Source organism: Xiphophorus hellerii, chromosome 13 (genome assembly GCF_003331165.1).
Source record: "Xiphophorus hellerii strain 12219 chromosome 13, Xiphophorus_hellerii-4.1, whole genome shotgun sequence".
In the NCBI taxonomy this organism is placed as follows: Eukaryota; Metazoa; Chordata; class Actinopteri; order Cyprinodontiformes; family Poeciliidae; genus Xiphophorus; species Xiphophorus hellerii.
The window spans coordinates 6,769,370-6,911,396 of record NC_045684.1 but is presented as its reverse complement, the minus strand read 5'-3'; the positions used below and the strand labels follow the sequence as shown (position 1 = coordinate 6,911,396).

General features: G+C 36.9%; 9 protein-coding genes across 17 annotated transcripts in view; 5 read left to right on the top strand and 4 right to left on the bottom strand.

Annotated features, from left to right (window-relative positions):
• The window catches only part of plekho1a (pleckstrin homology domain containing, family O member 1a), a 25,893-nt gene extending 13,527 nt beyond the window's left edge, over positions 1–12,366 (top strand). The window contains exons 4-10 of the mRNA XM_032581615.1: positions 2,310–2,414; positions 2,489–2,590; positions 2,666–2,965; positions 4,038–4,135; positions 6,330–6,492; positions 6,567–6,679; positions 7,380–12,366. Of these exons, the coding sequence (XP_032437506.1) occupies positions 2,310–2,414; positions 2,489–2,590; positions 2,666–2,965; positions 4,038–4,135; positions 6,330–6,492; positions 6,567–6,679; positions 7,380–8,163 (1,665 nt within the window). The 3' untranslated portion in view covers positions 8,164–12,366. The remainder of the gene's footprint in view (positions 1–2,309; positions 2,415–2,488; positions 2,591–2,665; positions 2,966–4,037; positions 4,136–6,329; positions 6,493–6,566; positions 6,680–7,379) is intronic.
• Positions 12,367–23,465: 11,099 nt separating this feature from the next.
• Positions 23,466–31,573, bottom strand: anp32e (acidic (leucine-rich) nuclear phosphoprotein 32 family, member E). Of its 4 annotated transcripts, none has more exons than XM_032580821.1 (7): positions 31,376–31,572; positions 28,771–28,920; positions 28,010–28,132; positions 27,770–27,932; positions 26,802–26,929; positions 25,189–25,228; positions 23,466–23,988 (listed from the first exon to the last, which is right to left on the bottom strand). In XM_032580821.1, exons 1-7 carry the CDS (start codon positions 31,427–31,429, stop codon positions 23,903–23,905), a joined length of 744 nt encoding a protein of 247 aa, XP_032436712.1. In that variant the 5' UTR covers positions 31,430–31,572; the 3' UTR covers positions 23,466–23,902. The 4 variants fall into 4 exon arrangements, with proteins under 4 accessions (XP_032436712.1, XP_032436713.1, XP_032436715.1 ...); XM_032580822.1 differs by having other exon boundaries at positions 26,838–26,929; XM_032580824.1 differs by lacking the exon at positions 23,466–23,988 and adding an exon at positions 24,107–24,144 and having other exon boundaries at positions 31,376–31,573.
• Positions 31,574–35,943: 4,370 nt separating this feature from the next.
• gabpb2a (GA binding protein transcription factor subunit beta 2a) lies at positions 35,944–43,865 on the bottom strand. 2 transcript variants are annotated; one of them, XM_032580819.1, is made up of 8 exons: positions 43,294–43,865; positions 41,526–41,633; positions 40,493–40,660; positions 39,466–39,660; positions 39,076–39,223; positions 37,973–38,149; positions 37,776–37,894; positions 35,944–36,869 (listed from the first exon to the last, which is right to left on the bottom strand). In XM_032580819.1, exons 2-8 carry the CDS (start codon positions 41,631–41,633, stop codon positions 36,528–36,530), a joined length of 1,257 nt encoding a protein of 418 aa, XP_032436710.1. In that variant the 5' UTR covers positions 43,294–43,865; the 3' UTR covers positions 35,944–36,527. The 2 variants fall into 2 exon arrangements, with proteins under 2 accessions (XP_032436710.1, XP_032436711.1); XM_032580820.1 differs by lacking the exon at positions 43,294–43,865 and adding an exon at positions 43,177–43,280.
• Positions 43,866–45,694: 1,829 nt separating this feature from the next.
• On the bottom strand, positions 45,695–48,462 carry mllt11 (MLLT11 transcription factor 7 cofactor). Of its 2 annotated transcripts, none has more exons than XM_032580827.1 (3): positions 48,325–48,462; positions 46,361–46,536; positions 45,695–46,272 (listed from the first exon to the last, which is right to left on the bottom strand). In XM_032580827.1, the coding sequence occupies exons 2-3, from the start codon at positions 46,523–46,525 to the stop codon at positions 46,177–46,179; spliced, it is 261 nt and encodes an 86-aa protein (XP_032436718.1). In that variant the 5' UTR covers positions 46,526–46,536; positions 48,325–48,462; the 3' UTR covers positions 45,695–46,176. The 2 variants fall into 2 exon arrangements, with proteins under 2 accessions (XP_032436718.1, XP_032436719.1); XM_032580828.1 differs by having other exon boundaries at positions 46,361–46,549; positions 48,325–48,452.
• A 1,380-nt stretch (positions 48,463–49,842) lies between these two features.
• cdc42se1 (CDC42 small effector 1) lies at positions 49,843–76,386 on the top strand. Its single transcript, XM_032580826.1, has 5 exons — positions 49,843–49,944; positions 62,493–62,874; positions 71,470–71,574; positions 73,001–73,072; positions 74,365–76,386. Exons 2-4 carry the CDS (start codon positions 62,725–62,727, stop codon positions 73,067–73,069), a joined length of 324 nt encoding a protein of 107 aa, XP_032436717.1. The 5' UTR covers positions 49,843–49,944; positions 62,493–62,724; the 3' UTR covers positions 73,070–73,072; positions 74,365–76,386.
• A 7,944-nt stretch (positions 76,387–84,330) lies between these two features.
• LOC116731200 (bcl-2/adenovirus E1B 19 kDa-interacting protein 2-like protein) lies at positions 84,331–94,178 on the bottom strand. Of its 3 annotated transcripts, none has more exons than XM_032580816.1 (15): positions 94,010–94,178; positions 92,360–92,407; positions 92,159–92,244; positions 91,108–91,164; positions 90,960–91,004; positions 90,842–90,874; positions 90,708–90,764; positions 89,567–89,650; positions 89,304–89,465; positions 88,993–89,238; positions 88,055–88,157; positions 87,851–87,982; positions 86,114–86,200; positions 85,924–86,022; positions 84,331–85,432 (listed from the first exon to the last, which is right to left on the bottom strand). In XM_032580816.1, exons 2-15 carry the CDS (start codon positions 92,398–92,400, stop codon positions 85,408–85,410), a joined length of 1,257 nt encoding a protein of 418 aa, XP_032436707.1. In that variant the 5' UTR covers positions 92,401–92,407; positions 94,010–94,178; the 3' UTR covers positions 84,331–85,407. The 3 variants fall into 3 exon arrangements, with proteins under 3 accessions (XP_032436707.1, XP_032436709.1, XP_032436708.1); XM_032580818.1 differs by having other exon boundaries at positions 89,065–89,238; XM_032580817.1 differs by having other exon boundaries at positions 91,108–91,170; positions 92,168–92,244.
• Positions 94,179–95,469: 1,291 nt separating this feature from the next.
• On the top strand, positions 95,470–100,464 carry psmb4 (proteasome 20S subunit beta 4). The gene is made up of 8 exons (XM_032581186.1): positions 95,470–95,642; positions 96,857–96,983; positions 97,076–97,155; positions 97,668–97,814; positions 98,611–98,692; positions 99,084–99,200; positions 100,091–100,179; positions 100,304–100,464. The coding sequence occupies exons 1-8, from the start codon at positions 95,518–95,520 to the stop codon at positions 100,314–100,316; spliced, it is 780 nt and encodes a 259-aa protein (XP_032437077.1). The 5' UTR covers positions 95,470–95,517; the 3' UTR covers positions 100,317–100,464.
• An 897-nt stretch (positions 100,465–101,361) lies between these two features.
• On the top strand, positions 101,362–113,759 carry rfx5 (regulatory factor X, 5). Of its 2 annotated transcripts, none has more exons than XM_032581184.1 (11): positions 101,362–101,439; positions 103,189–103,343; positions 103,828–103,861; positions 103,950–104,032; positions 105,319–105,441; positions 106,698–106,814; positions 108,819–108,897; positions 109,634–109,832; positions 111,146–111,228; positions 111,305–111,460; positions 112,404–113,759. In XM_032581184.1, exons 2-11 carry the CDS (start codon positions 103,222–103,224, stop codon positions 113,475–113,477), a joined length of 2,070 nt encoding a protein of 689 aa, XP_032437075.1. In that variant the 5' UTR covers positions 101,362–101,439; positions 103,189–103,221; the 3' UTR covers positions 113,478–113,759. The 2 variants fall into 2 exon arrangements, with proteins under 2 accessions (XP_032437075.1, XP_032437076.1); XM_032581185.1 differs by lacking the exon at positions 101,362–101,439 and adding an exon at positions 101,515–101,775.
• An 8,360-nt stretch (positions 113,760–122,119) lies between these two features.
• LOC116730595 (phosphatidylinositol 4-kinase beta-like) overlaps positions 122,120–142,027 on the top strand; it is a 22,117-nt gene continuing 2,209 nt past the window's right edge. The window contains exons 1-12 of the mRNA XM_032579937.1: positions 122,120–122,343; positions 127,702–128,180; positions 129,288–129,781; positions 131,263–131,673; positions 134,856–135,083; positions 136,420–136,665; positions 138,494–138,600; positions 138,968–139,072; positions 139,891–140,014; positions 140,600–140,713; positions 140,854–141,005; positions 141,949–142,027. The exon at positions 141,949–142,027 is cut by the window's right edge and continues 54 nt beyond it. Coding sequence (XP_032435828.1) covers positions 127,718–128,180; positions 129,288–129,781; positions 131,263–131,673; positions 134,856–135,083; positions 136,420–136,665; positions 138,494–138,600; positions 138,968–139,072; positions 139,891–140,014; positions 140,600–140,713; positions 140,854–141,005; positions 141,949–142,027 — 2,523 coding nt within the window. The 5' untranslated portion in view covers positions 122,120–122,343; positions 127,702–127,717. The remainder of the gene's footprint in view (positions 122,344–127,701; positions 128,181–129,287; positions 129,782–131,262; positions 131,674–134,855; positions 135,084–136,419; positions 136,666–138,493; positions 138,601–138,967; positions 139,073–139,890; positions 140,015–140,599; positions 140,714–140,853; positions 141,006–141,948) is intronic.

Genomic DNA, 142,027 nt, shown 5'->3' with positions numbered 1-142,027 from the left:
GTTAATTTTATTTTAGGTAACTTTAAGTTTCCTGGAATGTTTTGATTTAAGAAACTTTAAGAGTTCAAACTTGAAAAAAACCCAGAAACCTGAGAAAAGAACAAATGTTAAAGAAGATCCATCCGTCCATCCATCCGTCCGTCCGTCCATCCGTCCGTCCATCCATCCGTCCATCCATCCATCCGTCCATCTATCCATCCAGCCGTCCATCCATCCATCATTTTTACATTCCTTCCTTTCTTTCTTCTTTGCATGAAAAGCACCAAACATTATCAGAAATCCTGATTTCAGAACCAACAGATTCCCATTAACCTGCACATAATGGCTGCTGAATTGCAGAATAATTTACTTCCTGTTTCTGCTCTTAATTTTTTTTTTATTGTTTCCTGGTCACTAGGCCCGTGTTGTTTTTCTTCCACCCTTGTCCTCCACTTTCTGTCCAGTTTCACAATGTTTTAGTTGCACAATCTGGTCAGGAACCGGAAAGACCTGTCCACAGAGAGATATGTGAGAATGTTACATCAACTATTTTATGGGCAGTTAGACTGCATTTATCCTCTCTGAACTTCCTACAGTTCGTCCTTTCCATGTGTCTCTGCTTGTCTCCGTCTGTCCTCTGCTTCCGGAGATTATGCCGTCCCAACTGTCCAACGAAGACGCCCCATTGGAGCATTTCCTCCGTCAGGATTGGTGGATCTAAACGTTTATTTCCCTCCCACACGCCCTGAGCGGCTCTGACTGGCCGAGCCCTGATGGTTTTTTCTTTACCCCCTGAAAAAGCTTAATCTGCAGAATCTCATTAGTCCGTGAGTTACAGCAGAATAATCCCTGAAACACTTTCACATGCCAGTCTTCCTGCTTACTCTTTCTTACAGTCGTGCAAACTCTGAGGAAGAGAAATCGTGACTGAAACGGCTTTCTCGTGTGTGGTAGATTATGTCCGCTTTCGTTAAAGATTAATACTCTGGAAGGTTTTCTAAAAAGTCAATAAATGTCAAAGTTTTAACTTGTTTATTATTAAAACAGCTAACCATAAGTAAACATGGATGTGTGTAGTTTTAACTCAGCATTTGATATTTTTATTTTCTAAATATTTGCAGCATTTTTGATGAACTGCAGGAAAAAACCTTCCACTTAAAATTTTCTATTTTTTAAATCTTCAGGTATTTTCCTAAATGATAGACCAATACGAAGGAATACATTTAGATAGACTGGGAGGAAACACATACCTAGTTTTTATTTTGTTGTTTTTAATGAAGTCTGCGTTCACAATCATCCCCATTTACTTAAATAAAACTCAACCAAGGGGAAAGTTGTAGGAAAATTTAAAGCAGAGTTCTGGTTGTAAAACATTTTCCCAAGCTTTAAAGATCTCACAGAAAACATGATTGTATTTTTATATCCCAGCTGACAACACAGAGAAAAGTCACTAGATTTATCACTTGTTTGAAAGTTTAAAGTGGATTTAAACTTTCTGAAAGGAACTCAAAATCTCATTATCTAAGAATGATTTTGTGGAAAAAATGTAATGAAAATGTTTTGTCTGCTAACATAACACATAATTTTTATGATGTCACACTTGCGTAAACTTTGTAACTGACTGGTGTCGCGGCAGGTTGTTGCTATGGAGTTGCTATGACAACAATAAATAAGCCACAAACTTAGAACCAGATCTCTCCTCATTCCTGTGTAACTTATTAAAAATATAACTACTTGAGTACTCTACTCAACTGTGTAAATACTAAGATAAATGTCAGTGATATTTACTGTAGTACATACAGTTGAGCTAGCAAAATTAGCTTAGCTAATGTAGCTTTAATCTACTAGCTAAGACGGACATGTAGCCTACGTGTTTGTTACTATACGTACTTACTCTGCCAGTCACCAGAACCTTGATATTCACATGAAAAGTTCGTACTTTCTTTATAAATCCATTTAAATATTGATTATGAGTCCATAGATTTCAGGTCGTGAATCTCCTCCATGTTGTACAAAACTCTTCCTGTTCACTAAGCAGTTATTAACTATATCATAGTTTGAGATCGGAGGCAGCTTGTCCACATCGTCTGAAATATTTTCCTTCTTCTCATATGGGTTGATCCTGACAGCAGCCATTTTGTTCATGTATCTTTCTCTTGTACATTGGTGAAGAGTGTTTTCTTTTTGTTGGTCTCAAAGCCATTGGTCCGCTATGCATTGTTCTCGCCTACTAAGATGGTGTGGAATACTTCCAGTTCAGACTGGTGGGAACTATGTGAAGGTCACCTTTAAAATATTGGTCAGAAAAGATTAAATGTCATCTTTTTCAGGTTCCTAACCTGGTGTTTCTGGCTGTGAGTCCGGAGGAGAAGGAGTCCTGGATCAACATGCTGAATGTGGCTGTAATCAAGGCTAAGAACAGAGTTCTCGATGAGGTCTGACCTGGTTTCTTTGCAGGTTTATAAGGGCTTGAGGTGGAAATATTGATGTCTTTCCAATGGGCTTTCAGGTGACCATTGAGGAGGACAGCGCTCTGGATCATCTGACCAGAGATCGGGCGAAGATCCCTCACAGCCGCCGGCTGCCGACCAGAGGACACCTCATGGCCGTGGTACAAACATCCCCCATTCCTCCTTCCTGTTATTCTGGATTACCACCTTTCATGAGATCGTCTCTGAAACCTCAGGCCTCCACCTCCTCCCACGGCATGCTGACCCTTGACCTGGTTGCCGAGGAGGACGGTTTCTGCCTCGAATATGACGACGACGAATCCTGGGAGGACAGCTTCCGAGTCGACCTGCAGAAAGATGACTCTGGAGGCGGGGTCGGGGGTCGTCAGCGGGCGGGAACCGACGTCTCGAAGCTGCGGGTGACGACTAAAGAGCCCAAAGTGAAGACAGGGAGCCTACCGAGAGGCAGCGAGCGCTCCTGGGGCAAACAGCCTCACCTGGACGCCTCGAAAGTCCAAAAGAACCAGCAAGTCCAGGTGAGACACTCACTATGTTTCCATCCAACTGTCATGAGGTTTTTAAGCGAACTCTGAAAATGTGGTAAAAAGAAAATGTGAGTTTGATTTGGTTCCATCTACTTGTTTTTAGAAGGCCTGGATGATAAATAAATAGCAATATATATCGCAATAAATATGTGATCAATGTCAGTAAATAACACATCAGATAGAATTCTCAATATTCTATATGTTGAATATTCACTGAGCTCTGATCCAGAACTGCACAGCATTCTGGGAGATGTAGGCACAGAGAAGACATTAGCCACTCACTCTCTCATGACCAGCCAAGCAATGTTGGTGCACTGCAAAAACACAAAATCTTACAAAGTAATTTTTGTTAAGTTTCTAGAGCAAATATCTTAATACACCTGAAATAAGACAAAACTAACTTACAAGTAACTTGTCAGCAACATACATGAGGTTGTTTTAAGTAAATAATTCCTTAATATTGATGAAAAAGTTCTCGTCTTATTGGCATAACAAGACATTTTCCACGTTATAAGTGAAATAATCTTCCAATGGAACTGGAACTTTTACCTGGTAAGATTTTGTGTTTTTGCAGTGTGGAATCAACTCACTCATTCTTTGGTTACCTAGCAACTCACTCATTCTTTGGTTACCTAGCAACGACCTGCTGAGTAACTGACACAGTAGCAGTTTCAGGTTTCTTCTCCACTGTGTTTCATAACTAGTTAAAAATAAAAAACAACGCTGTGGAGTGAAATCTGTGGATGAAACATCAGCTTGGCAGGATTTCAGATATTTAAAACAAAAAACATAGACAATTATCAATATTCATGCATGTTGTTTGGAGCAAATCAACCAGGCTAGTAGGTTGATTTGCTACGCATGGATGTAAAAAACAGGAAATAGACGTTTCAAACCAGCATGAACCATCTCACCTGGAAAAACAAGATTTTTTTTTAATTGGTATGTTTCCATTGAGCTAATTTATTGTTTTTATTCCTATTTGTGCGACTTTATGGTCAGTGGATCATCATCTGTGAACCCGTTATGCCACAAACTGCTCATCTGACCTTTGCCCCTTCAGGTCCTTCAGGCCCAGTCTCGAACGCCGCAGCCAGGGAAGAGGTTCAGCATGCAGGGGCGGAGTCGCTGCGCCTCCATGGATGAAGTCCTGTCCTCCAGGTGAAACATCCACAGACCACAGATTAACCTCTTAATCTGGCTGGAAATTACTAGATTATCATCTTGAAGTGGTTCTTTTGACTGGGGAGAGGCTCTGGAACAAATATTCTGGTAATTTCATTTGATCCACTTTTACAATAACCTAGAGAAATGACAGGTTTTAAAATCAACTCCTTCATCTGCACCGTAATCTGGAGGACAAGCTGAACCTCTGAAAAATTCTAAGATTAAAGTTGAAATTCTGACTTTAATCTCAGAATTCTGACTTCAATTTTTGAAGTCTGGCTTTAATCTCAGTCGTCCTAATCCTCTTCTGTTCCAAATATGTCAGATTTAATAAATTACAGTCACGCTGATTTTTTTTTCTTTTACATCTAAATATATTAATCGTTATGCTATCAGGAAGGATATTAGAGACTATCAATTAAATTTTAAGGGCACTTTAACAAATCCTGGGTTTTTTGACAATCAGACAATTTAACTCGTGCAGGAACTGTGAAATATGAGCACTGAATCTGAAAATGTGTTCACTAGTAAAAAATCATGGCTCGTCAAAGCATCAAAAACTGTGAGCACAAATTTGATTCTTGTGCTTTTAACTCTGGACTTGTTTTGGTTGTAAATAAGAGAGAGATGCATTTCTGCCTCTTTCCTATTTGAATCCCAACTGAGGCGCCTCTGTTTGGATTTTGCATATTCTCATTTTGCATGTACAGTGAACCCTCTCTGTAACGCGGTTCACTTTTCACGCCCTCGCTGCTTCGCAGGTTTTTTTGTGCAGATTTTTTTCACAGTGCATTGTGTTCTGCGTCCTGATTGGCTAAACAGTCTCCGCGCTTCTTCTCTACCTGTGTGCCAATAACGTTACGGTATTTAAATATACAGCTTGGCAAATTTTGGCAAATATTTTTGCCCAGAAGAAAAAAGAGCAACAACAACTATCGATAACTATGTTCTTCTCTCGAAAAAACTCACCTGCAGCACAGGCTTCAGAAGAAAAAGCCACTAGAGAGCGGAGTGAGGCTGCAGCGTCACAGTCAGAGGAACAGTGAAATACAATTTGTCCTACTGTACTTTGTATTGATGATCAAAATGATTATTTTACTGTAGTTATTTGTAAGAAAGCGTTATATTTGTTAAAAAATGCTTAGGCCTGAAAACAGGCTTTGTTCTTTGGTTTCAATGTAGAGTATTTAATTATTCTGTATAATAATTGTAAAAAATAAAGGTAACTACTTCACGGATTTCGCCTATCAGGGTTCTTTTCAGAAAACAACCCCCGTGAAAAACAGGGTTCACTGTACTGGGATTTTCACCAGTTATTCTGGTTTACTATCAGAACCATGTTAGTGAGTCAGTGAGTCTGACCTGCTTGTTCATGGTTGGTTTGTTGACTTAACCTGGATGTTCCTGTAGTTAGAGCTACTGGATGCATTAATGGGATTTCTCTAATTGGCTTTTGTACTTACTCTTAATTTTATTGTTATTTATCAGATTGACACAGAAACATTTTCACCCTTCCTAAGTTAGAACAGAATCACCATTTTTAATGAAGTTACAGCAGAAAGTCTTTACTGAGGTTTGTTTTTATTGCAAAAGCACAAAATCTTCCTGAGTATTTTTAGTGTAATTTCTAGTGTAAATACCTTGAAAAAAGATCAAATTAACTTACAATAAACTTTTCAGTAACATATTGGAGCTTGTTTTATGTAAATAATTCCTTAATATTGATGAAAATGTACTAGTTCCACTGAACAGACAGATTATTTTACTTAAAACATGGGAAAAATGTTTTGTTACAAGTCAACTGCCTGTGGAACTAGAACGTTGTTGCTAGGTTACCGGCTGGGCTTGGCTGGGGTTGCTAGGTAACGGTACAGTGCCAGTTGATTGCACTGTTTTAGCGATATTAAGGAATTATAGCCTTAAAACGAGCTCCTATATCTTGATGAAAAGGTTTTTTGTAAATTAGTTTTGTCTTATTTCCAGTCTATTCCAGATATTTTCACTAGAAACTGCACTAAAAATACTTGTTAAAATTTTGTTTTTGAAGTGTACATTTCAACCTAATGACCAGAAAAGTAGACTTATCATAAATTAAAAGTGAACTGATGGGCGTCTGGTGCTCTGAACGCACAGAGGCTGATAATAAAATGAACTTGAAAATGATTTAATACTCAGTCTGTTTTTCCAGACCAGCAATGATTCGGTCAGAGTTTCGTTCGGCTCTTCGTCGCTGTCCGACCGAAGAGGAGGCGGGCAGCGGCTCTTCCGCCCAGCCTGTCGGCCAGCTGCAGAGCCTCATCGCCCAGAGGATGCAGAGAGCCCAGGAGCTGCTGGAGGAAATGAGGCTGCAGGTCGGACTTCCTCAGGAACCTCTGTCCCTCCGACTGTAAGCTGTGAAAATGATGGTAAATGTCGCTGTTTATAGGAGCTGCAGAAGGCCAAAGCGGAGAGAGAACGAGGCGGCAGCTCAACGTACCTGAAGGGGATCAACTCCCCTCGGCTTCACCACCTCAAGGGCTCAGACTCTCCACACTCCAGGTTGGTCTCATCACATTCTGTTACAACTAAAGATGATTTTATTCTGACGATTAATCAATTAATCATTTATTCTGATGATTAATCAAATAAACAAATTGGTATATTCTACAAATTTTTCATTTAAACACTTGTGCCTTTTCTATACAATATTAAAAATACATTACATTATGCAAATAAACAATTCAGTTACTTTTTAAATTAGGAAAATAAATGTTTTATTGCCTAAAATTCAATCTTTAGTGAATTTTAACCAGGTGAATATAAAAAAATGCCACTTCGGGAGTTTTGGGCAAAACATATTTATAGACAAAGGTGTTTTTATCTTACTGGCAAATATTTTGTACAGTTTGGTTAAATGACTGCTCTGAGTTTGTTGGGGTTTCTTCCAGCAAATGTCCTTTTTTGAGTCTGTACACTCTAGTTTACGATCAATTGATTACTAAGTTAGTTGACAATTATTTCAATAATCAATTTATCATGATTAATCCAATTAACGCAAACTGTATATATATTTTGTCCAGCTTGGTTAAATTATTACTCTGAATAGGTTGTTTTTTTCCCCAACATCTAACTTTTTTGAGTCTGCATAGTGTAGTTAATGATTAATTGATGATTAAATTAGTTGACGATTATTTTAAAAAATCGATGAATCTGATTAATTGTTTCAGTCCTAGCTGACAGAGTTTCCTCTCGTCATCAGTAGATCGTCGGGGTCTCCGAGGAGCAGGAGCAGCGACTCGCCTCGCCTCCGGGGCAAAGACTCGCCTCGCCTCAGAGGAAGAGAGTCTCCTCGATCCAAAGCCAAGAAGAACCGCTCCAAAGCTGCCGACTCGCCTCGCTCCAGAGGGTCTCACTCTCCTGCAGCTAAAGTTGCCGAATCCCCTCACCTGAAGGAGCCGAGTGGCTCTCCTCGATCAAAGAGCTCCGACGCTCCAAAACTGAAGGGGTCATTGGGTTCCAGCTCCAACAGAAAGGATCATTCTCCTCCACAGAAGACTCCCGAGACGCCGCCATGTTTGAATAGATCCAACTCCTGTCAGGCGGAGGGATCCGGTTCGTTGCAGGGCAGCGAAACTGACTCCCCTCATCTGGGCATCATTAAGGAGAACCAGCAGAACCAAAACTCCCCAGGTCTGCGCAGATCCTTCGACTCCGCCCTGCCCAAAACCCCCGACAAACTCCGCCTTTCTCCTCCGACTCCGGAGCAGCCCGGAGAGGATCAGGAGGTGGAGAGGCGGCGCGCCGAGGCCGAGCGGCTGCTGGAGGAGGCGGTGTCGTCCTGGAAAGAGGCGCAGGAGGTCCTGCAGGAGGTGAAGGAGCTGCAGAGCCAGACGCTGAGGCGGCAGCGCAGGAGGACCTACGAGAAGATGACGACGGCAGCGGCGGCGGCTTTGCAGCCCGCGGCAACCGCAGCCGGAGAGGAGGACGACACTCCGACCTCCCCGACGTCACCGGAGGACGACGAGGAGTCCGAGACGCCATGACGAGAACAAACATCCGGCAGCGCTGCTCTGCATGCTTACACTGCAAAAAAACTAAATCTCACCAAATTGTTTTGGTCTAGTTTCTAGTGCAAAAACCTTAGTGCTCTTTAAATAAGACAAAACTAACTTAAATGTAACATTTCTGCTAGAAATAGAGGCTTGTTTTAAGTAAATAATTCCTTATAGTTGACCTACTATGCTTCTTTGAACAGAATAGGATAGATCTATGGGTTATACAAAAAGTTCATTACATGTTTTGCATAAAATAATTATCAGATAATTAGATTTCAGAGTGGTAAGTTTAGCCTAGTTAGAGTTCCTTTCAGTTGTTTCAGGGAATTTTGTCACTTTAAATCCCAATAAGCTGCTGCTGGCCACGCCCCCAAATCAGTGTTTACATTCTCACTTTAAAATGGCTGCAAACAGATACGCAACCATACAGCTTTGAAAAGCAGAAGTAGAGCCTCCTGCACAACCAACAAGAACGCAGCAAGTGGTTTCTGGATGGTAAGTGAAGAACAAAACACTTGTCTATTCCAGCAGCCATTGTACAGCACATAGAGCAATAAGAACAGCAGACTAAACATCCTTGACCTCAGATTGAGTTGCTAAGCAACAAGCAGTGATCGCTGATTTGTGAGGTTACATTTGGAAATTTTTTGAAATTACTCATTTTCCAGTCACCAGAAATCACTATTTTTTTAAGCACTTTGGCTGTTTTTAAAAACAGTAAATATCCAAATTTAAGTAAAAAAAATACGTCCCCCTTAATATTAACAAAAAAAGTACTAATTCCACTGATTATTTAACTTATAACAAGACATTTTCCTACGTTATCAGTAAAAATAATCTGCCAGTTGAACTAGAACTTTTCTATCAATATTATGGAATTAGTTACATAAAAAAGCTCCTATTTCTTGCTGAAAAGTTACTTGTAATTTAGTTTTGTCTTATTTCAAGTGTAAGAAGATATTTGCTCTAGAAACTGCACCAAAAATACTTGGTAAGATTTTCTGTGTTTGCACTGTATGCACAAAAAACTAACAACGTTTACACAATTTTTACATTGTTGATCGTATTTCCCAAAACATTTCCAAATTTTCATTGATTAAGGCAACAAGATGCACGTGACGATAAATGGATTATTTAAAAACCAGGGATACGTTTCGTTCCAGGGGATTTATTGACTTTAATCCTGTCTGGCGCTCCGTCGTCACCAAGCAGAAACCCCCTCTCTGCTGTCAGGAGACCTCCATCTGTGGCGAGAGCTCCACATTTAATTTTAATTAATGCAGCTTTAATGGAGAGGAGCTCCTCTTCACCTTCTCTCACGATGCTGCACGGCTTCCTTTGTCTCTGAAGAGAAAATCCTCTCCGTTCATTTTAAAACCAAGATGTCAAACCTTTTTATGACAGTCAATGAAGAGCACAAAATGACTTGTTTTTAAAGAAACGAAATGAACTTCCGATTTCTGCACTGATTTAAAACTTTAACCTGCTTGTTTGCTGATATATCACTGAATCTTCTTTGTAGCATTTCTTTCAAAAAACGTTTTTGACATCACTTGATCGCCCTATTTAGTTGTAGCTTAAAGGTGACCTATTATGCTTGCTTGAACAGTTTAGGATAGTTTTATAGCTAAAACCAGCTAACCAATCGTCCTGGAGCTCCACTTGGGTTGCTAGGTGATGGGTGGAACTCGGCTGTGGTTGCTAGGTAACGGCGCAGTGCCCATGGAATGTGGCTCAACAATAGAAAGATTTTTGAAACGGCTCTTTTGCCAAATACCAAAAGACATTAACTTCTTACCAGAAAATGGCTTGGTGGTTTTTTTTAAGCGCTTGGTGTTTTTTAGCAGAAAGCCAAATGGAAGTATAAAAATGTATAATAGGTCTCCTTTAATGAGCAGCAGATCTGCTGAAGTTTCCTTCCAGCTTATTATTGATTTTCACATAATCTCAGTCTTTTCAAGCTACATCCAAAATCAGGGAGTTTGAAGTTGTAAAAGATGAGCAAAAAAAAAAAGAAGAAAAGAAGCAATAATTGATTTTTGTATTATTATTTGTTTGTAATTTCAGGCTGAAAAAAAGCCGCAGACCAGCTCAGATATTATAAACTCTGCACTATGAACTGAACTTCTTTGTAACAATATTGCTGCAACCAGCTTTTACTGTATGATTGAAATCAGGATTTTATTTGCACATTTGCTGAATATTTGAGGCTGATAGTTGACTTTTTATTAAATCCTCACATAATGTTAGATTTTTTTTTAGAATTAATTTGTTCCTTTAAATTATTTCCCATCAGAACATTAACAAATGTGCTTCTGTTATATAAAAGATCATCCATTAGATTTCGATATCAAGAAAAATCAACTGAGTAGACACGAAATCTTGTATCATAAAGATACTTTCAAGAAATTTCAAAAATCTTATGATTATGCAACTCATTACTACTGAAAACTAACTATGACGCTTGAACTATTATGTCACAATTTTAAATGTTACACTATTGATATTTAATAACGCTTGTTTAGGGATGGAAAACTGGGTTGTCTACTAGTTCTCAATTTTTTCCTTCTGAATAATAAGGTATTTTCATACTTCATTTGTAATTTTTATGATGCAGTTGAAGTTAACCCGTCTATAAACCACCCACGGAAATTTTCAAAAACGTAGAGGCCTTGGCGACATGAAAACAATCTTTATATTTGTTGATGTTTCGAAAAACGGTTGTTGTCTACGCTGTTGTTTCCAGATGTTTCTTCATTCACACAAAAACTCTGAATATTACACAAAATGCTGTAGTAACTACTCCAGGCCTGTGTGTGGCGCTGTGACGCCACCGCAGAAATACACCAAAGCAGAGAAGAAAGTGTCGTTCAGTTAACTTGGCTACAACGTCAAAAAACAACTCATAAAACATGGTTATAGCTGCACTAAAAGATCATTTTCGCACATGAAATGTTGCATTAAAGCCAGTTCACAAACCAGAAACAATAAAAAAAAATACATGTATGTTTTTTATGGTTGCATGTAGACGGCACCAAAAACAGGCAACATTAGCAACGGTTAGCTAGCTAGCTCAAATCATCCGTTCGATTGAAACTTTAGCTAGCTTGCTAGCTAACGGCCATTAATCACACGAGGGCCGCTTCACATGAATTTTATTTAGCTGTTACAACATTGATCAAACACTTATCCTAAAAGGACGAATTGAAAAATGTCAGCTAATATACAATTTGGCTAAATAACTACTATTCCTGATCACTTCTTGATTATTTAATGATACAATCAATAAGTCAAATAAATCTGAACGTACATTTTACAAATTTACAGCAGAATAAATGCCACAACTTTAAAAGTTCAGTTTTCATTGGGAACATGAAGGATGTTAAGAGCTGCTAACGTTCTGTTAAGATTGAATATTGTCTCTGTAAAAAGTCAAATTTTGTAAGATATAACTTTCTTATTTAAGTTTGCAGTGTTGCAATGTTTGAAAAAGATTTTCTCCAGTTTGTGAGTTTTTGCACATTTGTCATAAATACTGAGAGCATGGATAAAAAAGCACTGATGCTGACAGAGCTAAATCACATTGTGAGTTATCTGTACTGTGAGATTTTGAGGGGACGTGAAACAACTGCATTCATTTGTAATTTATTTATATGTTTATGCACATTGAAAAAAAAGCATTTTCTAGGCAGAATCCAATGCTGTAATCACTGTTTATATAGAAATATGAGTTCCTGCGTGGTTTGCTGATTTTACTTGACTTCAGATATACTGTATCTGTTCATGTTTTTTATGCATTGTGGGAGCACCAAAACAAAAACACTGCTGATTTTCTGTGCAACTACTGCTAATGCAAACTATAATAAGCTAAACTACTGGTAAGGTGAGCAGCTTCCCCTGCTTTGTTTTGCTTTAGGTTAGTTTCAACACCATGACGGGTTTATAGAAAACTTCTGAGTCAAACTGACTCAAAGCAGGTCGATTCATCTCACCTTATCAGCTGATGATTTTTATTTCTTGTTTAAATAACAATATAAAAAAACAAGGTTGTTGGACTATTATGTGGATGGTGATGTATGTATATGCATTTTGCATTAACTTGTATGAACTTACAAATACACAATGCAACTGCAAAGTTGTGAAATAAAATAAAGAAGACTTTGACATTTAATTAAATGATGCCAAAATTCAGATGAACTACTTTTTTCTTGTGTTAAAAATAGTTGCATAAAAATATTTATTTCTAATCTCTTTACAAAATAGTTAAAAGATGTTCTTGTATATTAAGGACAGAGTTGTTATGTTTTCAACATTATATTCTTACCTAAATGTAAGAGTTTAACTGTTGAGTTTTTTCAGAAGACTCTTTGTTACACTGCAGCTAGCATACCATGTTGTGAATGCTAAAGCTAGTTAGCATAGCCACCGATGACAATGGATAAACAGTTTATCTGTAATAGTAAGTTGTTTCGTAGCTATTCGCACATTTATTAGAGTACATGAGTATGATTGGCAGCACTAAGACCCTCCTCCGGGCTCTGGTTGGTTGCTTTTGGGCAGGAGCCGCCCATAATAGCAGCTCAAGGAGGAGGAGGATGAGAGAGATCTATTTACAGGTTATTTATCTCAAACTGTCACAACATGGTGACAGTTTTAACAAATAAGATATTTTATAAAAGTTACTCAAACTGTTAAGTTACTGCAGCTTTGGTTTTAACTTTTAGAAAACTGCTGGATCTGAATTATAGCAAAAATACCATGATGTAATTCAAACATAAGTGCACAACATTAATTATTCCTGTGCAGCCTGAAATTATTAATAATTAAAAAGCATTTAGCTATCACAGACTGTAAAAAATTTGATCATAGAAAAAAAACACTGACGGTGTCTTTATATTTCTAAGAAGTTGCATGAAATTATCATCTTTTTGTGCCCATGAGGTTGTTGAATCCTCATTATGTGACTTCTCATCTCATCATCAACACAAACACCCAGAATGGGTCACTGAGCTGCGTGGATAGATGAGCAGATGTAGGGCAGGACAAAGAGCATCGCTCCATTACGCAGCTCCACCTCCATCCACAACACACACCAACATCGCTACGAGTGTGTGTGTGTGTGTGTGTGTTAGTGATCATGTATGCATGCATGAGCATTTCCTGATGACTAATCTGCTGCCATTATGGGCGCTGCATTCGTGTGTCGCCGCAGGAAACACGCAGAACGAGAAAACCAGGCCCACCTTAAAGGAACAGACTCTCAGGAAGCATCGACGGCCTGACTGGGACAAAACGCCCAGGACCAATGAACTGTAGATAAAACGCTTAGCGGGCGTTTTGGACAGATTCACAGCACTTCATGGGGATTTAACCCAGATCTGCAGCAGAACGAGGGGCTTCATTATTTTTAAATACCCCTATAAATATCTCATCCTTCCTGAAAAAAACATGAAAATTACTTCTATGTTAAAACAACATTATAGGAAATTAATAGGTTTTTTTCAATAACTCTGAAGATGTGCGAGTTGAAAATTATTACAGGAGAGCTGCTACTAAAGATTAATTTAGTAATTATTCTAACGAATAATCAAGATTAACGAACACAGAGGACAGAGTCCACACTGCTGTGTAAAGTAAGGATAGTTACAACGCCACTGGAGTGTCCGTTTAGGATTTTCTGCATTTGGTTTTTGCAAAATGAAGGAATTTAATGCATGAGAAAGAATAGATATAAGTTGTTATGTTTGGTTTTACTGAATAAAATCGATAAAGTCGCCTGTAGAGATTACAACCTTAAAACTGCCAGACCACACCGCTGTAAGTTTCTCCTTTAGAAACCAGAGAAAATCTGTTTTCTTATTATGTTTAGCTTCAATTTAGTCAGTGTTTGAATTAAATGTACAAAGAATTAATGAGCTTATGATTAATTGTTTATTAGATTAAAATTAGTTTCAATTATTTAGTCCTTCTTTTAGTGTTGTAGTTTGGCTGCCAACCAGCAGAGGGCGTCACTGGTCATCCTTAAGCATATCCAGTTGATACAGAAACAAAGATGGCGGAGGTAATACCAGAAAAAGAGAAACAGTCCAAACAGAATCAGATGTGGGATGAAAAATACATTTTATGTGGTTCTGTTTTTCTCTTTGTGCAATATAACTCAGTTTTTTAAGAAAATTGCCGCTTATCCATTAATCTTTAGTCGATCGATTAGACCAATCAAATTTAGATTAGCTCTTTAATCGATAAATAGCACCAAAATTATTTGAATACCAGAAAACAGTTAAATGTTTAGCTTGGTGCTGTTTGTAAAGCTACACAGTGAAAGTTTAACTGTTTCCGTTCTGCCAGCAGCTGCACAAAATCAAGCTTTTATTTTGATATTCCACTTCTGCTTACCAGAAAGGTAATTTGCAAGGTAAATATTTTTGCTTGAGCCTGAATATTTAGTCACAAGCTAATTGTTAAGCTAGCAACCTAAATACTTAGTTAGCAATAACTAGCAAAAATATTTTTATTTTAAACTAAATTTCAAACTTAAAAATTTAGTCTGTAATTAAATATTTAATTTGAAAACTAAATATTTATTTTGCAAACTCAATATTCAGCTTGTGAATTAAATATTTAGCTTGGAAATCTGACATTGGTAAATGTATGAATAACCTGGTGAAAATATTAATTTGAAAAATTAATTCCTGCATTTTTTCTCTCTCTATGACAGGCTGTTAATTTTTTACAGTGTAACTCTTCAAACGGCAGTACAGGTGCCAATACTTTGCGCATGCGTTGGTTTCCATGTTTGTTCTTTAATAGCAGGTTTATTTACCGATACACATGGCGGACCGTTCATGTTCGCATCAGAGCGGAGTAAATAATTCACACCGAATCTGTGTGACTCGGCACGGATGCACGGCGGTGTTTTACATGTTTTATTAACACACACACACACACCGACACACACACACGCACACCCACGCATCCCCCCCCACACACACACCCACAGCCAGTCGGTGTTCCAGGTCAGTGTTACAGCTTGTTCTGTTAAAGCAGTGAGGATTACGGAGGGGGATGGGAAACTCCGACCTCCTTTATTCTGCCGAACTGCGCATTAAAACACTTCCGGTTCCAATTCATGACGTCATCAGGCTTCCATTACTCCTTCAGTTACATGTACTGGAGGAACGAACATTGAACTGGTTACCAATAATCTGATGCTGTTCCATCCATCCATCCATCCATCCATCCATCCATCCATCCATCCATCCATCCATCCATCCATCCATCCTCCATCCATCCATCCATCCATCCATCCATCCATCCATCCATCCATCCATCCATCCATCCATCCTCCATCCATCCATCCATCCATCCATCCATCCATCCATCCATCCATCCTCCATCCATCCATCCATCCATCCATCCATCCATCCATCCATCCATCCGTCCATCTCTTGTCTTCTGTCCTTAACAACAGTCTCTCACTGTGAGCTAAATGTGCGTTTGGTGAACTTTTGGTTAAAACGTTTATTTTTCATTAAGAAAATCCAGAAATTTTACTCAAGTAACAGCAGAGGTGTTTTATAATAGAATTACTTAAGTAAGACTAAAAGGTATAGCATAGTAAAAATACTCCTAAAAGTTTGTTTTTTTTTTCAAAAAAAGTTACTCAAGTAAAAGTAATTGAGTAAATGTTACTAGTTACTAACCAACTCAGGATACGAACCAACATTTTAAAAAATTTTCCCAATCTGCCATTTTCCACACTAAAGCAGAAAATCATCAGCCAAAAGAATCACATCATCTGCAAAAAACAGATATAAAGCCCTAAGGATGCCAAAGCTTTCGTTATCTTCTTTATTTTAAATCAAGTTGTGTCTTCAGGGCGGGATTTGGTGCAACACTTGATCTGCAGCTTCAACATGATCCTGGATGCTGTGGAGCTTCGAGGCCCTGGGCTGCGACTGCCAGGCTGACATCATTAAGTCCAGCTGCAGCTTGCCATCCGGCTGCCGACGTAGCAACAGAACTAAAAATACTTCCTGTTTATTATACACACACACACGCAGACACACACTGGAGTGCATTACTTTGACTTCTATGTCATCCTGGACAGTAACTGTTACCTAATATACTGTTTTATGATGTGATGATCACTTTTGCTCTCAGAACGTAACAGTGGAAACATCAATAAGCTAATAACTCACCCAATCACACAAAATTACCAGCTAACTTGAAGGAAACATGAATTTGTGTCGCATCTGCATGTATCCATGTCTCATTAAAAGACCATGACCAGCAGAAGCTTTTAGGTCAAAGAGTTTAAATATTTCAGAGGAGCTAAAACGCATCAGGATGTCACAACCTACAATTCGACAGAACTTAGATATTCTGAATTTTTAAGTGATAACTTTTCTCATTTGGAGGTGAAGCCTAAAGCACACAGAGTCAGTCAGAAAGGCGTTTTTTTTTTTAATCTTAAATCTGACCCATGAGTCTCTGCTAACGCGGTAGCATCTGAACATGAACCCTGCCAGCAGGGACTGATTCATATTTCATCAGAAAAGCTGCGCTATAGACTGACTGACTCCTCTGAGGAAACGCAACCCGGAGCTGATAAATGTGCTTCATATTGATCTGTGGGAACGCTTTCCGAGAAACAGAAATGTAGAATGTAATGATCTCTCCAGCCTGGTTATTGCAAACACATTAGATTATATTATAAAAAAGAGGGGTTTTTGTATTTATTCTGGAATATCTACCAGTGATCTTCAAACCAATTCTTTCTGGGTTATGGTATTTAATATTTAACTCAGTGTAGTAATAAGGAAGTACTTTGGCACAATGACACAACGCTAAGTAAACATGCATTCTGTTGGTTGAATGTTCCCTTTGTACTGCATAGATGCCCAGAGAGGCAAATATTCTCCTCATTTACAGAGAAATAAATCACTTCTAATTTTATAATCATTTTAATGTGAAAAACTTCATGTCATCCAGAAACAATGAGGTAAATATCTGATTCCCTATAATACTGCCCAAACCCAACCAACACTACTAACTCAGTCAGTCAATTAACTCACTAACTAAGCAACCAATCGAACAATCAGCATATCATTCAGAAAACAACCAACCAACCAGTCAACTAACTAATCAACCAAAGAATCAACCAATCACTTACCAATCAAGCAGCAACTCAATCAGAAATCAAACCATCAATCAGTCCATAACTAACTAACCAGTCAACCAGCTAACTAACTAGTCAGTCAGTCGGTCAATCAAAGAGCCAACCAACCAGCAATCCAACCAGAAAATTAACCAACCAACATAATTATGGCATGAAGAAAACCTCTCAAAGATCAATAAACTTTAATTTATAACAAATGTTTACCACTGTAACTGGAAGACATTTTGAATAAATAAACAAAGCAACAAATAAAATAAATTATGAAAACTGTAAACAACATTGTTCTTCAAAAAGAGGAGAAGAAACCAAAACACCAAACAATCATGGAAATTATTGAGTCTGTTTTAATTTATCATGTGATTAATTGATTTATTTGAAGTGTTTTCTCAGACAGGAAGCTCCCAGAGGAGACGTGTGTGTCAGTGTGTGTGTGTGTGTGTGTCAGTGTGTGTGTGTGTGTCAGTGTGTGTGTGTTCACAGCTGCTGCCTCCATCAATAGACAGTTTATCTGTTTGAGCTGTTTAAATTTCACAAATGATCAAATGGAAGAGGAGAATAAAAATGGAGGCTGGGCATCGGAGGTCACGACTATTAGCATCCTGATCTCACCTCCTTGTTTCCTTCTCTCGCTCCCTTCTCCTGCTTTAATGTGGCTGATTTCCAGCAGCTTCTGCAGATCAAATGTCTCTCAAATCAAACAGAGACGCAAACGTCCTGAAAAACAGTAACAGGATCAATCAGAGTGGAAATAAAAGATCTAACAGAAACAAAGCTGTGAAGTTATCCTTTTATTTAGCTCCAACACTCAGCTGGAATATTATTTCTAAAATGCTGAAGTCATTTATAATTTAAAGCTCAGCAGGAAGACACAGGAAGGAAGAGAAGACCGCCCCCTGCTGGATAAATGAGGAACAAAATCTACAGAAATAACGAAACAAATGTTCAATAAATTCAACAATTTGACTCAGAAGGTGAAACTACTGTATTTAATAAATTCATGACAACCAAAGTTATGTATTTTCATTTTCTTTCTTTAATGTTAATGACTATGTATCATATCTAAATCCAAACTTACACCAAAACCCACAAAATCTTACAACATAATTTTGTTGTTAGTACATTTTAAATAAGACAAAAATAAGTTCTAAGTAACTTTTAAGCGAGATATAGGACCTTAGTTTGAGTCAATAATTCCTTAATATTGATTTTAAAAAGTACTAGAGAGTTTTTCACTTGTAAGATATGAAAAATGTCCAGTTTTAAGTGAAATAATCTGCCGGTGAAGCTTTTTATATAAATATCTTTTTTAGATTTAACAAATATTAGGAAGATATTTACTTAAAACTGTCTTCTATATCTTGCTAAAAAAAAGTTGCTTGTAAGTTAGTTTTGTTTTATTTCCAGTGTACTGATTTATTTAGATTAGAAAATAGACCAAAAATAATTAGTAATATTTTGTGTTTTTAGCAGAAATGTTCCCTTACTGACAAGTAGGTTACATGTATATGCACTGAATGATTGGTTGGGGCTCCTTATGCATGAATTACTTTCATCTGAAAAGTGACCTTTGGATCACTGGTTCAGTCCTTTCTCTTCTGATCACAGCTAACGCTAATCTGGGAGTGATGAACCAAAAACAAAACATTATGAAAGAGGGTTTTGGGGCAAAAATGTAAATTTAGGTCTGGATAAATGTATTTATTTTTATTCCAATTAGGATTTTCTAAACAATAGTTGTAATCATATTACTACCAACAATCAGCTGATTTTATGTTAGAATATTTTTTATTAGATCTTTAACTTAGCAATCTAAGGCCTTGTTCACACGTCTTTATAAAACAAATATGTCCGCCACATCGTTTAAAAATATAATACCAACATCAGTTTCAGAAGTTTTCATCTAAATAAATCTGATCCGTCACTGATTGTTGTCATAAACCTGCCAAACCCATAGGGGGCAGTGTAGCGCAAAGCAGCCAATCAGATTGCTTCAAAACAGCCGGGACTTCCTGTTAGAAATTAAACATGGCGCCATCGTCTGTGTGGATAAATAGCTGAACTAGTTTTAAATTGCGTAATAGAATATAAAGTCAATAAAACACAATGTTGATCGGGAATCACGTCAAAGCAAATATGTGGATAAATCGGCGCATTTGTCACCGACTGTAAACACAAATACGAAGTTTTCTCAAATCTACACTTTGATCGCAGTTTTCTTTTTAGAAAATAATATTTTTTAGTGATATTAAACAAAGTGTTCGTGTGGATTAACGGCTCAAAGGCAGGAAAATATATTTATTTTACCCAGATTTCAGACTACATGTGGAAAATTAGCTACAAATGTTTATCAAAACTTGTTTTTACCTCCACAGGTCCAACAGATGGTGTCTCCTTTCTGTTGCTTCCTGACTGAAATATTCCTCATTTAAGGAAATTAAAACATAGAATAATAATAAAAGAGGAGGCAAACAAACCCTGAAGTCAAAATAAATAGATTTTAATGAACACTGTTAATGCTGATCTGCCATAGATCATAAAAATAACAAAATGACAGACAGACAGAAAGTCAAACAGCAGGTTGAGCCTAAGTTGGTTTAAAATGACAGCTCTAGAAAAACAAAGATGTCTCCCTTTGTTAATTCAGGCTTCCTGCACTTCCTTCACTTCTCCCTAAATTAGCTAAGCTCTGAGTTTTTAAAGAATCAATAAATCACGTTGTGTTTACTGCAAATGTTTACAACCGAGGTCAGGATTAAAATTCAAAATCTGCAGGAAAAAACTACACTGCAAAAACAGAAAACCTTAGTGCTTCTAATGCAGATATATTAGTACAGTCGAAATAAGAAAAAGACTATTTACAGTACAGACCAAAAGTTTGGACACACCTTTCAATTCAATGAGTTTCCTTTATTTTCATGACTATTGACATTGTAGATTCACACTGAAGGCATCAAAACTATGAACAACACATGTGGAAATATGCACTAAACAAAAAAGTGTAAAACTGAAAATACCCCTTATATTCTAGTTTCTTCAAAGTAGCAACCTTTTGCTGTGATTACTGCTTTGCACACACTCTGCATTTTCTTGATGAGCTTCAAGAGGTCGTCACCTGAAATGGTTTTCACTTCATAGGTGCCCTGTCAGGTAAATAAGTGGGATTTCTTGCCTTATAGTCATGAAAATAAAGAAAACCCATTGAATTAGAAAGGTGTGTCCAAACTTTTGGTCTGTACTGTATATGTAACTTTTCAGCAAGAAATATAAACTTTTAAAAGTAATTAATAGCTTAATATAGATTGAAAAAGAAATAGATCCACTGGCAGATTATTTAACTTATAACAACACATTTTTTGTGAAATAATCTTCCAGTGGAACTAGTATTGTTTTAAATCAATATTAAGAAATTATTGTCTTTAAACAAGCTCATAAATTTAGCTGAAAAGTTAGTTTTGTTTATATCAACTATACTAAAAATACTTGGTGAGATTTTGTGTTTTTACAGTGTAGAGACAAAATAAGAACAGAGAGAAAGAAGGAAATAAGTGAGCAAGGAAAAGTAGGAACAAGGAAAAAGAGTAAAGAACAGAAAGAGGAAAGCATCTAAACAAAGAAAATAAACTTTTAAAAAGCAAGAAAGGAAACGAGAAAAGAAGGAAGGAAGAGCAAAATAAATGTAAGATGTAAAGAAGAAAGGATATAAGGGAGGAAAAAGGATGAAGGGAAGGGAATAAGGAAGGATAGGTTGGATATGGGAAGGAAGCAAGAGAGGAGGTGAAAAGATAGGAAAAACACAAGAAGACATGGAAGAAAACAGTGAAGGAAATAAGGAAAAAAGAGAAGCAGGAACCAAGAAAGACAGAAAACAGAGGAGTAAAACAAGGAGGGAGAAAGTGAATGACATAAGGAAGGAACATTTAAAAGATTAAACAGAAAATAAAATCTGGAAATAATTTTTTTTTCAGACTTGTAATTGTAATTATGTTGGTTTGACACTTTGTTGCTCCACAGCGCCCCCTTCTGATTACAACAAAGAGAGCCTGAGGAGGCGAGGAAAGGAGTCAAGGATATTAAAATCTGAGCATGAGAACCGGAAGTGGGCGGAGCCTGAGCTGTGACATCATGGTGATCTGACAGTTAAAAAAACAAACAAGCCGCTCGCTTTAAAAATATTAACAGCTGCTGATTCAAAACAACATAAACCAAGAAGAAGAAAAAAACACATTAAGAAAACAATAAAACACTCAAATCAAAGAAAACCCACAAATCTAAGATTTCCTTCCACTCTATCACAAAAAACGACGTACAACGAGTCAAACACACACCGAAACGACAGGGTCTGCTTGTGTGGACCTGAGGAGCGGCAGGTCTTCCTATCACTACCAGGAGAGGAGCGGACATGGCTGGATCTACGTGGTTCTGCCCTGACAAACATGGCTTCCCTGAAGGGCTCCGAGGTTCTGACGGGGATCCAGCTGCAGCACCACTCAGCTGGTAAGTTTGTTTTTAAAAGATTTTCTGTGGGTTTTGTTGCTGCTGGATAATTTGAAACAGGAGAATTGCAAAGATTTAGACATAATCTAGAGTAAGGGAGTTCAAAGTGGGGTCCGGGGGCCGTTTGCGGCCCCTGGAATACATTGTTAGCGGCCCAACCCTGACCACAATTAAAGAATTAATTAAATAAATTAGGACAATCCTACGGCTTTTGAATTAAAATCTACTTTAAAACATGTTGTCATGGTAACCAGAACCACATCTGCTCATTCACTTGTACTCTAAATTTCACTTAACAGCAAGTGTTTTCAAACGAAGACTGACCTACATCCTGTTTTTATCGCTAAGAACAGACGAAATATTTTGTGTTTTCTTCAGTCAAGCATAAAATAATTAGCTAATGGATGCCTTTCATTAATTTACTTAAATTAATTTCATTTGAATTATTTCTTATAATTTTTAAATAATAATTGTGTTGTAATTGTCTTGTATTTACTGATTGTAATTATTGACAAAATGTGTGTTGTTTAGTTATTTTAACATTGTTTTGTATGACCTTTGTTTTTAGCAGGACGATGGATGAAGGATAATTCTGGCAAAGTTTACGAAAAATGTTAATTACTGTGCATTGTCCCTACCAAATAAATTAATAAGTTTTAAAAATGACAAGGAAAACATACAAAAACAATTTAAGCTGCTATCCTGTTCCTATAAAAAATTCAGATTACTTTATTTGTTTAATTAGATTAGATAGTGATTACTTTATTGTTGAGTACGTTAAAAAAAAAAAGATATTTGGCCTGCACTTAATTTTGATGTGACAAAAAGTTTGGACACTCATGATTTAGAGGTTTGAAAATAAACCAGTAATTCATAGTTTCCAATCAGACAGAGATATGAATAAATATAGTGGATTTTTATTAAAATACTAAATTATTCCAATACAAAGCAGCGTTTAGTTCCCGTATATTTGGCCTAGCTTCTAGTGCACTTGAAATATAATAAAACTAACTTACACGTAACTTTTCAGCAAGAAATATGAGCTTGTTTTAAGTAAATATTTCCTTAATATCGGTGAAAAAGTTCAGTTGGCAGATTATTTCACTTGAAATATGGAAAAAAATTACAACATTAAAATAAAAAACATTTAATTTCCCTTTGGGATCCATAAAATATATTTTAATTGAACTGAATTAAATGTCCTGTTTTAAGTGAAATAATTTGCCAGGAACTAGAACTGGGTTGCTAGGCGATGGGCTGGGCTTGGCTGGGGTTGCTAGGTAACGCACAGTACCAGTGGAATTAGTACTTTTTTAAAATCAATATTAAGGAATTAATGACTTGAACAAGCTCCTATATTTTGCTGAGAAGTTGCTTGTAAGTTAGTTATTTCTTATTTTTAGTGTACTAAGACATTTGAACTAGAAACTCGACTAAAAGTACTTGGAAAGATTTAGTGTCTTTGCTATGTAAGATTATTTTAGTAGAAATACATTTCCTGAAGGATGCAAGCTGGGTTTCTGTTTTCAGAGTTTTTTTTTTCATTTTTTGAGCAGCTCTGTAATAAAACAACCTGGAGTTACGGATGTGGACAGGAATCTCTCATATTATCTGAATTTGGGAACGATCGGCTCTCGGTTTAAAAGGTTTTCCCTGAAGATTTGCGAGAGGCGTGTTTAGCGGGTTTCTGTGCTTGGAGATTGACATTGGCAGGAGCTGCAGCAGCCTGAGGAAAGAAAGCAGAACGTCAGCTGCCCAGCGGCGCCTTTGGATCAGGGGGTTCTGGTTGTGGACGAACACTGGGTTTGACCCTGAAGCAGGCTTTCTTTTCTTTTTTTTTGTTAAAGGGAAACGTGTGGAGTCTTCAGCTGGAACCAACAGGTAAAGTTCACATCAAATCTCTTCCTCTTTAAATATAATTTCATCTAAAAAAACAAGTGACTCTAACAAACTGAAACCAACTATCTCGGGTCGCGGCGCCGCGGCTGCTGCTTGGTGGAGGTTAGGTCCAGAAGGGGTGGGACGACACGCAGACGACGGCCGGATGGACGACTAGTTGTCCTCGTCATCGTCGTCGTCCTCGCCTTCATCGTCTACGTCTCTCTTCCTCTTCTGTCCCTGAGCGCCCTGCTGCTCCTCTGCAGAGTCAGGACACACAGAGCCTTAAAAAATATTCACACCATAAAGATTTCATCATGTTGTGTCACATTACAACTAGGGCTGAAACGATTAATCGTGATTAATCAATTATTGAAATATTCATCAACTTATTTAGTTGATGTCCTGCTGCTCCTCTGCAGAGACAGGACATATAGGGCCTTTAAAAAGTATTCACACAACTAAGATTTCATCATGTTTCGTCACAGTGTGAATAGGGCTGAAACGATTAATTGGTTTAATCATGATTAGTCGACTACTGAAATAATCATCCACTAATTTAGTAATCAATTAATCGTTAACTGGAGCATACAAACTCAATTGAAGTCATTTTCTGAAAGAACAATACAGTTAAAGCCAGAACAATTAAGCCAAAATTGAGAAAAAGTATATACATTTTGCATTTAAATTAATAAAAAAACCTTTCATAGGTAAAATAGCAAACAAAAGGGGCCCAAAAAGAGCCGTGGTGTACCCCACATCAGGACTGAAACGATTAATCAAATTAATCATGATTAATCGATTACTAAAATAATCATAAACTAATTTAATAATTGATTAATAATTAACTGAAGTATACAGATTCGAAGGAAGCCATTTGCTTAAAGAAAAATATTTTCAGAGCAGTAATTATGTCAAAAATGAACAAACAATATATACATTTTACATTTAAGATAAAAAAAACAACCATCTGCCTGTTAATGTTCTACCAAAACTCCTCAGATGGCATTTTTTATATTCACCTGGTTCAAATTCACTAAAGGAATGCTATGCTATTCCATTTTAGCCAATAAAATGTTTATTTATTATTTAAAAAGGAATTGAATTATTTGTTTAATTGCCTGTTGCCTATTTATTTTTAGAAAGATTCAAATGAAAAAGCTGCAGAATGAGCCAATTTTTTTATCTGATTGATTGCTTAATTGCCAGAATACCTGATTAACTGATAACTAAAATAACTATTAGTTGCAGCCCTAGTTTAGGTTTTGGAAAAACCTTGAAAACTCTTCATTTAGTCTGACTCAGTTTGAGCTTTTTCATGAAGATGAATGAAGGAGTTTCAGTTTTTGAAAAGGAAAACTGAGAACAATTGATCACTTTCCTTCCACTTCGTCTCCATCACTTACAATTCTAGTAAAAATAATAAAAGTTTCAACTTGAACCAGCTGCAGGATCCTCACCTTCCTCCTCTGCATAGTCATCCTCATCCTCGTAATCTTCCTGAAACGAAGAGTTGACACAAAAAGAGATGGAGAGAAATTTAAAAACTTTAAAGTGACGTTGAAAACGTGAAAAGCGTTAGATGTTTCTGGTTGGACGACACTAATGAGGCTCTTTGTCTATTTGTCAGGACAACATGGAGACCGAGTCAACAACCATCAGACCAACTCTGGATGTGAAGCTTCCCGAGTTAAAAAACAACTTCAAAACGCACTGCAAAAACACAAAATACTACCAAGTACTTATGGTCTTCATTCTGGTGCAAATATTAATACACTTCAAATAAGACAAAACTGACTTACAAGTAACTTTTCAGCAAGAAATAGGAGCTTGTTTCAAGTCAATAATTCATTACAATTGATTTTAAAAATACTAGTCCCACTGGTAGATTGATATAAGTAGACTAAGGAGATGTAGCTTAAAAATAATATCTCAGATTTTTTCATCCCAGATCTGATTTTAATCAACTTTTTTCTCATTTTCTTTTCTAGAAAGAAATCACAAATGGCAGAAAATACTTTTAAAAAGTGGATTTTGTTTCAGTCATCCCTTCTGTGACTTGGACAGCAAAGAATTAGGGCCAGAATAAAGTTTTTGTTGTATTAGCAGAATAAAGATTCAGTTTTACCAGAATAAAGTTGTTTCACTGAGAAAAGCTCAGATAGAGTCATTTTGGTCAGACATGACCAGATCAGCCCATGTGGTTTGTCAATTGTTTTAAAGTCCTGCTACTGATAATAATTTGATTATGATGTATTAAAAAGTGAAGTATTTCTTTATTTGTAAAAATTACTCCAAAGTGTAACTTCACACAACTCTCAACATTCCTCATTATAATTAATCTTTTTAATTTTTGTGTTGGAGTTCTCATAAAATTATTTCTTCATTCTGATAACATTAACAATTAATTCCCTCATTATTTCAACTCTATTGCCCTAAAACGGTATTCTTGCAATATTATGACTTTATTTCCACAATAAAGTCATAATAGTTTATTGCAGAGTTCACCTGAACTCAAAGTTAAATAGAAACTTTAAAACAAAATGGCTGCCGCCCTGGGCGAGCTGACATCACTCTGAACTACGGAACTGAAGGAGTCGATTGGTGAAAAAAAATCACTAAAATCACAAAAAACATTAAATCTTCCATCAATTGATCAAATGGATTTATCGCTCAGAGCAAACCAAGACATTTTTCTCATATTATACGTGAAATAATCTTCCAGATGAACTAGAACTTATTATTGACTTAAAACAAGCTCATATATTTTGCTGAAACGTTCTTTGTAATTTAGTTTTAATTTATTTAAAACATAATAAGATATTTGAACTAGAAACTAGATCAAAAATAATTTTGTGTTTTTGCAGTGTGGACCGTCAGTGGTGGTTGTTCTGGTGCTGAACTTGGTCCACAACAACACTATGCCTGAGGTGAGTCCGTCTAACTGGACCGGGTCTAACAGAACCAGCAGCAGCTCTGATGCAGGACTCTGTTCTCTGCTGCATGATGGGATGGGAGGGATGGAGGGAGGAGGCTGCTATGAATCCTGAGGTTTCAGAGGCGAGTTGCCCACCTGATTGGCCTGGTTCACCTGAAAGCTCAGCCCCACCTCTCTTCCCTCTGAGCCATCCTCATCCTCCTCTTCGTCATCCTCCTCCCCGTAGTCGCCGGTCGGCCCCGCCCGGTCCTCGCCGTCCTCGTCTGTAAGCAGAGACCAACACCGAACGTTTTCGATCACATGCAGACAGAAACATTCCCACGAAGCAGAAGGCCAGGACCGCTGAGTTAGAGGATTAGGGACAATAAAACAAAAACAAAATCTGACATTTTTATCAGGATTTTGACTTTAAACTCCTTAGTCTAAATTCAAACAAGTAATCAAACATTCTTCAATTATGTAGTTTGATATGAAAAATTATCACATAATAGTTTCTTCCTTGTTATAAGATTTGCAAACCGGCACTTTTTCCACTCTGAAAACTGGTCCCAAATTTGTTTTGTAGATTTGAGTTTAAAGAGATTAAAGTTAGAATTCTAAGAAAAAGGCCAAATTTGGAGTCTAAAGTCAAAATCACTACCAAAAAAGTTAAAATTCTGAGATAAAAGTCAAAATTCTGAACTTTGCCTTTTCCTCAAAAGGCAAAGTTTAGAGAAAAATCTAAATTCTGTGAAAAAAGCCAAAATTCTGAGTTTAAAGTCAAAATACTGACAAAAAAGTAACAATTCTAAAATTATAATCTGAATTCTGAGAAAAAAGTACAAATTCTGAGAAGAGTCAAAGTTATTTTAAAAAGTCAAAATTCTGAGAAAAAGTTAAAATTCTGAGATTAAAAATCAGGATTCTGTAAAAATGTCGAAATTGTGAGAAAAAGACAAAATTCAGGGAAAAATATAAGAATTCTGTGAAAAAGGTCAGAGTTCTGAGATTAAAGTAAGAGTTTTTTAACATCTCTTTTCTGCTCTGGTGGCCCTGGCCCTCTTCCGTGGTTCTGAGTCGTTTTGGTCCATCAAACCGGGCTCAGGCGGAGGTCATCCTCTCACCTTCGTCGTCGGCCTCAGAGTCTGGCGCCTCGTTGTCCTCCTGGTCGAAGCCGTCCAGGTAAGTCACCTGAGGCAGCAGCTCGAACACGCTCTCCCTGTAGTCCTCCAGAGAGGTGATCTCACAGTTAAACAGGTCCAGACTCTGCAGGCTCTTCAGGTTTTGCTGAAGGAAACGTCACAAAGTAAGACTCTCCTAATAATAATAAACCAAAACGAACCAAACTAAACGAGGTAACTGACCAGCGCCTCCAATGTGCTCAGCTCTTTAATCTTGTTCCCGCTCAGGTTGAGGTAGGTCAGGTTGGGACATTTCTGTGCTAGAGTCTCCAGAGACCCCGATAAGTTGTTGTCACTCAGCTCCAACTGAGAGGAAAATAACTGGTTTAATATTCAGGAGAACAAAAATAACTTTATGTAGACATTCCTGCTTGAGCCTACATTCAGAAACAGAGTTTTATAGAGCTGAAAATCACAGATAAGAACAATTTTTAGCTAAAATATTACAACAACAGACCGGTCCGGATGACTTCATCTAAGAGGAAAACCAAACAATGGAAGAATAAGATTGAAAACAGCCACATAATCCTTCAAATCCTTCTTGGATAAATAGCTGAAACTAAAGAAAAACCATAAAAAGTATTAATCTTTGCTCAAATTATGTTTGTATTCATATTACCAGTGAAACAGGTGAAGGAGAAACTACTTATTGTGGACTGAAAGTTCATTGTTTAGATTTGGGTCTGAGACAAGCACAATGGCGACACCTGGTGGACTAACAGGTGAACTACATGTATTATTCAATACAAAAACAAACACAAAACGGTTCATTCCACCTCCGCCGCCATTAGACATTTCTGAACTATTTCAATTAATTCTGCATTTTTATTAGCATATTGATTCTCTGAAAAAACATATGAATTTAAATCTCTGAAGTTTAAACTTAGATCTCAACATCAGAGTGTAAATGTTTGTGGTTCAGGTGACAGGTGAGGTGGGCTTACCTTCCGTAGTTTGGGCAGTGAAGGCAGCTTGGCCAGTGAGCTCAGACCCACGTTGACCACGCTGAGAAACTCCAGCTCTGTGAACTCGTCCGTCAGACCTTCGACCTCGCCATCAGCAGACCGACTGTTGTCCACAACCAGCTCCACAATCTGAAACAGCAAAGACAAACCCATCGATTAGAAATCATTATTCCTATGTTCACCAAACACAGCAGAAACTGAAATATCCCACTTTTTCATGACTGCAAATGGATCAGAATGTTTTTATACAATTTGTTTTAGATTGAGCGAAAATTCTCATAGAAAACAACATAAGTAATGATCATTAATTCACATTAATTTATAAACTACTACACTAAATCGGTTCATTTTTATTCTTGACAAAATTAAACAATAATTAATTAATTAAAAATTAATTGATCAGAAAACAAACAAAACAATAAAAAAGGCACAGGCCTTACATTTATACAAATAAATAAGTTTTATTTCTATTTATAAATGAATTTATTTATTCTGTATTTACATCTAAAAATGATATATTTTGCATTTATATTTGTTATATAATTATTAATAATATTAATACTTATGTTTTACTATATTAGTACATATTTAATTATAATTCATATATTGGACGAGTTTAAATATCTGAGTCTCTATTAAAGCTGCAGTATGTAACTTCTATAAAAATATATTTTTTACATATTTGTCGAAACTGTCACTATATCATGATAAGAGCGATAATCTGTGAAAAATCTAGCCTTGTCCCAGTGCCACCTAGAAACAACCAATCAGAGCCAGGAGGAGGGTCTTAGCGCTGTCAATCACTCTGTGTTGCTGCTCCTCCTATGTAGTGAATGCTCAGGCCAGTTAGCATGGCCACCAATGACAGCGGATTAACACTTTTCCTGTAATGGTAAGTTGTTTCTCCCCCTTTAGCACACTTAGCAGTACATGAGGTTGATTGACAGCGCTAAGACCCTCCTCCTGGCTCTGATTGGTTGTTTTTGGTTGGGAGAGGTGCATTTCTTCAGATGATGTGAAGGAGATCAATCTGCTCACTGATTATCTGTCTCATATTATACTCTCATAACATGGTAGTCTTAACAAATATGTAAGAAAGAAACATTTTTTATGAAAGTTACATATTGCAGCTTTAACTAAACCTGTGTATACTGTAAATAAATAACAAAATAAATGGGCCAATGTAGCTCCTATTGTATTGGTCAGACTACTGGTTTTACTCTGACTAGTAGCTGGTTTTATTTCCCAGAGTCCTTTGGTCTTCCAAGCCTTATATAACGTAAGAGCCTGAGCGGAGCATCAGCCTGCAGCTCCATCATCATCTGCGCTGTGAGTGTGCAGGGTTTAACCCGCTGTAATCTGCATGCAGTGCTGCAGGAAGAGGAGGAGGAGGTGGAGGTTTCTCTGCATTAACCATCTGCCGGCTTCCCCCAATTTATAAAACATGACCGCAGCGTTTCATCTGTTCAAGTAAATTAACTTGGGAGTATTATTTAACCTGAGCTGCTGGTTATATAATACACACTCACACACACGCACAGTCACACACACACACGCATGCAGCTTTAAAGACCCGGTTTATGGGAACAGTCGACACAACCGGGCAGACCAATATCTGCGCTTGCAGCTTTCACGTAGCTCCTCGAGAGCACACAGTAATCTAATTTCTTGTACTCTTAACGGCTCAGGTGTAACGCCATCTTGTTCCGTTACGTCGTCCTTACTCCGTCGCCGAACCTCCCGGTTACCTGGTGGCCACGTTACCGCGGTGTAACGCCGCCTTGTTTTAACCAGTTTCTGTAGGTCACCGACTCGACATTTTCGCCGTCGTCGTCGAAATTTCCGCTCGACACGAAAGCTAATCCGCTTTCTGTAGCGGCAGGTCGGTAACGCGTTACCGCTCCGCCGCGCAGCCTGTGACCGACCTTTGCGCGCCAGCGAGCTGGGTCGGACCAAAACCACCGCAATTTTTTTTTTTTTAAAAAAAACACACGAAAACACAATAATTTGACTGTGAATTAAAGTACACATTGCGTGGCGTGACCGGACCTGTTGAAAGAAAGTCTGCTGTAAGACAATGTCGTCGAAGTTTAAAGCGGCGGCGACTTAAAAATGTCCGCTCAGAAAGGACGAGCGAGTCTGTAACGGACATCAGATGAGTTGTTGTTTACCCACACCGTACTCCAGGAAAAACCGATTGAACACAAATAATATTATCATTTTAAAGAGGAGTTTCCCCGAGGAGCAGATACGATGAAAAAAGTTAAAGCCGAACAAGTTGAAGGAATTAGCAGCGTGTATCGACCGTTGAGCCGGAGTGAGAGACGGAATTTTGTCGGAGAGCAGGGGGGCGGTACGACCGAGGAACCCCGTAAGATGCTCCACATATGCCTCATACAACTATAACGAGCTGGGCTCTAACTCACACTGTCAGCGCGGCGATAAATATAGTTTAGCATGCGATTAGCCCGCTCGAACTCAATAAAGGGAGTAAGTAAGTGCTGAAAGGCGAGAAGCAAGGTCCGGGCTCCGGACGCGCATCACGGACAACAATTACCACCTTATTACAGTCTAAGTCGCTTACCTCTGCTGGGCTTCGGTTCCGCAGCTCTAAAGTAATCCTCTTCTTCATATCCATGTTTAACTGTGACGTGTGGTTGTTTAGAACCGAGCACTGAGCAGTTGAGAAAAGTCCCGGGGATCAGACGGGTAGCTGCCCTTCTCTGCTGGCCGCAAGTTGCCTACTGATCCTCCATGATAACTTGCGCCCTGCCCCCTCCACTACAGCCTCGCCCACCGAAAGAACGGGGTTGGCCGTCCCTGTTGTCCTCGCTTCTGATTGGTCGATAGAGACGCCAATCACGATCATCGGTATAATAATCCTCTCTCTGGATGGCTTAAAAGGCGGAGGAGTCGTAGTATTGGATGCGGGTGACATTTTTAAATTTGTCAGGGTTGTTGATCTAATCAATCGATTAAAATTATATTAATGTAATTTTTACCAACATTTTTGCTGAATGTGTTTTTTAAAAATATATATTTTATTAATATACTATCACAACAAATGTAGGAATATCCAAAATCTATATATTTTTTTTTTTGTAACCCCTCCAGGGGGTCTTTTTGTGGGCTCTAGTGTCCCTTTTTATGAAGTAGGCTGACAGGAAACAGGGAAGGAGAGGGGGGAAGACATGCGGTAAATGTCGCCGGGTCCGGGAGTCGAACCCACGACCGCCGCGTCGAGGACTTGAGGCCTCCAAATGTGGGTCGCGCTAACCCCTACGCCACCACGGCACGCCCCAAAATCTATATTTTTAAAAGAAAATATTTTATCACATTACTGAGTAGCTCAATAGTTGGTGCCCCTAACAATCCCATTATAACTAATATATATGGAGGTTTTTCCTCTAACACATACCTTTTTTAAAATTGATCAGTTCATAGATACTTCTAAGAGCAACTCCTAGTAATCCATGACTTTCTTTTCCCCTGTATTATAAATGTGACATGACAACTGGCCACTAGGCTGGATGAGGACCTATTTTTATCTTACCACCACTCACAGAGACAATGGTGGTAAGGAAGTTTTAAAAAAATAAATAAAACTCATAAGCATGCTGTTGTAACTTCTCAGGATCAGTTTATTAGAAAACCTTTACTTACCAAATGATTGTTTGGGATTAATGGTAGAAAAAAGCCTTTTCTGTCCCATCATCACAAACATAAACACAGATTTTGATATGGGACTTTTCTCAAATACCACAATAATCAGATTATTGGCATAAAATTTAAAGTGGCAGTGGGTTAAAATAATGGGTAAATATGTTGAAAAGCACTGTTAGGTATGGTAGAGGATCTGTGATGCTGTGGGCCTGTTTCTATTTCAAAAATAATAAACATTAATTAAATAAAAATCTGGGGAACTCCACCAACATTAAATTTCAATATATACGCAATCTATATTACGATTTTTTTCCCCAATAAATTATCTTGCCATATATTGTGTTGCTTTAAATGTCACAAAATTTATTGAAAAAGAACATAATAAAATGAACATTAGTGTGAAAAAAAAAAAGCAAACTTATTTACAAATACAATTTTTTTTAACAAAAATATCATGACCAACGCTAAACTACAGAGCTACGCTGTGGTCCAAAAACTATAGAGAGCTCATAAATAAATGAAGCAAACTATGTATGGTTATCATCGCTTTGAAATCTCAAAGACAAAACAAAGGCGTTCTTCGAAAAAAAAAAAAGAAATATATTTAATTGCAGGCAGCCATCATCATCATCATCCTCGTCATCATCCTCAATGTCACAGAGAAGCCAGTAGGTCAAGTTAAAAAAATACAACTTTGTATGTACATAGAAAAGGGTTGGTTTTGCAAAGCTTATAAAAATAACTATAACACAAACAACAGCTAGTCTCAGGTTGAAGGAGAAGTGGGGGGTGGCAGGCAGCTGAGAGGACACATGTGATCGATCCGAGTGCAGTGAAGTTCAGCAACACGAACTGGACCAGCATGTGTTTGGCTTCAGGGGATTCATCTCCAACCTAACTGTAAACTCCTTCATGCTCGAAAGGTTCCTGTAGCTGCGCATAAATTTAATTTATTGAGTTTTTACTAACTAATTCATTGAAAATTAATATTTTTTTTGCAAGAAAAAGTCAAAACAGTCCTAAATGAGGTTAGTAGTACTTCATTTGACTGTAGGATTGTTCCACAACTTGTTTTTTTTACAAACCGTAAAGTTGTAAACAGGTTGTTCTGCTTCAGTTTGTGGCAGTAACGATCTGTAGATTTAACTGAGATGAGAAAGTTGATGCCCTTATACAGATTTCGCAGAGATGCACCGATCGAGTTGGAATCGGCCAATATTTCCCCAATAAGCTCTGATCAGCAGATCTGATCTATTCTTTAAGTCAAAACATAGAACTTTTTTGGTTGAAAAATGATTAACCACAAACATGTCATTTGCAGTTTAGCAATAATTAAATTACACATTTTCACTTTTATGTGTTAAAAATAAATAAATTGGTCAAAATCTGAACCTCAAATGGCCAGGAAGAGTCTGACCAGTGCATCTCTAATGTTAACCATTTTGATAAAAATCACAACAAAACAAGTTGCAACACAAACCGCAAATCATACTGCAAAAACACAAAATCGTAAGTATCATAAGTATCTGTTATCTAGTTTTTATTGTATATATTTCAGTAGACTTGAAATAAGACAAAACTAAATTACAAATAACTTTTCAGCAAGATACCATTAGTTAATATAGATGAAAAAGTACCAATTCCACTGGAGGATTATTTCATTATAAGAAAAGTATCTTAATATAAATGAAATAATCTGCCAATCAAACTAGCACTTTTATTAATCAATATTAAAGGAATTAGATACACTTTGCTCAAACATGAGATTTGCCTTATTTAAAGTGTACTCGGATATTTCCACTAGAAACTAGACCAAACTTACTTGGTATGATTTTGTGTTTTTGCAGTGTAATCAAGCTTACAGCCAACATCCAGATCCTCCTGAAGCCTCAAAATGAATGCATCAGGCCTTCAGAAACACTGTGCTGTTTGTCACAGAGTTGGTTCCAAACCAGAACCGCAGACAACACTGCAGAATTGGATAAAGATGAAAGATAAGATGGAGACTGCTGGGACAAGGGGAAGACATCAAGTATTTTTCAGCTTCTCGAAGGAAAAACCTTCTTTCCTGCCTGTAACAGATGATCTGGGTTCACCTTTAACATACACAACAATTTAGGGCTCGCCTTTTGGCAGTTTGTTGGGTCTACTGCACAGCCGAAAACTGAATAACTCAAGGTATAATTAAATATTTTAACTGGTTTTGGATGACTGTATACGAGCGGGTTTTCTTTTAGGATAAACATGTAATAAAATATCTGCGTAACTGCTAAGTTAGTTTGGCATTAAATGATTCAATATTGCAATATAATGGATCCAATCACAGCAAAAACATAAAATCTTACCAAGTATTTTTGGTCTAGCTTTTGGTGCAAATATCTTGGAACACTTGAAATAAGACAAAACTAAGTTACAAGTAACTTTTCAGCAACACATAGTGGCTTGTTTTAAGTCAATAATTCCTTTTTATTGATGAAAAAGTTCAAGTTCCACTGGCAAGGGGGACTAAAGCCGTTACCTAGCAACCTTAGTCAAACCCAGCCCGTTACTTAGCAACCGGTTTTAGTTCCACTGGCAGATTATTTCACTTACAACAGGATATTTTTCCCATGTTAAAAGTAAAATAATCTGCCAGTGAAACTTGTATTTTTCATCAATATTAAACAAGTTCCTAAATCTTTTTTAAAAGTTTGTTTTGTTTTGTTTCAAGCGTACTAAGCGATTTACAAAAAAAAAAAACCTAGACCAAAACTAAAACTGCTCGGTACTACTTGGTAAGATTTAGTGTTTTTGCGGTGATGACATATCTGAATTTCATGTTTATATCTGAATTTTATGTTTAATATGATGAAATCCCCTCTAAACAAACTAAAAATGAAGCTCACATTAGAAGGAATCACTGCAGTGTCTCAATAATCGTTCAGTTATGGTCACATGAGGTCAGCTAACTTTGGGATCCACTAAAGTAAACGACAAAACAGAACATAATATATGTTTAAAAAATAAAACAAATGGATCTGATGGGATAGTTACTGGCCTTTAAAAAGAGGAGATACTTACAGAGTATTAGGGCCAGGCTGAGAAAAAAAAAACATTAATAGAAATTTCAATTACGAGTATAAAGCCATAATATAAGGAGAATAAAGTCAAAATAACACAAGCATAAAGTTGAAAGAAAAGGATATAGTCATAAAATTACAAGATCAAAGTCATAATGGTCCAAGAATGAAGTTACACAACAAGAATTAAGTCAAAATAATACAAGAATAAAGTCCTAATATGAGAACAATTCATATTATTACAAGAACTAAATCAAAATAATACGAGGATAAATTCTAAATCATGAGAATAAAGTCAGAATATTACCACAATAAAATGGTAATATTATGACTTTAAACTTTTATTTCAACTTTATGTAATGTAAAATCTATTCTTGTACGACTTTATTCTCATATTATTTTGTCTTTATTCCTGTATTATTTCAAATTTATTTTTATATCATTTTGACTTTATTCTCATCATATGAGTTTAATCTTATAATATGACTATTATTGTATTATTTCAGCTTTATTCACATAATGTTATGACTTTAATCTCGTGATTTTATATTTTTTTATTTCCTAGAGTGGCTCCGATTCTCCGATGTTCCATCTTGAATTAGGCCAAACTGAAGGTCTAAGTTTCTTTTGTGTCACATTTCGAACAGGAAAGCAGATTGTAGTTCTATCGGGAACAGAAACGTTTGTCTCCGTGCCAAAGCGTTCCCACATTTCCTCACATTGAACTTCGCAGACGGATGACAACGTACAGCAAACACGACATGAAGGTCCATGTCAGCTCATGCATCTTTTCCCTTTCTGTTGGATCGCATCGAAGCAACGGTCAGCTGATCTGTTAGCATCTGGGGTTTGAAATGAAGCAGAGCTGAACTTTCCTGGTCGGTCCGTCTCTCAGTAAGGAATCCATCTTGACTTGGATGCTCTGTACTTCCTGTGGTGAGTCAGCTCCTTCCCTCTGTCTCAGTTAAATGAGTCCAATCAGCCGCTTCCTGTTACGATGCGTCTCCTCCTGCGTTAGGAGCTGACCTGCGTCGCCTCGCCGCCCGTCTCTACCAGCGTCACCTGACCTTCCTCCCCTTCCATGATGATTCCCCCTTCCTGCAGCACCACCATCTCTCCTTCCTCCTCCACTACGCCGGCGGCGCCCTCCTCCTCATCCTCCCCTCCCACCACCTCCTCCGGGCTGGCGGCGTTGGCGCCGGCCGCGGCGTTGCCGTTGCTGGTGTTGGCCTGACTCTGAGCCATGGCCTCCAGCTTCATGCGGTACTCCTCGGCTTCCTGCTCCTTACGGAGGAGCTGCTGCCGGTACTCCTGAGCCTTCCTGTTAGCTTCTTGCAGCTGTCTCTGCAGCAGCTCCTGAAGAACGAAGAAGAAGAAACCTTTACAATGAAGACAGACAAAATAGTGAACCGAACTGGTTCAGTGGGACAAGGCAACAGTGAACAGAACTTTTTAAATCCAGATGTAAGTTGGTAGTTTTGAAATGTATACAGAAAATCCCATCAGTATCAGATCATCCAAAGTTTATTTTCTGTTTCTTTTTTAATTTATCCACATTCAGCAGTCAGTCAGTTTTGGTGTTCCACATGGTACTGTACTTGGGCAAGTTTGATTTAGCCTCTAATATCTCCAAAATTAATTTATTCATAACAGAAATACATTCATGTTCAATACATTTGAATTATTTATTGAACATAATTTATGCAACACACATCCAGATGAATCTTGTTTATTAGATTAAGGAAGTTTTCACACCTGATAGTTCGGTAGACTCGGTTTGATTGGGGACCAAAATCACAACATTTGTTAGATTTTCAGCTGCTGTGTTTCTCTTTCACACTGTGTCAAACGATCCAAATTCATTTTAAAAAGCTGTTCCCCTCCTCTCCTGTGGGAGCGCTGTACCAAGAACTACTGAAGGAAACAACATAAGAACCTCCAAAGAAGACAAGAACTCAACTTTCTTCTTCATGAAATGTAGATAAAAATGGAGTGGCGTCAGATCTGAGCAATTGTAGGATTTCTCTTTTGTCTTTGGCAAAAGACCAGGAGCCATTTCTGCTGCTAGCGCTATACGCTTGCATTAGTTTTGGTTGTATTTACCCAGAATTCCCTACTTTATAATAAAAAATCTGGAGGGACATTTTGACTATTGAATTTAATTAAATCACCTCAAACAGACAGATGTGAGTGTAAATGTATTTTGCTTTGTAATAACCCTTTTTTAAATGTCATTCAGCTACGTAAACAGGAACTACTCACAGTCTCTCCTGTGTCGTTGTGGTTGTTGGTCACCTCCAGCTTCCTCTTCCTGGAGGGCAGAGGCTGCGGCTCCTCTGTTACCACCTCCTCCGTCACCGTGTTGGCCGGCACTGCGAGCACTGACAGAAAAAAAACAAACTAATAATTATCGGCGCATAAACCGTCCTGCAGCCTCCGGCCCTCAGTCTGGGACTTACTCTGCTGTCCGTGCTGCATCGTGACGAAGAAGGGCTGGGACATCCCCCCTGTGGTCTGAAGGTTGCCATGTTGGTCCGTTACGATCGTGATGACCCGCTGACCGCTCTCATTCACCACTGTGGCATGCTGGATGTTGGAGTCCAGAGCACTGGCTGCCATAGCCTCCTCTGACTCTCCTGCAGAGCAAAAACATTTCAGAGAGAGAGAGAGATCGATTCAACTGGAGACACTGACTTTACAACCAGCTGAAAGAAATATTTATACATCTTAAACTTTAAATCAAAAGTACTCACAGGTTAAGAAAATATTTATAAAAACTAACATCAAGCAAATAAAGTAGCCTGATTTTTTCCCTGCACAAAATAGATTTTACTAGTTATTGTCATTGGACAAATGTGCAATGAGTACATAGAAAAAAATACTGAAAAACACAAAATACAAGTATTACTGGTAATAATAGATAAATAATAAAATAAACATAAATCTAGACGAAATATAAAATAATATGTTGCTATATATGAGGCATAGATCTAACAAGGATTTTGCAAATTTCTGCATTAAAAATGTAGTTTTCAGTTTCTTTTGAACTTGATTAAATAAATTTATTAAAAACAGGATTTGTTTCACTTTCGTTCAAAACGTTTGCTATATTTAGCCAAGTTTAATAAATTAAACAAAAGCGGATTTGGGTTCAGTAAAAGTTTATAGTTCTATTAATTATAAGAGCTCGGTAATACAAAGACGAATACTTTGTGTCGTACTTTGCATTTTGTATTGTAAGAAAATTAGGTTGTTAATAATTTTATAAAATTAATAAAAAGTCTCCATCTCCATCAGATCAACCATCTGTGCTGGACGGGTTCAGATTTGTATTTTTCTGAACTGCAGTTGAGGGCTGCACAAAATCAGCCCATGGGCCAGAAACGGCCCCCAGGCCGCACTTTGAGCACCCCTGATGTAAACCTTTTCACATGTTTTCATGTTACAATAACAAACTTGAGTCCTTAGACTCTAAACGCTTCAGTTCCTCATGCTCTCCAGGTCAGAGAGTATTTAAACGCCGTTGTACCAACATGAGGCTCATTTTAGTTTCTGTTCTCACCTGCGTTAGCCTTGTTCAGCAGCTCCGCCAGGTTCACCCCCTGGATGGCGGGTATTCCCTGGATTATGAACTGTGGCTGGTTGGTGGTGCTGGTCGTCTCCACATTCATGCTCACCTGGTTCATGTTAACCTGGTTCTGCATGCTCTCCTGTAAGCAAACACCAGCAAACACCTGACTAAGTGCGAACATGCTAGCTAATTAGCTCCTACAGTGGATTAAACTATAGTTTTATAATTATTCTGTTGGTGCGGATATTAAGTTGGCACTTTGATGTGGCATCCTGTAGAAAGAGTAAATGTTTAAGATGATTTGCAGCTGCAGTAATAATTAAAAACAACTTAATTTGGCAGAAAAAGGAGAAGCCGACTGGATGTTGCAGCTCCTCTCACCTGCAGCATCAGCATCAGCTCCGTGTTCTGGATGTCGGCTGCGATGTCGAATGGCGTCTTTTCGAATTTGCTGCGCGCGTGGACGTCGGCGCCGTGTTTGATGAGGGTGTCGCACACGCCGTGGTGTCCGTGCTGCGCCGCCCAATGGAGAGCCGTCATCTTCAGCATGTCTTTGGCGTTGATGTCCGCACCGCTCTGAAGGCAGATTTACCAAAAACGATTTAAAAAATTAATTCACATGAATTTATCTGGTCGTCTGCATTTAGAGCAAAAAGTAAAAGTCTTGATGCAACGTTTAGTCGTTTCACACAAACATTCATGTAATCAGTAAAAACTTTCGATTTTTTTAAACTACTTCATAATTATGTTTTTTAAAAGATTTTATTGTTTGTCTTGTCCCCCACTTCATATTTTCTACTTTTAAAGTTTTAGTGGTTTTAATTGCGACTCTTTTATTTTAGATTAATTTCGTTTTAAGAAAGTTTCCTAATTGTTTATAAACAGTCTGTTTTTAATTGCTTTACTGTTTATAAACTAGCTGTTTTATTATTTAAAAACTAGTTGATTTATTGTTTATAAATTGGTTCATCTATTGCTTATAAACTAGCTATTTTTACTCTTTATAAAGAGTAAAAATAAACCAGTTTATAAACCAGTTCTCTTTGTTTATAAACTAGTTGTTTCTGTTGTATATAAACCTACAAGTTGTTTTGTTTATAAATTAGTCTTTTTTATTGTTCGTAAACAGTCTTTATTTTTTATAAGCTGTTTTTATTGTTTATAAACTAGTTCTTTTTATTCTTTATCAACTTTTTTTTGTTTATTATTTTTAATATTTCGCATTATCCTCTCCATCCACTTTTCTGTCTAAATACATACATTAAATGCACCCTAAGAGTCCAAAAACACAATTCAGTCCAACTATTTTCTGCTCTTTGAATCTATCACGCCCCCTGGTGATGTCATAAAGGTAAAGAAAAGATGGCCGACTGAATCAAACTGTAACCAGTCAGCCCTGAAGTCCCACCCTGATCAGCAGCTCTACGATGACTGTGTGTCCCTCAGCGGCTGCCATATGCAGCGGGGTCCTGTCCACTTTGGTCCGGGCGTCTCTGCTGACGCCAGCTCTCAGCAGGACGTCGGCGGTGGAGTAGTGGCCGTGCTGGGCGGCCAGGTGGAGGGGCGACGTCCCCAGCTGTGGAAAACACAGAAAAAGAAGAGGAAGAGAAAGAAGTCACATGCAGATTAAACAACTGCGACATCACTGCAGTGGATAAACTGGCTGCTTCAACTGGTCGGTGTGGAAAAGTGAGGTCAAAAGCACAAAAAAAGACAAAAGCCATTAAAATAAATATTATTATAACAGAACTGAATGAATTTAATACGTTTTTGTTATGAACCTCTTGAACTCTGTGTTACATTCTTAATATTCAGATCATGCTATAGATTTTTGTCACAATTTCTGCAGAAAATATTAAAAAATACATTTAAAAAATTAGTTTTCTGGTGTATGACATAAAATTCCTATATAATTAGGGCTGAAACAATTAATTGTGATTAATCAATTACTGAAACAATTGTTAACTGATTTAATAATAAATTAATAGCTAAGAAAATCTGCTATAATTGATAATTGAGTGACAAAAGGTGTCTTGTCACTCGATTATCAATTTGTTAATCCAAAAATTAATCAATAATTCCACAAATGATTAAACGTTCACTACAGGAATGCTATGTTATTGCATTTTATGCAATAAAGTGTTTATTTTTTTATTGAAAAAAGGAACTGAGTTATTTGTCTGTTTGCATTTTTAATGTATTTCTAATATTGTATTAAAAATTATTAGAAGTTAAATGAAAAATGTGCCAAATGTTTTTTTTATCTGATTAATTGTCCAAATAATCGATTACTAAAATAATTGTTAGTTGAAGCTCTGAATAAAATACATTAAAGTCTGTGGTTGGAAATGACAAGATGAGAAAAAAGCTTTACTTTTTTCAAGTCACTGCATAATTTAGAGGTAAAACAGATTCTTGCAGAGGTTTTCTGGGCGTCTCACCCAGTCGGTGGTGAACGGCGCTCCGTTGGCCATCAGGTTTCGGACCTCGTCATCGTTTCCTTTCCGAGCCGCTTCCAGCAGCCGCTTCCCCAGATCCACCAGCGACATCTAACACACATCAGAGCAGCAGTTCATAAAAAAACACTTTCCAATGCTTATTATCATCCAAAATACACAGATTTTAGATTAGTAGCATGAGCCATATTCTGTAAATTACAAAATGAATTCTGATGAGGGTCATTTGTCAGATTAAAAGTGCCTTTTGAACAATTTCTGTAACAAAGTTTATTGGTCTGATGTCACATCAGTCTGTGGTGTACCTTTCAATAATAATGTAATTTATTGAATATGGCTGTATTTTCAGTTTATGTTGTGGCTAAAAACATGAAAATGAGACACAGGCAGTGATGGCTACATGAATAAAAACCAAAAATAACTCCAAACTATTACATCTATTAAAAGATACTTATTGAGTTTTTAAGACAGGAAAATGAATTAACAGCCGTTTAAAAATAGATCAAAGTAAAAACTGTTGCTTTTTCCAAAAAATGTAAAACCAAAACAGTTTTTTTAAATGGTTACAACAATGGTTTTAATGGTTCTCAAATGTTTTGGGAATTAGTTTCACACGTTATCCACAGAAACTGATTTATTTGTGTCTGAAAATATTCTTTTAATGCTGGTAAAAGCTTATAAAATCTATCATTAAAAAACTTTAATGATGCCTTTCTTATGTTCAATGTGAATATTTAACTAAGCCTAAGTGGACTTTTAACAGTTTATTAAACACCAGAACATAATTAATCTCATTTTACTTCACTAAAACTCTCCAAAAAAAGTTAAAAATTGCTTTTAAAAACGAAGGGTGTGTTAGCTTCCCCCTCCATTCACTGCAACGGGGTTCTAATGCGAAATATGTGCCCATTACCGGACAAAACCCCGCCTTTCAGTAACAAACTGCATTTACAACAAAATAAACACTTGTGCTGAGTTTCAATAATTTAGTTTTTTAAAAATTGGACAACTTTTCCGGTTCAAGAACAAATTTACAAAAGCAAATTGTGGTCTTATAAACAGGACCACGCAAACATATTCATGTGTGTCCGATTATGGAATTACTCGCATTCAAGCGTTTAGCCCATTACCTTCCTTTTTGCTAAAACTATAGAGAAACAACCTCTTAAGAGTCAAAGTGGGACTATTTTGTAAAACGAGTTATTAGTTTGAGAATCTTCTGTGAGTTTATAATGATAATTTTATATTTTTGTAACTGTTAAAAGTCCCGTCCGATAATGGAACTCCTGCGAACAAACAGTGTTTGTTATTGCGAAACAGCGGAGCGGGACGAGACTTCTGTCTCCGCGGCCGAGGAGCCATTTTACGCGCCTTCACGGCCAGAAAATAGACCGCCATGTGCCACGTACCCCCTGTCCCCCCATCTAAGCTGCTTTCTACGGCATTCTACATATAAACATATCCGTCGGTGCTACCGAGAAATAAACAGAAGCACCGACAGGAAACTGTTTGATATTAAGTTGTTGGTTTTCCGGGGGAAGTCACACAGAAATTTCCTATTTTACACACGGAGAAAAAACTACTTCCACATCCGGTTAAGTTGCATTCTGCAAGCGTGCACCGCCAAAGCGCTTACCGGAGTGTATGATGAGATTGTTCCACCTTTTGTGGTTATTTCTGTAATCTTTAAATATGAGAAAGCTCGGAAACTATGAGTCTTCTCCTGGCGTAGGACGGCAGAGCGGCCACTTACCGCGTTCAGGTTTGTTCGGGTCCAACCAGGCTACTCCTCTATGCTAATGTTAGCAAGCTAGCCGGCTAAGAAGCGCAAACCCCGCCGCGTGAAGAGGATTTGTGCGATTTTACGGTTCTCCGAGACGTAGCATGGGCCAGATATCCGAAGAATCTGTTTCAAAATTCGCTAAAAGCAAGCATTTGGGACCACTGTAGCTTGTGGTAGTCCTCAGAGCTTGTTTACCGCTGAAAGTTAGCAATCGGTAGCAGTTACGCAGCCGGAAGTTGATGTTGAGCCTTCAAAATAAGACTAGTTCTCGGTGTTTCAATTTAAGAAAATTAAATGTTACGAAAATGCAGCTTTTATCTCGTCTTCCAATTTATGCGATTCCTTTAGATTTTACAATTGTCAAATATTTGAACTCTTGTCAAAATATTTAATATAAATTAAAAATAATTCCAGAAATACTTTGTCATCTCAGCTTTAAAATTGATCAAAGATGGATCATTCAGGGGTCTCAAACTCCCTGCAGTGAGGGCTGCAGTCCTGCAACTTTTAGATGTGCCTCTGCTGCACCACACCTGAATAGAATAATTAGGTCATTAAGGCTCTGCAGAACTGATCTACACAAGCAGGAGGTAATTAAGACATTTCATTCCAGTGTTTTGTACCTGTGGCACATCTAAAGACTGCAGCACTGCGGCCCTCGAGGCCTGGAGTTTGAGACCCCTGTTAAATTCAGAGCTGCACACTATATTAGATCACAGTGTGTGCCATACATGCCACTGAAATATTTGAACAATTCTTTGTAGATTTTATTTTGTACAGAAATATTAAAAGTTATGTTACATTCAGTTTTAATTACATCAGACTAAACAACATATAAAATATGGCACAAGACAACACTGACTAGACACTTTTTGTCAAAAGTAATAATTAGAAAAATGAACAGAACTGCCCACTGACTTTTTGCATTTTACAAGATACGTATTTTTGGAAAATATTTAGCCACTTTTAAAGTAAATATTCTTCATATATATATATTTTTATATATAAAGAAATTAAAGCCTTTATGAATTAAATTTAAAATGTAATTTATAAGGCTTTAATTTGAATATTAAAGCCTTAAGGTGTATATAATTTTTTGTGAGTCAAAATACGCTAAAGTAAAAAAGTATTCCACCAAAGTACCAGTTTATCACTGCCCCTATTTTATTTTGAAAATCGTGGCAGGAAATGCCTACTTTTTTCATTCTGCTGTTTACCAGATAACTGTTAGCCGTTAGCCCATAAGCGTTCAAATGGTTAAAAAGTTTCATTTCGGCTGGTTTTTACCTCTTTTGCTACCCGGTAAACCCTGTAACCGTATTTCAACAGGGGTGTGTGATAATCTGGCAGGGATTTACCCGCCGAAGAGCCGTTTAAAAACTCTTGATTATTGTGTTTTGTCTGATACAAATATGGCGGCGGCGCGACACCGGAGGTAGAAGCCATAATACGTTTAACTTCCCTGTGGGCGGGGCTTAGCCAGCGCGAACCAGAACTGACCAGAGATCAGTTTACTGCAGCATTTGTAACGCTGAAACTCACGCGAAGTCAGAAAACATCCTGATCCCAGAACAGGGGAAAAAATCTGTCCCTTCTAAGACGCTATTTTAAAAATGTCAGAGTTGAATTTACCGCAGAGCTGAATTTAATTAAAATATGGCTTAACTCCCCAAAATAAACATTTTTAAACGTGGAAACTACTTAGTTTAGACTCTTTACAAAGTGAATGTTATCGTTTTTTAAACTTGAAAGGCAAATATATTACGTTTTTTGTGTATTTTTATTTAAAAACTATACTTTTAACCTTATCCAAAGCAAACAAAAAAGAGATCTACTTCTGTGTTAAGATTTTTTACTGATTGTATCTGCGTGTCTTCCTGCTGTCTGCTTCAATAATCCACGTATGGTGGAACCAGTAGAAATTATATACAACTGTATTTTTCTTTAAGGTGTGAAAACACTTTTTTTAATTTTAACTTGTCATTTTCTGCTGATAATTTATTTGAATTTTGGGAGAAATGTGATTAGTAGTTTATAAATTTATACAATACTTTTGTACTTCCTGCTCCTCCCATGTCATGTAAAAGTAAACAAATGTTTCTGTTCCAAATATTAAGTTTTTTTTATTACTTTAAATACTTGTTTAATGCAATAAAATACAACTTGTTAAAAATCATACTGTGTGACTGTCTAGATTTTGTTTTGATTCAGTTTTTATGGTACTTTAGTCTAAACTTACTCCAGATATACAAAATAAGTTTATTATTTTAATGTTTTACTCAGATTTTAATTTTTTTTTTGGGAGGGGGAACTTGATACATTTTATTTAAATAAATCAGACTGGACTCTTCTTTTTTTTTATTTTTTTTTTAAAAAAAGCATTTTATTTCTGGTGTCAGGTCTGTTCTGAAGTTTCAGTCTTGCTCAACAACAGCAAGTGACAAAAATAAATAAACATATGCATAAATAAAAACATAAATAATTTGCTGTTGGTACAGCAGATCCTAAGAAAACAAAAAAAGGCACAAATGTTAACACATAAAACAAAAATCAAACTGCAGGAGGTTAAATAAAGTCTTATTTCATACCAGATGAATCAGACTAAATGGGACAGGAAGTAATTTGATCCTGCAGCACAAAATGTGCAGATAGATTAAAATTAATTTATCTTAGATTAAATATATGAGGCATTTCTAAGTGTTGCAGTTTGTGAAATCCAAATAATTAAACTTGAACAAACTGAGATGTAAATAAATAATCAGGTGAACTTCAGTCTGGTTGCAGAATTAGGAGGTCTAGTCTCAGATTATTGACGGTTCTGGATGAAGTCGGGCTGATCAGGTTCTGGCGGGTTCAGGGCAGCAGGTTCAGGTCAGCCAGCAGAGCGTCCACATCAGCGATGGGAGCTCTCCAGTAATTAAAGGAGGAAAACTCAGACAGCTCCTTGTCCTGCAGGGAGAACAAGCGTAAAGATGCTGCAGGTTCTGGGACAGGATGACCCAATGAACTCAAACAGTTTGTAAACCAATCAGCTCGCCTCGTCGTCCAGTCCGCGCAGCTGGGACTTCTTGCCCTTCGCCTTGCTGCTGCTGATCGGATCGCCGGCGGTGAATCCCAGATCCTCCAACTCCGACAGGTCGAGGGTCGGGATCGGCTGCCTCCAGAAGAGGAACGAGTCGTACTGGCTGCTGGATTTCTCCATCCTGTCGAAGTCTGGAAACAAAAACTTCTAAAATAAACATGAACAGACATACAGCGGTGTCCAAAGTGAGGCCCAGGGGCCAAGTGTGGCGCATGCAGCAGTTCTGTGTGGGCCCTGGATGCAGATTAGCAGAGTTGGATAGAACCTGGTTAGATTTACTCAATTACACTGACCTGAGTAACTTTTCTTTTATTAGCCATAGTAATATTTTACTCACACATAGACAAGTTAAGGGTCATTTTTGTTGCTGAATAAACTAAAATTGACATCTTGACCAACGAGTTAAGAAACTGTACAACTTTCAGTCCCCCTTTTGATCCTTGTACTTAAAATATATTACATGTTAATTTGTTAAAAAGAAAAGAATACACAGCAAAATTATTGTGCATTTTTAGCTGAACACTGCAAAATACAAAATTGTATTTTTTGCAGTGTTTTGGTCTAGTTTCTAAAACAAAAATCTTAGTTCCCTTGAAATAAGACAAAACTAACTTACAAGTAAAATATGAGTTACTTTACGTCAATAATTCCTTAATATTGATTTTAAAAAGTAATAGTTTCACTGATATTGTTACAAGTGAAATAAACTGCTGTGGAACTAGAACTGGTTGCTAGGTGACGGGCTGGACGTGGCTGGGGTTGCTAGGTAACGGCACAGAGCTTGATTGTGAAATGGCGGAATAACTTGCCAGTGGATCTAAAGCTTTTTCGTCCATATTAAGGAAATGGCCTAAATAAAATTCAGATTTCTTGCTGAAACGTTACTTTAATGTTGCGTTTGTCTTATTTCCATTGTACTAAGACTGATTGATCTTTTCACAGACTATTTATCTCACAACATTGACATGGTGATAGTTTATATGTAAAAAAACAACAACAAAAAAAAACATATTTTATAAAAATTACATATTGCAGCTGTAACCGGGCCAAACAGCTGAATCCCTAGTAACTCAAATGTAAAACAAAAATGCTTCAGAATCTGATGAAATCGGTCAAAAACTTTCCTACAGGTTTACCTCTTGTGACGTCATCAACCGAGGAGCTCACAAATCAGGACTAGTAACTTCTTATGCTCTTTATTTTGTAAAATCGTGGCATAAAAACCAATACTACATAACCCAGGGGTGTTATTCTTTCATTGATACATTTATTAGTAATAAAAAGACACAACAATGCAGTTTTTAAAATAAACTGCATTTGTGAAGCCGCAGCACCACAGAGACCATATAAGACCAAAATGGACGCTCCCATTGGAGCTAAATTAGAAGATGATGGAGGTGATTATTGTTAGCCGGGTGTGGTTCTGCATCAGTCCTCCTCTATTCCCTCAAACAGATGCGGATTATTCCTGACAGCGACATGAAAAACTGGGTCACCGCAGACGGAAATGCCGCTCAGATTGCTGCGGGTTTTATTTCAGGCTGGTTTTATTCCTGGAAACGCGTCCTGCATGCGTCAGCTCATTCATATCAGCACCAACAAAAACCTCCAGGCCGCACGGCGACAAATAAACAAAGACGAGGGTTAAAATCTGCCGCCTATATCGGCTGTTGGACATATTGATTATTGGTTTTGGGTGGCGGATCAGCGGCAGATTGAGGCGTTGGCCGGCGCAGAAATCACGACTCAATCCATAAAACACAAATCAAAACAGGTTTCACTAAATAAATCAAAACTAGACTAACTACAGTGTATTGCTCTTTATTTTAGAAGAGTAATTTTATATTAACCTCAGATGCGGCGAATATTAAAAAGAAACAGGGATAAATATTAAATAAAAATCTTAAATATTTTTCTACCTGTTTGTACCAGGATGATTCCCTTTCCTTTTGTCCCGCTGGTTTCTTCTTGCAGCCGGTGGGTCAGGTGGTGCCGCTGAGGTTCTGCCGCAGCTTCAACGAGCTCAGCATCAAGTTCGGGGTTTTATACAAAACCATTTCCGGTTGAGCACTTCAAAATAAGAGAGGAAGACCCTTTTTTCCCGTCAGTCCAGCTAAATAAAACAGATTTAGAGCCGCAAATATTGCCCAGCCTTTTGAAAAGTGGCATTTTATTATTTTTGACAAATAAAAATCTGTTTTAATATATAAATTTTAATGTAAAGAAGAGCTTTTTAAAAATGAAAAAAAGATGACGGCTGCAGTTTTTTGGTGTTGTTGATGTTTGCTTTTAGTTTCCATCCACATAGCAAGAAAAATAGATCTCAGTAAAAACGAAATGTACTTTTAGTGTAAATTAAGTGCAATTATTCCATGAAAAATATATCTATGCACAATTACTTACGTCTACATATTAAGAAAGTGTGTTTTATTTTGAAAGGAGATAGTATTTCCGGTACTCTGGGCTACATTTCTTCTGGGTTGGTAATGAACGCGCACTGGTACCCACACGAACCCATTTACATGTGTGCACCATGTGGTCACATAACGAGGTTAAAAATTTAATATTAACTATTTTATTAGTTTAATTATTTATGTGGCTCAAGAAGAGCTGGATGGCGGCGCAGCTGGTTAAAAAAACAAACAAACAAACAAACAAACAAACAAACAGCTATTCTATTCTATTATCAGAAAAAATGTAACATTTTCGGCTTTTGAAACTCATAAAATATCTTTTTTGTCTAGAAAATTTCTAAGATTAATTTCAATATTACTGAGGGTTTTTTTTAAATCAAATTTCCCAACTTTTAGATTCAGAAATATTATATTTTCTAGAAAATGTTTCACTTTTCAAACTTAGAAATTACCTTGTTTTTATTTTTTTTTAATTCTCATATTATTCTCAATATTACTGTGGCTTTTCTAACAAATTTTCAAATTCATAAATTTTCTTGCTTTTTTCTGGAAAAATTCTCAGATCTTTCTAGCAAATGTTGAACTTTTCAAACTCAGAAATGTCAAAATTTTTCAAGAAAATTCACATTTCCCCCCCAGCAAATTTTCAAACTTTATTGTATTTTCTAAAATTTTTGAGCTGAATCTCAAAATGTAAGTTCTTTTTCAGAAAATTTTGAAATTAATTTCAAAATTTCAGATTTGTTTCTGGCAAATTTTCCACTGTTTAGACTCAGAAATGTCCTTAAAATTTCTGAGCTCAGTCTCAGAAATCTACCTTTCCTTTTTTTATTTACAATCTCCCTATTAAGCCCCAAAAAGAGGTAAAGTGTCTTTTATTGCTTGCTGTACTCAGATGACTGTCTGGCGCCAGAAGGAGGCGCTGTCCGGCCGTTCAGAAGCAGCAAAAGGGAGGAGAAAAGAGCAAAATGAAGGTCTTTGGTGAAAAAAGGGCGGATTTCCTGGTTGGAGCCACACCTCACACACACAGAGAGAGAAAAAGGCAGAGAGTCTGTCAGAAAGCTGCAGCTGGTTCATGATCTCACTCCTTCAGCCGCTCATTGCCTCCCTGCCTGCTCCTCTCCGGTGAGTCCGCTGCCTCTTTTTCATTAAAAACAAGCAACACGAACTATTATTTCATTGTAATTCACTGGAGAAACATGTAAACTGATTAAAATGCATAAAATCTCCAGATGTTAGCTGAAGTTCGCAGGTCAACCACCTCCCAGAAGGACAGATTGATCTGTGAATTATTAATCTACTGTACACACGAGTCGCTCCAGGCAGTTTAAATGACCCTGGCATGTGGATTGAGACTCGATTAGAGGTTTTTAAATATTTTCAGATGCCTCTTTGCTCCCATTGGCTTTGGGCAGGAAGCATGTTAGTAATTACTGCTTTTCAGGCGCTTTTCTGGTTCAGTTTAGATCACCAGGCTGAAAGCTCGTTTACCTCCTGAAATGAGGGTTCAGGTTGTGCTGAAGGTACAAGAGAGCAGAGTGGAGTTTCTAATCGGGTCAGAGAATCTAACGGGTCACAGGATACAGCAGAACTCATGGGAGGAAAACTCCCCTGGGCTTCATTACCCTCCGCTCTCTGGGCTGGATTTCCTGTCTGGACGAGGTGAAATTATCGCACATAATCCATTTTATTCATTTCTCCTCTGTGCACTGCAAAAACACAACATGTTACCAACTAATTTTAGTCTTGTTTCAAGTGGAAATATCTTAGTTCACTTGAAATAAGGCAAAACTACCGTAGAATTAACTTTTAAGCAAGACATAGGAGTTTGTTCTGAGTTAATAAGTCCTTAACTCGTTTAAACCCAAATTTTTCCCAGACATGAAAACAAGTTTCTATTTCTTGCTTAAAAGTTACTTGAAAGTTAGTTTTGTCTTATTCCAAAAGTACTAAGATATTTCAACTAATCTAGACCAAAAAACTTGGTAATATTTTGTGTTTTTTGCAGTGTAGTTGGAGTAAAGAACCATAACAAATCAGCTAATGAGGAACCTGATCGCTTAGTTCTGTAAAATCTAAATATTTAAATGAATCTGCAGCTAAAAACTCTCCTGCCAAAACAACTTTTCTTTTCTAGGACAAAAAACAAAAAGAGCGGAAACAATCAGACGATTAGAGCGAGAAGGTGGAGGTAAAAGTCAGAGGTCGGAGGTCGCAGATGACCCCTCTGCTCAGGATGAGCCAAAAATAACTGTTGGGCTGTGACGGATAGCTTCTAGTTTCTGGGTGTAGAGCTATAGATCTGGAGCCAAATTACAGATCTGCAGAGTTTAGAGGCGTGCGGTGAGCGGGAAGGAGGGAAACACTGCGGCGCTCTGTTCCCAGTGTTCCCAGTGTCTGCGGGATGTATTCACAGCGTTACAGCGGTTACGTTAGCAACATGTTTAGTCATTTTTGGAAAGCCCTGACTTTCCACTGGGATTCACGTTTCTCCAGGCAAACATTTCTGGAAAATTAAAAGAAGAAAACCTCTGAGCCAGCAGAAATTTCTCATCAATTCTGCTGCAGCTTTGAGCTTTTGGTCAGTTTTTTTTTGTTTTTGTTGTTGTTGTGCCAAATGCAAATACAGCATTTTAAGCTAAACGCTACATTGAGCTGTAGCTGTGACCCAGTTATGGGTTTGACCTCCTCACAGATAACCCAGTTAGTCCTGTTTGCTGCAGTGGGGGGACTGGTTTCTGACTGGTGAGAAGATATTTTTCTTTTAAGGGAAATGACTGAAGATTAAAGTTAAATACAGTTTGGTTTCAAGGAAACTGATTTCTGCATTGTTCCTGCTGTTTATGGACTTTTTGCTGATCGTATTTTTAGACTTTGTTTCAAAATTGTTCTGAATTAGTTTCATAAATTCGTTCCTGTCTTGTTAATGCTGGATTTTAGTTTCAAAGTGGAAGCAGAGAACGGCCTGAAAATCTGTTTTCAAGATAACGAGATCTGATTTTCTCCAGATAAAGAGACGCCTCTTTCTAAGTAGAAATGTTTTTAGTTATTTCGACCTGGAAAAGTTCAGCGATCAGTGGGGATTTATGCAAACAGCTGAAGAGGTCAGTTGTTTGCATAATGACATAAAAATTACATTTTCTTCAGGGTGAAGGTGTTCAAAGTGAAGTTCGGGGGCCATTTGTGGTCTCTCAGATGATTTTGTGCGGCCCCCCTCAAGAATAAATTGAATAAATTTGGAAAAAACTGTGACTTTTAAACTAAAATTTACGTAGAGAAATGTTACATGTCACATAAAGTGATCATATTTTCCAAGCTTTCTGGTTTCCTTTTGTTGTCATAGTAACTAGGACCACATCTACTCATTAAAATCTACTCTAAAGTTTACATTTGGTGGACCTAAACCTGCTTTCTAATGCTGTATTAAAGCTCAGATAAATGCAGGAAGTGTTTTCAAATAAAAACTGACCTAGAGCTGTTTTTTATCGCTCAAAATATATTTTTAGTTTATTTCGATTGAGCCCAAAAATGAAAAGCAAACTGGATTTCTTTCACCATCAAATCCTATTTGCAGTTTTTTCTCTCTGATCCAGTTCCTACAAAAAATTGGTTTACTTTATTTGCTTAATTAAAATAGTTCCTAGATTAAAAGAAATCACAACAACATTTTGGTGATTTTACATTTTTAAAAATTATATTTTTTTGTTCCGAAATTATTTCTAAGCTGACGATTTTGGCCAACATGGCAAAAGGTTTGTACACCCCTTGAACAAAACAGGTTCTTTACATTTTCTGCAAAAATCGTTCTTAGATGATGAGATTTCATTCTGCTAAGCTCTGAACGCGTTTCTGAATGAGCTGTTTTGGCGTCCTGTCACTTTAAATCCACATTAGCTGCTGCTAGCCACGCCCCCAACTCAGTGTTTACAGTCGCACATGAAAATGGCTGCAAACAGATTCTCATTTATATGTCTCTGAAAAGCAGAAGTAGAGCCTTCTGCACAACCAACAAAAATGCAGCAAATGGTTTCCAGAAGTCAACAACAAAAGTTGACTCTTCCAGCAGCCATTGTACAGCGCATACATCAACAGAAGCTGAGCAAATATGCTGTTCTGCTTTGGTTACTAGGTAACGGGGCTGGCCTCGGCTGGGTTGCTAGGTAACGGCACAGCACCCATCAAATGTGACTTAACATTCAGGTGGTTTTTGAAACGGCTCATTTTCCAGACACCAAATAACTGTAACTTATTGCCAGTAAATATCTTAGTGATTGTTTTTCAAGAGCTTGGGTTGTTTCTAGAAGCAGTTGAGTTTCAAATTGAAGAATAAAATTCTGCAAAATGTGAATTTTTCATAATTGATCCTCTTCAAGGCTGAAACTGATGGTGTAGGCCAAGAAATCTCCTCTGTACAAAGTGGAAAACTTTTGCCGATCTCACAAATGTTATGGTGCAAATGAAGTGCAGTCAGGATAAACGTCATTGGGCAACATGTGTTGCGTCAACGCTGCATCTAAAACATGGAGACTTGAGGACTGACGTCTTCACTGAAGTGTCTCCCAAATAGTTGCCTGATTCCCGACTTTAAGGACCAAAAAGTGGGTTTTGCATAAAACCCCGGAGTAATTATGTGATTACTAAGACATTCCTGGTAAGGTTCTGTCTCGAATGTTTATTTCTAGGTTTTCTTTTGTTATCTGGTTCCCACAGTCGGCCCGGTTCACTGACATTAAACGTCAGCTTGGCTGGATTTCAGGTTCTGACAAATGTCTCAGAACCAGCAGCGGATGTGTGTCATGAAGTCAAACGCTTCGCTGAGATCATCCCTGCAACAACCTGCATCCAGTTAAATCACTGCAGGAGGTTTTACTGAACCTCTCACCAACCCAGAACCAAAACCCAGAACCAGAACCAGAACCCAGAGTGTTTTGGTTCAGAGACTCTTTAATGCTTTTTTGTGTTTTACAGGAAATTTAATCCCTGATTTGTAAGAAACTATGAAACATTTAAAAGTGGAGTCTTGATGTTTAGTAGCGGATTATTGCTCTGTTGTCGTATTTGGATCAATGATCAATGATTTAAATGATTTAAATTGGGAAATTTAGTGAAAATCTGCATAGATCTATAGGACTGTTTTATATCTACAATAAAAACTTACATCTAATTTGTTCTTATGTTTTATTTCAGACTAGAGCTAAAACAATTAATCGTATCAATCGCGATTAATCGGTTATTGACAACAAATGTCAAGTTGTCATAACAAAGACATTTTGAATAATGTCAACTTTGTATTAACAGTGTCATGATTTACTGAATGACACTTTATGACAACAGTCATAAATATTCACAAAGACTCCTTCATGTTTATGACAGGCGTTGTGTAATTTTTATGATTTCATGTCAGTCTCATTCACAACCCGTCAAATAAAGTGTTGCCATGTTTTCTTATTTTAAAAATTAATTGTTTGTTTATTTTCATCTTTTAATCTTTTTTCTAATACTGTATGAAAGAAGATTTAAGTGGTTAAATGAAAAATGTGCAAAAGGTTCCCATTTCTTACCGGCCTGATCGTTGGAACAATCGATTGAGCGTTTTGAATCGGCTGAAAGCGTCATTGTTCAGTGTGAACCTGAAGGCTGGCGTCACTTTAAGGTGTGTTAACTTTCTGCTTCCCGAGGGAGAGAAGTGAAAGCTGCTCGTTGTGTCAGAACAGGAGGGTCGACCGTTAACCGGTCGGAAAGTTTTCTGCCTTTAAACGTCTGGATGAAAAGGCGTCATTGTGAAGCTCGTCTCCAGCTGTAGCCGCTCCACTTTCTGCCACCTTAAACGCTCCGTCTTCATATTCAGGGGTCAACGCTTTCCTGTCGTAAAACTGCGTTTTTTAAAAAGGGAAAGCAGAGAGAGACGTCCTGTTGGCTGGTATTTACTCTGCGCTAACATGAGAAGGTTTTATTTTACAGCTCTCGCTCACCTCCGTGAACAGAAAGTCCAAGGAGTTCACTGGCAGCCTGATAAGGAGTTCAAGACTTTGACTCATTAAAAATCACTTTTGTAAACACTTATAACGACTAATAGTTTCATAAATGCAGCACAACACGTCGCTGTTCAGTATTAACTGGAACAATAAGTAAATAGTTTTAATAGGAACATTAATAAAGGCTTTCGCTTTGACAAAGTCCCAAATATGTTCCAGCATTATCATTATTCACTCTTAATTGTTTTACAGCTTGGAAAAAATGGTTTCGTTTAGCAATAAACAGAAACACAGAGCCAAATTTTTCACCCTGTGATTGCTTACATGATGCTTCCAAGAAGAAAAACTTTCTTTCCATACCGCTGTAAATTTACCAGGAACCTTTATAAGTCAAAGAGCCGTTTTTGCTCTCAGTCCAGTTAAATTAAACCCATTCGGAACAACGAAGGGGGGAAAATCACACAATTTTTTAAACAGTTTTATTTCTATTTAGATATTAAATAAAAAAATCAAGTTTTGTAAGGAAAAAGGATAATTACATTTTCTTCTGTCAGATACCAACATTTCTGGAGAATTATGTAAAAAAGACTATATGAAAAAAGAATGTAAAATTGACCAAAGCAAAGCTGCAGATAATGGAGAGTAGTAGGAGAAAGTAATACGGTGAGGAAAAGTACCAGGACTCCGTAACCAAAAGTGAAAGAAGCTTTAGGCTCTGTGTGGTTTTGTTTCAGTGAAAGCTTTGTGGGAGTGACGGATGAAAACACAAGAACAAACTAAAGATTAACTAAGAAACATTTGAAGTGTTGGAGTAGTTTAGCTAACCCAGCTGCTCCTCAGGAGGTTAAAGTGACCCGTTAGACTTCCCTCAACAGGTTAGGACTGGTACAAAACATGCTCATTAAATGTTTTTGTTCAAAATCATCCGTAAATAATTAGATTTCAATCTGGTCAGTTGACTAGTTTGAGTTCCTTTCAGAATGAGCTGTTCTGGAGCCTTCTGTGGTTGCTAGGCAACGAGCTGGGCTTCGCTTGGGGTTGCTAGGTAACGGGCGCAGTGCCTCCTGGTTTGTGATTCTACGTCCTGTAGATTTTAGAAACGGGTAGTTTTCCAGACGCCAAAAGCGTTAAATGCCCGGGTGGGTTTGGGTTGTTTTGGGAAGCAGCTGAAACCCAAATGGAAGTAAAAGACTCGATAAATGTGAATTTAGCACAACATGTCGCCTTTATTGGATTTCTCTTCCACTGTGTTGTACATTAACTGCCTCATCTTGGCTCACAGCAAACAGGAATAACTTTTGAAAGCATTTCTTAATGATTCTCGTGGCCACGTCCTGGAAAACTACAGAAACCCTGATGAGTAATCCATTACTTCGCCTTGTGTGTTTGAACTTTGTAGTCCATTAGGTCCCTCTGATTTCATCAGATTAGGGCGCTGACTAATCACAGAAGAGAAGTGGTTTTGGTGATGCAGTCTGTCCTTCCAGGTTTTGCGGCACATATTAACACATAAAAACAAATGATGCATTTTTAAGGGGAGACTTTAGGTTTCGTTAGGTCAGAATCAATGAAAATCTGAGAATAAGACGTCATTTCTGCCTGGAAGTGAGGCCAACACGGAAACGTTTGCTGCTTTTAGATGACTGATCAGGGAGTCATTTACTGTTCAGCCTCATGTTTAATGTGATGATGGGGTAAAACTGAATGTTGAGGATTCAAAAAAACCCTCAATGAATTAAAATACATTCCCTAAATAGTGTCTCTACTTAGAAAAAAATGTTAAAAACTAATGTAAAAGTATGAAAATGACAGAGAACGAGTCGTTGCCTTTCAAGTGGTGCCAGTAAAAGAGTCTAATGCTGCCAGAGCTTTGAGTAAAAGCACCAGGATTTCATAGTTTTTACTCAAAAATGTAAAACAAAAAGGCGTAACATCAAAAATGGTTGTCCTCCTAAATATAAAGTAATGGGAAATATGTAAATGTAAATAATAATAACTATAGTCAAGGTGCAGAGTTGCTTTCTATGACATTTATTTGTTGTTTTTTAGAACTTGTACTTGAGTAAAAGTCTAAATAACTACCACAAAATCTATAATATTTTCCAGGTGAAGGTCCTGAATCAGTGAAAACCCTTCAGGTTGACATGAATTAATAAAATTCATATCATAATTAATACTTTATCTTGAGATATTGTCTTATCTCAATAAAAATCTTCCCCTGGCAACCAGCTTCTCTGTACGGGATGCCAGAAATGTCGAAAAAAAGATGTAATAAAGAACAAAAAACAACAACAGGAGTTAATGAAAAGACTGAATTTTTTCTGGTTAATTCTTTAAGTTTATTTAGTTTGTACATTATAAAACTAAAATAGTAAGTCTTCTTGAACTCCTGAGAGGATTTATAGTTTCTTAAAAAGCAACGATATGGAGATTTTGTAAAACCCAAGACCTTTTTTCTTCTTCTTCTTTAATCTGAACCCATTTCTTTTTTATTCAGCTGATGGCCTTGTTGTTGGTTTGTTTTTGTCTTATCACCGCCTGCTTATGATCTCAGATAAACTGAAGCAGGAAGTGTGACCAGGTCTATAAAGGAGGAAGTGGAGCAGAATAACAGCTGTATATTTAAATAACACAGTGCCTGTGTTATTTAAATATTTCATGTTTTACACAAAAGGCATTTTCACAGCTTACAAAACATCAACTGGCATTTATTTTGGCAGCAATTCCTCAGATTTGTTCACTGTCATGTTCATAATTTGACATTAAAGATTTGTTAAAATTCATAATGAAACTCAAGAAAGTTGCTATTAAACAGGAAATGTATTTGCTTTGGGTTTTAGCATTAACATTGATTTCTTAGACTTTAACTTATTCATTAGAGTTTTTCAGTGCAGATGTGCCTAATTCCCACAGAGAAGAGGAAGACGGCCAGGTTTCAGTTGTCAGGTTTCCTGTCTGCAGGCTTTTCTGACGCTAGTCATCAAGTTCGCCGGGGTCGTTGTGAAACTCAGAGGTCAGACATCTCGGCCGTCGTGTGTAAATAAACGTTTCTCCGCCTCCCTCCCGTCTGCTTGAAGTGTGATCGTGTGACCTGCAGCCGCTCGTCTCCAACAGACGGGCTGTTGTTGTCGTTTTGTGGCGCTTCAGCTGATTCTCCCCTCCAGCTGATCGTCGCTCAGCTGCTCTCACATCAGCAGGCCAGTGGCGACCGTGGCTTTTTGTTTTTATTGTTGTTTTGGTTGCTTGGATATTTTTGGACTGTCCGGCAGATAAATATGTTACAAAAACTGGAATATAGACACAATAAAAGTAAATAATCATGTATTTTAAGCATGAATCTGTATTTGTTGAATAAATATTTCAAACAGCCAGACTTTTTCAGAATTTGTTTAATTTTCCCTGATCAGTAGTAGCAGGCTTTCTGAAGGCAGCATAATGTTTCATGTCTGACTTTTTGAGAGGATAAGTTTGGTTTATTTTTATTTTTATTACCATTTGTGTTTCTACCGCTTCTAAAAACAACCCGAGCGCTTTCAAAAACCACCTTGCTGTTATTTTGGCAATAATTTAATGTTTTTTGGTGTTTGAAAAATCTCCTGATTAAGTCACATTCAACTGCTCTGCGCCGTTAGCTAGCAATACCAGCCCAGTCCAGCCTGTTACCTAGCAACCCAATCGAAGCTCCAGCACTTTTGTTCAGCATGCGCCGTACAATGGCTGCTGGAAAAGACAAGTGTTTTGTTGTTGACTTACCATCCAGAAAGCAACTTCCTGCCTTCTTGTTGGTTGTGCAGGAGGCTCAACTTCTGCTTTTCAAAGATGTACGGTTGTATAATTGTGCATCTGTTTGCAGCCATTTTCAGGTGTAAACGCTGAGTTTTGGGGCGTGGCCAACAGCAGCTTATTGGGATTTAAAGTGATAAGAAGATTATGATTAAATCCAGGTACTTTATGCAGTTTAATTATATAAAATACGCTTCTTTGTGTCCCAAAGAAGAGTATTTCAAATGGGAATGTTCTTCAGCAACACTATTTGTGCTTGTGGGACAATAATTACTGCGACACATTCACAGTTACCTTAAAAAAACAATTTTAAAATTGTTCTTATGGTCACTTTTATTAAGACGCGGCTGAAATCATTTGGTTTAGGAGTCAAAGACCTTCAGAAAGGCTGGAGAACTGTAGATCGGTAGCAAAGCTAAATAAATAAATGAGAATGAATCCAGTTTTCTGCACAGACTGTGGATCCTGCCACCTGCAAACAACACAATGGGAGGGGAGGAGCAGTTTTACCTCCTCCCAGTGATGTAATGGGACGAAATTTATTATAGCGGCGCACAAACAGACAGCAGGACAGGAAGTTTAGACTGAGTTTGCACCATTGTGCTGCTTGTACTCATGAACGGCCATTCGTCTGTCCGTCTATCCACTGCAGACGCCGAAATACAAATTCCTGAACACTTACATCACTTCAAATTCTGACACCCAATTGAGCCTCTTTGCTTCCTTTTTCTCCAGTCCTGTCACTGTCGTCTTTTGTTTATATTAATATTTAACATGCAGCAGAATTTTGCTGCTGTCTCACTGGATAAATACAAAATCGCATTTTAATGCACTTAAAATGAGACAAAACTACCTTATTAGTAACATTTCGGTGAGATTTAGGAGCTTGTTTTTAGTAAATAATTTATTAATAGTCATGAAAAAATACTTTAAAGCAAAATAAGACATTTTCCCATGTTAAAAGCGAAATAAAACTGGTTGCTAGGTGACTGTCTGGGCTTGGCTGGGGTTGCTAGGTAACGGCTTAGTTCCCCTTGGCACTGGAACTAGAGAGTTTTTGTCAACATTAAGGAATTATTTACTTAAAACAAGCTACTACATGTTGCAGAAAAGTTACTCATAAGTTAGTTTTGTGTTATTTCAAGTACACCGAGATATTTTAACTAGAAACTAGACAAAAAGTACTTGGTTGAACTTTGTGTTTTTGCAGTGCAGGTCGCAGAAAAACTAGAAATGAACGTTTTGTAAATTTAGGTAAAATTTTAGAAAACAAAATGCTGCTTTTATTCTTTCTGTCCACCAAACTTCGTCTGTTTCAATTTACACTCTGGTTGTAATCCAGAGGTGAACACGTTTGTTACCCTGAGGGCGAAAGTGTTTACAAACGGACAGCAGCAGCGTTTCAAACGGAGGTAAAACCGTCACACACAGGCGTTTTCTGTCCTGATGTGTCGAAATGACGGTTTGAGTAATTTATGTAAGATTAAGCTCAGACGTGTGGAATGTTTTTCGAGTGATGGCTCGCTCAGACAACACAGGATCTGAGTGTTTGTCTGAGTCCAGATGAAAGCAGCTGATGAAGGGAACCGAGTCGTCAAAATGAAAAATAATTTAAAAAGTCCCCAGGATTTGGTGGAGACCTTCAGACTTTTCAGTCCACAGTTTGATGAGCTGTTTGATTCCCACACAGGAAGTCCTCTCCTTGGCGAAGCGGACCCCTCAGGCTGAATTCCTCTCTGCTGATCTTTGTGGATGTCAAGCATGAAGCTACATGTTTCTGGCCTCCACATTCCTCCCTTATCATCTGCTGAAATGTGTTGGAGGGACTCCAGATATTTTTCTAACAAGCAGAGCCGACTCAGTTAGACGCAGTTAGAGCTTTTGATTGGGACGCAGCGAACGCCTCCCGCCATCCAGCCGAGGCTCATCTGGTTGAAATACAGAAACAAGCAGGAGAAAAACTGATTTATCCTCCTTAATTAACCCACAGATAAAAGTCACAACATCAGGTGAAGATAATTAATTAATCTGCCACCAGCAACATGTCCCACTAATTTCAACCAGCATGAAACACTCGATCCCATAAACAAACTCTGCCCTGAAGGCACAGGTTTCCTGCTCAGGTTCATGAATCATTTTTACATTCGATGCCTGTAGTTGTACATTTTGTGCCTCCTGAAAGCTGATCTTTGGTCTGCAAATGTTTTTTTTAACATTTCACTGTATTTATTTATTTTCTAAGCAATAAAAGTGGCAATTTACTTTGTTTAAAGAACAACTTCTTGCAGATAAGCTGTACAAATTGGTCCTTATGGCTAGTATCTTTATTTTACTGCGCAAGTTGTAACCATTTTTTTGTAAAATTTGCAATGCTTAGCCTCAAACCGGCTGCCCTCTTTGGGCTGAACAGCGGGTACTGCAACGAAGCTTTCCCATTGGTTACAGTCCAATATTTTATTTCATTTAAAAAGTAACTATACCCCAAGTCAACGTTTTTGTTGCAGAAACGTTGTATAAGTTGATTTTAAGGGTACTATCTTTATTCTAATGTGCAAATTGAGACATGTTTTGTAAATGTGTTTATTTTTTAAATGCTTAGCCTCAAACTGGCTCAGCCCTTTTGGGTTGAACAGCGGGTACTGCAAACAATTTTCCTGTTGGTTATAGTAGAATATTCTTGCTTATTTTATTTAAAGAGCAAATAAACCCTAATATAATTTTTTTGTTGCAGATAAGCTGCATAAACTGGTCCTTAGAGGTGCTATCTTTAGGTGTGAGTTGTCACTCACACCTAAAAATAGCTATTATGACTTTTATTAAATTTAAAATAATTCAAATTAAATAGCTAAGTACATAGAAATGAATGGATTATATTTATATTTAATGGTTGCCAAAACACCTCAAGTCTATTTTTCTATTGTTGTGCTTCTAAGTTACAAATAGCCGTAAATGTTATTAATGCACTCAACACTTGGTAGTTAAGGAACGACTTCTTTTTTTTATTTCCATGTTGTAAAGTTTAACATCCACAGTTTCAGAATCTGTTCAAAGAAAAAAGAAAAGAGTTTAATATTTTAATAAACATGATGTGTTATTTTGGGGTGATTTCAGGCTGTTAGTTCCTGAATGTTTGTTAGATTAGTGATCCTCAGCCTGAGCAGTTTTCTGATCTGAGTCGCCGGCGCCTCCCTGCAGCTCCTGGTGTGCATGTCTGCTTGTGTTACTTCCTGCTGCTCCGTGTTTGGACCACACCTAATGTTTAGTCACGCTTAATGTTGCTGCCGTGTTGACGTCTCCCAGGGTTTGGTTCCCATGCAGCCCAATGACGGACGGCCTCAACGTTTTCAGAAGACTTTGCTCATGTTTGAGGATTTCTCCTGGAAACGTGGTGATTTTTGGACCATAAGTGCCATTTAAGCATCTAAGAAATGTAATCACATACGCAGTTAGAGTTTCACCGAGCCTTATTTGGTAGCTTCATGAATCTGCAGCTCTGCTCTGCATTGTGGCTTCAATCTGAGGCGTTTTTTTTAGAGAAAATAACTGAAGGTCAGATGAAGGTCTAGTTGTTTTAGAAAGCTAAATCAAGCCGTTAGCGCGTTGGCTCACAGGCAGATAAAGCAATCTAATGTGGAGCAATTTAAAGATTGCAGATTGATGGTGGTAGTTTAGAAACTTGAGGCCGTTTGAGTCTTTGAGGTGGACAACCGCAGGGGCATTAAAATAATTCCTGGTCGCTGAGGCACTGAAAGGTGAATAATGTGATAAAGGAAAGGAGCAAATTTCAGTCTGGTTGTGAAAGATGAACTTCCCCAACCAGAGGATTCAACTTATAATGAGACAAAATTATTTAATGTTCTGAATCTGGAAAAAGAAAAAGTTTGTAATGGTTTATTTTTTTTTCTGTCTTCGCAGGACGTTTGGATTCCAACGCTTGAATCTTCTGAGGAGTAAATTTGAATTAAAATTTTCTGCCTGTGAGGATTTTTCACCAGAGGAAATTTGTGGATATCCTGATTTTCTTTTTTTCCAATCCGAACCACCTGGAGTCCACCTGTAGATTTTTATTTTTATTATTTAATCTACGGTGGGGGGGTTTCAGGGTTTTACCCTCTGACTGTCTACATTTGTGTGGCTTTTTGTCTGGATGCCCCAGGATTATCCACAGACTGCAGTTCCTACTCGGGCCTGCAGGGCGGCAGCAGAGAGCAACGGCCAGCCGCTGGACAGGCAGACCGTCGGCATGAGCGACTTCTGGCACAAGATGGGCTGCTGCGTTGTAGCCAAGCCTCCTCCGGTGAGAAGCCAACACCTCTGGTTCTGATCCACATGGGAACCCATTTTAAAGTTACACTGTAAAAAATTAACAGAATAAATTTGGTTTAGGTAATCTGTCATAGAGGATAAATATGTGGGTGCTCATATATAAATGTCAGAGTTCCAAATTAAATATTTAATTTGCAAGCTAAATATTTAGTTTAAAACTGAAAATTTTAATAGCTAAATATTTAGCTATTAAAAGCTAAATTTAGCTTTAGTTCTAAAGCTAAATATTTAATTTTGCAAACTACATATTTAGGATTCAAATTAAATATTCAGTTAGAAAGCTAAATATTTAGTTCACAAATAAATGTTTAGGTCTTAGCTTATTTTTCAAAATAAATATTTATTTTGAAAAATAAATATTTTGAAGTATTTAGTTTGAAAACTAAATATTTATTTAGAAAATAATTAGTTTAAAAATACTTAATTTGTGAATATCTAGTATTCACAGCTAAATGTTTGGTTTAAAATTAAATGTTTATCTTAGAAATTAATTGCTTAGTGTCAAATAAATATTTAGTTGTGAACTAAATATTTAGTTAGCAAAATAAATATTTTATTTGTAGTTAAATCTTTAGTTTAAAAACTAAATATTTAGCTCCCACTTAAACATGCACTTAGTAACTGAATATTTTGTTAGAAAATATTTAGTTTTAGAAAATAAATACTTTATCAATTTTTTTATATTCACAAATTAGATATTTGTGAATATATAATTCCCAAATGTTTGCTTGTGAATTAAATATTTAGTTTGGGACTCCTATATTTGTAAATGTGTAAATAGCATGAAGGAAAATATGACTGAAAAATAAATATTCACATTTTGATTAAACCAAATTACTGCTGTTCTTTTTTTACAGTGTAACTTTAAAAAGTGTTTTTCATAGCGAAACTGCAAAGGAAAAAACTTTTTCAAGAACGTCTGATGATGTAAATACAGTGAAAGCCCTAGATATTTGATCAACTCGATGGTTAACCTAAAATAAATTACCAATAACACGTTGGATTTTTTATTAGATTGATACTTTACTAATTATCACTAAAGATGCACTGAGAAATTGTCTGGTGCCTGTAATGAGCTGATTTTATGCATAACTGGGTCAGATCTGAAACTCTTGGATGTGGAAATTTTGAAAAAGACTATTTTTAGTTCTCTGAAAGGAAACTAGATTGTAAATAACTTTCTGTCAGCAGGGTCATGTCGGCGTCCCTTCAGCCTGAAGTTACAGGAATCTGAATCTGTTGAGACAAAGTTGTTGTTTATTATCGTTTTGAGGAGTCTATTTCTGACTATCAGATTATTCTGGATTAGGAAATCCTGGCATTCTTAAAAGAAAGGGTAAGAGTTTGTTCACTCTACTGGGAATACTCACGACGATTGCTGTCAGTAGTGCTAACGTTGCTAATCAAGCTAATATAACAATACTTGAGATTCCCCCAAAAACGCTTATAACTACCTATTATAATTGTTCAAACACAAAATAGACCTTAATATCCATTAACACACGTGGTGAAAACTGGTTAGCGCTAGAAGCTAAATATGTACGTTGTTATTTCTGCTGTTGTAGTTCAACCAGTTAGCACCCAGGAAAAGAAACGACCAATGTTGTCTCAAGTAGCTTTGCAAATTGTGTGTTATTTTTAAGAATATTTTATTTAAAAAACTGCAATAGGTGAATTTTCCACAAATAATTTGGAGTTAGGTTCCAGAGAAAAAAAACATTCAGGAAAAGAGATGATTTGGGTAAATTATAGCCACATTAGTAAATAGTTAGCTTATAATTCTAATTTCTCCAACCACATAATATAAGGTTTGTTTATGATAAGTCTTAAATGTGCATTTTCAGTCTGTGTATGAATAAATATTTGTGAACTAAATGAGAAGGGAGAAAGCTTTTATGTTACCTTTACCTGAGCACTGACTGTTGATTCACCTAAACAAAGTTCAAATCTAAAGCACGGCGACTGGATTTGTTCCAAAATATCCAACAGATGTGTCCTCATGATGTCTTCATCAGTGAGAAAACAAAAACAGAACCAGATTCTCAGTTCCCCGTTTTAAACTTCATGCCAAAACAGCGTACAGTCGTACTAACAGAACAGTTTATTCTGCAGTCACTGCGGGTGGAAAACATTTAGCTTCTGATGTTTATTAACCTGATTACGATTCAGGTGTTGCTAAGAGTGACAAGAAGAAAACGTGGATGTACGGTTCCATTCATTCAAATTTCATGCTTTATTGGCATCAGTGTCACATTAAAATTGGGTTAATAATTGTTTGATTGAACAACTAAATTAATTTAAGTATTTTTGGTCTAGTTTCTAGTTCAAATATCTTAGTACTCTTGAAAGACATACCTAACTTTTCTTCAAATATAGGAGCTTGTTTTAAGTCGATAATTCTTCAGTATTTATAAAAAGTACTAGTTCCACGGGCAGATTATTTCACTTATTTCACAATAAACGGGGATTGCGCCGTTACCTAGCAACCCCAGTCAAGCTCAGCCCGTCTCCTAGCAACCAAATTCTAGTTCCTTTGGCAGATTCTTTCACTTGTTGGGTAAATTATAGTTACATATTAGTAAATAGTGATGTTGCAAATGTTATAAGTGAAAGAATCTGCAAGTGGAATCAGAACTTTTAAAAAAAACAATATTGAGGAATTATCGACTTAAAACAAGCCTACATCTTGCTGAAAAATTTCTTGTTAGTTTTGCCTTATTATACTAAGTACTAAAATATCTGATCTACAAACTAGACAAGAAATACCTAGGAAGAGTTTGGGTTTTTGCAGTATAAGTGCATGTTAGAGTAACTTATTAACCTGGGACTGTGGGAAGAAGTTGGAATACCAGGAGAGAACTCATGCATTCACATTGAGAACAAACTTTTTGCAGAAGATTCAAACTCAGGACCTTCTTGCTGCAACAGTGATACCAAATGCACCAAAGTGCAGCCTGACACAGAAATCCACAATAAATGAAATGTGTCTACCCAATTTTAGTTTAGAATCGACTGAAGATGTATTTTGTGCAGGTTTCATCTTGTAAAATTACTTTTTGGCTAAGGGTGCATCCACACCAGCCCTGTTTAGTCCGCTGTAATCGAACCCAAGAAAGTCCGGTTCGTTTGAAGAGGTGTGAATGTGTAATCAAACTCTGATGTGGACCAAAAAAGCTAACCCTGGTCCGCCTAAAAATCAAGGTCTTGGTTCAATTAAAGTGAACTCTGTTGTGATTCCAATGCAAATGTGAATGGAAAGCGGACCGGAGACCGCTCAAAAAACAGGAAGTGGACTATAGCGCAGGGATTTCTGGGTAAATACAATCAAAACAAACACGCTAGTCTGGCGCTAGTGGAAGAAATGGATCGTAATCTTTTACCAAAGACAAAAGAAAATTCCTACAACTGCAAAATTATTTTCCACTTTGTGAAAAAGCAAGTTGCGCTCAGTGTCTTCTTCTTCGGTTTTCATGTCGGTGGTTCTTGTTGCAGCGCCACCACAGGCGAGGAGGGGAACACGTTTTCAAAAGTATTTGGTTCGTTTGACAGAGTCTGGTGTGAAAGTGAACCGCACCAAATGAAAATGTAACAAATGTTGTAACTTTGACTCCCAATCGAACCCAGTCTACTGGACTATCAGGTGTGAAAACAACCTAAATCATTCCAAACCCAATTCAAATTCAGAAATACCTTATTAATCCCAAAGGAAAATTAAACATGATTTTATAACAGCTATCCCCATGGCGTGTGTATGTGAATGTCTCGCCTGAACTGTAATGTTTAACATGTGATAGAGCTAATAGAGTTAGCGTAGGCCCCTGGCACTATGGGCGTGAAACCCCACCACATGTACCTTCACGTTGAGCGTACAGACACAGCGTACGCTGGCGGTGCTGGGAGGAAGTTCTGCTCTGCGCTGGTTCTCTCCAGGGACCTCCTCCCTCCTTCCTCCGCCTGTATTTTTAGAGTTTTCTGTTTGTTCCATTGTACCGCTACAACAATACACCTTTAACAAACGCACTGAGACACACAGCAGGGACTTCACTCAAAAAAAAAGCAGTTTCTCTTTCAGGATCTGGACGGTAAAACTGCAGCTGTTCCAGAAAATTATGTAAAAGAAATTAATGGATTATCAGACATGAGAAAAAATATGATTGTCTGTGTTTATCATTTCAAGCATTTTTAATTGCCTCTAATTACATTTTCAACTATTTTTTCTGTAGTTTTTAATGCAAATATCTTATTACACTTGGAAAAAGGACAAAACAAACTTACAAGTGACTTTTTAGAGAGTGAATAATTCTTTAATCTTGATGACGAGGTACAGATTATTTCATTTATAACATGGGAAAATGTCTTGTTATAAGTGAAATAATCTGCCAGTGGAACTAGAACTGGTTGCTAGGTGACGGGCTAAGCTTGGCTGGGGTTGCTAGGTTACGGCACAGTGCCAGTTGACTGTCAGCGTAACCAGTTTTTTATTTAATCAATATTAAGGAATTATTTACTTAAAAAAAACATTGCTTTTTAGCAACCTATATGTTGGTAAAAGGTTACTTGTAAGTTATTTTTTGTCTTATTTCAAGTGTACTAATATGTTTGCACTAGAAGGTAGACACAAATTACTTGGTAGGATTTTTTGTTTTTGCAGTGTATATATTTTTTTTATTCTTAAACAACCATTTTTGTCCATTTGAGTCTTTTTTGTTTCAGTTTTGTGTCTTTTCCTTTTATATTTTCATTTTTAGAGTCTGTAATAATATATTTTTGTTTTTTTCTGTATTTATTTTAATTTTCACTGTACTTTTTTGTTTTGCGTTGCTTTCTAAATTATTTAGCTTCACTTTGTAATATTATTGGTGGGGTTTATTGCAATTTGCACCCCATATTTAGTGATTTTAACTGTTTTTACCTTTCTGTGGTTTGTAAAATTGGTAACTGACTCGTAATGGAGAACCTGAGCGCATCATAGTGATGCACTGTAAGCTGTTATAGGCAGTAAAGTGGCCCGCGTCAACACTGTTTGTTTGTTGAACAGCTGATGGAGTTAAAACATAACATAGGATCAGCTCCATATGTCTGTGACCTGCTTTTATTTTGAAATTCCAGCGTGTTCCTTTGATGTTAGTGACTCAGATTACATGATGATGATATTTGGGATGAAGAAGAAGCAGCTGTTTATCAGCCCAACACAAAGGTTGCCAGGAGAGACGTTTTTCCCTGCCGCTCCACTTTAATTGCGGGAGACTCTGTGTTGCGTAACATAAACTGCTCCAGGATTGGATTAGGCCTCAGTTTGTTGAATCTTAAAGCGTACTGCTGCCATTAAAATCTGGCAAAGTCGCAGCTGTGTGAGCAATCCCAAGGTTTTGCTAAATGACCACAAGTAAATCTAAAACAGAGAGCTTCACAAAAGTCAGGAGAGTTTGTGTAATTGTTGAGCTAAAAGTTGCAGCTCCTCGTTGTTGCAACACCTCAACCCTACTCACACGTCCTGATGAAATTAAGACTCAAATTCCTTCCAGTTTGTCCATCAGCGCTTCCCGGTTGCTTTTTTTTAATTACTGTTGCCATGGCGGCAGCTGTAGCTGTGGAGGAGGACTCGTGTAGGCCGAGCGGTGAGTCACTCCCAGCTGGTTGAAGCCGCTGCAGTGTGTGGTCCGAGTCTCCATCTCACAGAAATTTCCCCTGTTGCTGCGTTTTCTTCAAACATTTGGAACCACTAGCGAAATTAAAGGGGCAGCATTATGTAAGAGCTTTACATCATGTCATAATGTTATTCCCTCTTCAAAAACATACACGCAGCGTCGCTTCTTTGATGCATTTCTGCGAAATCCTTTAGTCCCCATGGCAACCATTCAGCTGTGCAAAAACCCGGGGGTGGACCTAGCTCCGCCTTCGAGTCGCAGCTCCTCCTCGCAGCCAACAAGCTTCCGCCTCCCAGAGCTGTCCTCCCCCACTCTGCTCCTTCAGACTAGCCAGAGCAAATTAGCAAACACCCGGTGGGACTGCTGAGCTCATTGAACGAGCTTGTTCTCAGTGTAACGCTGGTAAAAACTTTGTTAAAGGGTTAACAGAGGAACGACTTCCTGAAGGTTGAGTTTCAGAAGGAGCAGGAGTTTTTAAAGAGACAGAGGCCCAATTTCATTGCATTAAATTACAAAGTCAAATTTCTTTTAAGTCAAATTAGTTTTATAACTACTGAGGGGTAACATAGTTACTTGATTGTGCTACAAAATGGTCCTATGTGGCTGGAAAAACATAATACTGCCCCTTAATATCATGATTAAAGTAAATGATAAAATACTTTAAAAGCAGCAGTTATAACATTATATCCAAGCCCCTTCAGCCTTGATCTTTCTTATGCATTTTTCTTTTTTCTCAGCTGTTTTTTGCATTTTCTTCACATTGTTTTATTTGTGGGTTGAATCTCTTCTTAAGCACTGATAAACCAGTTTATGATGAGTGTATCTACATATTATTTTTTAAACATATATTGTCTGAAATTATCCCAGAAACTGCAGCTCCTCTCCTACACTACAGGCTTTGTGTGATCTTCAGGGCTTGTCGTCTCGCTTGTGTTCACCCATCACTTTTAGTTCTGCTGTGTTACATAAAGGCCCTGGATAATCCCAAGCATAAGCCTCTTAAATTACATCTAAATGGTTTTGATTGCGGCTTGGATGTGTTTCCACGCAGCGGGGTTTACTGGACTTTGGGAGGCGAACAAGGTTTTAATGAGGGGTTTCATTGGCTGATTCCCAGAGCTCCGAGTGTCCCTGAATGCACCAAAAGGAGCTGAACTCTGAAGGAACCTTAAATTAAAACCTAATTTCAGGTGTTGCATGTAGTTTCTGAAGTAAAATCTGTTGTAGTTGCTGCTGTAAAGTGTGTGGAGTTCCTGTTTTATCGTGGAGGCCTCGCGGTTCCTCTGGGTTTTTCCTTTTTCTCCGTCTGTTGCGTCACGTTTTGTTGTTCCTACATGATTCAATGTGGTGATTTGAGACTGAGAGTATGTGGACATGTGGAGACACATCAGAGACAGACCATCAGAGGAACAAAAGAGACGCATAAGAAAGATCTGAAAGTATTTCAACACCAGAATCGTCTCATTAGGGCAGTGGTCTGCCACACTGCAAAAAATCTTACCAAGTAATTTTGGTCAAATTTCTAGTACAAGTATCTCACTACACTTGAAATATGTATTTTATATCAATATTAAGAAATCCTTGACTTAAAACAATCTCCTGGATTGCTGAAAACTTCTTTATAAGTTAGTTGGTTCTTTTGTTGTTTTTATTTCAAGTGTATTAAGATAATTGCACTACAAACTGGACTAAAATACCTGGTAAGATTTTGTGTTTTTGCAGTGCAGCTGTTGCTCCAGAGCCACGTGTGGCTCTTAAAAACCAATAAGGAAATCTTTTTGATTATGAATGCAACAACAAACAAGAGCTTTTCTCTAAATACTTGTGCAAACTCTTTATATAAAAATATATAACAGGCTCTTAAAAGTATCTTTACCAAATTTCTTTTTTCTACCAATATTCTTTTTTTCATTTGTTCTAAAATCTGAAAATACAAAATAATTTTAGTTTAGTTTTGTTTGACTTCCATAATGAAACATTTTATGTTGCACTGCAAAAACACAAAATCTTAGAGGAGAGTGAGGTCATTCTTGAAAATGAGATCTAGATCTCAACGGGGTTTACCTGGTTAAAAATATAAATAAATGCAGAGAAAACAAAAATATCATAGGCATTAAAAATTAGATATAAAAAGAAAAGACACACAAAATAAAATAGAGCAATGACAAAAAGGCACATAGAATAAAACTGCTATGTCCATTAAGACCTGTAAAGATACATGCACTGCAAAAAGGTAAACTCTTACCAAGTATGTTTGGTCTTGTTTCTAGTGGAAATATGTTCGTACACTTGAGATAAAATAACTTATGAATCACTTTTCAGCAAGATATGAGCTTGTTTTAAGACAAAAATTTCTTAATATTGATAAAAAATAAAAATAATAGTTACACTGACAATCAACTGGCACTGTGCCGTTACCTAGCAACGCCAGCCGTGCCTAGCCCGTCACCGAGCAACCAAATTGTAGTTCCACTGGCAGATTATTTCACTTATAACAAGGGAAAATGTCTTGTTACAAGTGAAATAATCTGCCAGTGGAACTACAATTTGGTTGCTAGGTAACGGGCTAGGCATGGCTGGCGTTGCTAGGTAACCCGCAGGGAACTAGTACGTTTTTATTAATGAATATTAAGGAATAATTTACTTGTAAGTCAGTTTAGTCTTGTTTCAAGTATACTACGATGTTTGCGCTAGAAACTAGGCCAAAACTACTTGATTAGATTTTGTGTTTTTGCAGTGCAGAGCAACAGGTGCACCATCTGTCCACGTTGTCTGTTTCCTTTTAACCTGTTGTTTTCAGTTAAAAGCCTATTACATTCAACCATAATTTCTTTCTGAAATTTCCTTTCTCCTTCAGATCCACTGTGCAGGACAAAATGACTATTTATCTAAAGTGAAAAATCTCTGTCTCTGTGTAGAAGAAGAACAGGAGGAAGATCGACCGTAGCATGATCGGCGCGCCGACAAACTTCATCCACCTAACGCACATCGGCTCCGGGGAGATGGGAGACGGCCTGCAGCCGGTAAGATGGCACAGCCTTAATCTCCACCTGAAGCCTGACCTTTCCGGTTTACCTGACTGTAACTCAGGACAGAAAGTAAAAGTAAATCTGTGCAGCTTCCCAGCAAACAGAGATGGCCAGGCTTCAGTCCAGCATGAGGACAGAGGCGCTCTCTGTGTGTATGGGGGTCAGGAAGTGTCTTGTGGCACTGCATCCTTCCTGCTTCTATTTTGGCTTTTCTGTCTTACATCTGGGATGTGGAAATCTGCCTCCACTCTGGCAGTCAGTGAGGTCGTTCTGGATCAGCCTAGAAATCCTGCTCCAGTGTCGTTTGGTGTGAATGCAAGAATACATCAAACTAATGACTGAGTTTTTCCACCTGGAGCTTACTTAAAGGGGGTTTTTGTTAGCAAAATTCACTTTTTTATACTTCCATTTTGGTCTCCACTGCTTCTAAAAACGACCAAGCCCTTAAAAAAAACCTACCAGCCGTTTTTTGGCATAAATTAATGAGCCGTTTCAAAAATCTCTTAAATGTTAAATCAGAATTGACTTGCACTTCAAAAACACAAAATCCTACCAAGTAAATTTGGCTCTAGTTCCTAGTGCAAATATTTTATTACATTTGAAATAAGACAAACTTTTCAGCAAGATATAGAGGCTTGTTTTTAGTAAATAATTCCTTAGTATTGATGAAAAAGTTCTAGTTCTATTGGCAGATAAATTAACTTTAACATGAGAAAAATGTCTTGTTATAAATTAAATTATCTACCAATTGAACTGTAACTTTTTCATTGATTTATAAGGAATTGTTTACGTAAAACGAGCCTCTATATCTTGCTAAAAAGGTACTTTTAAGTTAGTTTGTCTTATTTCAAGTTTTCTAAACTATTTGCACTAGAAACTAGAGCAAAAATGCTTGGTAAGATTTAGTGTTTTTGCAGTGCAATTCACCGTTACCTAGCAACCCAAGCGGAACTCCAACACTTTTGGTCAGTGCTGTACAATGGCTGCTGGAAAAGACAAGAGTTCTATTGTTGGCTTTCCATCCAGAAACCACTTGCTGCATTCTTGTTATATGTAAAATATTAATTATGAATAATTATTTTTAATAAATTAAATGTGTTTGTTTATTTGTTTTTGTCTAAAATTAACTTCTAAATAATATATGTATATTTTCTTTTGACAAAAAGTATGCAAGTTGAATAAGTTTGTTCGGTCCATTAAGTGTGCAATTTGCTTTTAAGGAGTTAATATATTTTATTTTACCAATTTATACATTTTTATTATATACTAAGATGCATTATCTAACTTGTTTTCTAAAATAATTAGTTTTATTTATTCATTTTTTTAATCTTTAGCCATTCCTGTGAGGATTGTTTAATGTGCTGTGTGTCTCCTGTCGGGTGTGACTGAATGTTTTTCTCTTTGTTTGCTTTTTTAACAGTCAGGGTCTGTTCAGGAGCAGATGAGGTCTAAAGGCCCCAACATGAACTGCAGGAACAGCCTGTTATAGCCGGTAAGGACACAACTCTCACTCTGAGCAGGAAAAACAGAAAAGATTAATGTTGGGTAACTCAGTCTGTGTTACAACCTGCAAAACTGTTGAAAGCATTGTGACTCTAAAACCTTATGATTCATTATTTGTTCAGTAATTCTGACCTTGGATGACGCTCAGTCTGATCGCAGCCTTATGACTTTTTGGCAAAACTTTCCTCATTTTTAACCACTAGATCTTATTTAGATCCCCAAAATTAAATAATAAGCAAAGTATTGGGAACTGGAGGCTTCAGTGACCTTTTTTGTAGCTGTGGGACAAAACAGCTTGACTCAGGAAAGAGTTTCTATAAAAACACTGAAAACTCAAAATATTTTACACATTCAGATAAAATTTGTATGTCATGTGTGACTCTTTTGCAGAACTGAAGCCAAATTACAGCTTATTATTAAGCATAAGCTAGCGTTAGCGCTGCTAGCCACAACAGGAAGTAAAAAAAGGTAAAAGGTAAAGCTCCGATTGTCATTTAGGTAAAACATCTACACAGAATCTGTATGTTGTTGCACTGGGTCAGAGCAGGATAGAAGTGAAACAACAACACAACTAAAATCCGAGTCATTATTTATCATTCCGGTTTACATACAAGCTAATATTAGCATCAAAGCTAGCTGCTACTAGCAGCTACAGAACTGGTTATTTTGTTGCTATAAAATATGACAAAAATAGAACAATAAATAACACAGCAAAAACCTAATTTCACTCATCATTCCTGCTTATGTTCAAGCTAACAGTTTTGCAGTGATAATATTAGCGTTGTAGTGCTAGCTGGCGCTGCAGAACTGCTACATGCTACATGTGGTTGGAAAGTTGTTTATTTTGTGCATAAAATGTAAGTCATGTGGGGAAAAAATTTAATATTGCTATTGATGTCAACTTTGCTTTATTTTTTGTGTTTGAAAACCACAATAGCAAAGCCTCCTCTGACTGTTTGGATAATAATCACGTAAGAAGCCAATGGAACATCTTCTTGTTTTTCATTTTGATTTACACACAAGAACTGCCCTGTTTTGTGTGTGGAAAATATCAAACCTCAAAATGCCTTGATATTTATTAAATGATATACATTTTCATTGTTTAAAAATGTTAAATTCATGTAGGTGTTTATTCCTCCTTTTGATTTATCAGCTCTTACACAGATTCAGGATCAACTTTCTCTTAGATTATGACTTTAATGGAGTAAATAACTGCTTAACTCTATGCTGACTACACATTAAATGATTTAGTTTTAAATCTCTGGGTCTCTTTTTTTTCAGGATTGTATTAAGTTGACTCAAACCAGCTGACTGACCTCCTCCGCACTCTGAACCTCTGAGCCTGTCCTCCATCATCCAGCTAACGGCTTCATCCCATCCTGCTGCCCTGCTGAAGTGTCACTGATCAACAGTGGAACCCTTCTGACCTACATTTTAAATTCATTGAGCAAATGTAATAATCATAATAATGTTTTTTGTTTCTTTCTTTTACCCTGGTCAGGTCTGAAAGTTTGTAGCCAAACATGAATTATACAAATGTTATTTTTGGGGGGTAGATTTGACACCAGGTCTCTCATCAGCATTAAATTAGACTTTACTGTTATTGTATGATCAAACAAATCAAATCAGGAATATAAGAACAACATTTAACTGCTGGTGTTTCTAAATTTTCAAGATATTTTATTCTGCTGAACTCTTACACTGCAAAAACACAAAAACGACCAAAGTAGTTTCTAGTTCAAATATCTTAGTACACTTAAAATAAGACAACACTAACTTTCAAGTAACTTTTCTTTAACTCTTTAAAATTGGTTTCGTTGGCAGATTATTTCATTTTTACCTAGGGGGAAAAAGTAATGTTAGAAGTGAAATAATCAGTGGAACTAGAACTTGGTTGCTAGGTGACGGGCTTAGCTGACTGGCGTTGCTAGGTAACAGCTCAGGGCCTGTTGATGGTGGATCTAGTACTTTTCCATCAATATTAAGAAAGTATTGACATAAAATAAGCTCCCACATCATCCTGAAAAGTTAATTATAAGTTAGTTTGCTGCATTTCAAATGTACTAAGACATCAGTAGAACAACAACACTTGGTAAGATTTTGTGTTTTTGCAGTGTATTATTCAGCACCTGGTGTTCTGTCTACTGTTCTCCAATGTTAAACGTCTGGTGACATCATTGGACTTCATTTCCCAGAATCCTTCAGGTTGGTCATCACCATCTGGGTGCTCAGTGACGACAGACTCTTGTTTTAAGGAGACAGGAAAGTCCCTTTTTTTTTTGCTACACTGGACTGCAGTGTGTGTGTGTGTGTGTGTTTGGGGGGGGGATGTACGTGTGTGTGTGTGTTTTTAATATCTGAACATTGTGGGGAACTTCAGTCATTTTATTTGTGGACATTTATGGTAAGCCTCTGTTTTTAGAGAAACACATTTGAGGTCATGGGACTGCATGATGTCAGCAGTGGCCTATAAAAAGGTAGAAAAGAAGCGCAGACATGTGAATGTGTGTGTCATAGTGTTCCCAGTTTAGTATAAACAACCCACATGTCTGCAAGTTCTCTTTTAATATTATTTTACTCTAAAAAAGAAATGTTCGACCCATTCCAGTGTTGGCTTGGGACGAGAAAAATGTTTTTCGGCCATCACTGTTTAAGATATTTCTAGTATTTTAAGACATTTCATGCTGCACCTGGTAGCGGATGTAGAGTTTAACTGTTTTTTGTTGTGAGTGCTTGACTTAAAAGAAAATCTGTGTTATTTGTAATTTTATGCTGTTTTGGGGGATTTAATGTGTGATATTTGTTGAATTTATATTGCTCGTTTCTCTGGTATCTCACCCCATCCTTATTATCTTATTTTGCTTATTTAGATTTTTGTTTTAGATTTTAGGCTTTTAAGTTTTTATGTGTCAAAATTTCTGTATTTCCTGTCTTGAGCAAAGTTTTAAACACTTTGAGATATTGTGAAACTGAAACTATTTTGAGACACTTTGAGCTACAATATTTACTTCAGATGATTTTTTTTTAAAGGAAATATATTAAATTTGTTCAGGTTTTATGCATTTTGGTTAATCAGATAGATTAATTACAGCACTTTGTAAGAATAAAATCTTGTGCAGTGCCAAATAAAACTGTACAGTCCCTTTGAAACAAGTATTTTTTAATAATTGAAAAACATTTATGTAAATATTTTATACTTTTATATTTTGTACCTACATCAAGGTCCAAACGTGTCAACAGTTCATTAAAACACCATAAAGACACAGAGAAGAAGAATAAAACAATATGTATATGTTTACTGAATGTCATGTCACTAAAGTTCTTATATTTTCAAAGTATTAAACCTTCACATATTTAACAGGAGTGAAAATCCAGGCTGACATTATAAATTAAACATTGGGTGATTTTTAATTTCTGGTCCAAACATGTAATTAAATCATGCAAAAAAGACAAAACTATAAATTCTTGCGAGACTTTTATCATTCCCATAGGAGTGAAGTTTAATTTTATTTTCCTTACAAAATAATATTCAATTGAAAAACAGTAATTATCATTGAAGCTAGCATTAGCAATGTCATATAGATAGGTGGTTTAAAGCTCCTGTTTACTACTGCTTTAATTTGAATTGTTAAAATGTTTACCAAAATAGATCAAGTGTTATAAAAATCAGACACAAATTTAAAAACAAGAAGTCACAGCTGAATCAACTCTTTAGCATTGGGATTGAGGGAAAGCTAACTGCTACAAGAAGATGAAAAGTGGTTTAAAACTGAATGAATCCCTGCTGTAAAGGTTTTTCAATAATACAAGAATTATTAGGTGTCAGACTGTTTTGGAGGAACATGGAAATGGAAAGACTAACACATCTACAACCAAATCTTCCATTAGCATTTCTGTTTGCATATGAGCTAGCATTAGCATGACTAGCTGCTACAAAGGAGAGAACATTTTGTGGTCATAATAAATCAGAACAGTTTTTTATGTTTATTTTTAAACATTTGAGCAGATAATCAGAGGGTGTTTAATAATTGTTGATATTGCAGTACAATACAGCTAGCTATTGCAGGAAATTGTAAAAGTTGTAGTTTAAAAGCCTTGTTAGCCACTGCTATAAAAGTGTTGAGCTAAACCTGTAAAAAAGGGTTTTGTTCAATATGTCATTGCAATACAGATGGACAAAAATAAAAACAGCTGAAACTGAAGCTACATTTATTATTCCTGTTTCCACAATAGATACAAGTTCAGCTGACATGTTAAAGCTAAGAGCTCATGGTGGCACAGAAACCGTACTTTTGTCAGTAAGTAAAGGAATTTTTTGATACAATCCCTAATAATATCATTTACGGACTTACATGTTTTGAAGATCAAGACAACGGTTCTAGCCTGGTGTGCTCATATCTATCTGACAGGTTTGAATTTGTTCATATTAATGACAAGGTTTCCTCACACCATCGTTAGTTATGGAATATCTCAGGGCTCGATGTTCGGGCCACTACTCTTTATTATATATCTGATTCCACTAAGTAAAATTACTGAACAGCTTTGGATAAATTTCTACTGCTAACAATACCAAATGCTAGCTTATCATTCCTATTTGCATTAAACCTTCTCAATATTAATAGTAAGTACTGTAGCACAACCAGCTGCAGCAGGTAGTTGGAAAAGTATCAGTCTCCTAATATGTTTTTTTTTTTTTTTGCCAAGCATTGTGGTTTGCGACATATCTTTTGATTTTAGACATGTGAGACCCTTTAGCTCAAATAATTAGCAGTTGCTAGCTAGTTTTCAATATTGCTATTTGACTTTTCTACAAGTTTTCTAACTCCTTAAATTAACATTTTAAAGTTAAATCAGAAACCAAAGCAAAAATACATGCAGTAGTACTCCAAAGTAATGAACGTATGGATAACTTACCTGGGGGAAAATCCCTGGTTTTCATGGAAACCACTGGTCTCGGCTGTAGTCATAGCAACCGTTCACTTCCTCCCAGCTGTTGACACAAACGGTGGTGAATTTCTGCTGAAGGGAAAATCTGATTCCTCTCGCTGTGAGTTTAGAAATTGCCTCTTATGTTCCTTTTATGGCTCACAAAGACTCTTAATCCAAGTTTTCACCCAAAACCCACATGTTTGAAACAAACCTCGAAGCCTCCCATTAAAATTTTTAAGGCTTTACGGAAGTATTTAAAGAGTCCTCAGCTCAGATGCCTGAACTAATGCAATAAATAGTTGGAATACTTTTGGCTGCGTATAGCAGAGCGTTTAGGAACGGCCCATTTGGACGCCACATGTGAGCTTGAAGGCTCTTCCCAGACTCCATCAGCCTGGAGAACAAACAGATGAAAAGTTTTCACATTTATGCCGACCTTTGGTCCCCGTCTCCGTTTCCCCTCCCTCTGGTTTGTGGAAACTTTAACCTGTTCTCAGGCTGCTGAAGTGTAGTTCCTTTTGTTTATCTCGACCACAGTTTCTCCCTTCCTCTTCCTCTTCCTGTTTGGTTCCCATCTACCCTTACACTCCAACAACACTGGAAAGCACTTTCCCCTTCGGACTCACCTTAAAGCTGAAATTTGATGCTTAACTCTTCCGTCATTATTGTGAAACCATCCCTGTGCGTTTTGTTGTTTTCTAAAATACTATTGATATTGTCAGAAGGTCACATGTCATTGATATATAACTATTGATCACAAAATTCAGAATCAGTCCAAACCAGAAATTAAAAATCTGTTTACATGCTTAGAAAACATTCAGATAATCAACTAAAATTAATCATTTTATGAATGATTTGACACTTCCAACCAAAAAAGCTGATTTCTGTCAGTCTTTGTGTGTCTTTGTAAACAATCAAAAAAACTTAACTGGTTTCATCTGAAGGCTCGGCTTTGAGGTGTCCATCAAATTTTAGCTACTACGCACACAATGTAGGGCTGGACAATAAATCAATAACAATATATGTAATCAATAATCTAGTACAATATTCAGGCAGAGGCAGAGGAAAGACTTCAGCAGCTCAACCTCTAACAGCCAGTTAAACTAAGTTGGTGGAATAAACTGACTCTCTCGCTCTTTGGTTACCTAGCAACTCACCCATTCTTTGGTTGCTTAGCAACAACCTGCTGAGTAACTGACACAGTAGCAGTTTAAGGTTCCCCCACTGTGCCTCATAACTGCTTAAAAATTAAATAAAACAACGATGTGGAGTGAAACTGTGGATAAAAGAGGAACGGTCACGACACCAGTTTGACTGTATTTCAGATATTTAATACAAAAATCTGATCAATAATTATCGATATTGACCAATATGAAACTCTTATATTATGATATGTTTTACAGTCACAATGTCAAGCTCTAACAAAACAGATATTAAAAGTTGTTCCGATGACAGTCTGCTAATTTGGTTTTGGTAGATTTGAGGAACAAATTGAACCTTGAGACTTTATCTGTGCTCAACAAACATAAAAAAGAAGGCTGTATTGTTATTTAAAAAGTCAGCTTAAAGCTGAATATATTGTTGGAATATATTATGATTTTTTATTATTATTATTATCAGATAAGATCTCTGTTGCCAGTTGAGTATATCAACAAAATACATAAAATTTTCCCCTTGATTACTTTACATGCCTTCATATGCAGTGATTTTATAGATTATTGTATTTTGAACGGGGGATTTGTGTGTGACTGATGGTATTTTTTTTTTTTTTTTTGTATTTTCAGTTTTGTTTTTGTTATGTAACTTGCTCCTCCATGGCAGGAACAGACCCACAGAGTGACTTTATCTCCTTATGTAATAAATGTCTCATGGCGGCTGAATAAATCTGCTGTTTTCTCCTCCGTCTCTCTGCATCTCTGTGGTGAAAGTGCTTTATTTTAACACCACAATATTTTGACGAGTGTGGGCAGTAACAGAGATGATCTGCCAGAAAAAAAAAAATACAACATTGTGCCAGTTTTAAATTCTTTAGATTTGACTAAATAAAACATTTGAAAGCTGAAACTTTCCTAATTGACAGTAAATCACTGTAACTTATTCATGGCACTGGAGTTTTGGAAAACCTGCTTCTAAATAAACAGTTGATCATAACAACTTTATAGCCATAAATATTGTATCCTAGCATATTTTAACAACAGCAGAACCATAACCTACAGCAATGTTTTTCAAAGTGGGGGCCGTGGTCCCATGGAGGGTCATCAGAGGGCGCTAAGAGGGACTCAGAAAGTTGGAGGGAAGATGAGAAAAAATGCTAAAACAAAATATTGTCACCAAATGGCAAAAAAGAGATTAGGCTCAATATTTTATGAGGGTGATATTGAATCTAGTAACATTTTTTACCATACATTTTTAATTACAAAGTTTTTCTGATTAGTTTTTCAAGCATTATTTGAAAAATACATAAATTAAAATCTTCTTGAAATATTTTTTTGCCATGCTCATCTTTTTGGGTGGCTGCTAGTCAAATTTATTAAGCTACTTTGCTCCTCAAGCTAGCACAGCTAACATAAAATAGGAACATTTCTTACAAAACAAAGACCGAAGAAACCATCCAGCAACCTTCCTGTTGAGGAAAGTAATTAAAAAAAAAAAACCACAACTAAAATCTGAAGTAATGAGACGGGATGTATGTTAAACAAATGTTTATGTTTACATGTTTATGTTAAGTACAACATAAACATGTTTTTATTCATTTATTAAACATAAACATTATGTTATATAGTATCTGCCTGTGGCTAATGTTACAATTAAGACCTTCAGTCTTGCTTGGTTAGAAAAATGATATATGAGCCGAAGTGTATAAAAAGTGAGTTTTCTGTAAAGTTGTGCTGTTTCCAAAGTAAAATAAAAACTGGTTTAAAAGCTGAGCATGCAAAACAGTATGTTTTTCACTGAATTTAAAGCCATTGGTTTGGCTCCTTGGTGGAGCTAAACTAAAACTACAGCTATAGTTTCAACTACTTTTTAAAACAAAACTTTTGATACTCTTATTATTTTAGCCCTGTGTAGTGCAGTCAGTACTTTGTACAACATGTTTTGACCCAGTTCAAACATGGCATCACACTTCAGGATCACGTTTTATTACAAGCAGCTGCGCTGGAGACCACAGGCCTGAAATAATGACGGTTTAAACTCCGCGTTTCCACGGCAACCAGAGTCCGGCACCGGGGTTCGGGAGGGAGTGCGGCAGGGCAAAAATGAAAGATGTGGTCGCTGCTGGCTGGCGTTTGGAGCCGGGCGTGTGGGGAAACACATGCGCGGTGAAAAACGTCCAGGGTTTTTACTGGACGACTGCAGCTCCACAGTTTACTGCAAAATGAAAACCGTTGTTTAGGAAATTACTCCTTTGGCTGGAAAGAACGTAAACATTTTGTACGCTGAGAAACTCCGAGTTGAAAGCGTTTTTGCTCCTGATTTATGTTGGGCTTCAGTTTTTCAATTCGCCAGATGTGGAAAAAAAATATATATATGTTTATGGGTGTCATTTCCTAACATTGATCCGCTGACAGAGAACATGGCTGAGTGGATTTAAACTACAGAAACTGAGCATTCTGGGTAAATTTAGCCCAAAACAGACAGTTGGTTCGACATGTCGCAACAGAAATATCGATAATTGTCCAACAGGGGTGAAATTCAGGTGTAAGTTAAAAAATATATAAAATAATGAGAAACTGTCCAGTTAGGACAGATTAACAAAACATAATAAAAATAAAGGTTACTGTAGTCAGTTATTTTTGTTTCTTGAAGTCAAAACTCTCTTTCTTGAGGAGAGCTTTTATTTATTTAATGTTTCTTGTTTGTTTGTTTTTGTTTTAAATGTTTTGCCTTTTTGATTTACAGTGGCTTGCAAATATGACATTTTCCATATTTTGTCACATTACAACCACAAACAATAATATATTTAATTGAAAATAATCATTATATAAGACCAAAAAATTATAACTGCTATTGACCAGGTTTGGGTAGTAACTAGTTACATTTACTCAATTACATTTACTTGTGTAACATTTTTTTTAAAAAAATGAGTATTAGGAGTATTTTTATTACTCTGTACTTTTTAGTTTATATTTTAGTAGTTTTATTATGAAGTATCTCTGCTCTTTTAGCCAAAACTCCACCAGATACACTGCAAAAACACAAAATCTTACTAAGTATTTTTGGTCCAGTTTCTCGTGCTAATATCTTAGTGCATTTGAAATGAGACAAAGTTAATTTATAGATACTCTTTCAGCAAAATATAGGAGCTTGTTTTAAATCAACAATTCCTTAATATTCACAAAGAAAGAATTAAGAATTATTTCATTAGCAGATTATTTCATTATAACATGGGAGAAATATATTGATATAAGTGAATGAGAAGAACTTTTTCATCAATATTAAGACATCATTGACTTAAACAAGCTCAAATTTCTTGCTGAATAGTAACTAGTAAGTTAATTTTATCTTATTTTAAATGTAATAAGAAATTTCTACTAGAAACTAAGCCAAAAATACTTGGTAAGAATTTGTGTTTTTGCAGTGCAAAGGCGCACACCTGCAGTTTTTGTTAAAGTTTTATAAATTTTATATAGAAAGAAACTGACCTGGAAAAAAATTTGTTTACTTTTGTTATTTTTTGTTACGTATTTGAATTATTGACATTTTGGTCCTTAAAACCCAAAGATTTTCACTTAACTTATTTTGTTCCATCTGATTATGTAATTTTTAAATATTAAAGTATTGATAACTTGATCAATTACTCAGTAGTTGAGTAAACTTTTAAATTTTTTACCAAATACTGTTTTACTCTTACCTGAGTAATTTCTTGGACGGTTACTTTTTACTTCTACTTGAGTAAAACTTTGTTGAAGTAGAGCTGTCTTACTTCAGTATAATTTTTGTTATTCTATCCACCTAGGCTAATGACTAAATAATCCACACACAAAAAATACTTGGTAATATTTTATGTTTTTAATCAACTTTAGAAGTAAACCATCACATAAAAGAGCCATCCCAGTGCTCCCAGTGTGTTTCAGTTTCTTCCCCATTTTCAGGTTCCTGTTATGGGTTTTACATGCATGTAGGAAAACAGAACCCTGGGGAAAGAGGAACAGAACCAGAAAACGTGACGTTTGGTTTCTTCATGTGTTTGAACTGGTCCTGAAAGCATGAAGCGAACTGGGACCAGCACATGATCCGCTCTGTGTTCCTGTTTATGGAGTTTCCTCAGCAGCTAGCTCACGTCCTTCCTGTCCAGCTCCATATCCTGACAAACGGGCCGCGCAGACACATCCTGACATTACTGTAACCTCACTCCGGCTCTGACGTAACCTTCGGTTTTCACGAGGATTTATTTTCTGATTTACGTCGTAGCTTAACTAGCAGGGGAACTTCAGAAAGTGGTTCAGAATATTTAAAGCTTCCACTCACAGTTATACGCTTTCTAGTTCTTTATTAACGTCTATTTTCTTGGTCAAAGTGACAGTGTTCACATCATGCCGATGTTTTCATAACGATCTGGATCAGAGAAGAACCAGGACCCTTACAGTGTTATATTTTTACACATTTTGATTTTGTTCAACACAAATTCACATGTTTAGAATGTACAAATGGACCATTGTGCTAAAAATTACCCAACACAAAATCTTATCAAGTATATTTTGGTCCAGTTTCTAGTGCAAATATCTTAACACACTTAAAATAAAACAAAATTAACTTACAAGTTACTTTTCAGCAAGATATAGGAGCTTGTTTTAAGGAAATATTTCCTTAAAATTGATTTTAAACTTGTTCCACTGGCAGATTATTTCACTTATAACATGGGGGAAAATGTCTTGTTATAAGTGAATTAATCAGTGGAACTGGAACTTGGTTGCTAGGCGATGGGCTGGGCTAGACTGGCGTTGCTAGGTAACAGCGCAGGGCCACTTGCCAAAGGAACTAGCACTTTTTCATCAATGTTAAGGAACTATTCACTTAAAACAAGTAAGTTAAAAATTAACTGTAAGTTAGTTTTGCCTTATTTCAAGTGTACTAAAATATTTCCACTCGAAACTAGACAAAAAAATACTTTGTGTTTTTGCAGTGCATCAGCTCTGCCCCACATTCCCACAGTATCATTCTGCCACCACCACATTTCACCGTGTGGGATTGTATTTTTAAGATTACATGATTTGTGGGATTTTATGCAAATATCTGAGGCTCTCTGTAAACAAAATGGTTTACATTGATAAAAAAAAACAACAAAAAACACAGAATTAATATCACGCTTTTGATGAGTGAATTTAAAAGTTGGAGAATTTAATTGGAACAAAATTTTCCATGAAATAGCCATTGTTGGAAACATCTATAGACCTTTCAGAATCAGTTTTAATGGCCAAGATTATGAGCATAGGCAAAGGAATTTGAATCTCACAGCGTACAGATGTAGAGTACAAACATTAGGGGAAATAAAATAAGAATAAAGGAAAAATATGTAGGTCTTCCTGCTGCCTTTTTTACCCACAAAGAAATACGTTTGATCGTTCAACATGCTGATTTGTTTCACAGTAGAATCTGTGAATCTGTATCTGTAAACTCAGCTGTTTTTTCAAATATTGCCACACAATTCCCATGAAGTCTGTGTTATTTCCCTCCACAGATTGCAGAAGGACGTACTGAATTATGATGCTATTTCTGTGACTTCTGCAGAAATATCATTGGAACAAATGTCTCAAAAGCATAAAGTTCACCGTTTCCAGAAACATAAAGACAAACATCAAATTTAACAAGCATTTCTATAAAATCTTATTGATCAGAAAAACAAGCACCCACATGTCCAGTCGGGTTTGATGAATAAAACTGTGTTCATAACACTGAATGTGTAGAAACAAAAACTTCACCTGGTTATGGAGAAAATGACTGAAAATGTAAAAAAAAATCTAAAAATATTTAGTTCTCATTTACTTTAATTCTTATTAAAATGGTGATTCGCAAGATTTTAAAAAATAGTTCCTAATTTTTACAGCAGTTTAATCATTGTATTTTTAAAATCTGTTGTGCTTCATGTCAGCACTTTTGCTCCTAAAAACCAGGAGCCTTAAGAAAATCTCAGACAAAAAAACGAGACTAAAAAATTCTATAAATTTGTAAAATCAGGCAGCTTGTGTTCATAGTCAATTTGCATGATGTTCTTCTTCTCTTTTTAAAATAATAAAAATAGGAAATTATTTGAAATGTAAAGTTCCGTAGCTTCCATCAACACTGTTTACAAGATAAAAACTAAGATTTTTGTAATCCTCATCCTGAAACCGGAAGTCTGCAGGGTGATGAACAATAAATACAGAGAGAAATGTTTTGATCTGTTCAGGCCGAGCTTCAACTGGACTCGTTCTGGTCGTACCTGCAGGAAAAACAGAGAAATTATGAGAAAATTGCATCTTCTTGTTTTTCAGCCATTTTCCAATATGGCTGAAAAACACATCACGATAAAAGCCTATCAGTTGATATCGATAAATATTGTCTTAATATCTGAAATTCTGCCAACTGGTGACGTGACCTTTCCTATTTTATACAGTTTTCACTTAACAACGTTGCTTTTTATTTTTATGTGTTATGAGGAAAACCTTAAATTGCTACTGCGCAGGTAGCCCTACAAGTTGTTGCTAGGCAACCAAAGAATGAGCGAGTCAGTCGTGCAGTTCTGGATTGAATATTCTGATATAATCTTCTACTTATTGAATATCCTATCAGACATGTTGTCTAATAAATTTGATCCCATGTCTGTCATGATATATATTATTGATTTATCGCCCAGACTTATCTTGTTAGTCTTTTTAGTTAGGAGTTAAACTGCTAGGTAAATAATCCTTTGTGTTTTTGTGCTTGACTCACTGTCGGACGCAGTCTGGGATCTGCACATGCTCAGTGGGGATGAAGAGAGAAAGCTCCTGAAGCGTGTTGACGAACTGAAGCTTTCTGCTGAACTTGGAGCTAAACAGAAACAGATAAAGGATTTTTGTTTTTCTGACATTTTTTTGCTGTTGGAAAAAGTGAAGAAGAAGAAGAAGAAGAGGCAGCAAACCTGATGAAGGGTTTGATGATGGTGACGACGATTTTGATGTACCAGGTGGGATGGACCACGTAGAAACCCTTCAGGTTCTTCCTTAACCTACAAATGAATAACAAATTTTGGAGTTGATTGATTTCCAAACAGATAAACTCATCTGATGTGAAGCCTACACTGTAAAAACACAAAGTCTTACCAAATATTTTTGGTTAAGGTCTTACTGCAAATATATTAGACACTTGAAATAAGACAAAAATAATGTTAGTAGTTAGTTTTGTATAAATCTATAAATCATTCCTCAATATTGATGAAAAAGTACTTCAGATGGCAGATTATCCAATTTATAATAAGGTATTTTTCCAATGTTTTAAGTGAAATCCCATATTTTAACTTACATTTTTCTTACCTTGTTCCACTGGAAGATTATTTTACTTTTTCATAAATATTAAGATATTGACTTAAAGCAACTCAATAATACTGAAACTAAATCAAAAATACTTGGTAAGATTTTGTGTTTTTGCAGTGGATGGTGTCACAAACAAACTCTTAAGATGTAAATACTGTAACTAATATAATTTACTCATATTGTATATCACCTGAAAAACAAACATTTAAGATGTAATGAACCAAAATCTATGACATTAATTAAAATATAAATCAGTTAATGTAATATGCAATTGAGTTTTGTAATTTATTCTTTGTGTTTTTGTTGAATCTGTTTAGTTGAGTTAAATTAGCTTTTAATTTTTTACTGTGGAGAAAGTACTCCCTCTACTGGCACGTTACTGAATTAACAACAGTTTAAATGAAACCTTGAGACAAAGAGGTGGTTTACGTGTAACTCTTAAAATATTAGATTATTTTCATTGTTTACTCTAGTTTATTTAGTTCAGTTTGCACAATTAAAAGACAGATCAAAAATATTAAGAGACAAATAATAATAACATTGCAAGAAGAAGCAAAAATTCAATGGACTTATAAAAACTTCCACAGAAATAATATAGAGAAAAATATAATACAATCCAACAATACAATCCTTCTCATGAGTTGATCATAAACTTATGAAATACTTGAAATATTTCTATTTGTTCTCATACTTAAATCAATATTATGTCTTTAAATTGTTCATAAGGGCTGTAATTAACACACATTTACCACATTTTAATGAGACCAAAGAGCATATTTTTCTCCCATATCTTAATAAGTAGTAGGATGTTCTGATTATTTCTCATTAATTATTTATTGGTGCAAAAATAAAGAAATAAACCTAGAAGGATGTATTGAAAACCTCACACAGAAAAAACACAAAATCTTATTTTAAAGTATTTTTTGTCCAGTTTCCAGTGCAAATATCTTAGTGTACACTTGAAATAAGACAAAACTAACTTACAAATTATATTACATTATGTATATTATTATATTATGTACATTATTCCTTAATATTGATTGTTATTTTATTTATTTATTTTAAAAAGTACTAGTTCCACTGGCAGATTAATTCATAACAATTAATTTTTCCCATGTTATATTCAAATAATCTGCCAATTTCCAAGTACTTTTCCATGAGTATTAAGGGATTATTCACTTAATGAAGCTCATATAACTTGTTGTAAAGTTACTTATAAGTTAGTTTGTCTTATTTCAAATGTACTAAGATATTTGCACTAGAAACTAGACAAACATACTTGGTAACAGTTTGTATTTTTGCAGTGCAGAGTCAGAGTCTCTCCCGTTTCGATGTGTTGCTGTTACCTGCGGTCGATGGTGGTGTAACACTCCTTAAGCCAGCCGATTCCTGGAAGTTTTTCCTTCTGCCCTCCAGCACAAAGATAAACTATCACATAATTTTCTGCCACCATCAGCTCCAGAGTCCCAATGACAAACCTGACAGACGGAAACAGAAACTAATGAGAATCCAATAATCAATCAGTAATCTGATCGGTTTCAGCGTCTCACCTGAAGAGGTTGTCCATCACGTACTGGTAGTTCTCCAGACTGTTCTCCGGGAGGTAACAGGAGGAAAACACGATGATGTCGTCCTCACCGTCTCCATAGTAACCTGACAAATGGCAGCCACTGGTTAGGTTAACAGCTATCACTGCAAAAACACAGAACCTTACCAACTATTACCAACTATTTTTGGTCTAGTTTCTAGTGCAAATATCTTAGTACACTTCAAACAAGACTAAACTAACTTAAGTGACTTTTCAGCAAGATATAGCAACATTTTTAGCAAAAATGTTTGTTCATTTTTGTAGATGTTTACTTTAATCTCATTAATCTCATAAATTCATTATTTAATTCTTTATTTCCATTATCATTGTTTGTTTTTAATTTATTAGACTTTTAAAGACCATTGAGATCTCAAGATATAAAGGGCATTATAAATAAAATCTATTGTTTTATTATTATTATTGTTAGAACAGAATGGAAAATACTTTGTTAATCCACAATGTGTTAACAAGCTACTCCATTCAAAGTGTTAAATAATTCTAAATATACATATAAAATTTAGTTTTTAAAAAAGAGCTTTTTGAAATAGATAATTCCTTAATATTGATTCTAAAGAAAGTACTCGTTCCCTGCACCGTTACCTGGCAACGCCAGCCAAGCCCAGCCCGTCACCTAGCAACCAAGTTCTTGTTCCACTGGCAGATTTTTTCACAAGACACTTTTCCCATGTTATAAGTGAAATGATCTGCCGGTTGTACTAGTAATTTTTCATCAGCATTAAGAAGTTATCGACAGGTTCTTGCTATGCTAAAGCATTACTTGTAAGTTAGTTTTGTCTTATTTGCTGTGTATTAAGATATTTCATACTAGAAACTAAACCAAAAAACATTTGAGTTTTTGCAGTGTGAGGGTCAGTTTGGTGTGCAGGAAGTAGGTCGAACCTCCGTGTGACAGAACTCTGAGATACGGCTCCAGGACGCTCATGTTGACCCTTGACTCCTGAGGAGGGTCACCTGTTGTGAAGCAGCGCCACCTGGTGCCTTCGCTGTCCACCACATCCTCCCTTTCCAAGACTCCCAGTCCAAACTGATCAGGCCCTGGTAGAGAACCAGCTCCAGAACCCGACCTGGGTCTGGACCCAGACGCTCTGAGGCGATGGGAGGCCACACCGAGTCGCCGCATGTCATCTACAGAAGAAGAAGAAAATGTGAATTTGCTCATGTGAAGTTCACGATTTGTTCCCTACGGTTACCTTCCAGATCCAGGTCATAGAGGGGGAAGTGCAGGGATTCGCTATCGGATGGCGTCTCCAAGGCGTCCAAATCAAAATCCAGTGTCGTGTCCTCTGCATCCTCAGGGGACGGGGAGAGAAAGGTGGACTGCAGGTCATCAGACGTTATCGACTCGCTGCCGCCTGGAGGAGAAATGTCATCATTTAAAAACATCAAACAACAGGCCGACACAGAAAGACATAAATTAATAAAAACAACAATACAAATATAATAAAACTGTCACCTAATGACAGACTCAGAGTTGGAGCTGCCAGCACTTTCTTCTTCATTTGTCGATCCCCAGACAGATTCAGACTGCTGGGCGGAGCTGAGGACAGAAATGATGGACAGTCAGGATGTTTACGTACAATAACAAAATCAGGAATAAATATGTACTTTTAGGTTTTTCTGTTATATCCAACGCTGAACTGCCCTTCACTGCATAAACACAAAATCTTACAAAGTAATCACACCAAATATTTTCTACTCTGATATTAAAGAAAAGTTGAAGGAAAAAAAATAAAACATCTTACCAAGTGTTTTTGATCAAGTTTTTAGTGCAAATATCTTAGCAACACTTGAAATGAGAGAAACCAAACTGATAAGAAACTTTTCAGCAAGATACAGGAGCTTGTTTAAGTCATTAATTCCTTCATATTGATTTTAAAAAGTATTAGTTCCACTGGCACTGTGCTGTTACCTAGCAACCCCAGCCAAGCTCAGCCGGTCGCCTAGCAACCCAGTGCTAGTTCCACTGACAGATTATTTCACTTATATGGTGTGCATTTTGTTAGGTTACACAGTAATAATGTGCTATTTTTAGCCTGCCATAGTGAAAAAATTTGGGTGTTTATTTTTCAAACTCATATTCTGGCATTTCTACATTTTCATTAAATGTTGGCGTTCAAAACTAAATATTTAATTCACAAGCTAAATATTTAGCCCACAAACCATGTCTTTAACTTTCAAATTAAATATATAGGTGAGCGTTAGCAATACTTCAACCCAATATTTTTGACCACTGTGGAAAATTTGCAAAAAACTCACAATTATAAATTAGCATGGAAAGTGCAGGAATCTGTTGGAAAAACTGGAGCAACTGGCATAATTTGGCAGTATACAGATGAAAACTGATTTGATTTGATTGATCTAATAATATTTAAGCAAACAAATGTTATCTTGAAGGTTCTATTTATGCGCCGCATTGAGTCTAGAGGGGCGAAGAAGCTATGGCCGGATTTGGCCCTGGGGCCGTGAGTTTGACACATGTGACGTAGAAGAACTCTACTGAAAATGTAAATGCATCAGAAGTCAATAAAACTTAAATAAAAAAAAAACCCACTTTGAGACGTATATACTAGCTGTATGATGACAGAAAGCTGTACCTGGTCTCGCTCTGCTGGGTGTTAACGGTTTCTGCTCTGATTCCTCAGATTGCTCAGCTGACGAAGAACAAAAGAAACACAGGAAGTAAGTCAAAAAACTGAGAAGGGAGAAGAAAAAAAGCAGGTAAGCTCACCTGCCTGGCTTTCAGACATCTGCTGGATCCCTCCTGGAGATAAAAAAAATAATAAAACTGATGAGAAAAGCCACATTTCTGAGGTTGGGATTTTAAGGTATCTTGCAGCGTTTCTCACCCTCTTCATCTACAGCAGGTGTTTCTACTCTTCCTTCCTCCTCACCTTAAAATAAAGGACATCTAAAAAAACCTACAGATTGCTTTATAGATGGTCCTCCTGCCTTCAAAAGGTTGATGATAGTGAGACTTATGCCTGTTCCTCTTACCTACTGAGTCCCCATCTGGCGTTGCCATGACAACTCTTCCTCTTGTTTCCTCATCATCTGTTGGGAGACATTTTCAAACAAGTTGGATTTTTATTTCAGATAGACAAAAAGTTTGATTCTTTTGAGATTTGCTTAATGGTGTCTTTTGAACTACAAACAGAGCAAACATCAATCAAAAGCTAAACAACACTGTAAATACACAAAATTCTACAAAGTATTTTTGGTCTAGTTTCTAGTGCAAATATCTCAGTATGCTTCAACTAAGACAAAACTAACTTACAAGTAACTTTTCAGCAAGATATACCAGCTTGTTTTAAGTCCCTTATAACATGGAAAAAATGTTACATTAATCAGTGGAACTAGAACTGGTTGCTAGGTTACGGGCTTGGCTTGGCTGGCGTTGCTGGGTAACGGTGCAGCGCCCATAGATTGTGGAACTAGTACTTTTTCCATCAGCATTAAAGAATTTTTTACTTGAAATAAGGTCCTATATTTTGCTAAAAAGTTACTTGCGAGTTAATTTTGTCTTGGTAAGATTTTGTGATTTTGCAGTGCACAACATTTTCTTCTTTTAAAAAGTGCAAAAATCATCAGCAAATTTTAAAAACATTTTATTTGGGTAATCCAATATGAAACTTGCATTTAAATGACAACTGAATTTTAATCTTCAGATAAACTTCACTTTTTGAATGAAAGTTCTTGAAGATATTAGGCATCAGATTATATTAGATATCAGATATTAGGATACATGTTTTGACAAAAATAAAAATAAACCTGGCTCTGGTAGAGCTCAGTGAACTTTTTATTTGTGATGATGGTACAGAAAGACTTTTTTCTATATGCTTCTGAGACAACCTGCTGCTGTGTGGACAGCATTTCCTGGTGGTCATGGAGGACATTTCTGCTGAAAAGTTATTTTTCAACTTATTTCAAATACACTAAAATATTCACACTAGAAACTAGACCAAAGTTACTTGTTGAGATTTTGTGTTTTTGCAGTGAAATATTGTGATTAAATCATAATTTAAAGTGAAGTGAATGGCTGATGGACCTGTTGTTGTGGTTTTTGTAGTAGAAATGTTTTCATCTGCAGTGTCTTGGTGGCTGGTTTCAGAGTTTTCATCTCCCAAAATTATCCTGCAGAAAGGTACAGTGGATAAAGTAGTTACCTTGAAAGTGAAAATTCAAGTATTTTATACAATTTCTCATGTCCCAGTTAAATAAATCAAAAATACTGAGGTTGACCCCTGACCTGGACGTTTCTTCTTCGTGTTCTTCTCCTGTGGACTCCATGTTGCTTCTGTTCATGGAGGAGAAAATAAATGCAGTAGTTTGTGTTTTGGATTCAGACAGAACTGATGCTGCCGGATTTGGCTGGCAGAAGCAGGAACTTAAAAATAACAGCTTTCCGCCGCGTCACCTTCCCTCCCAGACCTGTTTTCAGTAAACACACATGTAAACCAGTTCCTACAGTTACACTCACAGGTGCAAATAAAGTCACTTTACACATGCATTTCATATTCCTCCTGGGTTTTTAATCCTTTATTTTATTTATTCTTTACCACGTTGGACAGATTGAACAAAATATAACTAAAATCAGCTCTAAAAATAAAATTTTCTTGCACGTTTTAATGTTTTGTCTCAAATCTAAACATTTATTTCTGGATTTACATATTTCTGTGCACATGTTTTTATTTTATTTATTTTATAATTAGGTCATATTTACATGACTTAGACTAGAGTTTCACACTTATTTTCTGTATAGATATACAGATATGTATTTGCTAACATTAACACTTTGTATGGAGTAATTAACGGCTAACAGAAGCATGCATATTTAGATTCAACATCAAGCACAGAAGTTTTTGAGAAAAAAAAAACCTAAGTCTGAAAAAGTCCAACATTTAGAGCAGGGGTCTCAAACTTCAGTCCTCGAGGGCTGCAGTCCTGTAACTTTTAGATTTGCCTCTGCTGCACCACACCTGAACAGAATAATTAGGTCATTAGCAAGGCTGGGAGAACTGATCTACACAAGGAGGAGGTAATTAAGCCATTTCATTCCAGCGTTTTGTACCTGTGGTACATCTAAAAACTGTAGGTCTGCGGCCCTCGAGGACTGGAGTTTGAGACCCCTGATTTAGAGAGATATTTTGAAATTAATCTTTAAAATTTTCTGGAAAAAAACATGGAAATTTCTGTGGTCCAAAAGTTAAAAAAAAAAAGGGAGTTAAAAAGTCAGAAACTTTAAAATTAATCTAAATAATTTTCAAGAAAAAAAATCAGAAATTTCTAAGGTTTTTCTAGAAAACTTTTCAAACTCTGACATTTCCTTTTTTGTTTTTTTCTTAGAAAATTTCTGGGACTTTTTGGCAGAAATTTTCTCCCTTTTTTCTAGCGCTAATACGTTGTCATAGAAATCTGACTACTTTCATTGTCATTAAAATGTTGTGTTTAGTTTACTGCTGAACAGGTAAAAATGAAATCATTAAATAATTTTTGCAATTATTTTTAAAACAAAAACATTAAAAGGTTTGTGCTCCCTTCTTTCAACTTGACATTTTATGGCTCCCATGACAAACACTTTGGAGGCCATGTTGTAGAAATAAACCATATTTTCTGATCATTTTAACCAGTAATGGGTCATTCTGACGCTCTTGAACGCTGAACGAACTGAACTGTTGACACAAGGCTGGACAAATGCTGCTGCTCTAAGATTTCTGCTCACTGGATCCGAACCAGGAAAACAACAAACCCAACCCAAACCCTTCCTGCTCTCATTTATATTTACCTGTCTGGTAGAAGGCTGACTACAGAAACAGATTGAGCTGAAATGTAAAAGTCCAACGCCACAGAAAAGATTTAAAATAAAAGTTTACTACAGAGTAGAAGTGGGCAGACTTACAGCAGCTCTGTCGGCCCCGGCAGGTGAGGGGGGAAAGGTGAGACGGTTCGGTACAAATGGAGGATCTCAATGGGAACCAGCTCCACACCTGGTGACTCAGCTGATCCGTTTATGAGCGGACTCTGACACCTGAGCTGTGCTTCCCCTCTCTGTCTGTACTTTCAGATATATAAAGAAAACGGAGGTGTGTTGCAGCAATCAGGGTCCCACCCCGTTGCTGTGCCAACCGTGACTGTGAGCGGGCGTGGCGGGGTGGAGACGGCGGCGTTCATGTTGCTGCCTGCCGAACGAGTCCGCAGGGAAAATGAGACACAGCTCGTATTATTGCGGTCTGACAGTTGTGTCTCATAGCGTTGCGACAGACTGAAAAGTTTAAAGGGCATTTACGTTTTAGGAAACAAAAAGTAAAAGCAGTAAAGCTGTAATAAACTTCCAACAGACTTAAAAGATGCTGAAAAGTTTTCTGCAGAACGATTTTCTTGAAAAAACAACAAAATCTCTGAATTTTAAGTCAAAGAATTTCTAGAAGAAATGTCTGAGATTCTTAAAACAATCTCAGAAATTTTGTAGTGTCTAATAATTTTTCTTATTATTTGTTTATTTATTTTTATTTTTGGATTTGATTTCTTAATCTGGAACCTGAGTCCGAATTTCCTACCACAAACAAACAAAGGTGGCATAACAACAAAAAGAAAAATCATTCAATCCTTGAAAAAACAAGGATATTTCTGAGCTCCAAAAGTCGAAATGTTGCAAGAAATTACACCAAAATTTTTACATTCATCGCAGAAATTTTCTAAAGAAAAAAAATTAATAAAAATAATTTCTGAGTATAAAAAGTCGAAAATTTTCTTGAAAACATCTTTGAGAATAATCTCAGAAATTTTCTAAGAGAAACAGGGAACATTTTTAGCTTTAAAATGTGTCTAAAAAAGACTAAAATGTGCAAAAAAAATATACTGAGATATTGAGCTTAATCTCAGAAATTTTATCAGAAAAGCAAGGACAGTTTTTGATCCCCAGAAGTCTAGTATTTACAGGAAAATACTCAAAATTGTGAGATTATCTTGAAAATTTCTGAGCTTCAAAAATAAAAATAAAAATCTTAGAAAAATCTCAGAAATTTTAGGATAAATCTCAGAAATTCTCTAGAAAAACTAGGAAATTTCTGAGCTCCAAAAATCAGGAATTTCCTAGCAAAAACTCAGACATTTTGAGGTTAACCCCAGAAATCTAGAAAAAAAAGATAGAAAAAATTCAGGCATTTCGAATTAAATTCAGTTTGAGTTGAGTAATTTCTTTCTACTTTTTAAATTTACTTGAGTAAAAATATGTTGAAGTTGTGCCAGTTTTACTTGTGTACAATTTTTGGTTACTCTACCCACCCTGTGTAAATGTAAAACTTTATTTTCTCCTTCAAAATCATGACAAAATGCTATTTTATTGTAAATAAAGTTGGGGTGGAAGTGACGTTGAACGACTGTTTCGTCACTTCCGTCAGATTCAACATGGAGCCCAGCGGACTAAAGCTAAACTTCTGGGAGAACGGACCAAAGCCCGGGCAGTTTTATTCTTTCCCTGGCACCAGCAGCACCGGGTCCGGAACATCATGCGGCCCGGTTAGACACACACTGTGAGTAGATGTCTGGCTCGGAACCAGAACCTCGTCTCGTAATGTTCGTAGAAGCCGAACACCGGTTCTGGTTTCGGTTTGATCTCCGCTGCTGTGCTGTATCATCATGGAGAAACGGCTGCTGCTAACCAAGGCTAAAACATTTAACAGTTTACCTCAACATTAAGGTTTACGACCTTATTAAAGCAAACAGACACTTGGAGTTATTATATTAATTAAATAATAAAGATTATCAGACATTAGGTAATCTATTTAAATCTGTTTTTAGGCGTTTGATAAATCGTAACCTGTTAGCTAAGCTAGCTTAGACAGCAGATTATTGTTGTTCCCAGATATAAAAAGTAAAATAATTACTTTAAAGACGGTCTGAAGTCTTTAAAGTAATTATTAGAATAATAAAAAGCAAAAAGCTTACGTTTATTATTTTTATTTTTATCCTGACATCCAAGAGTAGTTGAGTAGTACTATTTTACTATTATGGAAATAAAGTAATTATAGGTGGCTATTACTATGCCTGTCACAATTATAAATTTTGCTGAATGATAAATCATCCCAGTAATTATTACAATAAATGATAATATTGTTATTTTGAGACCATTTTCAAGTGATATATTTATAATGGAATAATAATGCAAGTTCACCCTCTTAAAGACTAATAAAATGATTTAGTCATTTAGTAAAGGGCACTAAACACTGGAACCGGAAGATATTTTAAATATCCAAAGTAAAACATGACAACCAAAACCAATTAATGAAACGGAAATATAAACCACTTTGAACGGAAACCATAAATAAAATTGGTTATGATGTACATGTAAACAACATTTTGCTTAAAAATGAAATGATCTCGTTTTAATTGCTTATTGTGACAGGCTTGCCTATTACTGACATATTCTGTGATTAAAATTCAAATCAGTAATTATGTTTTTATTAGCATGAAACCACCCAACTGGGGGTTTGAGAAGGCAAACAAAGAAACACAGAAATATATGTTGCTGTATTTTATATGGTAACAAAAAGTAAGGATAGAAAAGTAGACGTTTAGTAGTTTTGGAAAATCTTTATACATTTTTAGTTTTACTGCACAGAACCTGATCTTTGGGTGCTCCAGCTACGTTACTCATTAGGAATATTTTCACCAGGCAATGATATGCAGATTCTATAGACTTTTACAGTCATGCCTATTATTGGATATTTGTTCTTTCTTTTCGCAGTAACCCGATGGTAACTGGAACATCGGTGCTCGGTGTGAAGTTCACAGGCGGCGTCATCATCGCGGCGGACATGTTGGGTTCTTATGGCTCTCTGGCTCGGTTCAGGAACATTTCCCGCCTCATGAAGGTGACGACCGCTGTCAATAAGAACAAGAAAACAGAAATTTATATAACTGAAAGCTGTCTATAATGTTTTTTAATTGTTTGTTTTTTTAATAGGTGAACGACAACACCATCCTGGGAGCATCAGGGGACTACGCTGACTATCAGTACCTGAAGCAGGTCATTGAACAGATGGTGTAAGTTCCTCATTAACGATTAAAAGCACAACCCGCTTAGAAACCAAACTTTAAGAATCTGTAAATAACTCAAAACATCCCAATATGTTCATGTTTTTGTCATGGTCATTCACATTTACTAAACAGCAACACATTTCTCATTAGGATGACCAAAGAAAACAACAATAAATGAGTTAAGAGACTAATATTTTAATTTCAGGGTGTATATATTAAGATGTCGTGTTATTGCGGCGCAATTTCAAGCTAGGTGGTTTGTGAGTATTTTGTTAAATTGGTTAAGTCTGAAGAAGTTTGAAAAACACCGCTCTGGATCTTACTGACACATTAGTCCTCTAATCTAATCCTGCAAACGTTCTTCAGATGATAGAAGGCCGACTGTGTAACCGTCTTTATGTGGCTTTGAAGGTTCAGGTCTGAGCATTCGAACCTGATCTCTAGTTTCCAGCTGTAATAACTGAACCTGCGCGCTGACTCTGGATCGTTCTGGATGTAAATGTTGTTTCTGCTGTTAGCATCGATGAGGAGCTGCTCGGAGACGGCCACAGCTACAGTCCGAAGGCCATCCACTCCTGGCTGACCAGAGTGATGTACAACCGCCGGAGCAAAATGAATCCTCTGTGGAACACCGTGGTCATCGGAGGTTTCTACAACGGGGAAAGGTGAGCGCTCCACAAAATGTCCTCAAGGTCATTTTTCACTGTACTTTAATAGAAATAAATATTCTTTATTTCCACTCTGTAATCATGTTTTTTATGTATGCAGAAGGTTTACTAATACTAAACACTGGATGTTAAATTATCAAAGGAGTTCAAAATTAAAAAATACTTTATTAATCCCAAAGGGAAATGAAATAAAATTAGTAATAATAATTTTATTACAATAATAATAACTTTATTTAATAAAATTGTTACATTTATAACATTTTATTTTTTTAATTTTTATAAATAAATTATAATTTTGTTTAATTTTACTAAATTTAAAAAAAATGTAATTAATTAGAGTTGTTTTGATAAGCGATAATATCGTTGTTTTGAGACCATTTTAACGTAATGTAATGGTTGAGAACAGATTCTCAAAGATCAATAAACTTTGAATTGTAATGAACATTTAACACTTCAACTGGGAGACATTTTAAATATCCAGAATAAATAAACAAAACAACAAAACCAATAAATAAATTTAATTATGGAGTCTCTGTAAGCAAAATTATCCTTGAATATAAGGGATAATGGAGGCTAAAACACCAGACTGAAGAGTTTTATCATCCAGTTTTTGATAGAAAAATAAAATTATTGTGTTTGTTTTAATTTATCATGTGATTAATTGATTTATTGATATTGTGACAGGCCTTCTAATACTGATTATAGTGACTAAATATGAACCAGCTGCTGCTCTTTCTTGCTCCCGCTGCTTTGTAAAACTTTATTAACTTCCTAAATGTTTCATCTTCTCCAGTTTTCTGGGTTATGTGGACAAGCTGGGCGTTGCTTACGAGGCTCCAACAGTCGCCACCGGGTTTGGAGCGTACCTGGCTCAGGTGAGTCCCCATGTGGAAAGGGAAAACAACTTTTTATGATTTAAATGTTAAAAAAAAATATTTGGGTTCATATGGGATCATCATGAATTCATTCAACCATAACTGTAGGACAAGGCGATGAATCAAATTTAGCTTTCGTTTTTCACCAGTGCATTCCTTCTGTTTCCATGGTAACAAGTGATGTCAGCAAGGCCAGGCTTCTTTTTATTTTGATAGGTCGACTCTATGATAGAGTATTAGGGCCAGGCTACGTTTTTCTTTCTTCAATGATGAGAACAAAGTTGTAATCTTATGAGGAATCCAGGATTCCCAGGCTATGTGATGTGAATCAGGTCTCTGTGGATTGAAAGTGTTTGTTTTTAAATAAAAATTTTATTTGTTGTGCTTCCAGCCTCTGATGAGGGAGGTGGTGGAGAACAAGGCGGACATCAGCAAGCAGGAAGCCCGGGATCTGGTGGAGCGCTGCCTCAAAGTGCTTTACTACAGAGACGCTCGCTCCTACAACAGGGTGAGTTCAGCTCACGTTTCCAATCGGACCCAGAGCCGAAGACAAACACCAACTGAGCTAAACTTTAACCAGGATCTCCCAAAAGCTCCGCCCGCACACCGCCTGTACAAAGCCACAGAATATGGAAAGAAACATAAACTTTTAGAAGGTTCTTATTCACTACTCCATAATTACTACATTCACTTAGCATAGAATCTACTTCATTGACCCCAAAGTGGAAATCACTTTTTAGTTGACAAGCTACTATATTAATATTACAAATATAACCATAAATTATTTCTAAGTTTATAATGCATATAAATAACTGTGATGTAAATAATTTAAATATGACTGAATATAAATAAATAAGTTAAATAAATAAAATAAGAAGCATGCAGATGGAAATGTGTTATATATTAATCTACAAATGAGTCCAGATAAAATTAGAAGATTATTTTAAAAAATACCATTTGATGTTAGATGGCTAAGAATCCTGTGGAGGAAAAAATGTATTGTCAGATAATCTATTATGACTTTGTTACCAGGTATTACATTTTTCTAATGTAATAGTTTATATTAATTGGTTAAAATTTTGTTTTTTGCAGCAGTTCCTTTTGTTTTTTTCTTGCTTGAGGAAATAAGCAGCTTCATGTCAGAAACTAAACACCAGAAACAATGTTTAAATAAATAATTTTAAGGTATATCTTATTAAAAAAAAACAAAAACAGATTGAAAAACAGAAAAAAATTGTGATTGAATTTATTATTATTTTTTTGCTCTTGCATGTTTTTTCTCATGTTCTCTCCATCTTTCTGGGGTTCCTACAGCGCCCCCTGGAGGCCTTCCATTATAAAAAGAGACACTGCTTGTACTGAATGTGGGGATTTAATGTTTTAATGTTTTTATTCCAGCATGAAATTGCCATCGTGACCGAGGAGGGCGTGGAAATCATCGGCCCTCTGTCATCAGAAACCAACTGGGACATTGCTCATTTGGTCAGGTACGTCCAGGTCTCATTGTAGACACAAATCCCTGTTGTTAGACCTTTTCAGGATAACTTCATGATCTTCACAGGGTGAAATTTTACTCCTGCAGTAACTTGTTTTTGTCTGCTTTCTCTTCAGCGGGTTTGAATGAAGACGAGTTGGAGCCGTTTCCCTGCTACATTAGAAATAACCTCCCACCATGCAACCTATCTATCCCAGCTTAGTTTCTTTCTGTTTATGTTCACTTTTGTAAAATGGAAGAATAAATACAATAAATAAAAGAACTATTGCAAATCTCATTTTATTTTATTTACTACCACTTCCTCTAAAAAGACGTGAAATCAACTTTTTTTTAAGGTAAAATAAACACATTTTGTAACAGTTGACTATATATATATTTTTACATCGAATCTAACTCTACTTTTAATCTAGTTATTTGCTTTATGTAAACATTATCTTTATGTAAAGATTTCAGCATTCATTAAATCAACCATTGCAAGAGTTGAATACATGATCAACTTTTTCAAATTGATTTACATCAGATTCAGCAATGAGTCAGGAAATGTTTCCTTGATTGGCATGTTAAATGCAAGTAAATATCAAAACATGTTTAAAATTCCTAAAACTAAACTCCTACCATTTTCACTTGATAAACTTAAGTGAGATATTTTATTTCTCATAAATAGAGGTGATCTTTTACTTCTTGTTTGATTAAAAGCTAATACATCAGTGGAAATAGATCAAAATAAACAGCACCATGTTTTTTCCTACTTATCGTTTATTTATTTAAATAAATTTGAATTTATTGCGATTGAAATTGGAACGTCAGACAAAGAAAACAAAATTTTGTTTTTGTTCTGGAAAACCGATATTGGTACATCTGTTTGATTTGTGTAACATCACTTTATGTTTAAAGACAAAACTGGAATATTGTCCGTAAACTATTTAATTGTTTAATAAATAACCGTTAAAGTAGAAAAGGAACGATATTCATATCTTTGTCTTATCAGGGGACTGTTACTAGGTAGATTTCATAAGATAAATTCATCTCTTTTGTAACTGGGCAGACCAGGACACGTTGTTCAATCAGAAAATTGTCTAACGAAAAACTTTTTCCGCTCAGCCAATGAGATGGTGCCTAATTTGGGTATCCAAGGGGATTTTTGACAGCGGACCAATCGCAATAGACGTTGCCTTTGTAGTCAGGCAGACATAGTACAGTCGTCCAATCACAAAAAAATCTGAAAGGGGATTTTTGCTGTATCTTGCTTCAGGTACTTTCTTTTTCTTTTTTAAAATAAATACTGCAATGTGAGTCACCCAGTAAGCCATACATTAATAGTATATTTAATTACCTATTACCTTGAAGTATTTTAAAATTCTAAATGACGCTCATAAACGTGTTTGGTAGGGCTTTCTTCGCTTGCTAGCTAATGCTAATGACACTATGTAGCTAACTGAGTAGTTAACCGCGTTAGTCGCTTTAATATCCGTGTCTTTTGGATAAAACGTATGTTTATATCCTCTATAGATTCCGGATGTTTGTTAAACGTGTCCTTGATCAACCCAGCTATTAAATGTCTTTGCTTTTGCCAGCATCTGCGATGGATGTGAGTGTTGCCCGCTAGCCAGTTAGCTCCGCAGTAGCATGTACACTTGCGTCTGTGTGTGTTTTGTAGTAAATGGCAGGCACATGACCACCGGCGCTGCGCCCGCTGTAAACACGGCAGTCAGAGCTGACATGGGAGCTCCGGCATTTCCACTAAAACCCGGTGGGCTGCAAGGAGGGGCCGCGGCCGAGGACGGGCTGCGTTTGCTTCTGCTGTTTATGTTCCTTCCGCTCCTGTTGTGATAGTTTAGTTCACTAATACCCTGTCAGCCTGCATGTTCTTTACCCGGCAGCCAGCTGGCCTTTTTTTTATTATTACAGCCGGTCAGAGCGGAACCGGTTTGGATTCTGGGTTTAATGACAGCACGAAGCGATGCTAAAGCGAAGCGAGCGGCTTAATTGTTAAGGATGACAACTGTGTTGGATCAGAAATAAGTGGCTATTTAAACCGATTTTCTTCTGTCACTGAATCCTGGAGCTCAGTTCTGCAGTCTTTGTTTGACAAAAACAATTACAAAAAAAGTTCGGCCCAGATTTACCTGTAGTACACACAATATAGAGAAATATTTAGGTGTTGTGGTGTCACAGCCTGAGTTGTGTTTATTTTTTAGGCCTCCAATCTGCTATTTTGCAATAGACATGTTTGTATTTTAAGCTGGAAGTCCGTGAAAACCTAAACTTTTTTTTTCTTTAAAAATATATTCTTATAATAAAAAAATGAAATAACATTTTCTAATTTATAAGAATTTTTTAAAATTTACTATATAAATGTTTCTTTGTGCTGCACCTTTTGGTGTTTTAGTGTTGGAGTTCAAAGACATTTTAATATTCATAATGGTGATTTTTTTTAAAACACTTTTTAGGTTGTGCAAACTCCTGCTGTCACTTCCATTTATTTATCTACCAATTGATAAATCAATCAGTGAACTGAACTATATGTTGAACAACATATCTTGAACATTTCACAGCAGATACTGCAAATTGTCAGTCAACAAAGCAACATGAAATGAAAAGTAACTGGCACAAAAACACTTACACAAAGACAATACAAATAAAAATGTCTGAAATATTTATTTTTTAACCTAAAAATCTATTTTTAAATTTCATACAAAAAATATACCATTTCTAGAAAAAACAAGAAAAACTTTAAAAAATCTTCGACTTTTGAAACTCCAAAAGTCGAAAATTTGATTCTTCAAACTCAGAATTTCAATGTTTTTACTAGAAACTTTCTGACATTAATTAAAAAATTTCTGAGTGTTTTGTAGCAAATTTTCAACTACTTTTTTCTAGAAAGTTTCTGAGATTTTCATTGTCTTATTTGTATCTACAACGCAGCTTTGTTACTGCGTTGTATGTTTCCGGTCAGTTTCCACATATTGTTGTTTTAATGTGGCAGGTTTTTGTGTTTCAGATGTTGGTTCTCAGCACAGGTTAGTCGGTCCAGATGTCAGAGGACCAGCAGCACCAGCGGGCCGACGCCTCCCACAGGGACAAGTGCGGCCTGGAGCCGGGGGAGGGCGACACAGAGCCCAGCATTTTGCTGCAAAAGCTGAGCAGCAACATCTCGTAAGTCATATTAGACCTTCCTCGAAATGGTCTGATGCTTTTTAAAGTGTTGTTATGTTACTTTTATTATTCTTGTCAATAAGAGAACTAAAAAAAATTGAGTAGTTTAAACTGAAAGTATGAGAAATGTAACTTTTAATGTGAGTTTTAGGCTTGTTTTGCAGAAAATATTTAGAAATAGCAAAATTGATTTCAGAATTTGAACTGGAATATTTAATCTCAAATGTTTTGTTTTATAATTAGAAATATTAAGAGTAATTTGAGCTTTTCTTTTTTTAGCAGCTGCGTGGATTGGAAGTGAATATATTATCATTAAGAAGCAAACAACTCCTTTTAGGTTAAATCAAGTCAAAAAATATAAACATCTGAAAAAACTAATATTAGTTGGTAAAAATTATTACTGATATATATTTAGTATTTTTTCACATAAACTTCTTTCTGTATAACTGAAATTTTAATGACTGGATTTGTTTTTTTCTTGCAGAAAGAACGTTCAGACCAAAGTGGATCAAATCTTGGTAAAAAAAAAAAAAAACACAACATTTTTAATCTTAAATTTAAATGTTGCATCTGCAAAACGTAATGCAGGTTTGTTTTGTTTAACAGCAAGACGTTCAGCGCTTCTCAGACAATGACAAGCTGTTCCTGTACCTCCAGCTGCCCTCGGGGCCCAGCTCCGGAGACAAAACGTGAGAATCGTTTATGAACATTTTAAGTTTAAGTTTATGGCAGATTTAGGCTGATTGCTTAAATGTTGTGTTAAGTAAAATAGATGCATGATACCTGAGACAGGCTGTACCTGCTGTCAGACATTTTAATTATATTTTCACTTCTTTATCTCTAATACGTTATTGTGATTCTTGATATGGGCAATATGGCTTTTGCCCAGGGTGACAGGATCTGCATTAAAAGATGGAAAAAAAACAAAAAAACGTATGCAGCTTTTGTTATTCCAACTAATTGGAATAAATAATTTAAGATACAACTATGTAGTTTTGGTCTATTATGGGTGGCTGTTGTGCAATTTATAAAGTAGATTTTGTGCAGACCTGAATTATTTTTTACTTACAGCTCACAAATGCTCAAATAACCAAATAGGGTTTAAAACACACAAGCTTACAATAAACATTTCTACTTGTTTACATATTTGAAATGTCTGAGATGTTGGGATGGAAAATGTGCTCAAGTATTGATTATAAAAGCAGCAAAAATAGTGTTTGATATGTAAAGTATAGCCAATTAGGTAAAGAAATATTAGTCTTCCCAGTAACAGTTGAAGATATTTTGAATTGTGGCAACTTTCTACAAAGTGCTTCAAATTGGGCCAGAGTGATAAAGTCGAAAGTAGAAAAAAATGACAAAATATTCACTAAAAATGAAAATAATTTAAATATTTCATAGTGAATAAAATGAAAATAAAATAAAGGTTCAGCATTTTTAAAAATTCTACTCAACAATAAATGAACAATAATTAATGAAAAAAGTCTGAAAATGAGTTTTACAGGTTTAACTAATCAAAAAATTTACATAATTGAAGCATCTTTGAGTGATCTAAAAAGTGCTATACAAATTAGATGTATTATTATTATTATAACCATTTTTGGGTTGGTTGCTAGAAAGTATTTCACCAAGTTTTATTAACAGTTGTGTCAGAGTCTGTTTCTAAGTAAAGCTTAAATAAAAGTGCACATTTATGGTTCTTTTTTACTATGAAACTAATATGAATAGTAAAAAAAAACACGTTGTTAATTAAATAAAATAGGTATTTCCATTTTCTGCCTTTGTTTGCAGGCCAACTTTGTACTAGTTTTGAATTATAGTTATGGCCGCAAAACATCATTCCAATGGCCACAAATGGCCCAGGCGCCACACTTTGATCACCCGTGGTTCAAGCTGTTGTTAGTCCAGTTTTCTTCTGATTCTTATCATTATTAATGGATGGTAGATGTATACCTGATGTGTGTGTGACACCCAGTGGTGGCGACCCGAGTTCATTCAACACAGCTGACCAGCTGCACACCTGTAACTGGATCCGGAGTCACCTGGAGGAGCATTCAGACACCTGTCTGCCCAAACAGGATGTCTACGAGACGTACAGGTGGGGAAACACACACAGACAGACACACCCTCATTACAACAACAACAAACACAGAGTAGCTGCGTTTCCATTAACCATAGAGTTAAAAAAGAAATTCGGGTAACACTCGCATCCATCGCAGTTTCTGGTAAAAAGCAAAGACATTTAATAGCTGGGTTGATCAAAAACACTTTTAGCAAACATCCCGAATCTACAGAGGATATAAACATGCATTTGTGCCAAAAGATACGGATATTAAAGCGACTAACGCGGTAAGCTATTCAATTAGCTGCATAGTGTGGTTAGCATTGGCTAGCAAGCGAAGAAAGCCCTACCAAACACGTGTGTGTCATTTTGTGATTTAAAAATAATAGGTAATTAAATAAACTATTAACGGTGACTCGCATTCAGGTATTTTCTTTAAAAAGACAAAAAAAAGTACCTCAATCACTACAGCAAAAATCCTCTTTCAGACTTTTTATGATTGGACGACTGTACTATGTCTGCCTGACTACAAAGGCAAAGTCTATTGCGATTGGTCCGCTGTCAAAAATCCCCTTGTTACCCAAACTAGGCACCATTTCATTGGCTGAGCGCAAAAAAATTTTGTCAGACAATTTTCTGATTGGACAACGTGTCATGATACAAAATAGATGTATTTCTCTTATGAAATCTACCTAGTAACAGCCCGCTGATAAAATAAAGATATGAAACGAACACGAAAACAAGTATTACAGCACTCGTACCAACTGCTCCTTATCGAAATATATTTATTTCATAAATCTGCAATGGAAACACATTTCGAATCACAAGACTCATGTGATAATACTACTGACAGAGACGACAAAGAAGATTACAGGAAGTAGTAGGACGATTATGTTTTTTGGGGTTTTTTTGGACAATGTGCACCACAAAGCATTAAACAGTTCATAAAAACCTTTGTGTCATTCAAAAGTGTTGAATTATTAGCACTTCTGTAAAATCGGCATTTACAAGTTACCCATAATGCCGCATATTGCACTGCTCCCAAGTATAAGACTCAGAAGCCTCCTCTAATGGCTGAGTTATGAATATTTTATGTTACTGTTTATGTCCATCACTGCTGTGATTTTGAATGACTTATTAACATGTGATTTTAACTTTATTTCTTGTTTAATGAAAACCGCAGTAGAAAAATTGTGTTTTTGACATTTGCAGAATATTGACAAAAATTTGCGCATATTTTGTAATGGAATCGCAACCTTTGATGTTCTGATGATGTAATCTGTGTTCTGCAGGAGGTACTGTGAGAACTTGCAGCATCGACCCCTGAGCGCTGCCAACTTTGGGAAGATCATCAGAGACATTTTCCCCAACATCAAGGCGAGGCGACTCGGCGGCAGAGGACAGTCCAAATATCCTTTAAACCGCTGCGTGAAGCAGCCTGACTCTTTCTTTAGGTTTTAATCTGGTATTTTTGAAGATTTTCCACTTACTTTGATTTGATTAAAGATTTCAAAATGTAACAACCAAATTATTTGATTCAGGGGTATTTAAGGAGGGACAAAAATGCGCTGTACAATGGCTGTGCAGGAGGCTGTACTTTTGCTTTTCAAAGATGTACGGTTGTATAATTGCACATTCTGCAGCCATTTTCACATGCCAGTGTAAACATTGAGTTTGGGGGATGAAAAGCAGCAGCTTATTTGTATTTAAAGTGACAGAGGCCCTAATACAGCTCATTCTGAAAGGAGCTCAAAATAGGCAGAACTGATCAGACGAAAATCTCATTATCTAAGAATGATTTTGTGCAAACAATGCAATGAACATGTTTTGTGCAGACCATAGATTTGTACTATCCTGTTCAAGGAAGGATAATAGTTCACGTTTAGCAATAAATCAGTGTATCAGGTTCTGATACAGAGGTAGTGTATCACTCCTCTTTCTCTATGTCAAGCACACATTTAATTTGTGGAAAGTTTCTGAATAAACTGAATAATGGGACGATGCTTTGCCAAATCTCATGAATTTATGCTTGTTATAAAAGTCAGAATTTCCCTGCAGCTGTTTACGAGTGCAGCTGCAAAATGTCTGAATGATGTAATGTTTAAGGTTGAATTTGAGCCCAGAGCTGTCCAGATTATTGATGATATTTTCATCTGCTACAGTTTAAACCCACCATGCTGGTTATATTATGGTAAGATGTAGCACAGGAGTTTTAAACGTGACATATTATGCTTCCTTGGACAGATTAGGATAAGTATAGGTTCTATACAAAATATGTTCATTACATTTTTTGCATAAAATCATTTTTAGATGATGAGATTGTAGTCTGGTTCCTTTCAGAATGAGCTGTTTTAGGGCCTCTTGTCACTTTAAATCCAAATAAGCTGCTGCTGGCCACACTGCCCAACTCAACATTTACACTGTCACGAGAAAATGGCTGCAAACAGATGCTCAATTATACAACTGTACACCTTAGAAAAGCAGAAGTAGAGCCTCCTGTATAACCATCAAGAATGCAGCAAGTGGCTTCTGGATGGTGAGTCAACCTCAAAACATTTGTCTATTGCAGCAGCCATTGTACAGCCGTAAAACCAGCTGACTAAATGTGCTGGAACTCAGTTTGGGTTGCTAGGTAACGACCTGGGCTTGGCTGGGGTTGCTAGGTAATGGCGCAGTGCCTGTAGAATGTGAAAGTAATTTCCGCTATCAGTAATAATGTGTCTATCTGAGGATTCCTCTGGTCATTTTCTTTCATTAGATCCCTCATTGATGACTATATGTTGACGCACTGAGGAGTTACAGTCATTTGAAGTTTGTATATCAGGTGTTGTCCATGTGTGCCATTTGGAGACGCCAAATGGCACACATGGACAATACCTGTACATCCTCAAAAATAAACATGTCCAAAATGACGTTTCTTTTTGTGCTATCTTGATCCGTCTTGAAATCCACAAGCGAAATACTTTATTCTACAGATTTATTGTGTTTTCCAGTCCATACATTCAACACTCAATGTGCATTTACAAGAAATGAAAATGAAAAATCTGGGTGAATCAAAATGTTTCTATTTCTTTTGTGTTACAAACGTAATAGCTACAAACTACTTACAGTTAAAGTATTTTTGACTGCAAAAATAGAAAATTTAGCTTGTCATCTTCATAAAGAGACCAAGCTTTTGCACGTACTTCAAATTGTTCAAGAACAACAGCTGATTTAATTTGGATATGCCTTTTCGGCCATTTTTGGTGATTTTGGTACCGCCAGTTAAGGGGTTACTTCTGAATTTGACCAATTACCAGCTGCTTAGAGCTTAATGTTATCTAATATGTATCATTGCAGCATACATTAGATTGTTAGAGTGAATCAGATGGCTGCAGTTGCTGGTTGAATTCCTTAACCTGTGTGGCTGATACGTACTGTTATAGTGGCATCAGGAGGAAGACGGTTCTGAACATGCCTCTGCTGCCCAACCTGGACTTGAAGAACGACCCGGTACTCACACACTAACTATAAACCAGTAGTACATCTGTAAACCAGTACTACCAATCCTACTCCACCACGTTATTATGTAAACTAGAGCTGGATCTCAATAACTGGTCAAAAATGATACAAAAATGATCTAGAACTACAATTAACGATTATTTTAGTAATCTATTATTCTGTCGATTAAAAGGTTGGCATAAATAATAATATATGAAGCTGATTAAACCAATTAATTGTTTTAATCCTAAAGTAAATTTTATGTAGAAAGATAATAAGAATGGTTACTTAGTGGGTTTATTTATTAATTTAATGTTGTTACATACTTTTTTTTAAGCTTTGTTTTTTATTTAGCCGGCTAAATGGCAAAAAGTCACTTTTGAGCAGAAGCAGTTTTAGCTGTAGTTCTAAAAATGTTTCTTCTTGGAGTCGTGAAGATTTTGTGACTATTGACACATTAAATGTATGTATCTATCTATAAAATAATTGTTAAAATGTTAAAACACAAATTTTAAAAAGTTCAATCTCATGTTTTGAGGTTTTAGGTTCAGGAACTTCGGACAAAAGTAAATAGATAATTGTTACAGTTGATGTTTATTGTTGTCAAATTACCTTTTTAGGACTTAATTTGTCCACCATTTTGGAAAACAATCAGTGTTCTTATTTTAAGGTAATGAATAACTGGTTAATGTATAAATAATCCCAGTTTAACTGATTTCCTGCTCTCTGTGTTGCTCCTGGTCTCCAGTCGGAGCTGACCGAGCTGGTCCAGACCTACAAACAGGAAGTGACAGAGGCGGCCTGCGAGCTGATCTGTGACTGGGCCCAGAAGATCCTGAAGCGATCCTTCGACACGGTGGTAGAGATCGCTCGCTACCTGATCCAGGAGCACATCGTCAACCCTCGCTGCAACCAGGCCAAGCTCGTCACGTCCGCTGCGCTCGCAGGTCTGACCCGTTACGCCATTAGAAACTGGTTTTTGTTTTTGGTAATCTGGACAAACTTGTGTAGGTCAGACTTTTTCCCCAATCATTCCCCCATGTTTCAGATCATCAAACGAATTTTGACACCAGACAAAAATTCATTTAGGCCGGTGGTTTGTAATCTGTTTCTCTTAATAGCTTTGGCAGAAAGTCATTTAAAAAAAAACACCTAACTAATATATTTAAATAAACAGATAATAAATGTTTTGGCATCCTTTTTTTTTTTGATGGAATAATTCCACAAAAAATTCACCAAAGAATGACTCCAAAACAAGCCGTGATATTTTTGTAGGTCTTTTTTCTATAGTCATTGGCTTGGAAACTATTTGCTTTTCTAAAATCAAAAATCAGCTTTATTGGCCAAGATTGTGGCCCAAATAAGAATGAATTCAGTGTCAGACATTAGGTATAAATATTATTTGCTTGATATTTATTTCTTTATTTATTCAGTCATTTTAAAATTACAATACATGTTTATAGTTATATGTATGTCTATATTTTCACATTTTAATTAGATTTTTTTTTACATATAATTTTTTATTGCTTATGGTTATATTTGTATTATTAATATTTATCACCTTGTATGGAGTAGCTTGTCAATTTATAAGCAATTTCCCCTTGGTGATCAATAAAGTCTATTCTATTATATTCTATTCTATAAACTTTAATCCGTTAATCAGGTTTATTTTTACAGCACATTTGAGCAACAAGGCAGTTCAAAGTGCTTTGCATCATAAAAACTGAAAATATAAAACCATTAAACATTACATTTTGTCCAGTGCCATCGTTAAACTCTCGTGGAAATAAAATATTTTTTACAGCATTTTCTATAAATATCAACAGACCATCAAAGATAATGTCTCAATCAAATTCATTGCAAACTTCTTTGCTAGTTCTAAGCTTGTGGCTTGCTTATTGTTGTCATAGCAACTCCATAGCAACCGCCTGCCAAGATGGCCGTCGGTTACAAAGTTCACAGAACTACGTATTCCCTCCAGAAGCTGGAATTAGTGTTTGTGGTGTGGACAGCTGTCTTTTGTTCGTTTATTGAGCAGTTACAATAACAAAGGCAGAACAAATTTATTTGTTAAAAAATTAGTGCTTTCATGTTGTCCAAAAGTTTCGACACAACAGGCAATGAGGTTAACTCTTGATTTATTCCGCAGAAGTGTTTTGTTTCCAATTATAAGGATTTAAACATGTTTTAATGTGAACACTGCAGTGATCATAAAAACTCTTCTTCTGGGGCTATTTGTCATCTTTCTTCTGCTCCTCAGGCGGTCCAGCTAAAACCCATAAAGTCATAAAGAAAACTCCTGTGATGTCTCCAGCTGACGGAGACGGAGCCGCAGACCAGAAGGTTTGTTTCCGACCGATCGCTCTCCTCGTTGAGCTGCGCCTGCTGCCGCTCACCGCTGCTTCCTGTCTGTTTACAGAAGGAACAGGGAGACCTGTGCTCGTCCTCACCCAAGATGTCTTCTGGGGACAAATCCACATCAGCCTTCCCCAAGCCTTCCTCAGCAGACGCCCCGCCTCCTCTTCCTCCTCCTCCTCACTCCTCCTCTACCTCCTCTGCCTCTCTGCAACCAGCAGTGAGTCAACGACCCGACAATTTAATTTTCTAAATGTAGCTGAGATGTAGATAATGAGGCACATAAACAAGTAAAGATCCTACAGTCTGGCCCTAATGTGTGCTAAAATGTACAGAAGGGATTATTGGGGAAAAAAATCCACTTTTAAAAATATTTCCTGTTATTTTTAATTTAAAAGCGAGGAAAAAAATCTATTAAAATCAGAAATAGTAAGAAAAGAATTTAAAATTTCATTTTTCGGTCATATTGCCTCGCTTTAGTGGAAACAGATAGCGCCACATTAAAGCTGCAGTATGTAAGTTTTAAAAATATGTTATTTTTACATATATGTTAAAATTGTCACCATGTTGTAATTGTTTAATATGAGACAGATAATCTATGAGATGATCAACTTTTCCACTTCCTCCTAGAGCAATTTTTACTGTCTGAAGAAATGCATCACTCCCAAAAAAACAGCCAATGAGATCCGGGAGGCAGATGTTAGCGCTGTCAATCAACCTCGTGAACATGTTACAGGAAATCCGGTGGGCATGCTAACTGGCCTTAGCATTCGAGGCAGGCTATGAACCAGCTGTAGCACAGCAGATGGTAAAGGAGAGTGTGTGAACATCAGAGTGATTGACAGCGCTAAGACCCTCCTCCTGTCTCTGATGGCTTGTTTCTGACTGAGTGGTTTATTTCTGCAGTTAGCATTGGGAGAAATGCTAGACGATACAAAACTGTCATCATGATTTTAGCAAATAAGTAAAAACATTTTTCTTTATAAAAATTACATAAACTGTGAAGTTTGTGGTTGAAGTTGACAAGGTGTGGAAAAGGTTCAAAGGGTGTGATTACTTTCTCAAAGCAACGTAGGTCAGTCTGCAGGCAGGATTAAATGTTTTTCAGTGTTTGATGAATCAACATGGCGGCGTGGTTTGACGCGTCTCCATTGGCGCTGCAGGTGGAGGCGTTCATGAAGCAGTTACCCAAAATCCTTCCTCGCAGCACCGTTCCTGACAAGAGCTTCTCCGTCCGCTCCGCTGTGCCCACACCGGCGCCGGCGGACGCCACCGTCGGCGTGCCGTCTGCACATGGAGGCACCGCCACCATCACAGCTCCTGCCAACAGCGGTGGGGTGAAGGTCATCACCATGACGACGCTGCCCCAGCAGCAGGGCAGGACGCTGCCGGTGATGATTCTTCCTCAGAGCTGTTTGTCCTTTGAGGCGGAGAAAGTAGCTCCACCCCCTTCTCTGTCTGCCCAGCAGCACACCGTGGCGGCGCCGACCTCGGTGGTCCAGAAAGCTCGGGGCACCGCCGCCAAGCGACCCCAGGAGGGGGAAGTGCCATCCATCGGTGTCTCAGCCGCTTCCTCTCTCAGCACTTCTCCGGTTAAACGGAAACGTGGCCGGCCGAGGAAACCCAGACCGGAAGATGCGGTTCCGTCCCCATCTCCTCAGCCGCCGCCGCCTCAGCCGCCGATCATCACGCCACTGACCGGCGGCGTCATCCAGAAGGCGACCTCCTCCTTGTCGTCCGCCGCGCAGACGGTGGTGGAGCTGGTGATCCAGGAGCCGCCGGGGCTGGTTCTGGGTCAGCTGCCCGCTATGTCCGACCCGGCCCACCGGCTGGTGGACCCCCGTGGCGTGGTGGTGCAGTGCCAGCCGGGCGGCGCCGCCGACCCGGACAGCCAGGTGAGGCCTGTGCTGCTCTTCCACAGTCCTGGTAACCCCAGCTGGGAGCGGACCCCCATGGTGGAGGTGATCCAGAAGGCCCCAAGGCCGAACAACAACAGCGGTGGCGGCGGCGGGTTCGGCATGGCTCCGTTCCCGCCGCTGCCCGCGCCCACGCTGCATGAGGAGCAAGGCGAGGTGGAGATCACGCTGACGCCGGTGGAGGTTCACGTCAACCCGCCACCTGCCTCCACCTCCTCTGCTGCTCCTGCCTCCTCCCTCTCAATCTCCTCCACCATGGTGGTAAAGATTGAGGAGGAGGAAGTAGACAACAGCCCCTCCCCCCAGAAAGGAGGACATTAGCTTTCATCAACCACCTACTTCTGTATTCACTCAGATTTTACCTCAAGGCTCCCGCCCCCTCCTCCTTCCATCCTTGTCCTGATTGGTGGAAATCCCAGATTGGCTGGAGCACGAAAGCCAATCCAGTAGGATAAATGAAGCCAGGAAGTCTACACTTTTACTGCATGTTTGTTTGTGAGCGACATGTGGTTTACACTGCAAAACCACAAAATCTTACCAAGGATTTTTGGTCTAGTTTCTCAAGCAGATATCTTAAACTTGAAACAAGACAAAACTAACTTACAAGTAAGTTTTCAGCAAGATATAGGAGCTTGCTTTAAGTCAATAATTCCTTAATTTTCATTTTTTTTAAAAGTGCTTGTTCGGGATGTGCTGTGGTGGCGCAGGGGTTAAGCACAACCCACATAAAGAGGCCTTAATCCTCGACGCCGCTGTCGCAGGTTCGATTCCCGGCCTGGCAACCTTTGCCGCATGTCTTCCCCCTTCTCTCATTACCCACTTTCCTGTCAATTAACTATCAAATAAAGGCCACTAGAGCCAATAAAACCTTTAGAAAAAAAGTACTTGTTCCACTGGCAGATTTCTTCACTTGTTTCGAGGCTGGCAATGTACCGTTACCTAGCAACGCCAGCCAAGCCCAGCCTGTCACCTAGCAACCAGTTCTAGTTCCACTAGCATAGCAAGACTTTTTTTCCCTGCGACATTTGTCCCTGTTAAATAAACTAATAAATGAAATGAAATGTTATAACTGCCACTATTACTAGTTGTTTTTCATCAATATTAAATAATTATTGACTTAAAACAAGCAGCAATATTTTCCTGAAAAGTTACTTGTAAATTAATTTTGTCTTATGTCAAGTGCACTAAGATATTTACTAGACCAAAGATACTTTTTATTCTGTGTTTTTACAGTGTACATCTGAACCACTTCTTGTTCCTTCTTCCTTGCCTTATTTGCTGTGTTTTTAATCCTCCCAAAAATGTCTGTGTTGCAGTTTGTTTGTCTGTACTTAACTTTAAAAAAAAAGAAAAGAAAAACTGAACGATAATTGTACTAAAGAAATAACACTGCAAAAAACCAAAATCTTACCATGTAATTTTGGTGTAAATCTCTTGGTACATTTGAAATGAGACACAATTAAGTAATGGGTAACTTTTCAGCAAGATACAGGAACTTGATTGAGTCAGTAATTCCTTTATCTTAATGAAAAAATGTTGGTTTGCCTGGCAGACTTGAACTAAAATCAAGGATTTTTTGTATTTTTCATCAATATTAAGAAATTATTGACTTATCTTGCTGAACAGTTACTTATAAGTTACTTTTGTCTTATTTCAGGTGTACTAAGATATTTGCATGGTATTACTTGGTAAGATTAAATTTTTTTGCAGTGTAAAAGAGGAAGAACGGAAGGTACCATGTTTGTGAAACGGGCGTCAGGTGGTACATACGGGTTAGATCCTTCTAAAGGTTCTCTGTACTAAATGAACCAGAACCAAGCTTTGATTCACCGTTAGTTCATACAATTTATTCCTGAGGAAGTTGTTGAAGTTCTAATAATATTTAACAATTTGGTAAATGTGAATTAAAGCTTGGTTCTGCTCTGCTCTTCTAAAGAGTTCCTTTGTTTTAGCAGATTTGTGTTTTTATCTGAGTGAGCTTTGTACATGTCTCTGATTGTGTGTTTGAAAAACTAAAAGCTTAAATTTACTCATTACTCAGAATAATATATCAAGTAAATTTAGTCGTTTTATATAGAAAAACAACAGTTTTATACATAAACTTAACAAAGTCCGAATTATTCCAGAAAACGTAGCCGGAGAGTTGGAATCGCTCTTGTAGATTTCAGAAGATTTATTCGTAAAAAAGAAAAATCTGGAACATATGAGGTTGAGTTTGAAAATGTGAAGAAAGCTGCAGAAACAGAAAAGATTTCCTGTAAATCGAGAACCAAAAAAATGACGCTTTTATTTAACTGTCAGCTAAAAGGCTTCAGCTGTTTGCTTAACTTAAAACCGAATAAATGTTGATGTTTCATTAAAACATGCAGAATTGACCCAAATATTGCAGTTTTCTTTAATTAAACATTAGCCCCTTTCAGACCATACTGTGGTTAGAAACATTCCAATTAAATCAGATTTTTAAGGGTCATTTATATCACATAAGTTCATCATGTAAGTTACATCATCCTGATATGACTGTATTTGTACAATAATTTACAACAAAGACGCATTTAACTCATCCAACTACTTTTATTTGTTTTAGAAGAAGCAACAATTACTCCCAACTCTTGGTGGAATAATATGTTATAATTATTCCATGGAATTATAACATTTTGATATTTTGACTTAAGCAAATTTACACATTTGCAAAATTTTGTGGTGCTTGGCTGGAAGATATGGCTTAAAAATAAAATTTCACATTTTTCCATACCATACAATAAAAAAATTGCTAACAGAAAATGTTTTCAAACATTGGCTTTATGTTTGAAAAGCCAAACGTAGTTTTAGTTTTAACTAAAACTAAGTTTGTTAAGACCAGGCCATCAAAATTTTTGTTAAATTACAAGAATATTGTTATGATATTAGCAAAATAAAGATGCATTTTTACAGGGGAAAGACTTTAAATTATGAGAAAATAACTTATAGTCGATGACATCTGACGTGAGCCTATCAGTCTGTGTGTTTTTTTTGTTTAAAATAGTTTCAAGGTCCTATTTTATTTTTTGCAGTCAATGATAATTTGTTGCTCATTAGCTAAAGCACCACATATGTCCTTATCTTTAAAAACTGATACCAAAGTATAACTTCACAAGATGCTCAGCATTCCTCATTTAATTTTTTTGTTTATTTTTGTCCTAATATTACAACTGTATTCTTTCATTGTTATGACTTTATTGTCATAGTAATAGGAAAAAATAAAAAAATAAAAATTGAAAATCCAAATAAACAGAAGCTGTGAAATGCACTTGGCAAACAAGATGGCCGAAACACATTGGAAACCCATTTTTCCACATTGGAAAAAAGATTTCCAATAAAAATCCAAACTTTTCCAAAAAATTAAATCTTCAACAATTGCAAATTTTATTAATCGATAAATTCGATTTCCCCCCCAGCCTGATGCTTCACTACTTTAAACTCCAATAAAAACTGACCGTGTAGAAATTTTCTTTCTGTCTTCCTGTTTCTTGGTCCGAATGATTCAAATGAAGGCAAAAATTCAAAAGAAAATACTGCGATCACAGGTTGAAGTGTATGATCTGAAAGGGGCTACTGACACTGAACAGAACTTATTAAAATAACAAAAAAATCTTAAATTGGGAGAATAAATCACGCAATGCAGGCTGTGAGCTAAAGAAAATTATAAATGCTAATAATAAAAGCTTCAGCTCAGGCACTAGTAGAGCAAAGCACAACGTAATCTGCCACATAGCACCAACACATTGAGATGCAGTAAAATGTATTAATTACTGGGTGATATTTGCGCTGTTGCTGGTTTCTGTGGTGAAGTTTTAGATTACACGTTTAACCTACGGGTTGCTTCGCTGTTGTATGTTGCCATTGTGACCTTTGCTCCAATTCCAGCCACCTGTTGCAGCTACATCGCAGTCAGCAATGTGACACCATTTTCTTACTTTCTTTGATGGCTGTCGAAGAAAATAGTTTTGCTGCCTTATTTTGACGTGACTTTTGCTAAGCTTAAGTTCAAATATCTCAATATATAAACCAAGTAACTCAGGACTGTTGGATAAAGAATAGAGGGAAAAATGTTGCTGAAGGAGTAAATTTCCATCAAAAAACGCAGAAATTTTTCAGTTGCGTTTATATTCTTTTTTGCAGAAAAAAGTACAGTTTTCATTAATTAAAGTCAAAATTGTACAATATTAAAACTTGGAAAAGTAAAAAAGAAGTTTACTGAGGTTAAAAAGTCGGATATTTGAGACAAAATAATTACAATTGAGTTTGTAAGTGTAGAAGCACATGAGGATTTTTTTCAGAGTGAATTGTAGATTTTATCTCTTTATCTGATACCAACATGGTTTTGGTTTTAATCGTGGAAAATTGACTTATGTTTCTTCAACGTCAGTGAATATCCACGTTTTTTTCTTGTAAATATGTGAAATTAATCTCAAAACTTGCACAAGTTTTCTCGGGTGAAAATTTACTCCTTCTGAAACATTTTTTCCGTTCTTTTAACCTTGAGATGAACATTTTCAACGAAAACATCTCAGATCTCTCAGACGTTTTCCCAGATCTCGGTATTTTTCTCACAGTTGATATGCAAAACAGAACATTTCTTCTTTCACCTTCTCATTTTTGGAGGGAGTTGCCATGGGAACGTCACATTGCTGACACTCTTCACCTCTACCAAACGTTCTGTCGCTCCACTGGCAGGCGTCTTTTTCTTCTTCGTTGGTGCTACAATGCCATAGGGCTCCATTACTTTGTCTGTCCTGCCTGTTTTTCCACGATGTGGCCACAAATTTGTAAAAAAAAAAAAACAAAGAAAGAAAAAAGCCAGTTTGTGGACTTGTGTAAAATGTGTTTCCCTCTGTCCTCACACATAGTGCTTTTTTCTGTTGGAGGGACACTGAAAATATCAAGACTGTTATATGAAAAAAAAAATCAACCTTGTTGCGTTGCGACACAAGAAAACTGCTTGATTATACGCTCACTGCCCTAAACTCATCATTTAAAAGAAGCACGAATATTAATGTTAGTCGTTCGCCTGAGTTTGGTGAAGTGCCAACATGATTCATTGTTGAACTGAAACAAACGTTGCACTGCTGAGAGTTTAAAGACGGACTCTGTGTATATTATGAGTTTATTGTACTGAGAAAATACTCTGTCAAGTATTTATGAGTGATGTAGTATTCTGCTTAATTCTTGCACTCTGCTAGAGGCCGACATCTGCCGGCTCAGATTTTTATTTCACCAGCGTATTAACCCTGGTTTAAACTTTACTCAGTTTAGAGTTTAATAGTAATAATAATTAAAAAAGGAAAATAAACTCTGTTTTTATATAAAGGTTAAAATAACTGAAGGGTATTGAGTGGGTAAAAGCAACATTTCACTTGTGGGCTTTGGGTTCAACAATTGAGATTTTAAAGGTTTAATGTGGCAAAGTTCAGGATATTTAGTTCAAAAGCATCCAGTCAACTTGTTTCTCATCTGGCTGATTATGGTAGGTTTAGGGATAAAATATTTTCTTAATTTATTATTAGTATGGTCCTAATACTAATAATCCTGTAGTCCTTAGCGATTCTCTGCTATTTCTTTTCATTGTAGTTGAGAATTTTGTTAAAATACGGAGATAAATATCCATAAGATGCCCCAAATTCGCATAATGCTAAATATAATTGCATATTATCATATTTTGAAGTACCTCTCAGTTGCATTAATAAGGGTTGTGATCCTCTTATAAAACATGGGACATTGCAACTCAAACTATAGCACATCTTAGTGACTTTGTGCTGGGGTTTTTTTTGCTATTTTTTAGCAGTTTCCATGAAGTAGATGAGGAAATTAAGGCTTACCAGATGTTTAAAAGTCTGGATCTGCTACAGTAACCTACAGTTTGGACTAGATTAAACAAATTTATTTCTGTTTGTTTTAATTTGATTAAATAATGATTATTGTTCTGTCAACACAAGTTTTTTAAGGTGTTGTGAGATTGTTACCAAAGCCCAGTTAGAGATGATGCTGATCTCTAAGTGAAATGTTGCTTTAGGGGATAAGATGTTTTAAATAGTTCAGGTTCAGACCTGAGGATATTCAGCAGCCGATTCCCCCCAGCAGGACCATTCTGGGCCAAACTGGTCAAACTGGTTGTTTATAGTTATAACTCTAATCTAGCTTTGTTTGGCGCTCTCACTGATTTATCTGAAAAGATTTATTTTCAAATGCTGTTTGCGAATGTTTGGAAGGAGAGCTATGCAGTAAAACAAACGTTTCTGATGTTAGTTTACATTCTGATCTGGAGTTTTTACTTCAGGGGAAATGAGAAACAATGAGTTATCAGATAACACGTTGATGGAAAGGTCAGAGTTTTGTCAGCTGGTTTGCTTGAAAGTCATCAGAAATACCTCGAATTTTAAAGAGGAAAACCGAGTTTGGATTCAGGCAGTTCAGGCGCCAGCGTGATCTTTTCTCTGAGCAAGTGGAAGTAGAATTACAGGAACTTTGAATGTTTGAAGCTTAAAAGAAGAGCGAGTATTTGCAGTTTGAGATTTTAAAAATACCAAGAGGTGGAATTGGTGAAGGTGTTGGTAGAAATGGTCTCAAATGTTGGGCATGCCTAGTTTTGGCTAACTCTGGTCCGGCATGGCCTTGCTGGGAGTTTGCATCGGGAACCGAGCTTTGAAAGTGCAAAGCAGAAGAAAACTTTCACTGTGGAAATCCAGAAACGGGTCATTTTAGCAAAGATAATGAATCGGGATTCGGGTATTGGTGCGATGATGCTGGAGAATCAGACCAAGTCACGCAAACGCTCTCCGATGGCACTTCCTGTTTACACACTGCAAAAACACAAAACCTTACCAAGTATGTTTGGTCTAGTTTCTACTGCAAATATCTGTACACATGAAATAAGACAAGACTAACTTAAATGTAACTTTTCAACAAGATATAGGAACTTGTTTAAGTCAATATTGATAAAAAAAAAGTTCTAGTTCCACCGGCAGCTTATTTCACTTATAACAAGATATTTTTCCATATATAAAACTAGTTCTTTTTCATCAATATTAAGGAATTATTGACCTAAAACAAGCTGCTATACGTTGCTGAAAAGTTTGTTTGTTTTGTCTTACTTCAAGTATACTGAGATATTTGCACTAGAAACTATACCAAAAATACTTGGTAAAAGTTTGTCTTTTTTTTGCAGTGCAGCCTGGTGTCACTTTTAACTCCAAAGTATTGTCACTAATTTAGCTAATATAAAAAACTTAGTTTTTAAAGTAAATTAAACAAACATCCAGCCTGCTCAAAATAATATTCAGACGACTGGATTGGCTGTGATTAAAAACATGAAATTAGCTTTTTTTACTTTAAAAGTTGACAATAGCTGCCTTTATTAAGATTGTGTTGCCTAATATCTGTTGGAAACAACATAGAATGTCGAGAGGATAAATAAAATTGATGATAAATTGGAAGATGATCAACTCTGCAGTTAATGTAATGATGGTGAACTCTGATGTGCTGTTAAAAACTCACTCAAGGAAGTCTAAACTTTAGCAAAAAAAAATTTAAAAAAAGATTCTGCCTCTGCTCTTCCTCTGGAATTCTGGGTAATGTAGTCCTTGAGTGGGGATTTGACACAGAGCAGCTTTTTTTTTTTTTTTTTTTTTTAATTGTTGCTCTCCAAATAAATTTGAAAAATCCTGTATTGTTTTATTTTGCTGTCGGTCTTTTGTTCTGCGTGTTGCTGTGTGTCTTTGCTGTTTCAGACAGTTGTACAGCTTGTTGATGTGCAGTCGTTTCCCTCCTTACGGTTGCTCTAAAAATCTTCCCTGCTCTGTTTTATTTGTGAAAGACACTGCCAGCTCTTCGCATGGTTTCCCTGTTGCTGTTTGTTGGGTTCTCTTTATTATCACCTGTAAATGTTGATTTTTTTTCTTTTGTTAACCTGCTGGCTTTATGGTTTTTTTTGTTTTTTTTTGCACTTTACTTTTAATGTCATAATGAGGTTGAGAGGGAGGAAAATATGTTTTGGCTTGGAGATGATAGTTTTGAGTGAAATGCACCTTTATTTTGCCCTGTTTCTGTTGTGAAATTAAAAAGAGTGATGGAGGAGAGAAGCCAGAACATTAATGTGAATCTATTTTCCTACATTGATGGAATAAAAGACGTGACGTTCATTTATTTTCTGGTGTTTATTTTCTCTATGATCATTTGTCTTTCTACTCTATTCTAATCTTCTCTTTAATTATAAATTAAAATTATTGAGTTTTTGAAAAGGATATTAAAGAATCTTAAGCGTGGTAATTGAAAGGTTTTCCTGATGAGCTGACGTTGAGACTTGTGTGGGAAGACAGGATTGTCGTTTGGGTCCAAAACGGAAACGACCAAAAACAGCTGCTTTGTCAATTTACCTGTAAGAACCTCAGACCTGATGGTGTCTTAACTTCAAAATAAAAGGTTTTTCTTTCCATCTGTATCAAACTGGCACCGAATGAGAATAATTTTAACAATATAAAGTTGGGAAAAAAGGAATGAAATAAGTAGAACTGTCTTCATTTACTGAGATAAAAAGCAAAACATGAAAATCTAAACTATTTTATGTTTGAACAACATTTTAATAATTCATTTTTAAAATCAGAAGAATTATATGATTTTAAAAGTTCTTATGATTCCACCCTCCGTATAAGGATGGGATGTTTTGGTTCATTTTAAGTCATTAAGATTTCTTTTTAGAATCCATTTTAGAGATTTCTATATATTTTTAATTTTTGAAATTGAGATAATTAATATTCAGAAATTAACACGATGTAAATCTATGCATTAATATATTTTTTCATTTTGTTAGTTTAGTTAAATCTGTTTCGAGTTGATAATTTATATTTTCTCGTATATATCCGTATTTTAATGTGCTTTTATTGTGTACATTCTACCGGAAGTTGCAGACTGTACGCAACGTTCGTCTTTACGGATCTTGCGTCACTGCTTCTTTAAAGCAAGGAGCCGTGAACGGCCAGGCCACGGAATCCCGGAGCAGATGGACCGTGACGGAACCTAAAAACACGGACCAGAACCCGCACCACAACCTGGATTAAACACCGGGACTTAACTGGGGGGTTAAAAAAGATTAAAACTGGATAATAACCTCGTGTATAGGAGCTTTTGATCGGAGTGAAGGCGCTCAAGTAGCCGGGTAAGTCCCCCCTTTTCCTCGGTGTTTTCACTACGTTTCACTTTTTCGGTTTTCGTTCTGGTTCTGTTTTTGCTAGTTTCGTTAAACCGCTGCTAGCATTGCGGCTTCTTCGGCTGCTCCGTCGTTAAATCCACGGGTGTGGGCCTTCTGTAGCCCGGCTATCGTCCTCCTTCCTCCAGTTTGTTTTCATCAGGAGGGAGCGGCTCTCCTCCTCCTCCTCTTGTCCTGTTGGCAGCCACACTCCTGTATCTTCACAAGACACTTTAATTTCAAATTGCTTCAACTTTTATCCTCAGAACGACATTTCTATCCTCGTGTTTTCATATCCTATTGTGGGTTTACACGGAACTCTGCATGGATCTTATATTTACTAAAAAAAAAACAACAACTGATAAATCAAATCCATAAAAATAAAATATTCATATTATAGTTTTAAGAATATGTATTTTATTTTTCCATTTTTTAGTTTGAATTTTGAAACTAACTCTTAATGTTGACAAAGAAAGAGTAAGTCTTATACTTATTTTGACAAATATATTTTTAATGGCTCTCTTAATTTGATCCCTACGTAAAAAGGCGACTTTTATTTAGAATATTCACGAGCTTTATTGTGAAAGTCCGTTTTTAACCGTATCCGGCCTCGGGACGTGGTTACCATGGTGTTTCCCACCTTTTTTTAACCATAGCAGGTGTGATGGGCAGAATACGGCACTTCGTTTTAACTCATAGCGATCCAAATAAAATGGCCTCTGTTCAAAAACTGCATATTGTGTCAAAAACCATTTAGTACATGGTGATTTTAATATTTCTACTTTGATTATAATCTAAGATGTGTTGATGTAAATATAAAGAAGGTTAGTCAAATAACATAGCACTTTATGAGCAGAATCTCGTTGCTTATTGGCATTACAGAGGGATTTAACTGAAAACTAGCAACATTACTGCAGTAGTAGAAAGATAACCTGAAAGTAAATCAAATGTTCTACAAATATGATGTGTGTAGGTTAAAATGAGTTAATTGTAATTTTTGTTCCGTCCAATTGAAATTTAAAACTTTATCCATACTGTTAGAAGGTTAATTTTCACAAAACCTTTACTAAAATGTTATAGAAAAATAACAAGAGATTTTGCAAAGCTTTTTTTTTTTTTTACAGCTTAATTGGTAACTTTTGTAGTTTTCAAATGCTTATTTTGAAAAATATTCAATCTTTTGGTCATTCTACTATTTATGAAGTAACAGTAGTAGAACAGAGTGATTTGTTTTAAAACAGTATTATCTTAGTAAGAGTTAGAGGTACTGATTTGTAATATATCGTCTTCGGAATATCAGAGTTTGCAATATTCATATTGCTAACAATTATTTGAATGGTAGTAACTTTTGCCTAGCATATTCCAAGTGTTTTGAACATTATTTTTTTGTTTTAATGTAATATTTAGCCAGTTGGACTGAGTTATTTTAGTAATTGATTAATCTATAGCTTGTTTCGCCGATTAATCGGATTTAAAAAAGAAGAGATGCAAATAAACAAATAATTACGGTAAATAAATTCCCTTTTTAAATAAGAAAATACATTTTTTTTATTGCCAAACATGCAACAACATGACATTAATTTAGTAAATCTGAACCATGTGACGCTAAAAATTGATGAGTTTAAACATATTTACAGACAAAGGTGTTTAATCTTGAATGCACCATTCAAATAGTTAATTTACTTAAACTCGTATGTTGGTTGTTTTTTAGCAAATGGCCTTTTTTTGAGTCTGTATATTCAAGTTCACAATTAATCGATTACTAAATTAGTTGATGGTTATTTCAAAAGTTGATTAATAACGATTAAGGCGATTAATCGTTTCAGCCCTGAAGTCAAAATAAAAGTATCATGAGAGAGATGGTAAAACAAACACAAGCTTCTCACTACAAACGAGTAAAGTTTGTCACTATGAACGTGTTTATTTAGGAATGTATGTTTTTTGTGGGTCTTAAAAAAGGAACCTGGCTGACATGGATTTTACTTCCTGATGAAGAGTGGAAGTGACGGCTGGATTGTTGTCGTGGTTCTCCTCACAGCGGCTGAGATAAACCTCACACTTTGCCCCGAGCCGCACACGTCTCCCTCCTCCATCACTGCGAGGACGATGCGTTCACCGAGTCTGTTCGAATCAGTCTCAGCCCCTGACCTCTGAACTGTTTCATCATTCGCTTCCCTGTGTGAAAAGCAGCTCCTGAAATCACATCAACTCTGGATTTAAACTAAGGCTGCATTTTAATAATAGGTTATTCTGTCAGTTATTGTGACGATTAATCGGATAAAATTTGTCACATTTTTCATTGAACCACTTTAGCCCTTTTACACAATATTTGAAGTGCATTAAAATACAATTTTGTGGATTAATTAATGGACATCAAAAAGTGCTTAGTAAATTTTTTTTTTATTTCTTACACATTTTGAACCAGGTGAAGGTAAAGTTATCCAGTTGAGTTCTAGGTAGAACATATTTACAGACAAGGAAGGTTTTTCATCTTGAACACAAAATGTATGTATCCTTTGTATAGTTTTGGCTAAATTATTGCTCTGACTGTGTTGTTGTTTTAGCAAGTGGCAATTTTTAGAGTTTGTGTAGAGTCAGTTAATTATCTAAGTAATAGATTAATCACATTTAATTGTTTCAGCCTTAACTTAAACATCTTAAATTAGACAGATTTAATCTTCTGCTCACAGTTTAGGATGCTTTTTATATCACAAATTGAATCGGATCTAAAATGTAGAAATAATTTGAAGTGCTGTCTCCCTAAACAGTTAATTTTAATTTTAAAAACTGTGAAAAAAAAATCACCCACTTTGTTTTTAAGAAAGCCCTTTAAATTGTTATTTTCAACTCCTACTATCTGGAAAATTTTTGAGTCTTGCCAGGTTGTGTCTACACCCCGTTTTTCTGGCTAATTAAGCAAAGCAAAGCATCTGAACCCGAGTTCTGCAACCGGATCGGTCGGCCAGTGAGACCTGAGATCCTCCTCAGACGTCACAGAGGAGAGCAGCGATCAGAAACAGCTGCAGGATGTGAATCCCAGCGCGCATACAAAACACAAATCTGATAGAAACAATTTACAGCGAGCCGGCACTCCCCTGCGTAAACGACGTCACCGTGACAACAGGCTCCACATCTGGAAAGCATCAACACTATCTCCGCAGTGGGATGATCTCATGCCCAGCTGTGTGTGATCAGGGACTCTTTAGGAAGATGAAGACCCTTAGGGTGCGGTCACACCGGCCCTGTTTGGTCCACTTTAATTAAACTCAAGTCTGTTTATTTAGCAAGTCCGATTCGTTTGGGAAGGTGTGAATGCACCATCGAACTCTGATCTGGACCAAAAAAGCAAACTCTAGTCTACCTAAAAACTGGAGACAGTTCAAAAAGCAGGAAGTGGACTACAGTGCAGGGAATTCTGGGTAATTAAAACCAAAACAAATGAAAGAGTCTAATACCAACGGGAGAAAGAGTCTGTGGTGTTTTACAATTAATCGGATTTAAAAAATGCGATTAATCAACAGATTTTAAAAAAATCAACAGATTTTTCATTTAACCACATAAGCTTGTTTTATACAAAATTGAAAATAAAAGGTGCAAATAAACAATTCAGGCCCGTCTTAAGAAAATAAAATTTTTATTGATCATATTAGTTCAGTTTTGGCTCAATAACTGTTAAGTTGGAGGGTTTTTTTTGAGCCTGTATGCTCAAATTAACGATTAATAACTTACTAAATTAGTTGATATTTCAATAACCAATTAATCATGATTAATCCGATTGTTTCATACCTAAAATCAATATAAATGTTAATAAAAGAGGGTAAATATACACAAACCTCTCAAGACAAAAGAGAAACCCTACAACTGCTAAAATCTGATTGTACTCAATTTTTGTTTATATTTTGAGGTTTTTGTGTTGTTTCCTTCAGTGGTTCCTGGTGCAGCGCCCCCACAGGCGAGGAGGGGAACAGACTTTCCAATTAGTTTGGTTCTTTTCACACTGCACAGTGTGAAAGTGAACCGCAGCAGTTGAAAATATAACAAATGTTGCAATTTTTTCTCCAATCAAACCGAGTCTACTGGATTGTCAGGTGTGAAAACATCCTTAGTCATAAAAAAAAATCAAAAGTAAGAGGCATTCACTGATGAACTTGTCAATAAATCAGAGTTGTAGGTTTTACTCGGTGTGTAGAAAGAAATAATTGAGGAAAACTTTAAAATTCAGGGGGGGTTTTGCTGGGGTTTTCATCGAAAATAATTGAAAATGTATCTTCAGTGAAGCTGCGTCTGAAAATATGACTTAAAAAGGGACCAAATCAAAATAAATGTTGTTTTTTAAGCCTTTCAGAGGCTTTTGAGGCATCGTGATCTGTAAACAAAAAGAAATGTGAGGGAGCGGTGCGCTGTGACTGATGAAACATTTAAATAGAAACAAGACGCCTCCTCAGGCTGCAGACACACAGTGAGGAGGATGAGGATGATGATGATGGTGATGCACATCGCTTGCGTCATGCCGTTGGCACACCAATCCAGCATGGAGGACTTCCTGTCCCGCCTCCAGCCATGTTTGATGCTGCATCACAGATATGGATCATTTCCAGAGTCAAATAGCAACTAGTTAAATTTACTCAAAAAAATTCACATTTAGGAGTATTTTTATTACGTTGTACTTTTACTTTTACTTGAGTAATTTTATTATAAAGTATCTCTACTCTTATTTGAGTAAATTTTCTGGATTTTTTTACCCACTGAATGAAAAACAAACATGTTTTAACCAAAAATTCACCAGACACAGACCTGCAGTTTTTGTTAAAGTTTCATCAGTTTTTTATTGACAGAAACTGATTTGGAAAAATTTTGTCTAGTTTGATTTTTTAAATTTTTTGTTTATACATTATTGTCAATTTGGTCCTTAAAATACCAACATTTCCACTTAACTTTATATTTTGGCTTGCCTGATGAAATAATTTTTAAATATTAAATGATTGATGTTTTGATCTCAGTACTTCAGTCACTTTTTACCAAATACTTTCTACTCTTACTTGAGTAATTTCTGGACTGGCTACTTTTTACTTTTACTTTTATTTGAGTAGAACTATGTTGTATGATTATTTCTGATCCTGACTTGGACTCTTTACGTGAACAGATCAGTTTTATTCAGATGATGGTCGCATCCTTCTGCTGGCAGGAAGTCGGACAAATCTCACGTTTCACATTATTTGTCCTTGTTTGAAATGAAGAAACTAAATAACTGAGCGAATGTTGCTACCTACTACCCAATAATATATTATACAGCCGTCGTATTTAAATTTTCTGTTCTTTTTTTTTTAGGCCTTTTTTCCCCAAAATGGCCGACACCGAGGTCTCCATATCCCCGGCGCTCTGCCCGCTCCACATTAGCCCGGCCCACTCTGCCCAGCCACCGCCGCCAACCTCCTCCTCCTCTCCCACCACTTTCTCCTGTCCTTCCTCACCCTCCAGTGCCTCTTCCTCCTCCTCCTCTTCTTCATCCTCCTCCTGCTCTGAAAGCTCCTCAGACTGCCCCAACCACCATCACCACCACCATCATCATCCTCGCCCTCAGCTCCAGCTGCCGCCGCCGCCCCTCAGCGAGCAGCCGTCGTCGCCCAGCGCCAGCCCGCGCAGCTCCAGCCCCAGCGGCAGCATCGGCAGCACCGGCAGCCTAGGCAGCAGCAGCGAAGGCATCGGCAGCAGCGGCGTGTCAAGCGGCGGCGACCAGCGGGGCCCCAGCCCGCTGCTGGACGTCATCTCCGAGGACGCCATGGAGATGGACCTGGTCGTCGATCAAGGTAGCGACTTCCAAACAAACTGTGCAGATTAAAGTTTCCGTCTGATATGAAAACGGATCGTAAACTAATTTCTCCAGGACGAAGGTCCAGATTTACGGCTCCTAGCTGATAATTTTTAGCTATAAACAGAAAGCATGAAACGGTTTCATTAGATTTGAGGCAGCTGTAGCTCTAAAACCAAATTAATTTAAGTCATGAAAATAAGGCATGTTAAACATAGGGCTGTCACAATAAGCAATAAATCAATTAATCACATGAAAAACTAAAACTAACTCAATAATTTACATTTGCATAATTTATTGTTTTTGTCTTCAGTCTATTTCTTTGGCCTCAACTTGTTTTTTGAAGGACAGACTTCATAATTCATTTTGTTGTTTTGTTTATTTAAATTTTGAGTTTTAAAATGTACTCCAGTTTTTGCATTATTTATTTAAGAACTGCTTGCTACATATTTAGCAGGAAACCCAAAAATCGCTTCCTGTCTTCATAATACATTCAGTTTGCTAAATATTTAGCAAATTAGCTAAACATTTAACTTACTTGCTAAATATTTGCAATCTAAATATTGCTTGCTATATTTTGGTTAGTTAGCTTGGGCCAAAAATATTTTTGGTTCAAGCTAAATATTTAGTTAATATGCAATCGGGAACCGATTAGTTCACACAGCAGAAGTGTGAACTAAATATTTAGCTAGCATACTAAATATTTACTTTCCTAGCTATTCTGCAAATTAGCTTACAGAAAATCAGAATTGAAGGTAAACCTTTAACTTTCCAGGTAGATATTTAGCAGGCAACTGAAATATTGCACGATCTTGCTGAATAGCAAAAGTGTGAACTACATGTTTATCGTCTTAACTAAATATTTAATTTGAAAGATTAATATTTATTTTTTAAACTAAATATTAAGCTTGTGAATTACATATTTTGACGTTTATAAAAGTAGGAATAATATGGTGAAAGTATGACCTTGAAATTTGACCATTATTTCTCTATGGCTGCCTAAATAAACCATATCATTGCAGTTATATTTAACGTCGTCGACTTTATGAATGTGATGAAGACGAGTTGCTAGCAGATCTTCATCTACTTGCTCCTCTTCCTCCAGTGATTGACCCAGAGGTGGCTCTCAAGGCTTGTCAGGAAGTTCTTCTTAAAGTGAAGCTGCTCGACAACAAACAGCAGCAAGACGACCAGAAGCAGCACCATCAGCATGCGGAGGCGACCGACTGCGGCGGCCCGCCGTGGCACATGAACCCCGACACCAGCTTCATCAAGGAGGAAGAGGAGGAGAACGACGACGAAGGACAGAGAGAGACTCCTGCTGTCCAGAAGCAGACGCCTCCTGCAGCGCCATCCGAGTCGCCTTCGCCGTCGTCTTCCAAGCAGTCGTGGCTGCTGCGGCTGTTCGAGTCGAAGCTGTTCGACGTTTCCATGGCGATCTCTTACCTGTACAAGTCGAAGGAGCCGGGCGTTCAGGCGTACATCGGGAACCGGCTCTTCAGCTTCCCGGACGGCGAGGTGGACTTCTACCTGCCGCAGCTCCTCAGCATGTACGTCCACATGGACACGGAGGTGGGCGACGCCATCAAACCTTACCTGGTGAGTCCACACGCGCACACACACACACACACACACACGCACACACACACACCCACACGCCCACACACACACACACCTGGTGACGCCGCATTATGTCACGACACCATAATATGGAATAATGTAAAAAATGTGGCTTCAAAATGTAATAAAACATCATTAAAACTTCATTATGTAATAATGCAATATGTAATAAAATCCTTAATCCTTTTATACTTTCTCCCACCTATAATGTAATAACATTATTACATTTATGCCGACATTACAAAAGGTGGCGATCACAGCAGTTTGTTTCATTTCTACTACGGACATTGTGGATAGGGAGGAAACGGGGGAAGAGTAGTAAATTCCATCCATCCATCCATCCATTTTCTGTTCACCCTTGTCCCTAGTGGGGTTGGGAGGGTTGCTGGTGCCTATCTCCAGCTACGTTCTGGACGAGAGGCGGGGTTCACCCTGGACAGGTCGCCAGTCTGTCACAGGGCAACACAAAGACATACAGGACAAACAACCATACACACACACACACTCACCCCTAGGGAGAATTTAGATAGACCAATTAACCTAACAGTCATGTTTTTGGACTGTGGGAGGAAGCCGGAGTACCCGGAGAGAACCCACGCATGCACAGGGAGAACATGCAAACTCCAAGCAGAAAGACCCCAGGCCGGGAATCAAACCCAGGACCTTCTTGCTGCAAGGCAACAGTGCTACCAACTGTGCCACAGTGCACTGTGCACTGTGAGTAGTAAATTTCTGCCAAAAAACTAAAAAATTTGAGATTAATCTCAGAAGTTTTTAAGAAAATATTTGGAAATTTCTGAGCTGCACAAGTCTGAAATTGAAGAGGAAAAACTTAGAAATTTTGGGTTTAATCTCAAGAATTTTTTTTAAAAAGTGAAAATTTTTGAGCTGCAAAAGTAGAAAATTTGAGGGAAAAATCAAGGAAATTTTTTTTTTTAAAAAACTGAAATTTCTGAGCTACAAAAGTAGAAAATTTGCAAGAACAAAAGACTAATATTTTGGGATTAAAACTCTGAGATTTCAAAGTACAAAAAATAAAAAAAATTGACTTTTGAATCAAAGAATTCCCAAAAGTTTAAAGTTTTCGACTTTACAGGCTCAGAAAATCTTCATTATTTTTTTTTTCTAGAAAACTTTGAGATTAATCTCAAAATATGTTTTTCTTTCTTGCTGATTGTTGACTTTTGATGCTCACAAATTTATGAGCTTTTTTTTTTTTAGGTCTTTGGAAGAAGTGTGTATTTCCACCTATAATGGGCTTAATATGCCGTCGTACATTTGTCTTTTAGAATAACCTGAAATGCTGACCTCAAACTATTGATTTTCTACATCTTTTTTCATTCACACCATAATTACGTACATTTTGGGTTAATAAATGGAACTCAGTACAAATTATTACTGTACATCTGCAGAACTTCCTGTTGGCGTTGCAGAAGCTAATCTTGTGATTTGTTCCTCAGATCCACCGCTGCAGGTCCAGCATCACCTTCTCCCTGCTGTCCGCCTGGCTGCTTGGCGCCTACTCCTCCGACATGCACATCTCCACGCAGCGCCACTCCAGAGGCACCAAGCTCAGAAAGCTCATCCTGTCTGACGACCTCAAGCCGCGGTCGGACGAGCCTCGGTCCGTTTCAGGGTCCGTCTCCGATAGCCCGCTGCCCTCGCCGCCCCACCGTCACCGCCGCCACAACAGCAGCAACGTGGACGCCAGCGGCTCCCCGGACGGCGCCGACCAGGGGGACGTGTTCGTCTCTCCATCCCGGAGGACCCACCAGAGATCCAAGTCTGACGCCACCCTGGCGAGCGGCTTCCCCGGCGCCGGCCTCAGGCGGACGGGCAGCAACCCGAAGGTGGAGGCGGTCCATGAAGAGGTGAGAGACGTCAGGACGGGTTTCTGCTGCTACAAATCAATACAACAACCAGCAAATCACCACAAACACTTAACCAATATCTACAGCTAATATTCAATAATTTCACTGCACAGCATTCTGGGAGTTGTGGGCAGGGGAAAGACTTTAGCTGCTAAAACTGTCAGGGAGAGCTAAGCTAAGTTAAGTTGGTAGAATCTACTAACTCACTCACTCTGGTTACCTAGCAACCCACTCATTCCTTGGTTACCTAGCAACACCCTGCTGAGTAACTGGCACAGCAGCATTTTAAGGTTTCACCACTGTACCTGATAACTGCTAAAAAATAAAACCAAAAACGATCTCATGGAGCTAAAACTGATAAGTTTTCCATTTTAGCAGTCAATATTTAAAATAAAAATATAATCAATAATTATTGATATGAATCGCTTATATACGTTTATGAGCCATATTGTCCAGCCCTAGCAAGCGGTTGTCATTTATCATAAAATTTTATGATCATAAGAATTTTGTTTTATCGTTTTCTCAATCAATTTTAGTTAATGATGCTTTAAAAACTGACTTTATTTGAAATTGTCTTTTTTTTTAGTATCTTTTCCACAGTTTGTTCCACAACATCATCAATAACTATCAGTAAATTGGAAAATATGATTAAATGTAGTTATTGTGTGCAGTTTAATGATACTTAACTACATTTCCACAATTGCAAAAATGTGTTGTTTTTTTACATTAGTGTAATATTGAGAACATTTTGCAGAGATTTTGTAATGGAAACGCTGCCGGTTTGGATTCCAGATGTTTTTCATGCTGCACAGAATCTGCAGATGACCTAAAAGCACCAGGAACAAACTGATTCTGTAGGAAACTCATCCAAAATAAACCCCCAACAACCCAACCTAAGCAGGAAAATCTGATGGTTGTCTGGTTTTAACGGATACAGACGGTTTTAGCTGAAAGTAAACACGATGTGAAGTCAAACGAGGAAGGTCAAACTGGTTTCCAGTCAAAGTTTGCAGAGAAACCAGAGATATATGTGTGTTGTCACATTCCAGGTTGGCAGCTCGGTCGCATCCTGGCTGAGAGCCAGACGTTTTCTGTGACGCAATTGGAGAAAATACCTACTTAAAGAAACGACTGCTGTCACTTTTGTTCTCATTTTCCACTTTGTCTGAAATTTATTGGTCGATTCTGGTTTGGAAAAGCTGAATCTGAGAAATAAAACTTCTTTATTCTCTGCAGCTGAACTTTTGAACTGCCGATAAGGAAAACCTGCTCTGTTTGATTTTGATCTGCTTCCTTTGCAGAACTAGAAAGAAATTCTGATGCAGATTACAGAGTAACCAACCGAGGCATTGAACTGAGACATTTTCTCTAGTTTGGCTGCAGACGTTAAGACGTTAGGAATGTTTGCTGCTGAAATTACGGACTGCGGCTGCCAGCAGGTACTTTCAGGTTCAGCTTGTTTAACTTGCAAAAGAAAAACGAGAGCGACAGAAGCCTGGCTGGGAGACGGACGTGCCCAGCTGGATGTTGATGCAACACAATCCAAGCTGCGTCAAACATTTGTTTATAGTCGGGCTTCAGGAAGGCCCATCCCTCTGACATCAAATGAACTCCTGGTTCAAAATCAGATACAAAGTTTGACTTTAAAGCTTCGCTCTCATTTGGTGAAGCCCTTTCTTTCAACACTTTGTCTTTTAATGCTGACGGGAACTACAGAACTGTGATTTTCGTCATCTGAAACGCAGTTCTTCTTTGTTCATCTTTTACCTGAGAGGCGGAAGCTCAATTTTTGAAACTTCCTCTTTTGTCTCTTTGCATCACAAAGAGATGAAAGTGGACTGGAGCACAATGTGAGAGAAGTTCAGAGGGAGAGGAACACGATACGCCGCCGCCAAGCAACATAAACTAGCTGTTGTGAAAGGAGTGGTTGCCGTGGAGACGGAGCGGCGGAGGTGGTTGGGTTTTGATAAGACGAGTGTCTTATTACGGCGGGAGGACGCAGATGCAACAGATGCCAGACTCCATTTAAAATATTCATGATGCAAATGCAAGCTACTCTTAACCAGCGAGATTTCTCTTTTAAAAAAATGAAAATTAACATTTAGCAATAATTACATAATTTGTCAGATGTGAATTTCCTGTTTCTGGTTGTTGCACATTTTCTTCTCATCATTTTACATCAGTGTGGTGACACTGTGAAGATGTTGCAACAAAAAGGGGCCAAGGTCATTATTATATTACAATGTTTGCTGACAGTTATTTTTCCTAAAGTACATTTGAGTTCAGTGTTTGGCTTTCAGCCTGGTTTGGTCTCAAACAAATGATGTAAAAACTAAAAACACTTTAATCAGAATTCATTTTATTGTCATCGAGCACGAAAGAGAGCACAACAAAATTTTTAAAATGGCAACTCTCAAAGGGAAGTAAAATAATAAATGGGTATCTCAATAAATGTAAAAATATAGTAGAAACAACTGGGATGTTAAGGAAAAAAACAGAAATAAATGATAAACTTCTGATTAGTGAGTTAATTTGCAGTAAATTTTTACACATCTTTTTGTTAATTATCGTAGGATATACAAAACTCATCATGAATTACGGCTGGACAATAAATCAATAACAATATGTATCATAATAGATACATGATCAATATTAATAGATAATACATCTGATAGAATATTGAATAATTGATCCAGAAACAATTAAATTAATGTAAATAAATGTATCAAATATTTGTTTTAGCAACTTCTGGAAAGAAATTGAGAAATTTTCTAGAAAAAAGTTTTGAAAATGTAAGAACAATGTCAGAAATCTTTTCTTTAATTTCATAAATTTTCTGGACATTTCTGAGTTTGAAAAGTCAAAGAAATGTTGAGAATTAATTTCAGAATCTTTCTAGAAAAAACAGGAAAACTTGAGTTTGATTCGTAGAAAATTTGCTGGAAAAACTACAATAGTTCTGAAATTTGTTTCAAAATTAGAAATTTTGAAACAGTTTTTTTGTTTGTTTGTTTGTTTAGGTGGAAATTTATTCCTTTTAAATTTTTTTTTTCTATTTACAATAGACCTGAAACTCTGTCGTGTTCATGTGGCGTTAGAGAGATGTAGCAGGGATTATCGGGTCGTTGTTGATGTTGTTGTTTTGGTTCCACTTTGTGAAATCTGTCCGAACCCGTTTGCAGCCGGAGCGTCTCCGTCCTCAGAGGGAGTTCGTCAAGTCTCTGTTCTGCATCGGGAAGCGTTTGGCCACGCTGCCCACCAAAGAGCAGAAGACGCAGCGGCTGATCTCAGAGCTGTCGATGCTCAACCACAAGCTGCCGGCCCGGGTTTGGTTGCCGACCGCCGAGCACCAGCACCACGTCTGCCGGGTCCCCCACACCCAGGCCGTCGTCCTCAACTCCAAGGACAAGGTTGGTTCAGAAGCCCCCTTCACTCTGATGCCCCCAAGTAAAATACAGGGCAACAAGGTATCTGAGGTTTCCTTTAATGATTTAAACCAGGGGCGACAAACTCATTTTCATTTTGGGCCAGATTAAGATTATTAATGTTCTTAAAGGGCCGGTTCTGCCATAATTGATAAAACCCATTAACAAACTGTTATAATATTAACAATTATCTGTGCCTTCATTTAAAATTAAATGATACTAAACACCTTTTTAAACATTAATCTGTCCTTCAAGGAATTTGCAATTTTATTTATTTATTTTTTAAATCACAGATTTTGAGAAATTTTGCAATATTTGTGCTTACGTATGACAGTAAATATGACTTTGTTTTACTCGCTGTATCAATGATGAACCGTAACTAGGTCAAGGCTAAAGCAGCAGGTAGTAGAAGTAAGAAATACTGCCACCTGTAGGTGGGAGTTAGCATAACTTCAATTCAATCGTTTTGATGCTTAAATTTCTTTTAACCATAAAATTGCGCAAATTAAAATGAAGAAAATACATTTGTGTGCCAATTTTAAAAAAAACCCAAAACATTTCTCGATTAAAATATTTTTGTATGATGAGGTTTTTGACTGCATCAAAAACCTATTCTACAAATGTTTCAGTCTCCCGTTTTGTAGTGAAAAAAACTAATTAGATATTGTTAAAATATCAATAAAAGGCTGTGTCTGCATTCAATGGGTATTTTCATATCAATCAGTCCCTCCAAGATTTTGCGATTGTTTTTGTGAATTTTTTATACCAAACTTTTTGTGGTAATTTAGAAATATTTGCAAAAATATTTTTGCAATATTTGAGCTTTTGTGTGACTGTAAATGTGACTTTTTTTTGTTTTTTGTTACTCGCCGTATCATCCACAGACTTTAACTTGAACTTAAATAAGCATCAGTGTAGCAGAAGTAAGAGAGTGCCACCTGCAGGTGGGAGTTGGCATCATTTAAACCGAGTCATTTTTATATTAGAAGAAAACCTGGTAGATGTTATAAAAAAACTCAAGTCCAGCAGAACTCAGACCAAATATCCACAGGTTTAGATTAAAGCCTAAGCTAGATGTATTAGAAGTTCACATCTAATGGACTCATTAGATGTGAATATATTGGATGTGCATGCCACACTTTCCAGCTTTTTTACTGCAAAAGTTTGAAGACCAGCAACATTTTCTTTCCACCTCACTGCTATCCACTACTTTGTTTTGGTCTGCCACATAAAAATCAGCTAAAATGCATTAAAGTTTGTTAGAAAAATGGTGAACATGCATTTAAAAACATTTGTTGTGTATCTGTCCTCCTTCCTTCAGGCTCCGTACATCATCTACGTGGAGGTTCTGGAGTGCGACAGCTTCGAGACGTCTCCGGTTCCCACGCGGATCCCGGAGACCCGGATCCGCTCGGCGCGCTCTGCGGAGAACCTGGACTGCGGCACGCCCGGTACTGGCAGCGGCATGACCTCGGAGCACAGAGCAGGAAGTTTCTCCACCGTGCCGAACTACGACAACGACGACGACGCCTGGGCGACCGATGACATCGGACAGCTGCAGGTGGAGGTAACGGCGTTCAGGCTCCTCTACGACTGCAGCTAACGATTATTCTACTGATTGATTATTTTGATGATTAATCAGACAGATTTTTTTTTTTTGACAATTTAGCCTTTTTTATGCAACATTAGAAATATATTAAAAGGGGCAAATAAACAAATAAAAATATTTTATACAAGAAAATTAAGATTTTTTTGCCTAAAAATTCAATAAAATAGCATTCCTTTATTTGAATCTGCAGCTAAAAAACAATTCAAGCATCAATATGTGAAAAGTTCAACTCTCATATTGATTATTTTTAGATTGACTATTGATAATTGGAGCTAAAACTGCCACCCGAGTTCTACTAAGAACAGATTTACAGAAAAACTTAAACAAAATGTTTATATTTTTGCACAGTTTTAGTTTAATGATTATGTTGTGAATAGGCCTGTCGCGATAAACGATAAATCGATTAATCGTACGATAAATTAAAACTATCGACGTCATTTCAATTATCGGCATTATCGTCTCTTCCGGCCTTTTTCTCTTTCTGTTGATGACACCGAATGAAAAAAGGCTCAACTCCGGTTCTCTCCACTAACTCCTCCCTTCCTCATTTCCTTAGTGTAAAGCCCAGCGCACACTGCACGATCTTAGAGCTGGCGGCCGATTGTCGGCCCATTTTCAAAACCTGACAGATCACACAGCCGACAGAAATCCTAGGTATAACGGTTCGATCGGGTTCCTTCCTGCCGTGTGGTGTCCAACAATGGGCACAAAATAATGGCTACAAGTTCAGTGAACTAATTTTAAAACCAGGCATTAATCAATGCATTACAACAATCTACCTGCAATGCATGTAACTAGTGTCAGCGTAAAGTCCTGACTGAATGAAAATCATTATAACCTATTTACGTCACGTTAACGAAGAACAGCTGAAAAGTTACCGGGTTTATCAACTGCGGTAGCAATTTCGCTCCAACTTCTCCTCTTGTCATTTCTATATTCTTTGCATGTTGAATAAACATTAATGTTGTTTCCACGTCGGCTGGACTTCGGGTTGCGCAGTATCAGCTGTTTGGGATTCCCCGACGTAATTTCCCATCAGAAAACACGGAGGAGAATCCGCGCTTTCTGATTGGCTGCCTGTCACATTGAACAGGCTGCGTTAAGATCCCAGTCGGAGAAAAAACCCTGATTTAGATCGGAGCGGCAACGACGATCTACCGTAACACACCACACAATCTTAGGAAGACCAAAGGTCTAAGATTGTTGTAAGGGGAAAAATAGGAGCAAAAAATCATGTAGTGTGAACTATTGCATCAGGTAGTCGATGTGCCCATCTTCTCTATTTAAATCTAATTATTACTGAAGGGCAACATAATATACAGACTTCAGAATCTGCAGTCTTTTGGTTGAATGCAGTATTTATTTCCACTTTGGCTTTATGTTTAGTTTTTATCAAGTACATTTTTTGTTAATGGAGACTGAGAATCCATTTTGTTTTTGGTTGTTTTGTTTATTTAGTTTATCAGCTCCAGTGTTAAATATTCTTTTGAAAATAAAATGTATCTATCTTTGGCAGGAAATCACATGCATTATTACGTCATTTCCATTAAATCAGTGTAAAAAAGTCTTCAAACAATATTATCGTTTATCGCAATAATTTTTTGAGACAATTAATCGCTCAGCAAAATTTGCTATCGTGACAGGCCTAGTTGTGAAAATTGCCTTTTTTGTGCCTGTAAAGTTTAATAGATTAGTTGATGATTATTTCAATAATCAATTAATCAGATTAATCGTTTCAGCCTCAGTTTGTTCAGGAGAAAATATAAATAAGTTTTATTTTTTACAGGGAGAGGCTCAGACCAGCAGCAGCGACAACATCAGCCAGTTTTCCGTCGACAGCATCACGAGCCTGGAGAGCAAAGAGCCCGTGTTCATCGCTGCTGGAGACATCAGGTCTGAGGCAAACTCCTGGCCCGGGGGCCAAACCCAGCCCGCCGTGGCTCTTTAGGTGGCCCTCCTGACTCCAGAGGGATTCATAAATAAAGCTTTGTTTGGTTTTTAGCTGGATAACGGCAAATTTTATATAAATAAATCGATTTTGTGATCACAAAAATTCACCTAAAATCAATAGATTAGAGCATTTTTTCATGCTAATGCTTCAGTAGCTGCATTTCCATTACAAATGTTCAATTTCTGATATCAAGCCATGTTCTGCTAAGGTAAAAATAAACTCAGTTTTGAGCTTTTGGTGTTTCTAGAAGGCAGTGAAGAAGCGTCGTCCGATTGGTCGTCTGATTTCTGCCTCCATGTTTGTTTTTAGACGCCGCCTGTCGGAGAACCTCGCTCAGACTCCGACCACGTTCAGGAGAGACCCAGAGGACCCGTCTGCCGTCGCCCTCAAGGAACCCTGGGAGGAGAAAGTCAGGTTGGTCCTCTAACGCAGTCTTTCTCAAACTGTGGCCCCCGGGTCCCCCTAGTGGCCTGTTAGGTACTGCATGTCAACAACCGTTTATTAGCCGTGACGGCAGCTAGCTAAAATGCAATGCTACAGCTAGCTTACCAAATGATTGTGTTTAACAATAATAATAAATAAATGGATTAAAACTGGGTCACTGAAAAGGAAAACTGAAGATACCGGTGGAAAGAAAAGAAACAACGCTAGGATGTGATTGGACGAAGAGAGATGATTCCTGCTGAGAGTATTGATGACTGATTAGATTCTTTTGAACGGTTCGTTCACGGCCAAATTACAGCTGCTGCTGTTTTTATTTAACTACAAACGATTTAATCTGAAAATTATTTTCGTATTTAATTGTTCAGAAGAGAATTTTTGTTTCAGACAAAGCAACTCAATTTTATTTTTTTAATTGCTTCTAAATTGCAAATAAAATATAAAATGTTATTAATGTTATTATTAATGCAACACAACTCCTTTCTTGATTTCCTTATGTCTCTCATAATTTTAAAGCTGAGAGTCTAAACTTTAAAAATCTGTAATTAACTCAAAACGCTCTGAATTTGATTGATCACATTTACAAAAAAAACAAAACAGCTTTTCATACTTTTTCATTAGTATGAAGAAAGACGACAACAATACTTTCATTCCAGGTTGTATATATTTAGATGTGGTTGCAGGTAAATTTTAAGTTGGTGTTTGTTAAATGGGTTAAGTAAGTTTGATAAACACTGCTCGAAACCAAACTGTCCCCGCACCTGAGGTTTCTTCTTCTGTGGTAACGTCAGGCGGATCAGAGAAGGCTCTCCTTACGGCCACTTGCCCAACTGGAGGCTGCTGTCGGTCATCGTGAAATGTGGAGACGACCTGCGGCAGGAGCTGCTGGCCTACCAGTTCCTCAAGCAGCTGCAGGTAAACCAGCGACATTTAAGGCCCAAGTTTCAAATCTCTGTCTGGATATTTTTGCTTATTTTCATTGAATGAAGTTCTTTAAATGTCCTGTGAGTAAATATTTTTGCCCATTTCTCCATAACAACTGGAACTATCAATATCTAGTAGTTATCATCGCAATTTACCGTCTATTGAAAGTGTTTAATCGGATTAAACCGAAGACAAACAGGGAGTGAAATTACCCGATATTGGCTGGAAAGCACAACGTCTCATCATTTCAGAAACCGTTAGACATTTTCCTACAGTGTCAGAGTTATGGTACCGCCAATTAGAAGGGTTAATCAGTTAATTGAATAAATAATCAACAGATCAATCCTCCACTGTATTGATGCTGCGTCAAACAGAAAGAGCTACATAATTTAAATCTTTTTCAGCTGTAAAAGATTTTCTTATTTATAAAAAGTTAATTTAGTCTTTTGTTGTATATTTTTAAATAAAATTGAGTTTTTAATTTAATTAATCACCAGAATAATTGATAACTAAAACAATAATCAGTTGCAGGCCTGAAACATCTGCCTGGTTTTCATGTTTTTTTGTGACTTTCAGTCCATCTGGCAGCAGGAGCGAGTTCCTCTGTGGATCAAACCCTATAAGATCCTGGTGATGTCATCAGACAGCGGGATGATCGAGCCCGTCCTCAACGCCGTCTCCCTGCACCAGGTAGGCCTAACTTTAACCCCCCACGGAGCGCGAGTCTAACATTTAAAGAAACAAATCACATCAAACTTTAATCCATCCTGTTTCAGTGTTTTTGTGGACCTTAGTGTAAAAATAAACGGACGTTTGTTTGTTTTAATCAGGTGAGAAAGCAGAGTCAGCTGTCGCTGCTGGACTACTTCCTGCAGGAACACGGCAGCTTCACCACCGAGGCGTTCCTCACGGCTCAGAGGAACTTCGTCCAGAGCTGCGCCGGATACAGCCTCATCTGTTACCTGCTGCAGGTCAAGGACAGGTGAGGAGGAAAAGAAATTCAGCTTGAACCTGAAGTAAATCGATTAAAAATTAAATCTCTGAATCTTTTCTACCATTTCTTATTTTATTTGGGTTTTTTTGTCGCTTTATCTTCTAAAAAAATACATTACAAACAAAATATTGGCTTTTATGAGTTGTATGACAGAATATTAGTGTAACGCCACAAAAATTTTTGTTACATTATGAGAATATAATCAGACTATTAGCAGAATAAAGACACATTTTTACCTCTTTAATTACGAGACAAAAATTGTTTTAATGAGACAAAAAGCTTCTAAAGGTATTAAGATTTAACACAAATAGCTCACTCTGTGAAATAAATTCCTGCAACTGGTAATAATCTGATGCCGGTGTGTTAACAGATTAATTAATTCCTTAAGTGTAAAATTAGGAGTATAACAAAGTCTTTTGATCCTTTCCTTGTGATTTGTCCTTTTATTCGCTGAAGTTGTTGGCATGTAGACGGTAAAAACAGGCAGTCTGTTGGTTTTCTGAGCAGATTATGTTCAGAAAACATAGAGATCCACATTCTGGTATCACAATTACAAATAAATTTATTTAATAAATAAACAAACATGTTCACCCTGGTGGGGGTGAAAGTTAAGCCTGACGGCCCGCCAGGCTTATGATATACTGGAGGTAACCCTGAACAAACTTCTGTCAAATAGTTCAGAAAGTTCTATATATCCAACTATATTTCTAAATATAAGAGCACAAAGCATAGAATTAGACTGAATAGATTGTCACAGACTCCCAATGTAGAATTTAATTCAGTTTCAGAACCGATACAGATATTGGTATCGGATTGGGTCGTCTCTAGTTTTCTTTCCTTTGCTTGTGAAAGTCGGTTCAGGATCATGTTTTGGTCCAGGATCATGTTTTGGTTCTGATCGACCCGTTCTGGTTTTCTGGGATCTGCGCAGACACAACGGGAACATCCTGCTGGACTCTGAAGGCCACATCATCCACATCGACTTCGGCTTCATCCTCTCCAGCTCTCCC

What these genes read in the sequence shown, in the direction of transcription:
- anp32e (XM_032580821.1), bottom strand. Translation starts at nt 31,429, where the DNA reads ATGGATATGAAGAAGAGGATTACTTTAGAGCTGCGGAACCGAAGCCCA. An exon ending in CTCTGAGGCCGACGACGAAG is followed by an intron (nt 26,930 to 27,769) that starts GTGAGAGGATGA and finishes CTCTGCTTACAG; the next exon opens with ACGAGGACGGCGAGGACCGG. An exon ending in TGACTATGCAGAGGAGGAAG is followed by an intron (nt 23,989 to 25,188) that starts GTGAGGATCCTG and finishes CTGACTCTGCAG; the next exon opens with AGGAGCAGCAGGGCGCTCAG.
- gabpb2a (XM_032580819.1), bottom strand. Translation starts at nt 41,633, where the DNA reads ATGTCGCTGGTGGATCTGGGGAAGCGGCTGCTGGAAGCGGCTCGGAAA. An exon ending in GATGCAGCACGGACAGCAGA is followed by an intron (nt 37,895 to 37,972) that starts GTAAGTCCCAGA and finishes TTTTTCTGTCAG; the next exon opens with TGCTCGCAGTGCCGGCCAAC. An exon ending in ACAACGACACAGGAGAGACT is followed by an intron (nt 36,870 to 37,775) that starts GTGAGTAGTTCC and finishes TTCGTTCTTCAG; the next exon opens with GAGCTGCTGCAGAGACAGCT.
- mllt11 (XM_032580827.1), bottom strand. Translation starts at nt 46,525, where the DNA reads ATGGAGAAATCCAGCAGCCAGTACGACTCGTTCCTCTTCTGGAGGCAG. An exon ending in TGCGCGGACTGGACGACGAG is followed by an intron (nt 46,273 to 46,360) that starts GCGAGCTGATTG and finishes TTCTCCCTGCAG; the next exon opens with GACAAGGAGCTGTCTGAGTT.
- cdc42se1 (XM_032580826.1), top strand. Translation starts at nt 62,725, where the DNA reads ATGCCCCAGGATTATCCACAGACTGCAGTTCCTACTCGGGCCTGCAGG. An exon ending in TTGTAGCCAAGCCTCCTCCG is followed by an intron (nt 62,875 to 71,469) that starts GTGAGAAGCCAA and finishes GTCTCTGTGTAG; the next exon opens with AAGAAGAACAGGAGGAAGAT. An exon ending in TGGGAGACGGCCTGCAGCCG is followed by an intron (nt 71,575 to 73,000) that starts GTAAGATGGCAC and finishes CTTTTTTAACAG; the next exon opens with TCAGGGTCTGTTCAGGAGCA.
- LOC116731200 (XM_032580816.1), bottom strand. Translation starts at nt 92,400, where the DNA reads ATGGAGTCCACAGGAGAAGAACACGAAGAAGAAACGTCCAG. An exon ending in ACCTGCTGTAGATGAAGAGG is followed by an intron (nt 90,875 to 90,959) that starts GTGAGAAACGCT and finishes TTTTATCTCCAG; the next exon opens with GAGGGATCCAGCAGATGTCT. An exon ending in CAGAGTTCTGTCACACGGAG is followed by an intron (nt 88,158 to 88,992) that starts GTTCGACCTACT and finishes GCCATTTGTCAG; the next exon opens with GTTACTATGGAGACGGTGAG.
- psmb4 (XM_032581186.1), top strand. Translation starts at nt 95,518, where the DNA reads ATGGAGCCCAGCGGACTAAAGCTAAACTTCTGGGAGAACGGACCAAAG. An exon ending in ACATTTCCCGCCTCATGAAG is followed by an intron (nt 96,984 to 97,075) that starts GTGACGACCGCT and finishes TTTTTTTAATAG; the next exon opens with GTGAACGACAACACCATCCT. An exon ending in ACGCTCGCTCCTACAACAGG is followed by an intron (nt 99,201 to 100,090) that starts GTGAGTTCAGCT and finishes TTTTTATTCCAG; the next exon opens with CATGAAATTGCCATCGTGAC.
- rfx5 (XM_032581184.1), top strand. Translation starts at nt 103,222, where the DNA reads ATGTCAGAGGACCAGCAGCACCAGCGGGCCGACGCCTCCCACAGGGAC. An exon ending in CCCAGCTCCGGAGACAAAAC is followed by an intron (nt 104,033 to 105,318) that starts GTGAGAATCGTT and finishes TGTGACACCCAG; the next exon opens with TGGTGGCGACCCGAGTTCAT. An exon ending in TGGACTTGAAGAACGACCCG is followed by an intron (nt 108,898 to 109,633) that starts GTACTCACACAC and finishes CCTGGTCTCCAG; the next exon opens with TCGGAGCTGACCGAGCTGGT.